General features: G+C 51.7%; 2 protein-coding genes across 5 annotated transcripts in view; both read left to right on the top strand.

Annotated features, from left to right (window-relative positions):
• Window positions 1–45,762: 45,762 nt before the first annotated feature.
• RET (ret proto-oncogene) lies at window positions 45,763–97,307 on the top strand. Of its 4 annotated transcripts, none has more exons than XM_069461004.1 (17): window positions 73,965–74,084; window positions 75,043–75,238; window positions 76,495–76,694; window positions 78,546–78,804; window positions 79,480–79,605; window positions 80,217–80,327; window positions 80,886–81,005; window positions 81,829–82,085; window positions 84,242–84,389; window positions 86,028–86,135; window positions 87,086–87,300; window positions 87,461–87,583; window positions 89,307–89,377; window positions 90,727–90,864; window positions 91,871–91,970; window positions 93,565–93,712; window positions 95,059–95,216. In XM_069461004.1, the coding sequence occupies exons 1-17, from the start codon at window positions 73,980–73,982 to the stop codon at window positions 95,214–95,216; spliced, it is 2,583 nt and encodes an 860-aa protein (XP_069317105.1). In that variant the 5' UTR covers window positions 73,965–73,979. The 4 variants fall into 4 exon arrangements, with proteins under 4 accessions (XP_069317108.1, XP_069317107.1, XP_069317105.1 ...); XM_069461005.1 differs by lacking the exon at window positions 95,059–95,216 and adding an exon at window positions 81,360–81,362 and having other exon boundaries at window positions 81,967–82,085; window positions 93,565–93,744; XM_069461007.1 differs by lacking the exons at window positions 73,965–74,084; window positions 75,043–75,238; window positions 76,495–76,694; window positions 78,546–78,804 and adding exons at window positions 45,763–46,021; window positions 96,478–97,307 and having other exon boundaries at window positions 93,565–93,652; window positions 95,059–95,232.
• A 22,977-nt stretch (window positions 97,308–120,284) lies between these two features.
• CSGALNACT2 (chondroitin sulfate N-acetylgalactosaminyltransferase 2) overlaps window positions 120,285–141,582 on the top strand; it is a 30,872-nt gene continuing 9,574 nt past the window's right edge. The window contains exons 1-5 of the mRNA XM_069460000.1: window positions 120,285–121,123; window positions 123,287–123,503; window positions 124,879–124,980; window positions 128,592–128,770; window positions 130,903–130,997. Of these exons, the coding sequence (XP_069316101.1) occupies window positions 120,463–121,123; window positions 123,287–123,503; window positions 124,879–124,980; window positions 128,592–128,770; window positions 130,903–130,997 (1,254 nt within the window). The 5' untranslated portion in view covers window positions 120,285–120,462. The remainder of the gene's footprint in view (window positions 121,124–123,286; window positions 123,504–124,878; window positions 124,981–128,591; window positions 128,771–130,902; window positions 130,998–141,582) is intronic.

Genomic DNA, 141,582 nt, shown 5'->3' on the forward strand with positions numbered 1-141,582 from the left:
GAAGCCCTCCATTTATTAATATTTGAAATTCTAGAATAGGCAAAATTACAGTGACAGGGAACAGAACAGTTGCTGCTGAGGTTTGGGGTAGGAGGCTTCTCTGCAAAGGGGAGCAAAGGAACTTAGGTTGGGACAAGGAGGAAGGGGAACAGATGCTTTGTCTGGGGCGGGTTCCACTGAAAACTAGATGGCACTAGGAGATGCTCTGTCTACAACGGGAGGAACACATTGACCAGAGGGGGCTTCCAAGAAAGAAGAGATGACATGTCAAGGGGGCTTCCAAGGATTGAACAGATGTTTGGTCTATGATAGGGAGTCCCCAAGGACTGACCAACCAGAAAGAGGTAGAAGGGCCACAAAGTGGAGATAGGACCAAGGCCACAAAAGAAGGTCCTTGGAGCATGTGCACAAATAAGGTGACAGTATCCTCAAGTGACCTACCCTCATTAGCATAGTAAAAATCACACCCACCTGCTCCATGACAGTTTACAAATATCATGGCAAGCCCTGGAAATTGCTTACCAGGTTAAAAATTGGGAGGGCTCCCAGTTCCAGGAATTCTCCACCCCTTTTCAAGAAAAATCATGAATATTCCACCCCCCACTTAACATAAAATCAGAGAATCAGCGTAGAAGGGAAAATCTTGCTAAACTCAGGGTCTCCTCCACTGGCAGGGGTTGACCCATTCCTTCTCCAGAATGGACTATGCTTTAACAAACTTGGGCACTTCGCTCCATCGACTTGGAACCAGTAACCATTCTTCGGTGCTAGGAACCAAGAACCAGGGAACATGGACATGACATCTGGTCCCCACACCTGACAGGCTTGTCTGCAAAGGGGAGCAAAGGAACTTTCTGGAGTGCTAGAAATACTCCAGATCTTGATGATAGCAATGGTTACGTGGGTATATATATTTGTCAAAATTCATCACACTGCCCAATTAAAATGGGTGCATTTTATTATGTAAATTATACATCAGTAAAATTGTGGTGGTGGTGGTGGTGGTGAAGAGGTTGGGTTTTATATCCAAGTTAGATGAGGCTGGGACTGAGACATGAATTGGGAACGGAGACAAGAAAGAAAGCAAGGGATTCACAGGAACCACGGGAGGGCTCTGGATTGGGATCTGGGTCCAGCTTGTCAGATCTCTGTCAGGTGAGGGGACACGTCAGCAAGGCTACATCAGAGTTAAATACAATGCTGGAGGCAGCGAGGTGCAGAATCAATACTTAAGACACAAAATGTGGGACGTGGAACATCGGTAAAGGAAAAGATTAAAGACATAAAAACCATGAGGGAGAAAAGGAGAGCTGTGCAAGACCAAGAAGGGGGGTTCTTTATGTGAACCACTGATGTCCCTGAAGTTGAGGCCAGACACGGGGATGGAGCAGAGTGGTCTGGAAGGAGGGCAGAGACATCGAGCAGCAGGAGGGGCTCTCATCTCGAGACAGTGCATGGGGTGGGTTGACATTCAAAAGCCAGGGCTGGGGGTCAGAGAGTGTCCAACCTGAGGGGAGGGGGCAAAGGGAGAGCAAGCTGAGCCTTGGGGACCAGGGACACCACCGCCAGTATTACCCCCTGGAAGGCTGAGGGACAGAGTCATCTAGGATGAGTGCTCCCCTAGAACATCCACCAGCATTTGCAGCTGGCTCGGGGAGGGGGAGCAGGGGTCAGCTGGAGAAAGGGCCTGGGACCTGGTTCAGGATGGGCGGAAGCCTACCAGAGAGGGCCGTGTCCTGTGGACACCCAGCCTGGGTAGCTGGAATGGGTCCAGAGCCCCCCACCCCAGGCCCCACACTCCTGCCCAATCTTGCCCATGCCCGTGGGAGCCTCGCTGAGGCTGAGGGCCAATGTGCTGAGGTGGCCGGATGCTCAGAGAGGACCAAGGGGCCCTTGATGAGGAGCAGGAGCCCCTCAAAGGCACTTGCTCCTGCCGGCCTGGCTTCTGGAGTCAGGCATGGGTGGAAGTAGGCAGCAGGGCTGACCTCTGCCTGGAGCCAGAGCCACGAGATCCCTAAGCAGCTTCCTGGCCCAGGGTGAGTTGGACACCCGAGGGGCTGCCCAGAAGCCAGAGGGAGACTGAGGCAAGAGCTTGTGGGCCCTGGGTGAGCAGGCTCTGGGCGCTGGCCAGGGCTATAGTCCAGGGTGCCCCACCGGAGCCATCCTCCAAGGGAGGGGGAAGCCTTGATGTAGCGCGTATCTCCTCTCCAGTCACAGGCTGGGTGAGTTTGTGAGCATGAACCCCAAGATCGGGCCTGGCCAGGGGCCCAGAGCAGGCTCAGGGCTTGCATGCTCTAGGTGCAGGATTAGCTTCACTGCACCCGGCTCTACTCGCCTTTTTTTAATGGTTTATTTTTCCCCAGTTAATTCCCTTGGTTTCCCTTTGTGTTTTTTTTTTTTATGCTTAAAGTTTTAAAACACTAGAAAAGCATAGAGAACAATGTAACAGACCCCAGTGTATCTGCTGTCAGAATTTACAAATGTTCTGTTTGTGAGACCACAAATCTGGGCATGTTTAAAACTTCAGAAGTTTTAGATTCATATAAAAGCAATGAAATATTGCAAATAATGTTCCCTCCTGACTCAAAACTCAAGTTGCTTTCCCTCCTCCCTGGAAACAAAGGCCAGCACAGCCCGAGGGGCCTCTTCACCGTCAGTGTTTTCACGTCTCATGACATGCAAACGCACCACCCCCCCCACCCCCGCAGACCGGCACATACGTGGGTGTTGATGGTGCCTTGTTTCAAACTCTATTTTCATGCTTATCCACCTTGACCACACAGTTCTAATTCATTCAACTTCTTCATAAGGATTCTATCATATAAATTTCTCACAATTTGCTCATCTACAATGATTTAAATTATTTCCAACTTTGTGCTGTAACAAACTATACCACAGTGCGCATCTTTATTGGGCTTGCTGGTTGTACCCAAGGCTGTGTACCTAGAGTGGAATCTTGGCATATTTCAGAATGTACTTTTTCAAATTCACACAGGCCTGCACTCTGCTCCTCCGCGTGGCTGGGTGGAGTCACAGCCCAGCCCATGGCGTGAGACCTGCTAGTGCTCTTCATTTCACCCACTCTTGGGATTACCAGACACTTTTTTTCCAAACCGATGGGTACAGAAATGGTGTTTCATTGTTTTAATTTGCACTTTCTTGATGGTTGGTAATGTTGAACGTCTGAGTTCATATTTATATTGGCCATTCATGTTTCCTCTTCAGTGAATTGTTCTGTTTTTATCCCTTGCGCACTTTTCCTATAGTCTATTTACATTTTGTCTTATTGATTCTTAAATTGCTAATGCTCAGCTCCCTAAGTGTAGAGCCTATCTCCTCTCCCCATCAGATTCTTAAACTTTCTTGGAAGTGTGACACCACATGGAGACTGCACAGGCCCTAAGGGGTAGCTCCAGGAATTCCCAAAGGGCAAATGCCCGAGTCACCTGCCCAGGTCAGGGAACAGGGCACTGCGGTCCACTGTCCACCCCAGTAGTCAATGACCTGTTCGTATCAGCCATTTGCTAATGCTCTAAGGTTTTGACGTCTGTTTTCATAGGAGAGAATGGGCTGGAGTTCTCCCTTTTTTGCTGTTTATCATGTTATTTAAAAATATTCATGATGAGCTAGCTCTGTAATGACTGTTTTTCAAATACCAGTTTATTGTTAATCCTGGGAGCTGGGTCAGGAGTAACAGAAAGAGCAAAGCAGCTCCAAGAAGGGTTTATAGGTGCTCCTGGAGCACGGGGCTGGGCATCAGCAGGGGCCTCACCTGGTCCCCTGGGGCAAGTGTGGGCTCTCCTCAGGTGGGCGTGGACTCACCCCTAACACTCCCCGAGCAGGGATATCTGTGGTGCCCCCGAGCAGAAGGCTCAGGGGTCCCCACCGCTGGAGAAGCACTGGGTTCTACAAAGCTGCCTGGGCTTTTGCTCCTGTGAATAATTTTCGTCACAGGATTTCTCTGAACTTCTCACATGAACCTCTGAGAATGGAACGAGGCAGTGACCTCCAGACGTGACACTCAGGCCTCTTTGTTTCCCACCACCACACTGGAGGGCGGCCTGGAGCAGGCAGGACCCCTCCACACCCACGGCTCTCCTGCCTGCAAGCTCATGGCCCACACTGGGGGCCCCTCCCTGCCCGCCCCTCCCTGTGTCTCGCAGGGCATGGACCCAGCGCTGTAACTCTGGGCACAGAGTGAGCACTCGCCCCACCAACAGAGGCCTGTGGTCAGCCCAGCTCCAGAGCAGGCTGGAGGGTCGGCCTGTTGGAGAGTGGAGACTGGAGGGGCCGGGGCCTCCTGCCCAGGGCCCTGTGCTGTGTGTCTCCTGTGCAGAAGCATCCACGCGCTCCCCCAGGCCTGGGGCGTCCCCTGGCTCAGCGACCGAGTCTGCGATTCTGCGGCTCCAGCATGAGGGAGAACGGAGACCTGGCCACCACACGCTCAGTCACACACTGTCACACACCCCACGGCCCCGCCCTGGAGGAGTACAGCTGGGAGAGAGAGAGGTAGTTTTCGGGTGGACTCCAGGCACCCGAGAAGGGCAGAGGACCCCCAGGAGGCTTTGCAGAGGATGGACACCTGGGGACACAGAAGGAACAAGCAGTCTGAGCAGACAGCACCGTGCAGACAAGGTGTCAAGCCTGGACGCAGGCCACGGAGAGAATGTGGGGGGCCAGGGCTGCTGGCTGGCCGCAGGGTAGGGGCTTTCTGTGGCACGTCGGGGCACCTAGGAAGCTGGGTGGCCCTTCCAATGCCCACACTCTGCCTGTATGGGAACAGCCCTTCTGTGCAGGAGCTCCAGGCTTCAGAGCTGGCGCCGGGGAAGCCGGGGAGGCTGAGGAGGACCATGTACCTGCCCAGCGCCCAGAGAGTTCAGGAAGGCACGCTGCCCCTAGAGAGCTGGAACAATCCATGCCCCACCTTGGGGAGAGCTGACCTGGAAAGGCCCTGGGTAAGGCAGGAAAAACTCCGGACACTGGGAATGGAAGAGAGCTCTGAGGCGAGCCCAGGCCAGCACCTCATTTTACAGAAGGGGAAACTGAGGCAGAGCAGGCAGGCTTGCCCATAGCCCGCAGCCGGGGTGGAGGAGGGCCTGCCCGGCAGGACTGCTGAGCCATGGGCTCGGATGGTGTCTGGTGTCTGGGCCGCTGCACACCAGGGAACAAAGTGTTCCGCCACCGCATTAAAGAGAGGCGTTCAGCTCAGCCGGAGCCGCGGAGTTAGCAGAACAAGGACATGGAGGGAAAAATAATAACCCCAGCTCGCTGGGTTTCATTGTTTTTATCACTTTATTGCTTCGGTCCTTTCACACAACACTGCCACTGGGGCCTCAGGTGGCCCCGGGGGCAGGCAGGGCTGGCGATGCTCTCCTGAGACAGCTGAGGCTGGGGAGAGCAGGGGCCCCCACCCCAGGGCCCGCACCCTGGTATGAGGAGGGGGCCACCCCCACCCAAGGGCCTGGGCTTCTGGTGGTGGGAGAGCCCTTCTGGCCACCGCTGTTTCCCAAATGCCCAAGCCTCTGGCCCCGAGCCCCCTCGGCTGGTGCACCCCTGCAGCCCCCCAGAGGAGAATGAGGCAGCAGGTGAACTGTGGTCTGCCTGATGGGGACCAGGAGGACAGTGTGTGACACCAGCTACTCGCCTGGCCAGTCCCCAAAGCCCCTAACATCCTTCTGCCCTGGATGCAGGGGCTGCAGGGGAGAGTCCCTGTGGGGTTGGTACACACTCTGCCTGTGGCCGTGGGCCGGGCTCTGAAGCTCCTGTTTCCCCCCAGCTTCCAGAGAGCCCCTCAGGATCCCTGGCGGCTTGTGCCCTTCATCACTGGGCAGGTGGGAAGAGCTCAGGGTGAAGAGGCAGGTCCTTCAGACAGGCCCACACCCAGCAGCTTAGGCTGGGCAGAGCACAAACTCAGCCATGAGAGCAACTGTTCCTCTAACTCCTGCGACCAGGAGGGTTTCTCAGGCACAGGTCACGTCACAGGACCTGAGGGAGCCAGGCAAGAGAAGGTCACCCCAAGGAGGTCACCAGCTTGTGCAGGACCCCTCTGCTGAGTGGACAGTCCTGCAGTGAGCCAGAAAGCACTGCTGGATTCAGCTGCAGGGAGCATTGCGTTGAGACGAAAGCGTCGCTCGTCCTGCTCTGGCTTGCTTTTCCGTGAGCTCCTGCACTCTACATGCACAACTGTGTCCAGTGGCTGGACCCCAGGTCCCCTCTGGACCACCCGGTGCCCTGCAGTGCAAGCTCCCTGCTGCTCCTCGGAGACGCTGCCCCATCTGGGTGGGCCTGCCCTGAGCACCGCTGTGTGTGCTGATTTCACAGTGAGCCTGAGGACGAGTGCTGAGGCAGCCCCTGATGCTGTCTCTTTAAAAATGCAGAGCAAACCCTGCCTGTCTCTCTGCACAGGCCCCTGGGTCCCAGAGGAGCAGCCGCACACACGCACAGGCACACACATGTACACGCACACATGCACACCTGCAGACCGGCCATTCCCCAGGTTCCAGGGGGCTAATTACATCACAGGAAACTGTGGTGTGAGTCTCATATCATCGTGGATGTCCCCAGTGGAGGGTTCAAGACAGAACACATGTGGTGAAGCTGCAGGCCAAGCCCAGCTGCGGCAGATGTCAGCCACAGCTGGAGGGCAGCCAGGCGTCATGTGGGGCTGGACGGGCCAGGGAAGGGCCTCTGTGTGAGGCCGAGGGTTGGCAGAGTGGTTCTGAGCAGGCCTTGGGGCCGGACCTGGCTCCTGCTGCTTCTCCACTCGGGAGCTCCTGGCCTGGGGGCCCTGTAGGCTACCATGGGGACAACATCAGCACGGTCACTCTCAGGGTGGTGAAATGAGACCCTGAGTGGAAAGTTATCACATGGTGCTTGGAGCAAAGGCACAAGGAACAGTGTCCATGACAACAGGAAACATAGTCTCTGCCCTCAAATGGGGGACATCTGCTGAAGAAGGCTCACTGAGTGCGTGAGACACACAGGTCCGTCTCTAGAGATGCTTGTCTCTCAGGAGAGAGACAGTGACCGAATAAATCAACAAGATGCTAGCTGACCGTGACGAGCAAGCGCGGTGACGGAGGTGGGCCGGGCAAAGGGACCAGGGCTTCCAGCTGGGACTCCACAATTCCCGCAGGAGGGCCGGAGTGCTCAGGGAAGGCCTCTTTGGAGAGACATTTCAGCTGAGGCTGAGGGGAGAGAACACATAGGATAGGAGAGAAAGGGGACAGGCAGCAAAGGCAAGCAGCAAGGGCCGAGGCCACCACATCTGGCAGGCAGGCAGGCAGCACACTGGAGGAAACCGGGCTGGAGAAGGGGCACTAGGCCCTGGGGCCACCTGGGAGAGGGTGAGATTTATTCTACTTGCAGCAGGAAGCTACTGGAAGGTTTGCATGGAAGAGTAACAGGATGAGACTGTCATTTTGGAAAGTTCACACTGGCTAATATGCGGGGTCGGGGGTGGATTGTGGGGTCCAGAGAGGAGCAAAAGGCCCTGAGAGGCTGCTGCTCCCAGGCAGCCACAGGACAGTGCTGGCTCCAGTGCAGATGATGACAGTAGAGGTGGAATGTGAGGGACCTGCTGTGCTGGGGGGACCTGCTGTGCTGGGGGACCTGCTGTGCTGGGGGACCTGCTGTTCTGGGGGGACCTGCTGTGCTGGGGGACCTGCTGTGCTGGGGGGACCAGCTGTGCTGGGGGGACCTGCTGTGCTGGGGGACCTGCTGTGCTGGAGGGACCTGCTGGGCTGGGGGGACCAGCTGGGCTGGGGGGACCTGCTGTGCTGGGGGGACCAGCTGTGCTGGGGGACCTGCTGTGCTGGGGGGACCAGCTGTGCTGGGGGGACCTGCTGTGCTGGGGGACCTGCTGTGCTGGGAGACCTGCTGTGCTGGGGGACCTGCTGTGCTGGGGGGACCAGCTGTGCTGGGGGGACCTGCTGTGCTGGGGGGACCTGCTGTGCTGGGGGGGCCTGCTGTGCTGGGGGGACCTGCTGTGCTGGGGGGACCTGCTGTGCTGGGGGGCCGGGGAACCTGCTGTGTTGGGGGGCCGGGGAACCTGCTGTGTTGGGGGGACCTCCTGTGCTGGGGGGCTGGGGAACCTGCTGTGCTGGGGGGACCTGCTGTGCTGGGGGGACCTGCTGTGCTGGGGGGCCGGGGAACCTGCTGTGTTGGGGGGCTGGGGAACCTGCTGTGCTGGGGGGACCTGCTGTGCTGGGGGGCCGGGGAACCTGCTGTGCTGGGGGGACCAGCTGTGCTGGGGGGACCTGCTGTTCTGGGGGGACCTGCTGTGCTGGGGGGACCAGCTGTGCTGGGGGGACCTGCTGTTCTGGGGGTACCTGCTGTGCCGGGGGACCTGCTGTGCTGGGGGGACCTGCTGTGCTGGAGGGACCAGCTGTGCTGGGGGGACCTGCTGTGCTGGGGGGACCTGCTGTGCTGGGGGACCTGCTGTGCTGGGGGGACCTGCTGTGCTGGGGGGACCAGCTGTGCTGGGGGGACCTGCTGTGCTGGGGGGACCTGCTGTGCTGGGGGACCTGCTGTGCTGGGGGGACCTGCTGTGCTGGGGGGACCTGCTGTGCTGGGGGGACCTGCTGTGCTGGGGGACCTGCTGTGCTGGGGGGACCTGCTGTGCTGGGGCGACCTGCTGTGCTGGGGGGACCTGCTGTGCTGGGGGGCTAGGGAACCTGCTGTGCTGGGGGGACCTGCTGTGCTGGGGGGACCTGCTGTGCTGGGGCGACCTGCTGTGCTGGGGGGCTGGGGAACCTGCTGTGTTGGGGGGCCGTGGAACCTGCTGTGCTGGGGGGACCTGCTGTGCTGGGAACCTGCTGTGCTGGGGGGACCTGCTGTGCTGGGGGGACCTGCTGTGCTGGGGGACCTGCTGTGCTGGGGAGACCTGCTGTGCTGGGGGGACCTGCTGTGCTGGGGGACCTGCTGTGCTGGGGGACCTGCTGTGCTGGGGGGACCTGCTGTGCTGGGGAGACCTGCTGTGCTGGGGGGACCTGCTGTGCTGGGGGACCTGCTGTGCTGGGGAGACCTGCTGTGCTGGGGGGACCTGCTGTGCTGGGGGACCTGCTGTGCTGGGGAGACCTGCTGTGCTGGGGGGACCTGCTGTGCTGGGGGACCTGCTGTGCTGGGGGACCTGCTGTGCTGGGGGGACCTGCTGTGCTGGGGAGACCTGCTGTGCTGGGGGGACCTGCTGTGCTGGGGGACCTGCTGTGCTGGGGGGACCTGCTGTGCTGGGGAGACCTGCTGTGCTGGGGGGACCTGCTGTGCTGGGGGACCTGCTGTGCTGGGGAGACCTGCTGTGCTGGGGAGACCTGCTGTGCTGGGGGACCTGTTGTGCTGGGGGGACCTGCTGTGCTGGGGGTACCTGCTGTTCTTGGGGGGACCTGCTGTGCTGGGGGACCTGCTGTGCTGGGGGTACCTGCTGTGCTGGGGGTACCTGCTGTTCTTGGGGGGACCTGCTGTGCTGGGGGACCTGCTGTGCTGGGGGGACCTGCTGTGCTGGGGGACCTGCTGTGCTGGGGGACCTGCTGTGCTGGGGAGACCTGCTGTGCTGGGGGGACCTGCTGTGCTGGGGAGACCTGCTGTGCTGGGGGGACCTGCTGTGCTGGGGGTACCTGCTGTTCTTGGGGGGACCTGCTGTGCTGGGGGGACCAGCTGTGCTGGGGGACCTGCTGTGCTGGGGGACCTGCTGTGCTGGGGGGACCTGCTGTGCTGGGGGACCTGCTGTGCTGGGGGACCTGCTGTGCTGGGGAGACCTGCTGTGCTGGGGGGACCTGCTGTGCTGGGGAGACCTGCTGTGCTGGGGGGACCTGCTGTGCTGGGGGGACCTGCTGTGCTGGGGGGACCTGCTGTGCTGGGGGGACCTGCTGTGCTGGGGAGACCTGCTGTGCTGGGGGGACCTGCTGTGCTGGGAGACCTGCTGTGCTGGGGAGACCTGCTGTGCTGGGGGGACCTGCTGTGCTGGGGAGACCTGCTGTGCTGGGGGGACCTGCTGTGCTGGGGGGACCTGCTGTGCTGGGGGACCTGTTGTGCTGGGGGTACCTGCTGTGCTGGGAGACCTGCTGTGCTGGGGGACCTGCTGTGCTGGGGGGACCTGCTGTGCTGGGAGACCAGCTGTGCTGGGGGGACCTGCTGTGCTGGGGGGACCTGCTGTGCTGGGGGGACCTGCTGTTCTTGGGGGGACCTGCTGTGCTGGGGGGACCTGCTGTGCTGGGGGGACCTGCTGTTCTTGGGGGGACCTGCTGTGCTGGGGGGACCTGCTGTGCTGGGGGGACCTGTTGTGCTGGGGGGACCTGCTGTGCTGGGAGACCTGCTGTGCTGGGGGGACCTGCTGTGCTGGGGGGACCTGCTGTGCTGGGGGGACCTGCTGTGCTGGGAGACCTGCTGTGCTGGGGGGACCTGCTGTGCTGGGGGGACCTGCTGTGCTGGGGGGACCTGCTGTGCTGGGGGACCTGCTGTGCTGGGGGAAGGCAGAGGGAGCAGAGTGGAGCAGAGCAGTCGGGGAAGCAGTCCAGGCAAGAGCTGAGGCGGTGGCTTAGGGCAGGGAGTTACAAATAGAAGGAAAGAAGTAGCAGTTCTGGGGAGGGTCAGAATCAAAGAATCTCGGGAAGTTTCGTGGAAAAGGATTTCTGGCTCTCAATCTCTTAAAGTGGAATGAGAGGCCCAAATCAGCCTCCACCCCACATACACTTGAACCTGCCCCTCTGTAAGCCCTAAAGCACCTGCCGGGAAACCACTGGGCTCCATGGAACACACTTTGAGAACCCTGGAGTAGGCTAGGGGGTGGCCCAGAACCAGGCACTCAGAGCAAGGGCTGTTCAAGGACATCAGGTGAGCCCAGAGCTGGCTTACCGGTCCGAGCGCGTCCTGCCGTGGGGCTGCCCTCGCTGAGCACTGCCTGTGTCTGTCTCTGTCTCTGTGACCGGCTGCTTCTCCTCCGTCCCCTTGGGCACACTCCCAGTGTCAGCACCCCCAGCGCAGCAGGTTCCCCTCGGCCCCTTGATTTTCCCAGGCAGAAGGCAGCCTAGAAGAGCATGCTGGGGAGGGCCACACCCACCCCTCAGTCCCTGGTCGCCCCCACCCCCAGTGCTGGAAGCCCTGTCAGGCGCAAGCTCCCCAAGCTCAAGGCAGGCAGGGCAGCACCAGGCCTTTCATGGCCAGAGGGGTCCCAGGGGTGAGCGCTGGCTTCCACCAGCAGCTGGCTGCTGTGTCTGTGCAGCCTGGGGACTGGAGGGGACCTTCTGGCCGCTCCCACCAGGAATCCCTGTGCAGCATTCTTGAGCCGGTGCCCAGGCAGTCTGGAGATCTCACCACCCAGCAATTCTCAAAGGTTAGAGAGAGCCCTGCCTTCTACTCCCTGATCCTGCACTTCCCTGGGGCACCTGGGGGCCCCACCCCAGCTGCCAGCCTCGGGGCCACTGGCAGGATGAGGACCCACCAGGAACGAGCTCCTCCCCTTCTGGGGGACTCCTCTCCTGGCAGCCCCTTCCCTGCAACAGAGAGATGGCCCAAGACCTGCTAGGCTCTGCCAGGGGGTCTTCATAGCCTTCCGGCTCTGCCTGACTGTCTGAGACCATCACAGTCCTGGGGGCTGCCCCAGAGGGGACTAGGAAGTGCAAGGTCCTCGGTGACCAGGCCATGGCACCGTCACCAAGGGCAGAGCCCGAGTGAATGTAGGTGGGCAGGGAAATTAGGGGTCACTTTTAGAAATGGGACCAACCAACAGGTATGGTTCTCTCTGTCCTGGGAAGAGAGCACAGTTACATTTTTCCTCAGTCTAAACAATATTTAAAGGCCAAGAGACCATTTGAAGTGGTTGTAGGTGGCTTCCCACGTCCACCCCGAGCTGTCCGTGCAGCCCACACCCACTCATTCATGTTCCTGCTCCCCACCCGGGAGGGCGTCTGACCGGCTGTGTCACAGTGGGGTGGGGACCCTCGTCCCTGTCTCCTAGTGTGGTCCCTGACTGTGCACAGAGGGGCTGGACCCAGCAACTCCCTGCTCTGGCAGAGTGACTCCTGCTGGCGCCTGGGACCAGGACACTCTCAGGACTGAGACCCTGCCGTGGGGTCAAGAGCTGGCCAGCCCTCAGGGACCTGATCCTGCCTTCCCCCTTCTTCCTCCCCATCCAGCCTGCCCCACACCTCAGGGCGCTCCACCTGGCTGGCCCGAGGCCTTCAGGGGCCTCAGGATGTGCCAGGAGACACCGCAGCCCTGCCCCTGACCACCTGTGACAACAAACCACCCTAAAGAGGAAATTGGGGCCCAGAAACAAAGCTCTGTCCAATCAGCTCATCTCCAGACTTCAAAGATCCCTGCCAGGACCAGCTCTATTCCCCAGGCAGGGGCTGCACTGGGGCCTGGTCACACGCCCATGGGGCAGGGCAGGGGTGCCCAGCCCTGGCTGTGCAAAGCCCTCCCCGGTCATATGTGTCTTGTTCTCTCTGCTTGGAGTCCTGGTTCTGCCCTGGGTGTGCCCAGAACAATCCGTCTCTCTCCTCGCAGATACAGGCCCTGTGACCTTGGGGTGGACGCCTCTGCCCGGTAGGTGTCTGTGTCTGTGGGTTGGCCTCTCTCCTGGCCTCCAGTCCTCCTGCCGTAGGGAGTCCCGAGACCTGACCCAGGGGACAGAGAGCAGTGGGGAAATGGCCATGGCCTCCCCGTGCATGCAGTGAGGTGCTGTAGGGGGTGAGGGGCTCCAGCACCCGGACGGGCCTCCCGGGTCCAGAGACTTCCGTGGTTCCCAAGCTTCCTTGGGGAAGGAGCACAGGCGGGGGAGAGGCAGGGTAGGATCTGGGCTGCAGCATCCTCGCCCCACCTGCCAAAGGCCTGACCTCAGCGCCCGGGTGCCCAGCCTGGCTCGCCCTCGGGAAGGAGGCCGATGAGACCCATGCCACGGCCTCTCCTAAGCCATGCCATGCAGCCCTTTCCCAGCTGAGGATGATGATGACTGACTTGTGTGTCAGCGGTGGACTTAACAGGAGCCTTGTGCCAATTAAAATGGAAATGCCTCTCTGCCAGGGTCCCCCCACCCCGTGATGCGCCAGTGGGAGTCGGAGTCGAGGATGTGGGGATGTTTACACAGACATGCAGAGATAATGCGCAGCGATTCCTCTCAGGGGCCTGCGGGTGATTTCATTAAGGCCAAATCAGCCACAGCCTTTGGCTCTCCCTGGGCCTCCCTGGGTGGCGGGGCTGAGCTGGCCCTTCTCCCCTTCCCAGAACCACCAAGGTCAGACCAGCCTCGGGCGGCACTGATGCTGCCTCTGCTTGCCAGGCTCCTGACCCTCCCTGCACTCCAGGGCCCCCTGCAGGACCCTGTCCCTGCCCCCACTCCAGGCCCCACTGAGACCTTGTCCCTCCCCCTACGCCACTGCCCGGCCCATGGGGAGGGGGAGACACCTGCAGGGCCACCCTGGGGAGGCTCAAACCTGCAGTGTGTGCTCCAAGAGCAGGCCTAGGGAGGTGAGCAGGGTCACCTCCTCCTCAGCAGCGCCGTGTGAGGGGCGAGGGAGGCGAGCGCTCTCCAGGCCTCAGGTGAGCCTGGCCGGGATGCTTCGGGAGGGATGTGGCTGTTGAGTGGATCCCAATGAAAAATTATGATTGTTAGTTCAAAATGACAACCTCAGCCACCCCACCCACTGCTACCAGGTCCCCTGGCAGACGCTGACACAAAGACGCACGGGAGGAACAGCCTCTGGATGCACAGCCGGCAGAGCTGGGGGCCTCCCGGGTCCAGCAGGAGGAAGGGGTGGTCTCCCCTCACCCTCTACCTGTCCAGCCCCTCAGTCCAGCCCAGCCCAGCCCTGCCAGGGGCTGCCTGCTGTCTCTGCCGGTGGGACGGTGCTGCACCCAGCCCTCTGGGCGGGAGGGGACTGGCCCTGCCTCCTCTGCCCGCCAGCACCCCCGCCGCCTCCCCCTGGCTTCAGGGAGCCTCACTCCTCACAGCCCTGGGGCACTGGGGCCAGAGGCAGAGGGCATAAGCTCTGTGCAAACATCCCGCCTTCTCCCCAAGATATTTTCTTTAATAAAAGACACGGAAATGTCAGCCAGTCTAAACAAATAACCAAGTTTTACAGAGGAGAGCAGCCTGCTACAAGCACCTCCAGGGCCCACTTTTGGAGGTGGCTTTGGGAAATTTTATGCCAGAAAAGAAGCACAGACTCCTTTTTAGTGGGGTGAGCATCTAGGGTCATGATGACTGAGCCTAGAGAGGCAGGGGTTGCAGGTCCCTTGGGAGGAAGGGGCATGTGGACCCGAGGCCTGATGCAGGGTGGCTGTCCCAGGTCCCTGTGGAACCAGGGTTCCATCAGAAGAGGGCTCTCTCCTCCCTCCCTCCCTCCCCAGTCATGGGGCCACTTCCTGGAGCCCCATCTTCATCCTCATCCATAATCTCTGTTAGGGGAGGCCCCTGCTTGGGGTGTGACCTGAGGGGCCTGCCAGGGGGAGGTGGGAAGTTCAGTGTCGGGGAGGAACTTGCAGCCCCGTGCCTGACAAACTGGAGCCTGGGCCTGGCCAGTGGCAGGATGGGGGCAGAGGAGAGACTCGCAGCGCAGCCCCCAGCAGCATACAGGGACGTGAATCCCTTCAGGGTTCAGCGGGCGTCCCCATACCTTCCTGCATGAACAGCAGGCGTGGGCACCCACAGTCCTCCTGGGCAGGGCTGGTCCAGTCCCAGCCACGTGCAGGAAGGGGGTGGGCAGGGCCTGGCTGCCTCCACAGCTGGAGAGGTTTTCAGGGTGCTGGGCCCTGTGTGGGTTCAGCTTCCATGGATGGGGTGTCCAGACAGGAGCCACATGAGCGAGAAGAGCTGTCAGGGCCATCAGGAGAATGAGGCTGAGCGTCCAGGCGCCAGCCTTGGCCCACAATGGGCAGGCCGGCAGGCTGAGCAGGCCGGCAAGGAGCCACGCAGAAGCCTGTGGTCAGCTCCGCACCACGGCAGGGCCTCCAGGGCCGAGGCACTTGGAGAAGGGCACAGGCTCTGGAGTCCTGTGGGCCAGCTGGACGCCCAGCTCTGAGCCTGATATAACAGCCAAGGAAGTCACAGGACCTTCCCGAGGCCCCGTTTCCTCATCTGCGAAATGAGGAAGTGATCTCCACCTCCTGTGGTGTTAGGAGGAGGGAAGAGGATGATGAGCCGGGTGCAGGCTGGGGCTGGGCGCTCAGTGCGTGGAGGTCTGTCTCCCTCCTCACAGGGCCCCCGAAGCAGTGCCAACCCTGAGGACACTACCCTTGGGCGTCTGGGTGGCAGACGGCATTTTCCCAAAATGGTCACAAAAGTTTTTCTGGTCCCCCACACTCTCTCAGAGCCTTGCCACTCCCCCACCAAGAGGGAGTCTGTTTCCCCTCCGCTGGATCCCAGCGCAGGGTCGGGGGTGGCGGGCAGGGCCCGTGTGGCCGCCTGGATAGAAGAAGTCTGCAGAAGTGATGCCGAGCGAAATCACAGGTGAGGTCAATAAGGTGACCTGTTTCTGCCTGGTTCTCGCTCTCAGGGGGCTCCCCCTTGGAGCCCTGCCTCCCTGTCCTGAGGGCGCCTGGGGCTCCTGGAGAGACCACGTGGAGGGGTCCTGCCCGACGGGCCCAGCGACGGTCTCAGCGACAGCCTCTACTGGCACCTGTGGGCAAGGACTCTGCAGGTGACTCCCACCAGCCCAGCTGACACAGGTGAAGCAGACAAACTGTCCCCACCACACCCCGCCCAATTTGCCATTTCAGGAGCAAAATCAATATTGTCAGTTAAGCTGCTGAGCTTTGGGGTGGTTTTCTTCTGGACCATTCTGTCCCTCCCAGCCCAAAGCCCCCGCCACAGGGCTAGACTTGGAATCCAGAACTCCTGGACGCTCAGGAATACAGCCCCTGCCACGAGCAGATGCTGTGCCTCTCCCTGTTGAAACGTCTCGTTTAACCCACAGAGAACCCCATGAGGTCAGGACTGTTATTTTCCATAGGAGAAAACTGAGGCCCCAGGATGGGCTGAGTCTCTGTCTAACATGTCCTCACTTGACCTTGGAGGAGGCACACAGAAATGATTTAAAAGGCCCCTCTCTAGGTCCCTTCCCTGTGCCCCGTGCCAGCCATTGCCACCCTGCTGGGGGAGCAGCAGCTCTCAGCCATGGCTGCCCCATCAATCAATATTTTTAATTACTTACATGATCGACTAATAAAATTCTCCACCAACTAATTGATTTTTCAATCAGGGAGAGCCTCTGTTTTTATTAAAAGGCTTAAAAGGCTTGGATGAATTTTTTCCACCTAAATGGGAAGTTGTATTTCTTTGGTTATTTTGTAAGAAGAAAAATGGGATGCAGCAGAGACAAGGGGAGGCTGCAGCCAAACTGAGAGACCGTGACAAATCAGTCAGAGTCCATCACCGTGTCCCCGGCAAACACCCAGTGGCCCCGGCAGAGAGCCAGGCACTGGCTAGGGGAGCCGGAGGGCTTGGTGAGCAGCCTGGGGACATGCTCTACCCAACCGCCAGCTGCTTCCATCATTTTAAAAAGTGAACTGTAAACTCTCCTTTGCATTTTAGCAAAAGTATTGGGCTTTAAATTATAAAAGTAACTCATTCCTTGTGTATAGTTTGGAAAAGACAGGCAAATCTAACAAAACAATAAAAAAGGACTTCCCAGCTCGTGACCCGTGGGGCAGGTGATGGTGACACTCTGGGAAGAAGCTGCAGGGCTGAATTCTGATTTCCCAAGGGTCCAAGGCCCCAAAGAACCGTGGCTGTAAAAACAATCCGGATATGCACCCTTCACCCAGAGCAAACTGCTCAGTCAGTGGGCTTTCTGTTTTTGTTTTTCTTTTACCAGATTGGTATCCTACTATAGGTCTGGTGTGAGGATGTACCTCGACTTACAGTGACCTTTAAAGACGTGTTTGTAAATGGCTCCAGAGTAGCCTGTCTTGGGACCTCTGCCTGTGGCACACCCTGAGGTCATCTCATGCCAGCCGTGTGCACAGAGGCCACCACTGAGCCCTGGAAAACAGCAGGGCCGTGAGATTCCCAGGCTACACAGCCTGCCTAAAACAGACCATCTGGCTCTCCCCAGGGGACACTTCTTGGGATCACCTGGAGGTTCAAAACTGAGCCTTTATCAAAAAGTCCCAAAACTATACATGTTGGTGTGGATGTGGAGAGACAGGTACACTCATACACTGCTGGTGGGACTGTAAACTAGTGCAGTCCCTGTGGAAAGCAATGCGGAGATACCTTAAACAGATTCAAGTAGACCTACCATTTGATCCAGCAATCCCATTATTGGGCATCTACCCAGAAGAACAAAAGTCATTCTATAAAAAAGACACCTGCACCCGAATGTTTATAGCAGCACAATTCACAATCGCAAAGATGTGGAAACAACCCAAATGCCCATCAATTCATGAATGGATTAGCAAAATGTGGTATATGTATACCATGGAATATTACTCAGCTATTAGAAATAATGGCGATATGGCATCTCTTTGGTTCTCCTGGAGAGAGCTGGAACCCATTCTATTAAGTGAAGTATCCCAAGAATGGAAAAATAAGCACCACATGTACTCACCAGCAAACTGGTTTCCCTGAGTGCACATTTGGGAATAACACCAATTGGGTATCGGACAGAGGTCGGGGCTGGGTGGAAGGGATGGGTGTATACCTACCTGATGAGTGTGATGCGCACTGCCTGGGGAATGGACACTCTTGAAGTTCTGACTGGGGGAGATGGGGTGGGGGAGGGGATGGGTGCACACCTACATGATGAGTGCGATGTGCACTGTCTAGGGAATGGACACAATTGAAGCTCAGACTCGGGGGGATGGGGAGGCATGGGCAATATATATAGCCTGAACTTTTGTACCCCCATAATGAGCTGAAAAACAAAACAAACAAACAAACAAACTGCGGATTCCTCTGCTGTGACCTGCCCTCAGCCTTCCCTTAGGCTCCCAGACCCACAGGGTCAGGGGGCTGCCCCAAACCCACCGCCCACACTGTGAGATCCAGAATGTCTAGGTAACCTAATTCTATTTTTAACTAAAATAAAATTCACCAGAGTTACTTTCTTACACAAAAATAACATTTGCTCACAGCCAAAAACTGAGAAATAGAAAACCATAAGGGGAAGAAAAAAGTCACTTCTCCCATTTCCCTTAGAGCTAATGACATTGGAAGGAAACGTGGGGACCCTCAGTGTACCGGGGCGCCTGGCTGCCGCGGTCCCTCCCCGCCCCCGGGGCGCCCCTTCCCTGCGCTGACCTGCAGCAGCGAGTCCCAGGACGGCCCCAGAGCGTCTCCTCGATGCCCGGCTCCGCCCTCTCATCCCTCCCTCCTCCACCGTCGGGGGGGGGGGGCTGACACCGACACACCGACCACGCTGTGACCCTCTGAAAGACACCTCAAGGTCCCTTGCTCCGTCCCTAACGCACACCTGGCCCCTCAGACGGCCCTTGCCACCGCGGCAGGTGGCAGACTCATCTTCCAGGCGCTTAGTTCCAAACTCTGGTCGTCAACGCCCCGCCCCACCCGGGGTCCCAGTCCCTGCAAGTGCCCCTAGCCGGGCTCTCTCCCCGCTCCTCCGCCCATGATTTTGAAGGCTGTCATGGGAGAGCAGACCCGGTCACGGTCACGGTCACGAAGGCCTCCCCTCGCCACTGTCACCCCTACCCCCGCCCGCTCCTCCCAGCCCCCAGGGAAGCCCCCGCCGTCCCCACCACAGAGCCAGCCGGGCTGTCTCCCCAGACCCTCCTGCTCCCGTGCTGAGGCCCCCAGGCCTCCGCTGCTCCTCCAGCCCACCAGGCACGCGGTCCCCGAAAGCAGAACCTGAGACAAGGGCTTGGGAGCGCCTAGCCATGGGGAGGCTACCCCGAGGCGGGAGTGAGAGAGGGGCGGGAAGCCAGTGCAGGGGCGTCAATGGGAGTTGCAGGCGCTGGGACCCCACAGCAGCTTTCAGAATCCTTCACTGGGAGGAGGTGAGCTTGAGAGTCGCGGCTTTATCTCCCTGCACCTCCAGTCTGCACTGGAGCCTGGCACCCCTGGCCTCGGGACGCCTGAGAGCAGAAAGAGCCAGGACACCGTGGGTGGGAGGCGAGTCTTAGGGCACAGAACTGACCGCTGCCGAGAGTGAAGACAGGCCTCCAGCTGCGGGCGCCGAGGTCTTTGCTGTCTGCTTCTTGTCTCAGGGCCTGGCTTGGCCTGTTCTTCCCCAGAACACACTCCTAGATCACTTCTTCAAATCCTGGGCCAAAGTTACAGTCCAGAGACGTCCCTGGGCCCCTGTGCTGTGGCCCCATCTCCCCACCCTTAGCCCCCACTCCTGCAGAGGTAAGGAGGTGACAGCAGCTCTCATCACCTCCTGAGGTGGTGCACGTTTATGTTTGGTTTGGTTACCGTCTCACCCACCAGGACACAAGCTGTGCACACAGCAAGACGTGCTGGTCTGTTTGCTGCCCCTGTGACCAGCACAGCTCGGCACACAAGACACAGTCATACCTCTCTTTTGATCGGACAAGGGAATCAGTTCCAGCAAAATGAAAAGTGGATCCAAAGGAAAGATGTAGAATAAGGGAAACAATGGTGGTCACTGGTAAGTACTTTTTAAACACTTATGATGGAAAAAATTCAAACAGCTAGAAAGCAAACAGAATAGTGCAATGAACCTCCACGTGCCCTCACCCACCGTCAACAATCACCAACCTCTGGGCCTCCATCGACTCCTCACCTGTACTCGATTACTGCGGTTCTCCTTACTGGTAAAATTTACAGACATTATGTAAAAACAAAGACCAATCAAATGAGAAAATTAAAGCCTTTTTACTCAGAGCTCGCTATGGCGAGCGAGTTGGCCACCATCCTTTGCATTTGGCAGAGGCTCAAAGGCAGGCAGAGACGCGGGAGAGCTTCCTAGGGGAGCAAGGGGACGGCTTCAGGAATGGCCTGATCAGAGGCTGTTGGCCTGGAGAAGCTGGAGTCGGCCAGCTAGAAGCAGGCATCCTACAGGATCAACTGGAGGGAAATACTTGGCTTTTTCTGGTTGGCCCTAAATTGGAAGTGGGGACAAAAATTAGTGAAGCTATCAGTTATTAATCAAGGCCGAGTCCAATTTTATTTTATTTATTTATTTATTTGAGACAGGGTCTCACTCTATTGCCCAGGCTGGAGTGCCATGGCATCATCATGGCTCACTGCAGCCTCCAACTCCTGGGCTCAGCCTCCCAAGGAGCAGGGACTATACGCACCACCATGCCCAGCTAAGTTTTATATTTTTTGTAGAGATAAGGTCTCCCTGTGTTATTCAGGTAGGTCCTGAATTCCTGGGCTCAAGCGATCCTCCCACCTCAGCCTCCCAAAGTGGATTACAGGTATGAGCCACCGCTCCTGGCCCCGGCCAGTTGTTACAGAAGTTACTGTTTAGCTCCCTGGATGGTCTGAATTCCAGGAGGTTGGCCATCTCGGGTGTTTATTGTAGATTTCTTGGGCAGGTTGCTGCAGATTATGGGTCAAAGTCTTATTTTTATATATGGTCTGGCCATTGTTCATTGGTATATTCAGTCTCTCAATAGAGATGTACACATATTAGCTGTACAGTTTTGATAAATGGGTACACCCAGGCAACATGTATGCCTGACATGGTATCAAACAAGGTTTAAATTGTTTTTAATTGCTAAGAAAAACCTGGAAACTTAGATGTTCGATAAATATTGGCTGAATGAAAGGAGGATGAATGAATGAATATAAGAGAATGAAATGAAAATCTCAGATCATTGCCAACATGGGAGGTGTGGGGGGTAGGGGAAGAAGCACATGAAGACCCTTGTTTCTTGATAGAGGAAAATATAGCTGCTGATTAAATTGACTGATGGATAAATATAACTATGCACATAAAAAATTTAAGAGTGACTACCAGAAAAATAAAAATAGACTGGGTAGCTTTCAGTAACATAAAACATTAAAGCAAAGAAAATTTGATTCGGTCATCTATTTGAATGTTTTTGGAGAGATTACTAATGTCCCAGGCATCAGCAATGCTCTAGGTGTTGGAGGTACAGCAGTGGACTGGCAGAAATTCCCGCCTTCGTGGAATTTACATCCTTGTGAGGAAAACAGAAAATAATCAAAACAAGCAAGTAAATATATAGCATATTAGCTGGTAACAAATGCTGTGGAAACACACAGGGAAAGGAGTGAGCACGTGCCCGAGGCAGTTTGCAACCAGAGGGAAGAGAAGCCCAGGTAGAGGGAACCACAAGTGCAAAAACGCTGTGGCTGGGGCTTGGCTGGGGCTTGGCTGGTGCAGCCAGGGTGCCAGAGTGGCTGACGTGGAGTGACCGAGGGGTAGCACAGGATGAGAGGCCAAAGAGGAAACAGAGGGCCAGGGTTTGCTGACAGGCTGGATCGGGGCTGTGTGGTAGGCAACCCTGAGATGGTCCCCAGGGACCCTTGTGTCCTGCATTCACGCCCTTGTGTGATCCCTCCCCTCGAGCATAGGCTGGACTCTGACTCACTTCCAGATGATAGAATGTGGCAGAAGTGATGAAACATCACTCCCAAGATGAGGTTATTAAAAGACTGTGACTTCTGTCTTGGATGTTCTCACTTTGACTCTCTTGAATCATTCATCCGGGAGGAACCAGCTATCATGTCCTGAGGCCACTAAGGCAGTTTATGGAGAGGCCCAAGTGACAATCGAAGTCTCTGGTCGGCAGCCTGCAAGGAACAGAGACCTACCGAGTGCGTGAGCTTGGAAGCAATCCACATTCAGTCAAGTCTCCTTATGAGACTGCAGCCCCAGCCAACCACTCAACTGCATCCTCATGAGAGACCTTGAGCCAGAAGCTCCAGCTAAGCCACCCCTGGTCCACAGAAATGGTGAGATAATAAATGCTTGCTATCATAAGCTACTTTTTGCAGGGTAATTTATTACACAGCAATAGATAACTGATACATGCTGTGAAAGAAAAGATAGAGTCAATGTTTGACTTGAGCAACTGGACAAATAGAATTGCTATTTACAGAAATGGGGAAGAATGTGGGAATTAGGGAGAAAGAATTCAACTTTGAACATGTTAAATTTGTGAGACTTTTAGATACTGCAAGTCAATTAAGCAGTGGGCATATGAGACTGGAGTTTAGGAGGAAAGTCTGGGCTGGAAATTCATCTTTGGGAATCATTAGCGTGTAGTCTGTATTTAAAGCCCTGGGAGTGGATGAAATCACCAAGGCAGGAAGTGCAGGTAGAAAGGAGAAGGGCCCACCATGGAGCCCTGGGGCACGGCCACTTTAGAGGTGGGGAGGTGAGGGGACAGCCAGTGAGGGAGGAAGAAAACCAAGTGAGAGTTTCAAGGAGGAGGAAGTGTCAGATGCAGAGAGGTCACATAGATAAGGACCAGGAGACCTTGACCATTGGTGACCTTTGATGGGACAGTGGGGGGTGGAAGCAAATGTGGTGATTTTAAGGAATCCTACTCTAAAAGGAAGAAGAGAATTTGGATAGTACCTAGAAATCTAAGGGAAGTCAAGAAAGGGTTTTGGTTTTTAAGATGGAAGAAATAACTGTATGTTTGGGGGGAAAATGCCCAGTGAGAAGGGAAAAATTGAGGAGTAAGTAGAGCAATGTCCCTGAGTAGGGATGAGATGCTGGGATTGAGTGCACAAGGGTCTCACCGGGAGCAAAGACAGTTTATCCAAGCAAATGTGGAGGGTATTTGGAGCCAACACTGGCAAGTGGGTAGCTGTGAGTGGCCCTTGTGGACCACTCTCCTTGTGGCTTCTGTTTTCTCTGTGAAATATAAATATGTATAAAGCAAGGTCCACCGTGTCTGTTGAGAGTATGGTGTTCCAAGTGAGGGAGAAGGTATAGGCGAGTGGTCTGGAGGTCTGGAGGGACCAAGCCAGAGACTAGAGCGTGACTAGGGGCAATTTTGTGAGCCCCTGGAGGGGAGGGGCCATGGATTTGAAGTGAAACCAGCTATGTGGTTGTGGGCTTTTCTCCAACCTGTTAGGCTGTGAAGGTGCAGACACAGGTAAGCAGAGGTAGATTTAACCAGGCCGGGGACTTTGCCATGAGCAAGGGCATAGGAAAGAAATGAGGACATGAGCAGGGGAGGGACAGTGAAAAATGGATAATCCCACTGGATTTTAGGTCCTGGCAAAGTTGGACAAAAACTGTGAAACAGAAGGATGGAGGAAAGGAGATAAGAAAGCACAATAAATAGAAAACAAAAATAAGATGGCAGGAATAAGTCAAATCATATTGAATTTCACAATAAATGCAAATGGATTAAATTCCACTATTAAGAAGTGCACTCAGACTGAGTTAAAACAAATTCCATCTATATGTTGTTTACAAGAGACACATACAAAAAAAAATATTACACAAAAGATTAAAAATACAGGAATGGGGGCAAGTACATAGACAAATACTTTCAAAAAGGTAGGTGTTCCCATGTGAATTTAAGACAAAACAGCAATTTAGGCAAAAAGCATTAGAAGGAACCAGAAGTGATGACATTCATAGCCATAAAAATTATAATCCATCAGGAAAATATAGTAGTTACAAATGTTTATGTACATAGTAATATGAGGGAACTTGTGAAATTCACAATCACAGTGGGAAATTTTAGGACATATTTTCCAGAAATTCACAGCTAAAAAACAACAAAGAGAAAAAACATAGAAAACTTGAATTATAATAAACTTAATTGTGTATATGATAAAAATTTTACCAAAAAGCAGATCATTCATATTTGTTTCATGCACAAGTATTGTATAACAAAAAAAGTTTCCAGTGAGTTCCAAAAAGATCAGAATTCCTAAGACTAGTATTTATAGCAATGAAATAAGACAAGCTGCAGAGTGGAAGAAAGTATTTGTAAACCACACATCCAACAACAAATTGATATCTAGAATTTAGGAAGAAAACTCAACAATAAGAAAACAAATCAATTAGCAAGTTGGTAAAAGTTAGGAACAGACATTTCACCGAAATTGGTATACAGGTAGCAAACAAGCATTTGAAAAAATATTCAACATCTTAAGCTAAGTAAGCTATTAGGGAAATGCAAATTAAAATCATAATGAGATATCACTATCAGAATAGATAAAATTAAAATTAAAACTAGTGACAATATCAAATGCTGATGAGAATGTGGAGAAACTGGATTACTCATGTATTGCTGGTGGGGCTGTAACATGGGTAACTCTGGTTTGACAGTTTCAAAAAAAAAAAAACTAACCATGCGACTACCATGTCACCCAACCCAGCAATTGTTATCTCAGAAAAATGAAACTTATATTCATACAAAAACATGTTCACAAAAATTTATAGCAGTTTTATTTGTAGTAGCCAAAAACTGGAAAGAACCAGATGTCCTTTTTAGGTGGATGGTCGAACAAACTGTGGTGCGTCCACACCATGAAATACTACTCAGCAGTAAATAGAAACAAGCTTTTGATACAGGTGACAACCTGGGTGACTCTCCAGAGAATTCCACTGAGTGATGAAAGCCAGTCCCAACACTTACATATTGTGTGATTCTTCTTGAAATGACCACAGACCGGGAGACCTGAGTAGCAGCTGCCAGGGGTCGATGAAGGGCTGGGGCAGGAGGGAAGTGGGCGTGGCTAGGAAAGGGCAACGCCCCGGCGTTGCGCCATCTCCACCCTGTTGGTGTTAAGTGCTGGTTGTGACACTGCATTGTGGCTTTGTAAAATGTTACCACTGGGGGAAACTAGGCAAGGGGTACAGGGATCTCTCTGTATTATTTATTACAACTGCATGTGAATCTATAATTGTCTCAAAATAAAATTTTTAATTTTAAAAATATGATGATGAAACAGACTTGAGTCCTAGCTATGCTGTTTATTTACTAGAGATTTTACCGTGTAAAAATATCAATTACTAGAGATTTTACTATATAAAAAATATTCTTGCAGGGGGAAGTTATTCCTAAGGAAAATAAGACACCAAGATGCCTAGAAGAAAGGTGATAGTTTTGACTAGATAAAAATGCAAAACATCTACGTGGCTAAAGCCCCTATAGACATAAAAAGACAAATGACAGAATGGAAATAGTCACTACACGATGTACGCGACCAGGAGGATGGTTTCAGGAGCCAGACCTCCTGATTCACATCCCTGCTCCCTGCTTACCCACCTGGGCAAGTCCTCTCAACCTCTCTATGCCTCAGTTTCAACATCTGTGAAATGGGGTTGGGAAGATCAAATAAGCAAATATGCCAAGCAAATATGCTTAGGACAGTAGCTGGCATGTAGGCACTCAAACGTCGTTGTTTGTATTATTGTCATTCTCGGCAGTCACAGTGGGCACGCCCTGGTCTTCTTTCAGAATGTGATGGGAATGAAGCTGGGGCTTCACTCTCATGTGTGATGTCAGCTGGTGTTTTGCCATAGTGCTGTGCATCTGCTAGGAATGCTTTCAGCTGCAAGAATTCCAAACACAGCAGCTTAAACAAATATGGTTTTGTTTTGCCTCCACTTACAAGAGGCCTGCAAGTAGACAGCTGCTGGCCCGGGCTCAGCAGTTCACCATGTCAGGGCTTTGTCTCTTTTCATGCATTCTGCCTCAAGGTTGTGAAATGGCTGCCCTAGTGCCTGGTGTCACATCCACCTTCAAGGTAGGAAGAAGAGAAATGCATAGAAAACTGGAAGTACCAGCCACATTTATCTCTTTTAACAAAAAAGCAAGTCTTCCCAAAACCTCCCAGCTGACTGTGGCTTATTTACCAGAACTGTGTCATTTGGCCATACTCAGCTCAAAATGGCTAGGAATATGTTTAGCTTTTTAGCCTCAATAGTGCAGATGGAAAGGGAAAGGAGGTTGGGAATGGCCTCCAGGGGCTACCATTATTGTCTTTATCCAATTAAAAAAATTCGTGCAGCCCGTTTCTGAGTGAATCAGGACTGCCTGGTGGAGTTCACCAAGCGTTTTCTCAGCAGTGGGACCACCCGGTGTCCCCACCCTTCTCCTGCACCCAGGGTCTGGCCCACCTGCTGTGAAGCAGCGGGGGAGAGTCCTGCTATGGGGGCCAGCTGGGAGCTCACCTCCCTCTAGGGCATAGCCAACCTGCAAGCCCTGCAGACCAGGACCCAGGACTGCTGCCCCGCAAGCCACCTCCTCACCAGGACAGCCCACCACTGCCTGCTCCAGGCTGGTGTGGGGAGCTAGAGGCTGGCAGTTTGCTGGATCCAGCCCTGGGCCACAAGGGCACCTCTGGTCATTTCCTCCCGGTCTATTCAGCCTGTTTTCCATCTTCCAGGCCCTCGGGAGCACTGAGCAGCGTGGCTGGGGCTCAGGCAGCTCCCACCTGTGACAGGCACAGCCCCCCTTCACATCCGCCAGCAGGCCGGGCTGATGGTATCTAGTTCCTGAGACCCTGCAGTGAACTCAGACCCCAGATACTCTCTCTTGATAACAACGTCACCTTCCTCATCTCTTTTTAACAAATACCGACTCCTGGCTGGAACCCAGACTCCTAAGCCGGATACCAACTCCTGGCTGAAAACGCCTCGCTGCTTCCGAGAAACAGCCTGGTCTGAAGTGGATGAGGGGAAAGCGGGCCTGGTGCCCACGACTCCTTAATGCTCTCTCTGGATCCGGGTCCTCGTCAGTGAGTCGAGAGGCGGATCGGATGCTTCCTGGAGTTGCTCTCCTCCAAATATGCTCGGTCCGGGCAGGCCGGCCCTCTGCAGGGGAACCTGTGGGCTGCCAGGCTCCCGGCTCACTGGTGTGTCACTGGGCTCTGCACTGCTCTGGCCAGCACGGGCCACCTTTGGCAGGAGGTGCATGGCCACAGTCTCACACATGGCACTTGTGACTTGGGCGGGCAGAGCAATACAGTCCCAGAACAAAAGTGGTTCATTTTTTTCTGAGTTTGTGGGAAATGCACTTTGAACACATTTGCATCAGTGGAGGAAATAATCTGTCTCCCAGGAGGCCAGAAAAGAAGGAAAATTCAATTTGCCAAGACATCCAGTGCCGGGGTCTTTTCCTCCTGCAGTAGCGAGTCTGTGCTGTCGGAGTGGTCATGGCCCCCACACGGAGAAATGCTTAGACTATTTAGGCCCTTCCTGTGTTGTCAGTGCCAGCGTGATCACTTCCCTGGTGGCACATCTCGTTCCTCATCCAGACACTGTCACTGCCAACTACAGGCCTCACGCAGGCTTTGAGGCTGTGTTCTCACACTGCGTTTTCCAAATGGGGAAACCGAGGCTCAGAAAAGCCATCCCTTGCTTGAAACCACAGCTGGAGCTTGGGCCCGAGCCTGGTCTCACAGCCCAGGGCTCTGGCCATCCAGCTGTACCCCCGGCAGCAGGGGAGAGCATTTGTCCTGGCCCGGGGCCTCCGAGGGCCAGTCAAGGGTGTCCTGGGCTGGCCTCTCCTCCCCCACTGCAAATCTTCTCAGCCCTCACTTTTTCAGCTGCTCACAAACCACATGAAACAATGCTGTAGATGCAACATAAGATTAAAAGCTGAACCTTGTCCAGGTCGGGAAATTCCAAGTGCAGCCTCCAGCTCGGCTCTGGCTCCCGTGGGTCACCCCCAGGGTCACAGTGGCGTGTGCAGGGGACCAGTGCACACTCAGGGGCACCTGTGACCTCCAGAACTTCCTGAGGACCAGACGCTCTGAATTCCCAACCGGCACCAGCCTGGTCACTTCCCTCTGTCTCGTGGGGTCCCTGTCCCAGCCACCATCCCTCGCTCTTGTACTCTTGTGTCCTGGGGTTGCCCCTCAAGCCACATCCTGCCCGTCTGCGTCCGAACACACCGTTACTTCCCCATCTCTAAGCCAGCCCTCTGTTTGACTCTGTGCCCATTTCTTTACTCCCCTTGACAGTAAAACTGCTTCAAAGGTGTAGCCCCATCTGGGTTCACCCCTCCCCATCTGGGTTCACCCCCTATGGTCTCTTGAGCGCTCCGCAAAGGCTCTGTGACACGTGGCCCCTGACCTCACCTTGCTAAACTGAGTCAGCGCACAGCCAGAGATGCCTCAGTGGTGCATTCCTCCTCCTGGAGACACCGTCCTCCCACCCCGGAGCCAGACCCCTCCCCGCAGGCATCCCCACTCTTCTCCACCCTGTCTTCCCGTGGGGTGCCCAGTGAAGACTGTGCATGCTGCCACACGCCACCACCTCCCCAGCCTCCACCTTACGTTTGGACGGGCCTCCTGAGCTTCACCTGTGAACCCCAACCTCCAGGTCTCCCCCAAACCTGCCAGCCACCACCTTCTCTTTGATGCAAAACAGCTCTCTTCCCTCACACCCCTATAGCTAATCCTATGGTCTACCCTGAAGATGACCCCCACACCTCTGGCTGTCTCCACCATTACTCCACCCCCACCCGCACCACTCTTGACGCCCACTGGATCTGTTACAGGGTCAGCTGCTCAAAGTCTTAAAGACGCTTTTTCCTGAACTCAGAGTTGAGGCCCAAATGCTGGCATGAGCCCTCCTCTCCCTGCCTTCCCTCCTGCTGCCTCTCGGCCCCTTTGCTCTGCTCCAGCTGCCCTGGTCTCCTGAGCACTCTCGAACCCAGGTCTCCAAATCCAGCCCTGCCTCCCCACCCCCGGGCCCATGGCTCCCTCTCTCCACTCTTCTTTTCTCAAGTAACTCCTTCCTTGCCACCCTTTTTCAAACTGCACCCCTACCCTTGTATTGGTTAGCTATTGTTGAGTAACAAGTAAGCCCCACACTTAGTGACTTAAAAACAACATTTGCCATCTCAGTTCCTGTGGGCCAGGAGTCCTGGTGTGGCTTAGTTGCTCCTCTGGCCCCGGGGTCTCTTGGAGGCTGCACTCAGGTGTCGGCCGGGCCAAGGCCGTCTCAGGCCAGATCCACTGCAGGCTCCCTTGCGAGGCTGTGGGCAGGAATCGGCTCCTCCTGAGCTGTCGCCGAGGCTGCCCCAAGCCCCCAGCACACGGGCCCCCGTTGCGCTGCTCAGGACATGGAAGAGAGCGAGGAGGGCGGAGGGAGGGAGTGAGCACCGCAGACACACAGGCATCTGTAAGATCAGGATCTTGGAGGTGACAGCCATCCCTTCTGCCTTTTCTAGTCACTGGAATCTGGTCTCAGCCCACCCTCAGAGGGTCGGGACAGCACAGGGGTGCGACCCCTGGCGGTGCGGGCACAAAGCCTTCCCTCCCTGCTGTGTCTTGCCGGAGTGTCTCTTCCCATCCGACGTCCTGTGCGACGTCCTGTGTGGGCTGCTTGTGCACCTGCCTCGTCGCCCGTCTCCGGAGGAGAACACGGGCACTTAGGGCGGGGCCTCCCCTGGGGTCGCAGGCTGTGCCCTCACAGCTGCCACAGCGTGGGCACAGCGCGGGCACAGCGCGGGCACAGCGCGGCACACTACAGGTGCTGAGCAGACACTCTCGAACTTCACAGGGTCCTCGGATACAGGACGAAAGCAGTCACCCTGCCCAGAGACTTCCCTCTTCCCCCGTGCTTCCTGGGCACTGGAGGCTGACTTCCGCAGGCGTGAAGAAGCCTGGGGCTGGGGACCCCAGAGCTGGAGCTGTCCCGGTCACCAGGGCCTGGAGGCCAGCAAATCACTGCCCTCCCCAGACTCAGCCTCATGCCTGAGGAGGCGGATGGGTCCCAGGGCCTGACCTCAGGCCTGGGGATTCTGTAAGGGAGTGTGTGGTGCTGGGTTCAGTCTTTTAAGTATATGTGTTGTTTAAATATTGTTTAAAATCACAAACTGTTAAAAATACTCTTTGAGGTAGCAGTTTGGCACTACCTACCGAAGTGTTAAACGCGCTCACTCCTTGGCCCGGCTAGTCAAGCCTGGAACTGTTGATGTCTTACCCTCTTCACACATGAATGAGAAGACAGCTGTGCAGAGAGGTGCGGGGCAACTTCGATCATAGAAGCAAACTATAGAAAAGCTAAATGTCCCCAAGTAGGAGTGGGTAGACAACCATGGCACGTCCTCACAGAGGACCACTACACCGATCGGGAGACTAAGGCGGAGCCGTGGTGCCTGCATCGCCTTCCCACCTACTCACCAATCAGCAGACAGTTGTTGACAGCTAGTTCCTCAAACACGTTGTTCTAGGCACAGGGAGGCCGGAGCTGCAGCCCTGCCCGCCGGAGCCTCGCTGCAGGCAGAGCCCCGGGACCGGCTCCTACACGGGGAAGCTGGGCAGACTTCTCTGAGAGGGGCCTAGGGATTGACAAGGGGACCAAGCTGCAGATAAACATGGGGGCTGGGCAGAGTGGGCGATACTCTGAGGGGTCCAGGAGCACTCTGAGATGGTCCACACACAGCTTCAGAAGTGGTTTCCAGAGTGAATGAACCACCTGGTCTTTCCCGCCCTTTCATAGACCTTGGAGACGCTGAAGTCCCTTCCAAGTCTCCAATCCAGTGGTTCTGACCCAGAACACGCACATTCGGACAGAACTGCCCCAGACGCAGGAAAGCAGCCCCCACCCTCACTGGGGTCCTCGCAGTGGCCCTGCCAAGCCCTTGGCCACAGTCCCCTCCGCCCCAGGGCAGAGACCCAGAGGTGCTGGGTGCTCCCCAAGTCCCCACCGGCCACAGGTCAGCCCCGGTTCTGAGAAGAGTCAGAGCCAGAGGGAGGCCGCAGGTCCTGTGTGTGAGCCCAGGCACTGCCCACAGGCTCGTCTGGGCCTACGGGAGAGAGGGGCCCTGACGCCCTCACACCCAGGCTCTGGGCCCTCAATGCACGATGCTGCAGAGCACAGCGAGTGTGACGGGTGACGGAAGAGGCCCCAGGTGGCCCACAGGAGGCAGTGGAGGACAGGGTCTACGATTCTGCATCACACCTCATGTGCCAAACAGCTGTCCCTGCCCCCACGGGCTCCTCCTCAGTAAGCCCAGGGGACCCTGGCTCAGGGAGTTCTGTCACTTGCACAAGGTGTCATAGATGCAGAAATCCAAACTCGAAAGGCACCCAGACCCCTCACCGCCAACTGAATGTCCTGGCAGGTAAGGGCTGACCACCCAGAGTTCCCTCTGGGGCAAGTGAGCTCTGGGGGCCACTACAGGGGAGGTGGCTGTACCCAGGCCATACGTCCCTCTCCAACAAAGCATCTGCCTGTCAGCATGGCCTCATGCAGCCTGCAGTTACTCACACAATCTCGGCTTGCCTGGTGGCTCCACAGGATTTATACAATGCCTCAGGCATGACAAAGCCTCCCTTTGAATGGGTCACTTCTTGAAGGAGATTCCAGTAGGGTTCGTTTTATAGATAAGAATGTCCTGGTGTTGCAGGAGGTCAGAGCTGAGAAGCCTTGAGCTATGAGTATGTCTGGTGTCCCTCTGTGCCAATGGGCTCCTGGGGCCAGGGAGGACACAGATGTCCCCAGGGGTTACCGACTCATACTTGTTTTCCATGCAGTGCAGAGGCATTTTGGACTTTGTCCCCAACTCCTGGTGGTGAATCATCTTTGGGACCTGCCCCCTTGACCCTGACTCCCTGGAGTGACTGAACTCTAGCCTATGGCATAGCAGATGGCATTTTCCAGAAACAACCACAGCAATATTTCTGCCCTATGTGTTCCTCCGGGATCTTGCCATCCACCCCCCAACCCCCACATCAAGAGGCAGAGACTTTCTCTGAAAGTCTGAAACTGGGCCGGCCTTCATGACTGCTGAGACAAATAGAAAGGAATGCGGATGACTTCTGAGGCCAGGTCACAGAAGGTGATGTGACTTTGGCCACCATGTTGGAAGGAAGCCCAGGTGTCCAAGCCAACAGCTGCAGCAAAGGTCTCAGCCAACACCAACCACCAACCAGCGGCTGCATGAGGGGTCTTCAGGTAATCCCAGCCCAGCCCCAGCCCTCAAACCACCTGCCCCAAGCAAGGCAGAGCTGAGCAGAGACAAGCCACCCCCACAGAGCACTGCCCAAATTGCAGACTCGTGAGCAAAGGAAATGACGGCATTGTTTTAAGACACACAGTTTGGAGGTGGTTTATTACTCAGCAACAGACAAGGAGAACAGCGCTCAAGGTGATTCCTCAGCCGTCCCTGGCAGTTCTGTGTCTGCTGATAACTGCATGCAGCTCCCAGATGGGCAGAGGGCCAGAGCCTGTCAGTGATGCTGATTCTGCATTCTGGGCAAGCTCCGATGGGTCAGGACTGGCTCCTGGCGGCCCGGGGGACAGGACTCTAGGAGCCATGGTCCTGGAAGTGGGAGTCGGGGGTCTGTGGGAGGGGGAAGTGCCCCAGGCTGGGAACACTGTCTAGGTTTTCTGTTTAATAGGAAGTGTTTTCATCGTAGCAAAAAATTAGATATTAATCTTCAGAATTAGATATTTGTCCATTTTCTCAAAGGTTGTGAGGTCTCTGAATCCCTCCTGTGGATCTGCAGCACGCTGCACTCTGTGGTGTAGAGACAAGGCATTTTGTAGAGACAACATAGAGACATCGAGTTTGTTTAAGCCTGTACCCAACAGCAAGAGTCACCAGACGTTCTGCAAGCACAGCCTGACCCTGGGCGGGTCGAGTCACCACAGCGTTAAGCAACACCGGAATTCTCCAGGATAAGTTCGACCAGGTGAGTGGTCTTTGATTTTATTTCAAACACATATTGTATGATTATCTCTAAGCAAGCCAAGCTCACAAGTCCTTTCTATTAAAACAACACTGACTGTTATAATATGGAAGGAACAACCCACGCACGGCTGGATGGTGATGCCCCTGTTGGGCCTATTATGGGGCCTCCTGACCCTCGTCACTGCCACTGATGGGCACAGAAATCATCACCAAGACAGTGACAGGCCAAGGGCAGCAGTGTGGTTACCGTCATCCCAGGGTCCTTGTGGGACCGCCCTCCTACACTGTGGCCCACACCCTCCACCCCAACAACCTTGGCACCAGCCGCCACTACGGCCACTGCCTGTGGGCAGCACCAGGCAGACTTCCCTGTCAGCAGCTCCCTTCAAACCTCTGACTGTCGGTAAATAAACTCCGATTTCTGAAGCCATGAAAACAAAACAAAGTAAACAAAAAAATACCTAAGACACCGACTCCCCTGAAAAATACAAAACGAAACTATTAGTGGTCCAAGTTCATTCTAATGAATGCCTTTGCAAGTGCATGAGTCTGCGGGGCGGTGGGAAGGGACTACCCACGGGCTGCGTGGGCAAGAACAGGAGCTCATCGGCTCACAGGTCTGGGCACTGGGGTCCCAGATCAAGGCATCCACAGGGCCGTCTGCCCTCTGCAGCTGCCACGGAAGGACGCCCTTCAGCCTCTCCCCTTGAGCTTAGACACTGTCTGCTCCCTGTGTCCCTCCACATGGTTGTCCCTCTGTGCATGTCTTTCTCTGTGTCCAAAATCCCCTTGTATAAAAACACCAGTCTCACTGGATCAAGGCCCACACTAATAACCTCATCTTAACTTGATCACCTCTTTAATAACCTTATCTCCAAATACAGCCACATTCTGAGGCCCTGGGTGTTAGGACTTCAGCATATGCAGTGGGGACCGTCCTGGGTCAGCCCGGGGTGGGCAGTGGGAGTGGAGGTCACTCGGGCCGCTCTCCTGGCTGCTCAGGGCAAGGCACACAGAGGAGGCTTCCCAGGAGACTCACCGGGAAGGCCCAGTTCTGTCACTGGACAAAGCACTGGACCTCCCCATGCTGGCCAGTCCTGCAGGAATTTTGCTTGGCCCGTGTGGCCAGAGTCCAGCAGAAGCACAGGGCACACCTGATGGGGCAGTGACTAGGGCCTAATGTGGGGGCCCACAGGGCGTGGAGAGGGGCTGGCACAGCAGGGGCTCAGGGTCCAGGCGGCTGCCAGACCTCAGGACCTGGTAGAGTCGTGGCTGAGGGAGAAGGACTTGGGGGGAACTGGGCCTTGGGAGGGAGGGGCTGGGGGTAAACGCTTGGTCCTCCCCTCACTGGTCTCCCAGGGCCTCCAGGTGGAGGGATGAATGACACTGGCTCATTCTCCCACCTGTCCCCCACCTGCCCTGGTGTGGTGTGTGCCCAGGAGGGTTCCGAATTGACCAAGCAGGTGCCCACCCAGGAGTAAGGGACACTCAGTGCTCAACCCAGCAGGCCCGCAGCTGTGGTGAGGACAGCTCTCTCCCACGCTCAGGCCCAGCTTAGAGGTCTCAGCAGGGGAAAGAAGGCAGAGAGGCAGTCCAGGGACGGCCAAAGAGGGCTTGGATTTACAACTTCTTGAAGGACACAGCAGAACCTGGACTGGGGACAGCAGAACGAACAGTTGCTTAGGCAAGCTTCACGGAGGCGAAGAGTGTGGCCCCGTAATTCGCACAGAGACAAGATGGGGTGCGTGCTTCATCAACTTTAGGAGTTGATGAGACCCCTGGGAGGGGTCTCACTGCACCTGCCGCAGCAGCACTTGCCTGGCCCACCCTGCCCGCGCCCCCGCCACCTCCCACAGCCCCTAGAGAGGGTTAGTGAGAGGTACCCTGGGCCAGGCCTCTAGAACCCCAGCTGGGCCTGGAGCTCGCCAGGCAGGCAGGGGAAAGGGGGACACCTGGATGGTCCCCTGCTCCGACAGCTTTCCCGACAGGCAACCTGTGCACGCCTCCCCACCCCTCCCCACCCCTGCCCCACCCGGACACGGCCCCATTTCTCATCCCTATCGATCACGGTGGCAAAGACCTGCAGCACGGAACATAAATCAGTGTCCCCAGGGTATTTAACCCAGGGAGGGTTAGTTGGAGGTGGCATCCCTTATAAGTCCTGCATCTGATGTTTTTATATTAATTCCTATAGTGGCCAGATTAATTTTTATTCCACTGACTGTTATCTCTTCTTCATTGACTAGGAGACATTTCTGAGAAGTGCATATCTCGTTGAGTATCAGTCATTTAGTAGGGTGCTACCCTGGCTGCAGGGTTTCATTAAAGAATGAAAATTCCTTTGCTGCAAAGACTCAGTCCTTGGAAATAACAATGCATAAGCCGACTGGAATCACTCCCCCCGCCGCTGTCACTGTGAGTGGGATCTGGAGCTGCCTGGGAGCCCCCAGCTGGGGGCACAGGGTGGCCCTGGTCCCCCAGCTCCCCTCAGCGTCCCCAGGCCCGGCGTTGGCCACACACAGTTTCCGAGTCAGCTTTTACCAAGCGACCACCCTGGGCAGAGGCCCCCCCAGGTCATCAGCCTTGCTCTGGGCCCTCACCTGGCACAGCTCACTCAAGCGACACCCTCTCCTCAGAGATGAGGCGGGACCGTCGCTGTAGCCATTTTGCAGACGAGGGAATGACGCTCAGTACCTTTTGGGCTCATGGAACTTGGGTGGGATCTGGGCCCAGATCACGGAAGTGACCACCCTTTCTGCTGGCACGGTGGGGGCACAAGCACTGGTGGTTTCTGAAAGGCCTGGGCCACACGAAGGGGCTTAGCTGAAGAAGCAGGAGCCAGGAGGCCAAGCACTGTCTGCAAATGCAGATGCCGGCAGAGTGTGAGGCAGGCATGTTCCGGAGTGGGAGGGCCGCCAAGCAAGGCCAGGCAGTGGGCGTGAGTCAGGGGCATTGAGGCAGGGAACCAGGAGGAGCGTGGGGCAAGCGGGTGGGCTCTGCACCATTGGGGACGTCTGGCCAAGCTGGACGTGCTGAGAAGCTGGGCTGGGTGGCTGGAGGTGGGGGGAACGGGCAGGTGCCTCCATCCTGAGACCTTCACCTGTTCCTCTGCCATCCCACCTGGCTCTAGAGCAGTGGATCCCAAATGTGGGCCCAGAACCAGCAACATCCCAGCCCCCAGAAGCTCGTGGCAAGTGCACATTCTGGCCCCAGCCTGCACCCAGAGTCCCAACCTGGGGGGTGTTGCCCTCCTCGAGCAGTGCGGAGTGAGGGCTGCAGAGAAGGAGCACTGGGCTTGCCCCTCAGTTATCTCACCCATAAGATGGGGACGCTGCTGCCCCCAGGAGGTGCTGCGAACCTGAGTGAGTTCCAGGCTCCCGTCCTGGGCTGTCCACGCGCCCACATCCAGGCAGGTCTCCACCACCGTTCTCACCCACAGCCACCCGGGGCCTGCCTCTTTTCCTAGAAGAGATGATTCAGGCCCCGAAGATTTACCTCTCAGAGTGACCTCATTTGGACTTTCTTCCAGGGGTCAGCCATGCATAATTCAACCCCAAACCTTTAGGATTTGGAGAATGCAACACCCGCCCCCAAGCCGGGTATCAGCACTGGGAAATAAAACAGAGGTCACTTCCTCCCCCAGCACACGTGTGAGAGCCCCAAAGATGACATGTTGTTTACGGAGCTGTTTTTATTTTGTTGGAAGCTGCTTCCAGGACACAACTGTGAAAAGACAAAAAAGGTTGCTGTGAGTGGTGGCTAAGACATCAACTGCATCCAACTGTTCAGATTCTGCAAGGAAATAAAGTATGAGGCAGGAACAAAGCTTTAGAAGATCACGGGTGCTTCCTCACACACATCCATCAGGTGGTCTCCGCATGAGGTTCTTGGCAAGTCCCAAGGGCTAAGGAGGTGAATTTGGGTTCCCTAGAAGGGAGGGGGAAAGGGTCAACCCTCTTGGGGGGACAGCTCCCTGCCCAATCTGGGCCTCTCAGCACCCACCCCCTCATTTACTATCTGGGACAGCCTAGGGCAAAATGACCAGGACTGCTGACCATATGAGATCCTGGTTACGCCCCACCTCCTGTCCGGGAAGGTGCCAAGATCCCCACTTACCAGTGGGGGCCTGGGGCAAGCTGAGGTTCTGAGGCAGCTGCTGAAGGCCGGGGCTTGGAAGGCAGAATGTCTAGGGAAATGGAAACTCTGAGGCCAACTTCCTCTCAGCTGCAAAACGCAGTCCCAGGTGGGTACAGAAGTCACCTGGGCGGAATGTGAGCTTTCTGGAGTCTTGGAATGTTCCTGCCACCCTCAGGAGGGGTCTTGGAGAATAGAATATACATCCCGTCCCTTCTCTCCTGTCCCCCCGGCCCTCGCGCCCAGCTAGGAGGTATCCTGCCTGGGTCCTGGGAGCCCAGCACCACGAAACCCCCCCTGGGCTTCCTCTTGTCTCTCATTTCCATCTGCCTGTTTTCTGTGAACCAGGTGCTGGGCCCATGGGTGCCCCTCCAGCCAGAGCTCTGTGCCCCCACCCCACCCACACTCACAGTGTGCAAAGACTAGCCTGCCATCGGCCCAGCCTGGCAGGAACTGCCCATCCCGCAAAGCGGGCCAGAGCTATGGCACAGAGGACGCGGTGTGTAGTGCTTTGGTGCTAGCTCACTGCAGAATGAGCTACCACCTGGGCTGCCATTCGAGGACGGTGCCCACCCACTCCCCATGCGGCCATGTCCAGGGCAAGAGAGCCTGAGAGCAGAGCAGCCAGGAGGGGTGGGGCCAGCCCCACAAGTGGCCACTTGGCATCCAGGCCTGAGCTGGACAGAGGCAGCTGCAGGACCCAGGCCGAGCCCAGGACGGGGCAGGTGGGAGCCTGTCTCTAAGCCGGAAGGGAGATGCTTCCAGACATGATTGCATCTGACCTTCTTGCATCTCTTCTCCCTGGCGCAGGGCCCATGGTGAGCTCAGCTCCGTGCTCCTGGGCTTCGTCGTGGGGAACTCTGTAAAGTTCCCAACCCACAGAAAATCACTGCCCTCTGGAAGGTTGGGAGGACCCACGAGGAGCCCTTCATCCCGGAGGACCACAGGCCCAGGCTCCTCTCGGGGAGCTAGGCTATGGAGGGGAGGAGAGGGGAGCTGCTCTGGGCAAGCAGGATGCTTTCAAGCTTCTAAACCAGGTTCTGGGGAGACCCCCCTCACCCCTTGCTGGCCTGGAGCACTGAGGTCTTCAGAACCTTCCAGAACATTCCTCAGTTGAGCAATGCCAGCCCTGGGCAAATCCCAGGGGAACCTGAGGAGGAGGCTCCTCCCCTTGCTGGGATCATCATATCCTTATGTTTAAAGGGCCAAGGGGAAAAGCACGTTTCTGAGCTTTCCAGAGAAAGTCTCTCCACAAAACACTTCCTGATGCTTGTCTGACACTAAAAACCTATTAAAGTCATAAACTTTCCTGCGGAATGCTTTTCAAAAATGTATTTATCTAAAGGGCATCTGTGTTTGGTCTCCAACGCAAATTCTCCAAATGTCGGGCCCCAGGTGATTTATTTGGGCGGCTCGCTCCCTCCCCGCTGGTTGTTTTCAGCTGGAGCCCCTGGTCAGGTCCTCCTTCCACTGACACGTTTACAGATGCTTCGATCCTGGGGGGCGGGGGGGTGGGGCGTGCAGAGGAAGAGGCGTGAGCGGGCAGTGGGGGGCTGCAGGGTGTGGGGGCAGTGTGGACAGATGCTCCCAGCAGACCTGCACCCTCACCTGTCCTGAGCACGCCTGGCCCGTGCCCCGCCAGCCCCGCTGCTGGAGGGCCGTTCTCCGGGCAGACATTGGACTAGCAGCTGTGAATTCCCACCAGGCCCCAGCAGCATTAGATGCTGGGAGGTCAGCAGTCAGCGCCACTGTCCCCACCACAGGCAGATGAAACAGACTGGGGAATGGACAATGGTGAGGGTGACATGCAGTGACATTGAGGGCCTGGGGCCACAGGCATGGCAAGGCTGTCCACCGGGCTGCAGATAAACTCAGCACAGCCAGAGCAGGAGGCACACCAGGTCCCTGCCTCACGTCTACACCCGACATCTGAGCAGGGGGTGGGAAGAGGGGACTTCTGAGTGATGAGTAGGAGCTGGACAACGGAGGGGCCAGTAGAGGAGGAGGAAATTCCCAGGTAGGTGAGGGCCCAAGCAGGGAGCACCTGGGCAGTCTGGGGGCTCTGGGAGCAGAAGGAAGAGGGCTGGGCACTGAGATTCCTGTTATGGCGCAGGCCCTGGGGCCTCAGGCTGCAGGAGCAGAGTCCCCAGACAGCCCTTCATCACACATCTTAATATGCACGAGCTCATCAACCCCTGCACAAAGAGGCCCCTGGGGGCAGGGCCCTGCCAGGCCAAGCTGTGCTCCTGTGCTCACTGGCTCTGCCCACAGTGGGAAGGGAGGCCTGGGCTGGGTCCGGAGGGGCAGAAGATCCCCAGGAGGTGGGTGCCCAGGATGTGCCCCCACAGTGTCACCCTTGTCCTCAGGCTGTGGCATCTTCAAGCCACCAGGAAGTCAGAGCACAGAAGGAAAGCTGTGGGAGCAGGGTCCCCTGGGGCCATGGCAGCACCCCCAGGCTGGCTGTGTCTCTGTTCTCGGTCCAGCGGAGAAGCGTTGCCAGGAGCCCCCCAGGCACGCCAGGGAGAGATGGGGAGATGGTTTTTAGAGCTGTGCTGCCCAATAAGTACACTAGCCACATGTGGCTGTTTAATTTTACATTATTTTAAATGTAATAAAATTAAATATTCAATTCCTCAGTCACACTGGCCACATTTCAAGTGCTCAGATAGCATAGAGTGGAACAGGTCCATTATTGCAGAACCTTCCAGTGGACAGAGTAGGCAGGGAGGGGGCCCATCTGGCCTTGGGAGGGGTCTGGGGCGTGGCAGGGCCCTGGGCAGGCTTTGGCTCAGGCAGCAACTCTGGGTGGCCCTGGTGCTGGGGAGGAAACAATGAGGGCTCTGCCTGCAACCAGCCCCAGGGCTTCCGTTTCCAAGACAGATGATGAGGCCTGCAGGGGAGCTGCTGCCCCGGGCAAGCAGGTGCCAGGCCCCCGGGCCTGTCTGTGAGCACAGGGAACTGGGAACCACCCAGTGTGCCCCCATACTCTGCACCTGAGGGCAGGTAGATGGGAAGGCAGGAGGCCACCCGCAGGCAGCTTGCGCCCCAACCCTCCAGCCCAGTGCAGCTCCTGCGCAGGGCAGGTGGGGCCTCTGCACTCACAGGCCCCAGCCAACACTGCAAGACACATCCACCGCACCCAAGCTGCCACCCCCTGGATCCTGAGCAAGGGCAGCCTGCAGAAGCTTTGGGGACATTAAGTTAAAGGACTTCCTACGTGCCAGCATTCCACAAACAGCAGGGTTTATGATCCGGAAGCCCTCCTAGGCCAGTGTAGGCGCCCTGCAGGTGTGGCACCTCTCTGAGAATGAGATGGAACACTGCAAGCTTTGGGGACGGGCGCTCTCCTGGGAGAGCTCCTGTCCATGCCAGGTGGGGGGTGGGTGGGGGCAGTTCCAGGGCCACCAGCCCTCCTGACTGCCTCTGGCATCTCCAGGGCAGCACCGTCCCCAGCACCATCCTCTTTGCCCCATGTCAGCTCCTGAGGGTGCCCAGGCCCGACAGCCACCGCCTGTGCCCTCCCATCTCAGACCCTGCATTTGTGTCCTGTGTTTCGGTGATTGCACAAGGAGCACCAGGAGGGGAGCGGCTCTGTTTTATTCACTGGAGTGTCTCTGTTTCTGAAAATGGTGCCTGGGTTATAGTAAGTGCCCAGTAAATGTCTGTTAAATAAATAAATGAACTTTTCAAGAAGGGCAAATGGCGTAGTGCAGATTGGGTGAAATACAGATTCACATATGAGTGTTTGAGCAAAGATAAGTCTCAGCCTTACTCTCAGCTGCTCATCTCAGGTTTGGTGACTGAGGGGGTTACTTAGGACCTGGGGCACCCAGCAGGGGAGGCCACCCTCCCCTGGGATCCCTCTGTGTGGCCTCTCCTGCCTCAGCATCCTGCCAACGGAGCCCACTCCTCTGTGGCCCTCCAGCCCAGCCCCTCGGCACACTGCTACCTTCTCACCATGTTCCCACTGTGCACCATGGACCGATCCAGGTGCGTCATCCGCCTTAGCTGAAGGTCTTGCTGCTTTAGTCTGGACACCAGAGGAGAAGTCGTAAATAGGTTTTGCCATGGTAAACGTAAGCTTAATTTTTCATTCCCTTCCAGATCATAACTAATGGGAGGCCCTCCTTCACTTACAGAAACAAAAAGGAAAAGAAAGGGCTTCCTGGTGACAAGATAATTTGTCAGAAAGTTATGAGCGAGCACCAGCAGGGCTGTATAGGAAGTGCGTATTGAACAATACGACACACTGGCTTCTAATTGCTGCTGCCTTTCTGATCAATAATACATGTTTTCAAAAAGCCTTCTGTTTGCATTTACACAATGGACTGTAACTACTGCAAAAATCCATTAAGACCTATTTTAAAAAGTGCGTTCGTAAAAAGTTGTCTAAATCTGCATTACAAGGCAGATTATGAAACTGTCTTGGGAGATGTTTGGTCTAAAAAGCATTCAGGCCATCTCTGCTGGACATGCCAACTCAGGCTCCTCCCCTCTCCACGGTCTGCTCTTGGGCCGTGAGCCGGGAAGGGCTTCTCTGTGGCTCCAGCTGATGCAGGCACAGTCAGGCCTGGGGCCCCATCCCTCACCAGCCAGCCTCTAGCCAGCAATGCCCTGGGTCTGGGGACACCCAGTGTGAGCAGAGCCCCCAGGAGTGCAGGCATCACTCAACCCACCACTCCCCAGCGTGCAATTACAGATAAGTGTGGCAGAGAGGGCTCTGAGGCTCTGGGGCTTCCAGCGCTGAGAAGGCTTCGGGTCGTGTGGGGAGAGCTTGCAGTCCGTGGCTGAGCTGGGACGGTGGAAGACGGGTTTGGGCTTGAGCAGACCAGTCTCGTGTTTGGCCACCACACAGCATCCAGGGCCGAGTTGTTACCCGTGCACGTGGGAAACCCAGAGCAGAGGGAAGCAGACCATTTGGGTATAGGGGCCACCTGGCTTTCTGTGCCACCTTAGCAACATCCACTGCTTTGGCTTCATGGCCCGGGCTTCTATAGCTGATGGGGATAAAGGACAACAACAGTGACGGGCCACGCTGCCTGTGCAGGCTCTGGGCTGAAGGTTCCCCATGGACCGACAGGCTTGATGCCCAGGCAACCCGGGGAGAAGGAACTCTGCTTCCCCTCTGAGGCCCAGAGTCTCTGGGTAACACGCCAAGACTGCTCGGGCAAGAGACACAGCCAGGACACATCCAGAAACCCCCTGCAGCCTTCCCACGGTGCCACTGCCCCGGGCCCACACCTAGACAGTTTCCGGAGGAGAGAGCACCCAGAAGAGCAGCAGGAAAATGCCCTTTGCCAAGCATACTGAGCACCACTGGGCTTTATCTTCAGAACCACACTGCAAGGCAGGTCCCATGTTTTTATTCCCAAGTTACAGATGAAGAAATTGAGGCCCTAAAAAGACTACAGAAGCTGCTGAGTGACGTTCTACCCTTGTTCTTGTGCTGGGTGAAAGGAATGGGAACAGCTTCCTCCAAAAGAAGGGGGAGGGGGGAGGGGAAAAGGGGGAGGAGGGGAAAAGAAGGAGGAGGAAAGAGGGAGGGGGAGGAGGAAAGGAGGAGGGGAGGGGAGGGGATTCAGAAGATAACCAAGTCTGGGGCCAGGAGACAAGGACAGGCCAGCTGGGTGGAGGTGGGCTTTCTCTGAGCCCCGAGGGCTGTGTAAGGACATGTAAGCCTCAGGCCTCAGGCCTCAAGCCCCCAGCTCCTGGTCAGGTCCCAGGGAGGGTGAATGGGAGGGTCTTCCACAGGGCAGGCAGAGGCCCTGTCTGCAAATGCCGCTGTGGGCATCCAAGGCCGACAGGCAGGTGGGACCTGCACACAGTTAGGTAAAGCCTATCCCTGGGCCACACCCTGGAAGCTCACCAAGCTGGTGTTCTGTGAGTATGTTAATGGGGACAGCATATTTGAAGCGGGGGTGAGCTGACTGAGGAGCCCCCACTGGGTAGGCACTGGCTTTCTCCTTGCAGGAGGAGCAACAGTAGGGCCAGGGAGGCAAACATGGGAGCAGTAGACATGGCCCCTCCTCAACGCCCCACTGGAGTACAGAGTGCATGGTGGGCAGATGGGGAAACTGAGGCACTGAGCAGCTCACTAACCGTGCACACAGCTGGCCTCAGAGTCTGTGCTTCCAGCCCCCGTGTCATGCTGCCTGCAGAAGGGACTTGGATGCCTGCCCACACCCACGCTGAGGGGCCTCTGCCAGCTGCCCCATGCTGCCCAGCCTTCCAGTGTCCCCAGGACTGGGCTGTGCTCTGGATTTGCTACCCTCTCCCTGCAAGGCCCCCCCACGGCCAGGGTTCCCTGCCCTCAGCCTCACTCCACACTGCTGGCCTTCTCGGTGCTGCTGGACACACCCCCGCTACCCTGGGTCCACGGGCCCAATGCACACTGCCCACCTCCTGCCCCAGCCATAGCTCCTCCCACCTGCAAGCCTGCGCAGGGGCGGTTCCATCTCCATCCGTGCTGGCTTGGCCTCCATCCTCCTTTCTGTGCTGCGTTTGGTGCTTTGGGGCCGGAACCGAGCAGCTTCAGGTAGCCCTCCCCTGCTCAACAGCAGTGAATCACCTTCAAGTCCCAACTAGGGACAGTGTGCGCCACCTGCCCACTGAGCACCTGACCCTGTGCCAGGGAAGGGCCTCAAAAACACCACCTTAGTCACTCCTCACAGCCACCACAGCAGGGAATGCTATTTCAGCCCCCATTTGACAGATGACAAAACTGAGGCTCAGAAGTAAACTGACTTGTGTGATGTCCACAAGAATATAAGTGGCAAAATTCAAGTTCAAGTCTGGTCACTCCAAAGCATCAGAAACTCTTGAGGAACATTGTTTTAATGTGGGTTGTTACGGAGGTGGGCCCAGGAATCTGCGTATTTGCAAAAGCTTCCCTGGTGATTCTCCAAGGGGACCTGTGGGCAGGGTGGGGCGCACCAGCCACACTGGGACGCACATTGCTCCAGCTCCCAGAGAGCCCACACCTCTCAGCAGGGTGGCGGGGCAAGAGTGTCTGAGCCCAGGCCCAGGGAGGCCTGTGCAAGACAATGGCTGTGACCTAGCGAGCATTTCCTGTGTGCCTGGTGCTAGGCTCCACCTCACATGTAGGGCCTTTTTCATCCTCACCCTTTCGAGAGGGAGATGTTTACCGCTGGGGAAACTGAGGCTCATGTGTATGCATGTGTGCACGTATGTATGTGTACAGGGGTACACACATGTGAGGTCTCCCAAACCTGTTTCCAAGGAGAAGGCAGTACCCCCACCACGGTATCAGGTGTCTGCTCAGGACCCCCAAGGGTGGGGGTGGGGAGAGAGGGTGGAAGGGCCTGAGGGAGGCCAGGCAGGAGCGCAGCCCCAGATGGGCCCTTGAGACAGTCACACAGAGCCCAGCCAGACGTCCATCCTGTCCAGTGTCAGCTAAGGCCTAGCCAGGGTGGTCCCTGGGAGGTGTAGGGTGGGGCTGGCTGGAAGAGTGGGCTATTTAGGCCCACCCCTTTCCCTCTTCATTCTCCTAGGAGGAAGTCCACAGGAGCTTGTTTGCAGCCAAAAAGATCCCCCCAGCCCCTCCCTTCCTACTAGGTCCCTTCCCTGGGCATAGGCCTGAGTGTGCAGTGTGGGTAGCCAGTAGCACCAGAAATGGGGCCTGTCTGCACCCAAGGGAGCCCCCACAGCCAACTCCAGCTCCATAAACCCTGGGAGGGTGTGGCAGTCAGCAAGGGTCCAGTGGCCCTGGGTTGCTCTCCTGGGCTGGCAGGCCTGCACCCCAGCCGCCCACCCTTCAGCAGCTCTGCTCTGGACATCTCCGTTGGCCAAATCCAAGCCAGCCTGTCTTGGCAGCTCCTTCTGCTGCCTGACAGGGTGACTTCACTTTGACTTCATATCTGCAGAGTGAGGTGCAGATGGCTTACTCAGCCCTGCGCTCAGCCAGGCAAGGGGGCGGGGCTCCGCAAACAGCAGAAAGAGGAGCGGCTGTCCCGGGGGACCCCAAGCCCAGGTTCCTGGACCCTCCACACCAAGGCCCCATAGGTTTCCATTCCCCCCCCCATCCCTCTGAACCTAGGTGGAGGCCAGACCTCAAAAGGCAGATCGAGGGTGGGGAGAGAACAGAGGCCTAGAACTGTCATCCAACCTCACCCCAGGACTCCCTATTACAGCTCCAGAGGCCACCCCTTTTTAGGGGTGAATGTGTTAATAGGCATCATTCTATGGGGGAAAATTAGATTCTTTAGGGCTCCAGTTCCTCCCTGCTACTCGCTCTCCTACCTTCTCAGCCCCACATCCTGAGAGTTCTCCTGTTTGGAGGGAGAAAAGGCACCCACTCTCCAGCACCACGTCTCTTTCAAAGGCGGGCCCAGGAGCAAGTTTTCTGTTCCCATTGGTTGGACCAGTACTAGAGAGGGGAATTCGCAAACTGGCCCTACGGGACGCCCACGCTCTCCACCAGCGCCACCGAGGATACTGTAAGCTACAAGCTGGGCTCGCCCCAGAAGGACGCGGAAGGCTCTCTTGCCCGCTTCCCAGTCAGGCTCTTCCCCTCCTCCAGCCTCTGGTCCCCGAAAAGGCCGCGCTCCCACCGCGCCTCCCCCTCTGAGAAATGGCGGAGGGTGCGCTCGGTGCGGAGAGCATGGAGGCGGGGCGCCCTTCTCCGAGTCCGCTGGGTCGCACCCCTAGCCAGTCAGCCAGATCCTACATCCTGGCGTGGCTTCTCTGCTCTCTCTATGCAGCGGAAAGGGCGAAATGCAGGGACTGCAAGCGGGCGCATCCGGGGAGAAAGAGTGGCTGAGCGTGCAGAGGTGCGCGGACCGCGGCTACAGCTGGCCTATCCGCACCACGCCCCCATCCCGGCCCGCACCCCGCTCCTACCCGCGCTCCGCCCGGCCGCACCCAGCTTTCCCACCCCCCTCCTACCCGCGCCCCTCCTGGCCAGCAGCGCACGTCCCGCACCCGTCTCCTATCCGCACCTCGCGCAGCCCGGGCGGGTGTCCAGAGCCCCGCCTCTACCCCGCACCCCGCCCGCACCCAGGTCCCTCCCGGCCCGCCCTCCGGCCCGCCCCCCGCCCCGCCCCGCCCCGCCCCTGCCCGCTCCTCCGTCGCAGACGGCGCTCGCCTAGCCTCAGTCCCGCCACCCAAGCAGGGCGCGCAGCAGCGCAACGTGCGCGGGAGTCAGCGCCCCGACGCGCGGATCCCGCAGCTACCGCCGCGCTCCGGGCGGGCATGGGGCAACCCGACTGAGCGCCGAACCCCACCGCCGAGACCCACCGTCCCGCGCCGCCCTCCCTCTAGCCGCGGCCCCGGCGCGCACGGGCGATGGCGAAGGCGACGTCCGGTGCCGCGGGGCTGCGGCTGCTGCTGCTGCTGCCGCTGCTCGGCGAAGGTGAGTCCTGCCGTCTGCCGCTTCCCGCAGCGGCCAGGGCGAAGTTGGCGCCGCGCGCCGAGCGGCGGAGCGGACGCGTTCGGAAACGCCTTTCCGTTTGTGGTGGGCAGCGGGCTGCGCCCTTGCCGGCTCCTCTGCTTCAGCTGCGAGCGAAGTGGCCGCGTTGGGCGGCGGGCAGGGCGCCTCGGGCCTCAGGCTGGGCGGGTCTCCGGCAGGAGTGGGACACGGGCCGGCGGCGGCGGTCGGTGCCCAGAGCCCGAGCCGCAGCCGCGCGTCCCAACCTGGCTGCGCCTCGCGCGAAAGCCGCGTCCTGGCGCAAACAGGACAGCCGTTTCGGTACAGGCGTGGGCGGACGGGTCAGGCAGCCCCAGAAAACCCGCGACTTGCGCGGGGAGTTCTATTTCTGCAGAAGTCTGCTCGGTCCTGGTTTCCTTCTCCTGCACCACGTCCATGCGTTCCTCCTCCAGCCGAGGGGTGCGGAGGCTCTTTTATAAACGGCTGTTTTTCCCTTGTGCTTTTTGGCCGCCCTGGTCTTTAAAAACCTAAAAGCCTGTGGTTTCTGAAGTGGCTTTCCTTGAGGGCCCGCCGCGGTCCGGGGCCCGCGCGGCAGCCTTGGACTGGTGTGCTGAAGCCCGGCGGGGGCCCCTGAAGATGCGACCTTTGGGCCGTAAGACGGCTCAGGGCCAACATTTACTGAGTGCTTTTGACCAGGTTGGGCTACGGTAAGGAGGGTGGGTGTGCCGCCCGCCTGGGTGCTGTGCCTTGTGAAGTCGCCGGCGCTATGGGATCCCAGCATTAGGTGTGGCCTAGCAACGACTGGTCACCGCCCCCACCCAAACCCTGGCGGAAGGAGCCTCAAGGCTGGAGAATCTTTGACCCTTTTGGCTGCGCACTGAAACCGGCCCTGACTTGATCTCCTCCCAGTACTTCTGTATGAACCAAGTTTCCCTTTGAGAGGGAAGGCGCTCTGGCCACCCTCCCCCACTCCCTACAAAGGGCTTTCTCTCCCTAGAGCCTTTGGTAACAGAAGAGGCTGTGGTCACCCTGCCTCTTGCCCCAGGTCCTGCACAGACTGAGTTCACAGGCCTGCCTGTGCGACTGGCTCCCCAGTTCAGCGTATGCTGAGGCCAGAATGGTTCCCCAGTCCATCACAGGGGCATGGGGAGAAGCCTTTGCCTTCCCACCTGGAAGAATGGGGATGGGGAGTCTGTTCCCATTGTTGGGACTCTGGGGCCACAGTGCTGCAGGGGAGGACACAGGGCAGAGGTAAGCAAGGTGTTGTGAAGCTCTCTTGGGACTCTGGGTTGCAACTTTGTAGTTGTGGGCATGTGGTCAGGTTGAGCCAGAAGCCCGTGTGCTGGGCAGCAGGGCTTTCCCACACCCTCCCATAGCTTTGTGCTTAGCCTGGGTGCCCAGGCTCCTGGGGCCAGCCTGTGGCACTTGGCGGGAATGCAGGTAGCTTTCCGTGCCGAGACCCCTGGCCCACAGTATTGGGTGGCTGCAGACAGCCTCCCCAATCTAGAGAACATGAAGCCCCTGCCCCCCTGGGATGGCCAAGAAACCACAGTTGGTGGCACTGGGAGTGGAGTAGCAGCCCACACCCAGGAGGGACCGATGGGGTCTTTGGAGAGGCCTAGGCGGCTCTTCACCAGCAGCAGCAACCTGGAGCTGACCAGCTTCCATGAGCTGTCACGAGTGAGCTCTGGGCGCTCTCCCCTGACCCACCCGGTGGGGACAGCCGGCCTCAGGCGCCCTCTTGCGGAGGCAGCGCTCTAGTGGCTGGGCCTGAGGCGGGTGGGGTTGGAGGTGGGATGGGCTGGGTCTCTAGGGATGAGGGTCCTTCCCCAGCACACACTCTCACACTCACGCTCTGTCATCGCCAAGACACACTCCTGCCCTTTCTCCCAGAGACATGCTCACGAGGCCTCTGGACACACATCCTCCTACAGTGTGACCTGGCTTCTTCACACTGCAGCCTCACCCAGGTGTACACAGAAGCCCGGCCCTTCTCTTACCACTCACGCACACATGGGGACCCCGCATGTACATACAGGGACACATGTCCCAGGTATCTTGGAACCAGAGCTAGAAAACCTCCATCTAAAAGTTGTTCTTAGAAGTTTCTGACATCTCACAGCTCAGCACAGCTACAGCTACCCCCATTGCAGGGATGAGGAAACTGAGTCCCAGCATCTGGGGCTCCCCCTGCAGGTGCCAGGCTGGCCCGCAGCTCTTCCGCAAGCCTCTTATCTCTCATCCCCCAGGCTTGGCTTCTTGGGTCCCGCTTTCCTCAGCACCTCCAGCTGCAAGGAAGGCCCAGTCCACAGAGGCCCGGGGACCCCAGGACCTTCTGCTCCCAGCACCAAAGGGCCAGGCACCGTGACATGACAGGGTCAGGCTGCCCCTCTGTGGAGCGCCTGGGTGGTACCTGTCTCTGTGCACCACCAGGTGCCAGAGCAGGCACCTAGGGCCAGAGGGGATGTGGCTCCACCTACTTCTTTTCTCTTTTGCCCCCTCCCCTCTTTGGCCGGGGGCCAGTGGAAGGCTTGTTCTGCCTCCAGACTCACTGGGCCTCCCACTTTCTCTACTCCAGCCTGCTGAGCCCCTCTGGCCTTTAGGGGCAGCCCTCACCCCTCACTGGGGGGCTGGGCCAGCTGGGAGGCACCTGAGTGTGTGGGGCCCATGAGAGAACAAATGGGGAAGTTTATGGAGCCGCCTTTATTCTACAGAACTGCTTTAGGGATAGGCTAAGTAAATCACTGTTTCCTCGCTGGTGTGAAGAAAATGGGATGCGCTCACCTAATGGGGAGCTAATGGCCTTTTAGCCAGGGGAGGAGAAAATGAATTAAAAATTATGATATCTGTTAAAATGCAGCCTGGGGTGCCAAGGGGAAGGGAGGGCCAGAAGCTGCAATCTCCCCTAAGGCCTTCCTCCTCTGCAGCCTGATAGAGGACCCTCTAAGTCCCCCTGTCTTGACTGGATAAAGCTGATTTACCAGCAATAGCCACCCCACAGGGACCTCACAGCATGCTGGTCCTGTGCTTCGAGCTGCATCTTTGCTAGCTCACTTTATCGTCCCAACAAGCCTGCAAGGGTTGTGGCCTTGTTTGCCCATTTCACAGGTGAGGAAACTGAGGCTCCCATAGGAGCTGGTGGAGAGGATTTAGGAGCTCCCCACCCTTGGTCCTCTGACTTTCTGCAAGCCCCTTTTCTGGGCCAGTGGTGGTGGATACCAGGGCTGGGGGTGAGGAGGGGTCCCAGGAGAGGGAAGTGGCTCTGAGCCTGCCCACCCACTGGTGAGTCACTCACCTTGGCCTCCAGGTGCTCTGAGGACAGCCTGGCCCAGATACGGGAGTGACGTGTGGCACTGTGCTCAGACGCCTGAACCAGGAGCCCCTCTGAGTCTCAGCTGGTTCCTCAGGCAGGACCTTTGCTTCAGCTGATGTTTGGAAGTCCAGTGGGTCTGGGGCCAGCACAGGCACGGCCTTGTCAGAGGTGGCCTAGGGGAAGGACCCTGTGTGCTGCAGGTATGGCAGGAAGACATCTCTGTGCTGGTGGTGGTGCAGCGTGTGGCCAGGATGCCCAGGAAGTGGCCCTTGCACCCAGTGTCTGCCTGGGGACCTGCATCTGACAGAAGCTACTGTGCTGAGCAGAAGGGGTACAGGGGTGGGAAGGCTGGGTGTCAGGGACGTGGGTGCCCCTGTGTTTCCTTGTCCAGGTCAGGGTCCTCCCTGGTGCCCCAGGATGGGCTGCCAGAAGAAAGCCCTCAGTCAGGTGTCCAGGGAAATAGGGCCGAGTCAGAGGGGCAGCCCAGCCCTCCTGCCAGCACAGCCTCCGTCCGCGGAGGTGGCCGCGTCTCCACTGCGGAGCCCACTTCCTTGTTGGTGCTGTGCTGCCCTCCGCCCAGCTGCGTCCACCCCACCCCCGCATAGTGTTTTCCACATGAGCGACTTAATACTGACAATAATAGTAACAGTGAGCGGCCCCCAGACACTCCTGAGGGAGGCTCAGCTCCGCCCTGGGCTTTTCTGGGGCTGGTGGTGCACTTGGGGCGGTTACTCCTCTCACACACGCGTGTGTCGGTGGTGGGGGGTGATGTCAGATGGGGCAGGGTGGGAGGGGCTAGTGGTCCGCCAGGCGGGGAGCGCACCCTGACCCTGGCTGCAGGGGAGGGGACAGCAGTTGGCCCATCTCTCCCTGCCCATCCACGCCTGGGTCTGGGGTCTTTGGCCCCTGGGAGGCTGTGGGGTCAGTGTGACTCAGGTCAAGCTCATGGGGTCCCTGCAGGACGGGAACTGGATGCTGCTCCTGTGGGCACTGCATCCCTGGGCGGGCGTGGAGGGTGAGAAGGCCCCCGGCCGCCTAGAGTCTGCCTGGCTGCCCGCACTGTGCAGCAGCCAAGGCCCGTGCGGGGGTAGGGCGGCAATGCTGTGCCCCCGAGGCAGGACTTCCCCTCCCCTCAGAGGACCTGGGCGTGGGCCTTCTCCTGATCAAGGCGCCAGGACCCTTGGCAGGCCTTGTGGCCTGGGCCTCCTCCTGCCTTCCTCCTCGCCTTGTCCCCATTGTCCACCTTCCCTGAGCTCTACGGCCAGGCCAGGTCATGTGGGTGGGCTCTAGACCTCCATTAAGCTCTGGCTTCACAGCTGTGTGATTGTGGGGTGCCTCAGGGACGTCCCTCCCCTCTGCCCTGAGGCTGGAGGCTGTGAAGCCAGTGGCCCCCTGAGTGGTCCACTCTGAGACCCTGGGCAAGGCAGAGGTGGGGCGAGAGGAGCAGCTGGGCACTGTTGTTCCTTTAGCTCCTCTGGCTGGGGCTTGTGCGCCCTGGAGAGCCCGGTTGTGGGGCAGGTGATGCTGCCGGGACCTTGAGGACGGCAGTTCAGGCAGCACCTGGGCCTTGGAGAGAGCAGGTGGCCAGCCCTGAGCAAACACCTCTGTTTGCTTTTGCCTCGTGGGTGGCTCCACAGAGTACAGCAGCCCAGGCACCACCACAGAAAGGTCACCTGTGTATCTGGACAGGTGTGTGCCCACCTACCTGGTGGGCTGGCTGATGCAGGCTTTCCTCCTTGATACCAGCAATACGTGGAGGGGCTGGGGCCTTGCAGGATGCCTGTGGTCCTGGGGGACCCAAGCACCCTGCCAGATTCAGATGCTGCCCCCTGCTCCTCTGTGACTGGGGCTGGCGTGTGGGTTCTGCAGAAGTCCAAGGCTCCAGACAGGTGCCTGAGGGGCAGTGTGGCCCTGGAGCCGCAGGCAGGGGAGGCAGGCAGTGGTCATCAAGACTGTTGCCCATTCCCGCATGTGCCTCTGTGACTCCAGAAAATTCTCACCGTTGTGTTCCAGAAAGGGAAAAAGGAAAAATGCAGTTTCCTAAAATTTCAGTAATGTTCTGGGAAGTGCTGGGGCAGATGTGTGCTCCAGCTGCCAGTCCCTGAGGGCGGGGCGAGCTGGGGTGCAGCCTGCGGGTGGGCGTCTACTGGGCTCTTCCTCAAACTTTTCTTGCCAGTGAAACAGGCAAAGACATGGAGGCTGGGGCTGGTCCTGGGAGGGCCAGGGGCTTCCTCCTTATTTGCTCCCCATCCTCCCTCCCATCCCTGCCTGAGGGGTGTCTGCTGTGGCCCTGAGCCGAGGAGTGACACGGCCCTTCTCACCCGTGGAACCAGGGCTAACATGCGTTTAGCGATGTAGGAATGTGCTCTGTCATCATGAGGGGGACAGCCTGGTTCTGTGACCCAGCACACGTGTGCAGCCTGCATGTCCACAGATGAGACTCCCCGGAGCCTCGAAAAGTGACCAAGGGATGCCATGAATCTTCTTTGCTTCCCCAGCCATACCCCCACAATCTTGGAAGGGCAGGCAAGACTGTACTTGGTGACAGACGCCCCCAGTCTCAATGGCTTAACAGAGCCCACTTGTGTCCTGCTTGTGGCACAGCCTGGCCTGGCTCTGCCCCCGGGAATGGCCCCCTCTCTTCAGCCACGCCCCCTCTGAGCCTGCGCCCCGCTGTGTGTGTGGAGGGCACAGAGCTTTGAGACCAGGAGGTGGTGGGGGGCTGTGTAATTTTGCCTGTGTTCCGCTGTGGCAGTCTGGGGGGGACGCACGCTGGGGTGCCCTGCACACGCCCACGTGCTCATCGGCTCTTCCAGGTCAGCCCTTGTGTCCGTCGTCCTGGCCGGCACGAGGGGGCCTGTGGTGGGCCCAGCAGCGGGAGAGGGGAGGAACAACGGGTGGCAAATAATTACAGTTTACTCTTTTTATCCAGATGAAATTCACATAAATAACAGTCATCATTTTTATGCAAACAATTCCGTGGCATTTAGCGCATTCATAGTGTTGCTCAGCATAGACATCCCCTCTATGTGGGTAAAAGCATTTCCATCACGCCAAAAGGAAGCCCCGCACTCACCAAACAGTTGCTCCCTGTTCCCCTCCCCGCAGTCTGTGTTCTGTCTCTGTGGATTTACCTACTCCGGGTATTTCATGGAAATGGACCTTTGTGACCCACGTCTTTCACTTAGCACGATATTTTCAAGGTCCGTCCACATTGTAGCATGTGTCAGGACCTCGTTCCTTTGTAAGGGTGGATAACATTCCCTTCTATAGATATGCCACATTTGTTTATCCATTCATCTGGTGCTCTCTTGGAAGCACTTGGGTGTTTTCTACCTTTTGGCTACGATGAATAATGTTGCTATGAATATTCCTGTTACAAATATCTGTTTGAGTCCCTGTTTTCAGTTCTGTTAGGTATATACCTACAAGGGAAATTGCTAGATAATTCCATGTTTCATTTTTTTAGGCACTGCCAAATTGTTTTCCACAGTGGCTGAATCATTTTACATTCCCATCAGCAGTGCACAAGGGTTACAGTTTACCCACATCGTCACCAACACTTGTTATTTTCTGGTATGTGCGTGTGTTAAGTGTTTTAATTCTACCCATCCTAGTGGGTACAAAGTGGCATCTCACTGGTTTTGGTTTGCATTTCCCTCATGACTAGTGATGTTTAGCATCTTTTCATGTGCTTACTGGCCAGTTGTATATCTGTCTCCTTTGGAGAAGTCCCTCTTCAAGTCCTTTGCCTGTTGTTTACTCGGGTGGCTGTCTTGTCTTACGGTTTACTTTGCTGTCATATCTCCACCTAGTATTGCTGAGAAGTGGCTTTGTCCAGTGGTGTCTCTGTTGGTGCCTAAGCCCCAGGTCCCCTGTGAGGTAGACATGGGTTCATCTGATGTCCCCATGTGGGCACTGAGTCACCACCACCCTCATCAACCTGAGGACGTTCTTGGAAGACCTGGACTCTGAGGCCACCTTGAGGGCAAACATCCCAGAAGCAATGGTGTCACTGCTCGTGTGTGAGAAGGGGACACCTAGGAAGGATGGGAACAGGAGAAGGACTCGGTAACATGGAACCCAGGGCTGCCCTCTGTTGCTCATCCTGAGTCCAGACTCTAAAAATACCCGGGCAGATGCGGGTAAGTTGATTACTGTAATTACAGTGGTGTGATGTCATGCTTTTGGGCCCTGGAGCCATTTTCCTGGGACAGACATGTGCTCAGGCAGCTCTGGGGGCCAGCACGGGGCGGAAGGCCTTGACCCAGGGGTGGCGGGAAGCCTTTGTGGGCCCAGCACATCTGATTGGTTGCCAGGGGTGGTGGTGGAGAACTGGCATCTGTGGGCAGGTGCTGTGCCCCCAGGGAGAAGTTCCTGTCCCCATTCACAGCTGGAGACTGAGCCGGCTACAGATGAAAGCAGTGTAGGGTCGTGCGCTGGGCCCTCTGCCCTGTCCTCTGCCCCTTCTGTGGAGCCAAAACCTCTCCTTTGGACTAGGCTCGCGTCTTCTTGCCTTATCTGTGGCCTAGGAGGACACTTGGGATCCTAATCTTGTTTCTGCCTAATGTCCCTCATACCCCAAAGGCCACCTGGGCGAGAGCCCACCCCGATTTCCATCATGCCCACCATCCTGCCTGTTGGCCTCTGGTCAGGGGTTTGTTCCCTGAATTCTCGTGCATCACATGGACTCAAAGGGAATCAGCATTTAAACTGAGAGGAGCCTTGGCATCAGGTGCAAGCCTCTGCTCTTACAGATGGGAAAACTGAGGGAGGCGTGAGTTGTCATACGTGGGGGTGGCATCCGTTGAAGACTTGGCACCACAAGCCTGGTCGTCCCCTTCTCCACACAGCCACCCCAGCCTTGGGTTTGGATTCCTTTCTACTCCTGAGGTTGAAGTCTTTGAGGTCTTTGCACCCCAGGCTGGACAGCAGTGTTGAGACGCAGGCAACATGGTCTGCCCAGCTGTGCCACGAGGCCTCAGGACTAGATGGCCTGTCAGGCCCCAGGTCTGTGCAGGGCCAGAATCTGCTCTCTCAGAGGCTCCCGGCTCTCTTCCCTCCACCCTCCACCAGAGCAGACCCACAGGCCTTTTGTGAGCCCAGCTTCTGCTGCAGAGTTCAAGGCGGCCCCGCCTGGGGACCCTGGCCGCCGCCCTGGCCCCCACTGTCGCTCTCAGCCTGCCACAAGAAGGACACATGGGGACTACATCTGGCCTTCCAGTCCCCCCGCCCCCATCCCTACAGCTGCAGCAATTCCCAGAGAGGCCCAGCTCTGCCCAATAGGCTGCCTCGGGCACGTGGAGATACATCTGACCCCGTCAGCTGGAGGGGTGCCACACATGGGAACTGCCCCCCCCAGAGCTGCCCAGACCCCCCGCCCTGCCCAGGTACAAGTCCCACGTCAGTTCCATAACTGACTTGCCACGTCCACCCCTTCTTAAGTGTGTGGTGGTAGCAGGACTGGCGGGGCAGAGGGAAGGAGCCCTGGAGCATCGGTGCTCCCGTGTCCAGCCGGGATGGGCGAGTGAGGTCCCTGGCACCGGGCGGGCACCTGCAGGAGCTCCCTCTGGGCAGACAACCCTTACTGTGCCTTCTCCTGGTGGGTGGGCACTGCCTGAGCAAACTCCGTCCCCATTTCCCGGCTCCTTTCCCCGTTCACATTTCACTGAGATGTTAAAGAGCCTGTGTGAGGAAACTTCTAGGGGCACCTGCCTCTTAGAGAAGGCTGAGGGAAGCTGTGGATGGTTATCTTTGGTGGCATTTTTTAGCCTGGGGCTGCGAGCAGGTGGGCAGGTGGCCCAGGGGTCCCAGGTCACAGTGCTCCAGTTTCTCCGCGTGGCTGTCACTGAGCAGAGAAGCCTGGGACAGACACCGGCTTAAGTACTTGCTCATTCTCTGTTTGGCCTTGGACAAGATATTTAGCCTCTCTCTGCCTCAGTTTCCTCTCTGTGGGACAGGAATCCTGGTAGTCCCTGCCTCTGACAGGTGTTTGAAGTGACATGATGCACGTGGAATGCTTAGGTCAGGCCCACTCACAAAGAACACTCTGTAGAAATCTGTTTGGTTCATGTTGAACACAGATGAGAAGGGCACTGGGGGCGGGGCAGAAACAGGCAAGACCATTTCAGTTTGAGATACATGGGCTGACAGATCCGTTTAAATTAGCATGTGGACGTGCTCTGAGTCACTGTGCCTTGCTGAGTGCAGGGCAGGCAGGTGCCTCGCCAAAGGCACCAGGGTCAAAGCCAGTGATGCCTTGGCCCCGTTGCCCTGGCTGGGGCCACTGCACAATGCAGCTGGCTCGGCCATGAACTCTAGAGCCCTGGAGCAGAGGGGACCTGGTGACCCTTACACGGTCATCAACAGGCCACTTGGGTGGCCTGTGCTTGTCCAGCCAGGCCTTGCCCTAGGAAAGAAATTAATTATAACGTAATTGGCAGTTTCCTTTGCATAGAAGGCGGAAGGAACTGCCAGCAAGGCCGGTGATTAACTCGGCAGCAGCTGGGAAATCACATTTGGGCAGGAGTGTCCATCATCTTGACCAGGCCGCTGCAGCTGGTCTGGGTGGGTGTGGAAGTATGGGTGGTGCTGTGGTGCAGTGTGGCGCCTGGGCTTCCTAGTGCCAGTTACTGACCTTTCCCCAAACCTCAGCTGTGCCTGGATCCCTTCCCCACCCATAGCAGTAGGCTGCATGATACCTTAGGGTGTCAGGAGACTTGGGCCCCGGTTGCAGTCTACCATGAGTGTGAGCTGGGAATTCTGGGCCTCCATTTCCCAGCACAGAATGGGGAGAGTGGTGTCTCTGCTCTACAGCAGGAGCTCAGCCAGGCGTGCGAGGAAGAGCCTCAAGGATGAGAGGGCTGTGCCTGTGCATGTAGGGACAGTGGTGCCTCTGAGATCAGGGCCAACCCCCTCTCTCCTTCTCCATCGAGCTGCTCTTCCAGGCCACCAGGCACCCTGCCCAGCTGGGGGCCCAAGAGGACAGGTGTCTGTGAGGCATTGCACCCCACGCTGGGTACCCTGCCCAGCATTTTAGGAAGAAGGAATTTCAGTCTGGAACTGAGAGTGCACTGCCATGATAGTGACAGTATGCTCATTGGACACCAGGAAAGCAGCAACCCTTGGCATTTATTGGGTGCCCAGTGTATGTACCTGTCCATCCATCTGCAGAGGCCAGGGTTTTCTTGATGGTTTTACAGAGATATGCTTAAACTCAGGGCACTAGGAATGGGACAAGCTGTCAGATGTTCTACGAAGGAGACATTGGCTTATCAGTGAGTATGGCTGGGCCAGGGAGCCATGTGCTGAAGCACTGAGGCAGCTGGCTCCCAAAGTGAGGCTCTTGTGGGCCATCAGATTACTAGAGCCTGCTCTGGACTTTCCTTCACACCTGCTCTGTGCCTGGCATCAGGAAGGGTTCAGGATACAACAGTGGGCAAGACAGGGCCAGTGCTGGCCCTGTGGATCTTCACAGCCCAGCTTTCCTCTCACAGGGTGGGTCAGACCTGACAAAGCTGCTTTCATCTGGAAGCCTCAGGATGCCAGTAGAGTGATGGCGGTGGTGGAGATGGTAGTGATGGAAGTGGTGGTGGAGGTGGCCGTGGTGGTGGAGGTGGTGGATGTGGTGGTAGAGGTGGTGGTGGAGGTGGTGGAGGTGGTGGAGGTGGTGGCGGAGGTGGTGGAGGTGATAGAGGTGATGGAGGTGGCGGAGGTGGTTGTAGAGGTGGAGGTGGTGGAGGTGGTGGTGGAGGTGGTGATGGAGGTGGTAGAGGTGGTGGTGGAGGTGATGGAGGTGGTGGAGGTGATGGAGGTGGCGGAGGTGGTTGTAGAGGTGGAGGTGGTGGAGGTGATGGAGGTGGCGGAGGTGGAGGTGGTGGAGGTGATGGAGATGGTGGAGGTGGTGGTGGAGGTGGTGATGGAGGTGGTAGAGGTGGTGGCGGAGGTGATGGAGGTGGTGGAGGTGATGGAGGTGGCGGAGGTGGTTGTAGAGGTGGAGGTGGTGGAGGTGATGGAGATGGTGGAGGTGGTGGTGGAGGTGGTGATGGAGGTGGTGGAGGTGATGGAGGTGGTGGTGGAGGTGGTGGTGGAGGTGGTGGTGGAGGTGGTGGAGGTGGTGGAGATGGTGGTGGAGGTGGTGGTGATAGTGATGCAGCCACTTCTAGTGGGCATTTACTGGGTGCCAGTCATTGTTCTGAGAACTTCACGTGCATTAACTTATTTTAGTTCCCAATGCCCCTACGAGGTGGGAACCCTGAGTCTCTGTGATACAGAGGAGATAACTGAGACACTGAACGTATGTCCCTTGCCCAGGCTGGTGCCCCTCACCCCACCACCGCAAATGCAGAGTGCTCTCTGTCACCCCAGGCCAAGTCCACAGTCCTGCCTGGCATCCACAAGCTGGCTCAACTCACCTCTTCTGCCAGGTTTCCTAAGTCCATGACCTCGTCGCCTGTGGAGCTGGAGTTCCTGTCTCCAGCCAGCATCTGCGCTTCCAGCTCTGTGCTGACACTGCTCCTCTGCCTGAACGCCCCCGCCTCCTCCTGCTTTCCCTGCCCTCCACCTCCAAGCCACGCCACCCCTGGCCACCTCCTCCCCGCGTCCTGCCTGGGCACTGTCTCCCCCTTGCCTCCAGCCTCTGCCCATCCGCAGCACCTGGCCCTCCTCCCTGTCTCCCCGGCAGGTATTTTTTTCAGAACGGGCAGTTTAGTTCTGCCAGAGCCCCTGAGGAATAGGATTATTTTTAAACTGTGCCAGAGCAACTAATAACACAGGCAGCAGAGCCGACAGAACCAACCAGGCGGGGAGCACCCGTCACACCACACGCCATGTGCACATGCGCCATGAACCCCCCACGTGTCCCGGCCACCACAAACACATGCTTCCCACACACAGGTCCCCCAGGGCTCTGAAAGCCAAGCGTCCCTTCCTCAGGCCACCAGCGGCCCCAACTTGGCCAGCTCAGCGCAGCCTGTGTGAGAAGATGCAGCAGGGAGGCGTCCGGCACCCTTGCGGGCAGTGTCCTCCATGCGGGGCCGTCAGGAGGCTGCTACTCTCTCCCCAGGTGTGTCCCGAGGGCACTCAGGGGCAGGGCCCTCCCTCACCATCCTCACTCTCCTCCACCCAGGGACGGGCCCTTCACACAGGGCAGGCAGTGCCAGCTCAGCGGGAAGGCACGTGACGATGCAGGCCTGCTGACCTGGTGCTGACTTCAGCGAGGGTGACACCAAGGGAGGGCACACAGACCCCCATCAGCACTCCTGTCGCTGCCAGGGGCAGTGAGTGTCCCAGCATCTCCAGCCATAAGATCTAAAACATCCGTCTCTGCAGAACCAACGACTGCATGTCAGGGAAGGGCGGACTAGCTGCCCGTTTTCTTGGCCAGCAAGCGCCCTGCCTGTGTGCCCAGGGCTGTGTGTGGCTAGGGGCAGTCAGCACGTCTGTCTGTCCTGCCTGGCTTGGGGGCTGCTAGGAAGGCCCTTCCCTTTGCTGCTCAAGGAATCATTCAGGGCCGGGCGCAGTGGCTCACGCCTGTAATCCTAGCACTCTGGGAGGCCGAGGCGGGTGGATCGCTCAAGGTCAGGAGTTCGAGACCAGCCTGAGCAAGAGCGAGACTGCGTCTCTACTAAAAATAGAAAGAAATTATATGGACAACTAAAATATATATAGAAAAAATTAGCCGGGCATGGTGGCGCATGCCTGTAGTCCCAGCTACTCGGGAGGCTGAGGCAGTAGGATCGCTTAAGCCCAGGAGTTTGAGGTTGCTGTGAGCTAGGCTGATGCCACGGCACTCACTCTAGCCCGGGCAACAAAGCAAGACTCTGTCTCAAAAAAAAAAAAAAGAAATTATTCAGGACCTATTCACTGTCACTTCTCCCAAGGCAGGCAGTGTGGGGAGTGGGTGCCGGTTCTTTCTGTAGGGCAGTGCTCAGGACCCTAAGCGACATGGTCAAGAGGTAGAGCCAGGATCCCCTCATGGTACTCTTGCCATGTGCCAGGGCCGAGAGCATCTCGTTGGGGAGTCCACCCAGCCACTTGGACATCCCACACATGCTGGGAGGCACTGAGCACGTGGTCAGTCCCACCTGCCACCATAGCTGGCCGACTGTGTCCTCTGGCTCATGGGCAGCGTGTCCAGAGGATGTAGCCCCTGCCACAGTGGCTTACACCAGGACAGAGGCTGGTCCCGCCACTCCCAGGCTGCGTGACACAGGCAGGTCCCTGAGCTCTCTGGCCTCAGCTTCCTCACCGCTGGGCTAGGGAGAGTGCCTGGGAGGTTTAGATGGTGAGTTTGGATGTCTGAGCCGAGAGCAGGTTGGGCACATGGGGATTCTGTCTGCCCCATACTCCGTTATCATCAGACAAATGCTCTGAGAGTTAAGGGAGCAAAGGCCAGCAAAATCAGGGTCTAGGGCAAAGGTCAGGCTGGGTCAGGGGCTTGCTGGGGGCAGCAGGCCAGACTCAGCAGATGGAGAGGATGGGGAGTGCCATGCACCGGAAGCTCTGGGCAGGGCTGGGCAGAGCAAGTGCCAAGGCCCGGAGCTGAGGGGCCGCTGGGGGGTGGGTGGCATGCAGGCCACAGCTGCAGATGCCACGCTCTGTGTGGGAGGTGGGTGAGCAGGGGCTGCTGAACACCTGTGAGCAGGCCCGGGCAGTGCAGAGGGCTCAGAAAGACACCTGGGAACAGCTGTGTTTGGTGGCTGCTCTGGGCAGCTGTGAGGGGCAGGAGAGGCCCCTGAACTTTTGTGACACAGGGAATTGGGGAAGAGGGTAGTATTCTTGGCAGGGTGCAGTTAGTCATTGCGTGGGAAACCGGTGCCTAATGGCTGCCTGAGAGGCTACAGGGTTGGCACCTTGGCACATGTGAGGATGTATCATGCCAAAGGGAAGGGCTCCTTGTCAGCAGGTGTCCGAGGCTGGCCTGAGCCTGGGCTCTGCATTCTCTGCTGGGACCTCAGAGGGTCCCTGCCTTCCCCAAGGCCACCTGCTCCATGCCAAGCTTCGCCCTCCTGGGGTCTCAGGCACCCGCCCAAGTGGCTCTCCAGCCAGGGCCACATCATGAGCTATGGGTCCCTTCCCCCAACAAAAAGTAAAGTTGTATTTTATTATTGTATGGGTATAAGACAAATATAATCCAGGCCATGTTATTAGTATATATTCCTTATTGTTATATTTAGTTCTTCTTTTTGATTTCAAAATAAAACTAAAACATTTTTGTTGGGCCTCATGCACTGTGCCATGCCCCCTGCTGGGGGCAGTGAGGATTGCCCCAGCACCAGTGTCTGTTGGGAGCAGAGGCCTCCTCCTCCTCTGCAGGCGCTGGGCACCAAGGGTTGGCACAAGTGGGCTGGCCTGTGTATGCCCTGCCCTCACTGGGGACGGTACGCTCCCAAGCCATTCACGTCTCTCCTGTGCCTGTGCTCTTGTGAGCACCCAGCGGCTGAGGTGGGAACTGTAGCAGAAATCAGCCATGCCCAGGTGTGTACCTGCCCTGGGCAGGTGGCCAGGGCAGCGGAGGGATGGGGTGCCAAGTGGGGCCACGAGCTTCCTGCTTCTGTTTGGCCTTGGTTTTGGCTGAAGATGTAGCTGTGGGCACATCTTTAAAACCGGGATCCCCTATAAGGCACCAAAAGCGCAGGCAACAAAATATAGATGAATTGGACCACATCAAAATTTAAAACTTCTGTGAATCGAGAACATAATCAAAAGAGTGAAAACACATCCTATGGAATGGGAGAGAAATTTGCAGTTCCTATATCTGATGAGGGTTAATATCCAGAATCTACAAAGAACTTCTAAAACTGAACAACAAAAAATACCCATTCAAGACTGGGCAAAGGACTTGAATGGACATTTCTCCAAAAAAAAAAAAAAAAAAAAAAAATACACAAATGGCCAAAAACCACATGAAAAGATTCTCAGCACACTCATCGTTAGGGAAATGCAAATCAGAACCACAGCGTGATACTATCTGACACCTGTTAGGATGTCCACTGTCAAAAACCCCAGAAAATAATAAGTGTTGGTGAGGATGTGGAGAAATCAGAATTTTTATGCACTTTTGGTGGAAATGTAAGATGGTGCAGCCACTATGGAAAACAGTTTGGTGGTTCCTCTTTTTTTAACATAGAATTATCATATGATCCAGCAATCCTACTTCTGGGCATGTACACAAAGGAATTGGAAGCAGGGGCTGTAGATGTATTTGTACTTCCTCATTCAGAGCAGCATTTTCACAACCACCGCAAGGTGGAAGTTCCCCAGGCGTCCAGCACCGATGAGCGGATGAGCAAGACGCGGCACTCCCTCCCATGCAGGGGGAGATGGTGAAGGAGATTCTGACACGGCCGACAGCATGAACGAACCGGGAAGACGCTGTGCTGAGTGCATGAGCCAGTCACAGTGGGGCCAATACTGAGTGGTTCCACTGACATGAGGTGCCTGGCGTCATCAAATTCACAGAGACAGAAAGTAGAATGGAAGATTCCAGGGGCTGGGGAAGGAGGGGAGAGGGAACGATTATTTTGTGGGTCCAGAGCTTCAGTTTTATGAGGTGAAGGGAGTGCTGTGGATGGAGGGTGGTGACGGTTATACAACAGTGTGAATGGACTTAATGCCGCTGAACTGTGCACTTTAAGATGGTTAAGACAATAAATTTCATGTTATGTGTATTTTACAGCAATTTAAAATAACTTTTAAAAACTAGGATCTCCCTTTATACCCTCCTCCAAATTTTTTTTACCAGAGAGCCTCCCAGATCCATGCTTTTTCCCTAAAAGCAAAGTTAGGTTACAGACCAGTGCAAAAGCAGCCTCCGGCTGGGACGGAGCCCGCAGGCGCAGTCTGTATGCTGTGCCGCCGGCTGCCAGCGGGCAGAGCTGCCCCTCACCAGGACGCGCCCCCAGAGCTGGAGGCCAGTGGTGTGTTTGCCCTGGCTGCTGGCGTCGTCACCGCTGGTGCATGAGAAGGCGCTGCGTGTGAACACGGAGGGGTGGCCTGCAGCTCTGTCTTGCCACCAACAGCCTCCTGTGGCTCTCAGCGCCCATGAGACGACACCAGATCATCTCACCCAAGTCTGTCACACCCACCTCCCTGGCCCTGTCCCCCGCTGCTCCCTCCATCCAAAATTCTGACCACTTCCCAAACGTGCCCAGCCCTGTCCATAAACCATTCGTTTGTTAGCTTGCTCATTTGTTGATCCGTCCACTGGTTCACACGTCGCCCGTTCTCTCAGCCCACAGGTGGGGAGTGGGCAGATGTAGTGAAGGTGGGCACCCGGTGGGGGTGGGGAGGAGGCGAGTCGGCAGGTGAGGGCCCTGGGAGGAGCTGTGGTGTATTCTGCAAGAAACAGTTAAGACAGGGCCCTGCACAGAAGCTGCCACCATGCGTGGGCCCTGGCTGCACTGTGGCAGGTGGCCTACGGGGTTGAGCGTGGGCTCTGGGAGTCAGGTTGAGCAGCGTGTGGTCCGCGTGAGGGGCTGGTGTGAGGGGAGGAGGCAGGGCTCTGAGACCCAGGTGTGTGGTGGGAGCGGGCAGGTGGGGCAGTACTGTGACAGAATGGGGGTCAGGTGTGTGGGGAGGCTGGCGCATCCTGCGGGCCAGGCTGGGACGCGGGTGTGCACAGAGCAGGCTGTGGAGACGTGGAGCTGCCCAGACGGGATCGGGGCTGGCGATCAGCACGTCTCGGCCACCAGCACAGTGACGGGATCTAAAGCTGTGGGGAGGATACAGATAGCGGGTGCCGCCACCCTCTAGAGGACAGGCCATGGGGGAGGAAATCAGCCCAGGGGTGGGCAGCTCTGCTGGTAGAATCATATCGCTGGAGAGCGCCAGGGACAGAGGCGGGCCTGACAGCAGCCGGGGAGGAGCTGGGGTGCCCAGGGAAGGCTGCCGACAAGCACGGAGCAGGACGGAGCCTCCCGAGGCCTGGGAGGAAATACCTGCCCATACGGAGTCTCCACCCAGCAAAAGGTGCCTTCCAGGAACACATAAAACTGTTTAAAAGAACCAGGTGAGGACATAGCAAGGCACAGTTGCCGTGCACGGGAGGCAGAGGAGCAAGTGGGGACGGGCAGCCACGTTGCGAGGTGTCCAGTTCAGCTGGGCCACGGGCTCATGGGCGTTCGTCCAACACAAACGCTCTGTAAAGTGTATTCTTTGTGTGTGTCAGATATTCAACTATAATAACAGAAAACATGAGTGGGAAGTGGGAGGGGAGCCATGAGTCTAATGGGTCACATCCTGAGAGGTGCTGGCTGGTGGGACCTGCAGAGACAGCTGGCCTGCGGTGGGAAGACCGCCTCCCTACCCCAGCCCCCAGGAGGAGCCCCTGGGTCTGGTTCCCAGTCCCAGGAAAATGACTGCATCAGGAAATCGTCTGTTAAGGAGATTCTGCTGGCTCCTGATAAAACTGTCATCTGCATCATCTGCCACCCATCAAGGATAGGTGAGGGGCTGATGCCCGTGAGGGAGTCTGCCCTACACAGAGATGCTGCCGCTACTAATTCCTGCAGTTCTTGGATCATACTGTCATTATAACTTTTTTCTTTTTCTTTTCTTTTTTTTTTTTTTTTAGAGACAGAGTCTTGCTCTGTCACCCAGGCTAGAGTGCAGTGTCATTAACCTAGCTCACAGCAACCTCAAACTCCTGGGCTCAAGGGATCCTCCTGCCTCAGCCTCCCTAGTAGCTGGGACTTCAGGCATGTGCCACCAAGCCCGGCTAATTTTTCTATTTTTAGTAGAGACGAGGTCTCACTCTTGCTCAGGCTGGGCTGAAACTCATGAGCTCAAGTGATCCTCCCGCCTCGGCCCCCCAGAGTGCTGGGATTCCAGGTGTGAGCCACCGCGCCTGGCCTATAACTTTTTTTTCATTCGTGGAATTCCCGAATTTCAGCTTTCATATTGCTGGTCCTGGGGAGACATTTTAGTTGTCCGGAGCTCCATTTGTGTTTCTGTGTCAGGGTCACTGTGCCCATCAGAGCAGGCAGGTGGCTGGCAGAGAGGGAGTGAGAAAGCAAAGATGACGGCCAGGAAGGGCCTGCCCCGGGCTTGTGTGGTGTAGAGAGCAGCCGCGGGGGCAGTAGAGCCAGGCCACACTAGTGCCTGCACCACTTAGTGCATCCGCACTGAGAAGGTGTGCTTGTGTTCACACGTATGCAACAGTGAGAGCTGCATGCTTGTGTGATGCCAATGTGCACCAGTGTGAGAATGCCTGTTTGTTGGAGCAAGACTGGCAGTGTGGGAAATGTGTGAGCATACGTGTGCTTGGGGGTGAGAACGCGTGTGTAACCATGTGTGTGACAGTGGTGTGTAATGGTATGCATGGGAGAGAATGAGTGTGTGGGAGAAAGCACGTGTGTGCGTCTGGGTCTGATTAGGAGCCAGCCCCGCAGTCATTGCGAACAGGAGCAGTTAACACGAGAGGTACTGAACTTGGATGAAAGAGTAACTGGAGCAACCGGAAGTGGGAGGAGTTCTGTGGGGCTGCTGCAGCCAGGGCAGGCACCAGGGAGGTATTCCCCTCCCCAGCTGGGGTCAGAGCTTGTGGGAGGAGGTGGGTGCCAGGGCCAGGGCTGGTCTACAGCCCGGGGCTGTCAGGAGTAACCCTGGGGTCACAGGAGCCGAGGCTGGGGCTGGGCATGCAGAGGAGTCTGTCTGGGGGCTGCAGGAAGCTGTCCTCACCCTGGGTGTGGGCTGTGCAGGTGCTGCGGGAATGCACGCCTTGGGCACGCAGCTGGGGCAGGGCACGCTGGGTGTCCCCACACCCCTGCCCCACTGGCTGCTGGGCAGCAGGAGACAGGAAAGGCAAGATGTAATGACCAGAAGCAGGAGCAGCCTAGTCTCTCCACAGCATCACCCCTGCATCCTCCGACAAGGCAGCACCTTGCTGCCTGCAAAGGAGGATGCTCGGGGCCAGCATGGCCTGAGAATGTGCACATGTGGACAGAGTGCATATGATGCGGTGTGCAAGAGTGCAAGTGCACTTGTGTGCACACCTGTGGGAGGAGAGGGCTCGGGACTGGTTTCATCAGGATCCAGATACAATATATTAAACATCCCAGCCAAGTGTGGCACTTTGCAGTGGTCTTACCGGGCCAAAAACAAGTTAGAAGCAAAACTGTGGCTGGGTGACTGCATGCACCAGCTGAAGCCAGCAGCATGTGCTGCCGGCATGGTGCAGGGTTTACCTGTGGAGGGTGATTTCAGATGAGGCCCTGCCCTGGCACAGACAGCGCCTCGCCCTGTGGAAAGGTAGGGCAGTTTTTTCTCTGCTCAGGGTGGGCCGGGGGGGAGCAGTTGGGGTCTCGGGGGAGTGTACCTCCATCTCCCTTTTTGTCTGTCTCCTGAACACCTGTATGTGTGTGTGTGCACACATTACACACATGCATGACACACACACATACACAGGCCGTGAAGGTTCCCAGGGCCTCTTCCAATGTGAACAATGACTTGGGTCTTTGGCAGGTGTGCTGTGAGCAGGTGGGACCCACCTGTTCTGCTTGGTGGGTTGGGCTCAGGCTGGCCACTGGGGGATGATGTGGGAATCCTTTTGGTTTCCCAGACAAGCAACACCATCATTTTGCACCGTCAATGGGTGTGGTGTGTGCTGGGCTATGGAAGTGAGTGCAGGGTGGGTCGAGCCCTGGCAGCCAAACCTGTTGAGGCAGTAACCTGTGCCCTAGGATGGGGGGAGGATTCTTTCACCACATGGCATTTGAGAGTTGAATGTATAGAATGGAAAAGGCTTTGCAAGTCCTGCTAGTGACCTGCCCACAGTGCCAAGGGCAGCTTGCACCAGAGGCAGTTCTTAGCGAACAGGCCGGGTGGCCCATCTGGGCAGAAAGGTGACAGCAATGAGGAACATCTGGCCAGCAAGGCCCTGGGCTCCCCATGGGCTCCACACCTGCCTGTGCTTAGCCCCACCTTCTCTTTCTTAGCCATCACACCCGACTCCTAGATGCAGAGCCTCGAGGTGTGCCCAGCTGTGTGCCCTTGGTCAGGCTTCTCACCTCTCAGCCTCAGTGTTCTTACCTGTGAGGGGTCAGTGAAGGGATCTCTGGCTACGAGTCTGCAGGGAGAAGTTCATAACAATACACACCTGTGCAGAGGTGAGCACCTGTGTGCACCTGCACTGGCCGCTCCTTCTCTCCCCAGCATGCCTTCTCCTCTTCACAGTTGGAAAAACTGAGGCCCAGCGGAGGCCAGTGCTCTGCAGAGCCCAGTGGCGCTGGCTGCCAGCAGCTCTCCCCAGCAGCACACGGAGATGGACTGTATCATTTGTGGCCCTTGTTCTAAAACTTATGAGGAATTTCACAACTGTGATATCAGAGCATTAAACCGCGAGTGAGCCCTCTTAGTGGGGACCCACTGGGACTGCCCAGGTTGTACCCACCCTGAGGCCGGCTCTGCACCCACCTCTTCAGTTCCCCACCTCAAACCATGTGTTTTTCCATCTAGAAGTGTCTGTGACACGGAGAAGCATTAAGACAGCCGTGCCCTGCTGCAGAGACCACCTGGGAGGCATTTTAAGTGCATTTAAATCTGCTTCTGGTCATAATCGTTGCCCGACCCATAAATTCCTTTGGCAGCAGCGAGACTGAGTGAGATGGGACCCCTCGCGATCTTGTAGGGCTGGGCTCCGCCAGATGAGGGCAGGAAAGGCCCATTCTCCCTGCATGTGTGGTCTCCGCTATGGGGGGCTTTGGGGAACTCAGCCCTGCCCCACCTCCCAGGCCCTGGACCACTGAGGTGCACGTGCACCATGAAGACCCCCAGAGGAGGCACCCCACAGGATTCCCAGGCTGGCTCTGCCACTACGGCCGGGGTGGGCAGTGCCCTGTCCACGCTTCTGCAGTCCTGGGCATCACCAGAGCCCCCCCACAAGGCCTTCCCAAGGGCACCTAGTTCTTACTGGGAAGACCAGGGCCAGAGATATGTGTCCCTGGAGAGAACAAGAGCTGTTGGAGCTGTGTTGCCTCTTGAGACCTGAGCTCAGTCATCCCGGAGCATCCCTCACCAGTGCTCTCGGGCAACAGTGTAGACCCACAGCATGGAGGCACGTCCTGTAGGCACATCCTGGGGAGACCCCGGCACGGGGCACCACACCGGGTGGGGAAGGGCTCACCAGGGCCTGGCGCCTGGGCTGCCCCAGGGCCACCACCCTGCGAGGCCATGTGGGTTACAGTCTCTCATCCTCTTTGTGGCCAGAAACAAAAGCTGCCCAAAGGACAGCAGCACTTCAAGAGAAGCCTCTCCTTTTCCAATTGTTTTACCACGTTGGGACTCCAAACGGTCTTACCTATTCTCTTCTACTGACTCCAGTTGGCACTTGATAGTTTTCCAACCCAAGTATGTCCTGGAGGACCCAGACGGCTCCAGGGGCATCCTCTGCTGATGCCTCCGCCCTGCCCTCGGGGACGAGCCGTGGCTGGAGGGAGGCGGGATCCAGATGGAACAAACTGATCAGACAGAAATCAGTTGTACACGAGCACAGTGTTTGCTGATGTCTGCTTTGGATGTCAGTGTATTGTGTGTGATAGAGTAATTTGCAGGTTTTTAATGGGCTTTAAGCATTTTTTGCCTATTCGTCTTTTTTAAAATTCTTACTATTTTTTATTGTGGAAAAATACACATAAAATAAAATTTACAGTTTAACTATTTTTAAGTGTACGGTCTAATGGCATTATGTGCATTCACACTGTTGTGCAACCATCACACCGCCCGTCTCCAAAACTTTGTCATTGCCCCAAACTGAAACTCTGTCCCTATTAAACACTAACTGCCCTCCCCCTCCCCAGCCACCATTCTACTTTCCGTCTCTGTGAATTGCACTGCTCTGGATACCTCAGATCAGTGGAATCGTGCAGCATTTGTCCTTTTGTGGCTGGCTTATTTCACTTAGCACAGTGTCCTCAAGGTTCATCCATGTTGTAGAATGTGTCCCAATTTCCTTCCTTTTTAAGGCCAAATAACATCCCACTGTGTGTATAATCAGGTTTTGATTATCCATTCGATGGATATCAAATGGATATTTTGATTATCCATCAATGGGCACTGGGGCTGCTCTACCTCTTGTCTGTTGTGAGTAGCTCTGTGAACCTGGTGTGCAGATGTCCCTCTGAGACCTGGGTTTCTATTCTTTGGTTATACACCTAGAAGTGGGATTGCTGGGTCATATGGTAATTCAATTTTAACTTTTTGAGGAACTGCCTTCCTGTTTTCCACAGCGGTTGCATCCTTTTACATTCCCACCAACAGTGCACAAAGTGTTCCAGAAACTTCTTACAATTTAAAAAACTTTTTATTATGAAGAATGTTGGCCATTCACAAAGTCTGCAAGGTGGTGTGCCGTGCTCCTACGTGGGCTCACCGGGCCATGGAAGGCCAGCATTTTGCTCTCCTCGAGGAAGCTACATCCCTGCCCACTGCTCCTTCGGTGATTAGTTTTGCAGTTTTTTGGGTAAAATTTACAAAGGTTGAAAAGCATGGATCTTAGCTGTGCAATGTTGACAAGTGGATACGCCCACGTGACCCGCACCCTATCAGGATACGGGACCTTCTTTCCCCAGAACCTGCCCTCCTGCTCTTCCCAGTCTGTCTCCCACCCCACCCACAGGCAGCCAGCCTGAGTTATCACCTAAAATCAGTCCAGAACGATGCTGTGTGTTCGTTTCTGCCTGCCTTCTTCAACTTGGCGTGATGTCTGTGCGACCAATGTGGGTTGGTGTGTGTGTCAGTAGATCACCCCTTTTTATTGCTGGTAAGATTCTGTGGTGTAGCTGGACCACAGTTTGCCAGTCTGTCCCCCTGCAGAAGGGCATCTAGGCTGTTTCCAACTCTCGGCTGTTGTGGTTTAGATTAAGTCACTTGATGGACGTGGGTTTTCATTTCTCTTGGATGAATGGAGGGAATATCAGGGTCAGGTGACGGCAGTATGTTTAGATAAAGATTTATGACCTTTCTCACAAAGTGCTTTCTCCATTTTGAGGACTGCTGCCCGCCCTGCTTTTCCGGCGCAACAGTCTCATGCCCTTGAACACCCTGGCTCTGGGTGAGTTGTTTGGAGCCCGCGTGAACTGGCGGCTCGGGTGTGGCTCAGGTGTCACCAGACTTGGGTAATGGAGAAGGGGTTTGCAGCTGCTCTGTTCCGCCTCCCCCTCCTCCCTCCTTTTTCTTCTTCTGTTTTAAAGCAGTGCATGTTCAGCCAGGGTGTAGCTATACAAATACTTATGTATTCACGTTCTCAGGACTAGAGATGAGAAATTTCTGCTGAGATTGGAATTTTGAATTAATGATACTTTTTTGTATCCATGAGGAAGCCTTTATCTCCACTCTCCCTCACACAATTGCCTGCTTCCTGCAGCCCCTCTGGGCCTTTACTTCTCGAGGGATGCTTACTGGGAGAAGCTGTACGTGGACCAGCCGGCCGGCACGCCCCTGCTGTATGTCCATGCCCTGCGGGACGCCCCCGAGGAGGTGCCCAGCTTCCGCCTAGGCCTGTACCTCTACGGCGCCTACCGCACGCGGCTGCACGAGAACTACTGGATCCGCCTCCAGGAGGACACTGGCCTTCTCTACCTTAACCAGAGCCTGGACCACAGCTCCTGGGAGAAGCTCAGCGTCCACAGTAAGGGAGTAGCCCCAACACCCCCACCTCATCCTCAGTCACCCTCGTCACAGCTGCCGTCACAGGCTCACACAGCCTCATCACATCCTCATCACAGGCTCAGAGCATGGCTTCCCCCCGACACCTGGTGCAGAAGAGATAGGGGTCGAGGTGAGAGCAGCCTGCCTCTGTGTCCAGCCTGGTGAGGGAGCCAGGACGAGTTTGGGGGCCATAAATGACACTTGGGTTTCCTGAGGCTGTTGGGATTTTGGAGACCCTTGTGAATGATTTGGGTACTCTCTCCATGCTGGACCCAGATGCCTTTGCCAGTGGGATTAGCAAGGATTTGGAGGTTTCAAGAGAAGGATTAAGAGGAGCAGGAAAAAAATCCCAAAGTTTTGATTTAGCAAATGACCTGGAATTTGCTGGAGAAGAAGCAGCTCCCAGGAGAGCCGACTGCCTATTGGCAGCAAGGTGCCCTTGTACCTGGTAGGGACTCGGCCTGGTAGGGAGGTGGAGCCCGTGGCCAGCTGCACAGATTTGGGGTCAGGGTCCCGTGTGACGCTGGTACTGGGTGGGGTGGGGGAGGAACAGAGCACCCCTCCAGCGGCACAGCCTCACTTGCCCTCAAAACGGCCCTGAGCCCCATCTGCAGGCAAGAGGCAGGCCACGGGCAGTCCTGCCCAGCACAGGCACACTGACCCGACTGCCAAGGAAAGCCAGGGCCACAAGGCAGGGAAGGGGCTTGGGTGGGTAGCTCCCTCCCAGGGCAGCCCAGACGGTTCTGGAGAAGGTGGCATTGAGCAGGGTCTTGGTTCCACACGCTTCATCCTGAGCCCCAGTGGGGAGCCTGAGGAACTGGAGTCCGTGGGGGTCGGGGGGCGGGGTGCTAGCGTGGAATCTGCCTCGGGCCTGCGCTTCCTGGGAGGCCTGAGCCATCGCAACTGGAGGGAGGCCTCTTGCACTGGCCGGGTCCAGGCGGGAGGAACCACACAGTGATTTGAACAGGGAAAGTTTGTGCAAAGAATTCTTAACCATAACGGTATTGGAGCAGTGAAGGCCAGGCTAGTGAGGAGCAAACGGAACACTAACAGTACAGGAAAGCAGGTGTGAGGAACAGCCCTCCCCCGGGGCTGAGATGGAGGCCCAGGAAAAGCCCCCACCCCAGCTGGGATCCAGACTCGCTGACATTGCTGTGGCGCCTTAGTGATGGAACTTGCTGGAAATGTTCCCCTAGGTGCTGGGGAACTCTGTCTTCCTGGTGTTTCTCTGCAGGGACAGTCTGTGACAATATCACCTGGGGGAGGGTGTGGTGGGCAGAAGGCAGCCCAGGAGCGGGGGATTGTTCGATCTGTGCTCTGGGCCCCTCCCTGAGGAGGGAGCTTTTGAGCTGAGGCCTGTGGGGGCGGGGAGGAGGTGGTGGGCAGGACTAGAGGGCCCAGTGGAGGGAGCCTGCAGACGAGGGTGAGGACAGGGTTTTACACCAATCCTGGAGCTCGGTCTGGTGGGCGTGGCAATGCCCCCATGGGCCTGACTTCTCTCTCTGCAGACGGCGGCTTCCCCCTGCTCACGGTCTACCTCCAGGTCTTCCTGTTGCCCATGTCCCTGCGTGAGGGCGAGTGCCAGTGGCCAGGCTGTGCCCGCGTGTACTTCTCCTTCATCAATGCCTCCTTCCCGGCTTGCAGCTCCCTGAAACCCCGGGAGCTCTGCTTCCCAGAGACAGGCCTCTCCTTTCGCATTCGAGAGAACCGGCCCCCAGGCACCTTCCACCAGTTCCGCCTCCTGCCCGTGCAGTTCCTCTGCCCCAACATCAGCGTGACCTACAGGCTCCTGGAAGGTGAGTGCCAACCTCATGGGGCCATCCCTCAATGCCTGCTCTAAGCCCAGCATGGCTCTGTGAGCCCTGGCATGAGCCCCCTGGTTTACTCCTCACTACCATGCCATCTGCTCATTTAATATTACAGAAATATCTCTCTTGTACCTGCCATGGGCCAGGCACTGTTGCAGTAGCTAAGGATGTAACAGTGAATAAAACCAGCCTGGAATCTTGCCTGCCTGGAGCTTCCATTCCTGTGGAGGAAGGAGAGCAGCATGTGCAAAGGAAATCGGGTGCCTTCTGGGAGGAGATAGCTGGGAAGGAGAAGGAGTAGAGACCACAGGCAGGGCAGGGGCCACCAGAGCAAAGGCAGGAGGGTGCCAGGCATGCAGGTCTAGGGAGGGCCCCGTGTGGCTGGAATGCAGTGAGCCCCTGGGGAGAGCTGAGGCCAAAGGGAGCAGAATAGTTCCTGGGGAGGGGGCAGGTCTGGGAGTGACTTTCAGGGATTTGCCGAGGGAGGTGGGGAGCCATGGAAGGCTTGGTGGGGGCTGTTGTCAGGACCTGACTTACCTTTAAGGATTAGTCGCAGTGCTGTGTTAGGCATGATTTGGGTTGGGGAAGTTTGGGGAAGCAGGAAGACAGTTAGAAACCTACAAGAGAACCCCCTCCAGAGAGAACAGGGGTGAGGATGAGGGCGGAAGCACAGCGGCCGGCGTAGCAGCAGGCAGCCCTGGGCACACCTGGGCGGCAGATGAGCAGGATTTCCTCGTGGGCTGATGTGGGGTGTTGAGGAAAAGCGGGCACCAAGCGTGGTTCCCAGGGGCCAATGGGGCAGCATTAGGGACTGCCCACCTAGCCAGGAGGCGGCCGTGGGGCGGAGATGAGAGACGGCAGCGCCACAGCCCCAGGGAGGTGCACTCAGCCATTTCAAAGGGCTGCAGAGGCTACACTGCTAGAAAGTGCAGCCTGCGTTCACCAGGCTTCTCGCACACAAACGGGGTAATGATGTTAAAGAAACTCTCAAGAGGAAGAAAAGCCATCACTCGCTGTCCCTCAGCATGGTCCTTCCATTTTCCATACAGGGATAGATACCTTTGAACCAGATGGTTGGCAAAGCACATGGATTTTTTCATGCTGCCCTTTTCCACTAAAAAGTATATAATTCAATTTTGTTTAGTGTGTTTTCTTGTAATCACAAACAATAAAGGGAAAGATCATAGAGTAAGCATTTCCCATGTGTGTAATTCACATGTAACTCACGGTTCTGATTGGGAAGTGGGTGGAGTGGCCCTAACCTCCCTGTGGTTGGCTGTGGGGGTCTTCAGAGTGACCTTCAGCATGTCCCGTTTTCTGGGGTGTTCCTGGAGGGCCAATGCTAGGCCGGGCTCAGGGTGAAGAGTGTGTGGCTCCTGGGCCTGCCTCGGCAGGTGTTGTGGGCACCTGCCCAGTGCCAGGCGCAGAGCAAGCTCTTCAGTGTCATCACCCCACCTTGGGGGAGGAAACCGAGGCACCTGCCTCGTGTGGAGCAGGGATGCACACCAGGCAGTCTGAAATATTTGTGTTAATGTCAAATCATCCACCAGATGTCCACCGTGTTTGTTTTCAAATGGTAGAATTGTGGCTTTATTTCTCATATTCTCTAAAATGAGCACATACTGCTTTCAAAATTAAACAAAAAATCCTAACATTTTTTAAAAACCAGCGAAGCCGGAAGCTGGCTCTCTGGCCCTGCAGCCTGGGCTCAGCTGAAGCCACTCTTCCCCACACAAGCCCACTCCAGAAGGAGGCCAGGTGGGCCGAGGGGCGCCCAGGCCCTCCCTGGGCGGCCAGTGTCCTGTCCCGTCTCCTCCCCACCAGCATGAGTGAGGGCCGCAGCCATAGAAAAGCACAACTGGTGCTTGGAGTCCTGGGCCCCTGTGGAGCTGAGGAGGGGGCGCGGGGCCCCGGCCTGCAGGCGGTATGCGCCCAGCCCTGACGGCACAGCCCCTGGCATGCTGCCGCTCCTGCCGGGCCCCTGAGGAAGGCGGCACGTGCCTGCGGCGCTCACGGGGTTCCTGGTCCGCTTGACGCAGGCGAGAGACTGCCCTTCCGCTGCGCCCCGGACAGCCTGGAGGTGAGCACGCGCTGGGCGCTGGACCGCGAGCAGCGGGAGAAGTACGAGCTGGTGGCCCAGTGCACCGTGCGCGCCGGCGCGCGCGAGGAGGCAGTGATGGTGCCCTTCCCGGTGACCGTGTACGATGAGGACGACTCGCCGCCCACCTGCCCCGGGGGCGTGGACACCGCCAGCGCCGAGGTGGAGTTCAAGCGGAAGGAGGTGCTTGTCCGCGGCCCTCGTCAGTGTCTGTGGTTCGCTATCTGTCTCGGTCCGCAGCTTAGTCCTTGGTCTGTTTCGCTGTCCGTCTAGCCGGAGCGGAGGGGAGGAGGCCAGTCCTGCCCGCACCTGTGGGCCTTCCTCGGGGCCCCGACCCGGGTCTGACCGGGAGCGCGTCTGAGCGCACACCGGCGAAGACAGCCGCGGAGGGCGCCAGGCTGAAGGGGAGGAGCCCGGGGTTGGAGAGCCAGGGGCGGGGCGGGCGGGCCGTGTCCCTGGCGTCGCCTGCTGGGCCTCCGGCCTCCCTGCAGGGGACGGACCGGCCGAGGGCGCAGCGGGCAGAGGCGGGTGGCAGGAGCCCAGAGCCCTCGAGTGATGCGTTGCCATTTCCTGCTTTTCTGGGCACCCCAAGTGCCGGCTTGGTAAGGGTTGTGGTGAGGCTGAGAGAAAAGCACGTCTGTGGGGAAAGGCCGGTGAGCCTGGCTGAGCCCTCCCGTGGTGGCAGCAGGGGCCTGGCGAGCAGAGCCATCGGAGGTGCCTCGTGGCTTTGCTCACACCCCCCATCCACTTGGTGTAAGAAGGTGCTTGGAGAGCGTGCTGATGTACACCTGGGTTGGATCTCTGTTCTGCCACCTGTCACTGTGGCTTCCTTAGGGGAGAGTGGGGGTGGTTGTTCTGCTCTGTGGGGATCCGGATTCCTGTCAGCAGAGTGTCTGCGCATCTGCCCCAATTCTCCTATGGGAATTCTGGAGATGCTTTTCACACCTGTTGCACAGGTGAGGCACAGTGGCTCAGGGAGGGTGACTGGCAAGTGGCTCAGTCTGGCGAGTGACTCCACAGGGGCTTGAACCCAGAGCTGGCTTTGACACCTGGCCCATCTGTGGGCTGTGCCAGGCATGCCTTTGGGGTCTCCAAGGGGTCCCTCCTACCTGCTCTGACCAGTGCTCTCTGCACCCTGCAGGGCACCGTGGTGGCTACGCTGCGTGTCTTTGACGCAGATGTAGTGCCGGCATCTGGGGAGCTGGTGAGGCGGTACACAAGCACGCTGCTCCCCGGGGACACCTGGGCCCAGCAGACCTTCCGCGTGGAGCACTGGCCCAACGAGACCCTGGCCCAGGCCAATGGCAGTTTTGTGCGGGCAACCGTGCACGACTACAGTAAGAGGGGCCCCCGGGAACCCAAGCGCTGGCTCTTCTTGGGTGGGCAGCACCCTCCCACACACACACCTCTGGCGTGGCCTTCTGCAGCCCAGGCCACCTTCCCTTCACCCTCTGCCCAGACCTTCCTGTGTCCTCTGGGCTTACCCTGGGCCCCCCGGCTGGGCTTTCACAGCCTGCCCTCTCTACTGGAACTGCCCGTGGGTGACTCTAGCAGGGCCGTACCACACCCCACCCTTGCTAGGTCTCGCCACTGACTGGGAATACCTGACACCTGAGGCCTTCCTCCAGCCCCTGGCACCTGCTTTGCTGCCCCTGGGGTGACCCAAGCGTGCAGGGATTGTTGCCTCGCCCCAGCAGCTCTCTACGAATGGGTTGGTGTACAGCAGCCTGGACAGGTGGGGGGTTCAGAAACCCTTGTCCTGCCAGCTCCTGGGATGTGCCACAGTACTCACCTGCTTGTGGGAGACCTTTGTGCAGCTGCCTTGTTTCCCTGCCTCCCTCCCCACCTCCCACCCATGTGTCCTGCACTTGGGGTCTACATCAGGGACCCAGGGTCACAGGTGCCTTTATCCCTTTCTGCTTGGCCAGGTCCTGTTCGTTCCTCAGCCCTCCTCACCCTACAAGCCTTTTGCAGGTCCCCACCTGTCCTTGCCATGGCACTGTGAACACCTGTGTGCCAGCACACCCTTCCCACCGTTCTGTGTCTGCTAAACTAGAACTGCAGCTACACACATCGTGGGTACACAGAAGGTACAAGTTCCAGGGTCCAGGCTTCAGGGGTCCTTGGGTCCGCTGGAGGCTGCTGCTATGGAGGAGAGTTCTGCCATTCTCTGGGGGAACTGTCTGGAGGGCTCTAGCACATTCCTCCCAGGGCCTCAGAGAAGGTGCAGCTCTTTACTTCCTGTGTGCCCACACGTCACACACGTCCCATACACACAGAAATACCCAATACACAAACACCACACACACACACCCCCTATACACAATCACCCACAAACAGACCACCCACCCCATACATGACACACACACACACACACACACACACACAGGCTACCCCCAGCTGAGAAGGATTCTCTGTATCTCCAGCTTAGCACCATGGCCAACATTTAAATGTCAGTTCTAACGCAGGGCCAGGACCCAGGCCTGTTACAGGGCACCGTAAGTGTGAAAGTACGTGTTTGCACACTTGTGCATGCAGGGCTGTGTGTCTGGGAGGAGCAGCTCAGTTGTCCTCGCCATGCCCCAACCCGCAGGGCTAGTTCTCAACCGAAGCCTCCCCATCTCTGAGAGCCGGGTCCTGCAGCTGGCTGTGCTGGTCAACGACTCGGACTTTCAGGGCCCTGGGCCGGGCGTCCTCCTCCTCCACTTCAATGTGTCCGTGCTGCCCGTCAGCCTGCGCCTGCCCAGCGCCTATGCCTTCTCCGTGAGCAGGAGGGCCCGCCGTTTTGCCCAGGTGAGCCCAGGCCTGCTGCCTGCCTGAGGAGGGACGTAGGTGCCAGGGGACCTCCAGGGTAGGGCACACTTTTAGCAGATTGAGTCAACGCTGGGGGTGACGCCACCCCCTCCCTGGCCCAAGCAGCACAGAGTTGCCCAGTGGAGCCACCAGCATAGGCGAGGGAGGCCTGGGAGTGCTCACAGCAGGCAGGGCTGGGGGCTCCTTGGGCCCCTCTTTTTTTCTCCTCGCTTCTTGGTGTCCTTAAAACATTTTCTGTGCTAATATAAGAGCAATGCTGGGTACATCTACATATGCTGACTTGGAAAGATGTTCCTGGGGGACTATGTGAAAGAGTGGTTGGCAGAATTGTTGGTCTTACGTGACTCCATTTGTGCAAAAGCAAATCTTCACTGATAGGAATTTGCAAGTGTGCAAACCTAGATGCTTAGCAGTGGCGCCCTCTGGGGGAAGGTAGGGGGCGCTTCTACTTTCTACTTTCTGTTTATAGAACTTATGTTATATTTTTGGAAAGTAACAATTAGACACGGAAAAAAATAAAAGCAGTAAATACTCATTAGAGAGAATAAGGAATGTGGAGGAGTGATCCCTTTTTCCACATGCACCCCACGTGTTGGCATCTTGGTGTCTTTCTCGCATGTTTTTTTAAGGAAACTGCAGTGTGTACGATATCACACACTGTACTCCCCTAGTGGAGCTGCAGGTGGGCACCTCCTCTTCAGAATGTCATGTTAAGTGCAGTCCCGTTTGTCCCAGTGGTTTTGCTGGTTCCTGTGGTTGGTTCTGTGCCCCCATCCACTTCTGGCAGCCACCTGGTCCAGCACACAAGGGACAAATCCTTGGACATATCCGAGCTCCCTGACTTGCTGCCCCTGCTGGCCTTTTATGGGGGAGGGGTCCGAGATGGAGGGGTGGCAAGGCAGAGAGGCATGGGGGGTCTCACAGGGGGCTGGGCGGGAGCAGGCATTGCTGGAGGCAGGTGGGTCCCCTGCACTCTGTCAGACGCAGGCAGAGATCACAGAGGCCTGGGGCCCAGTCCCACCTTGGACGCGCTGTGCTCTCCCACTCCTTCCCCAGGTTTTGAAGTTATAAACTGGGGACAGGGATCTGGGACAGTTGAGGATCACATGAGGCTGTGGAAGTGAGCAGGCTTGTAGGGGAGATGAGGAGGCCAGGAGGCCAGTTTTGCTGTGGCGTCAGGTGTGGGCCTGAGAAGGGTGTGCTCTGCCTGCAGGCTGGGCCCACCTGCATCAGCCTGGACTCCCAGCATCCCCAGGAGAAGAGGCCGCTCTTTACCAGGGGTTCCAGCCACAGTCCCAGGGAGGCCCCTTGGTCCCGCCTGGCCTGAGTGACCTCACTGCCTGAATCATGTGGCTGGGGTACAGTACTCTGACCAAGCAGGTGACTGGGGTAGGCAGTGGTCCACCGAGCCCCGTGCCCTGAGAACAAGAACAAGTGGTCCCCAGAGCAATGCTGGAGCCACCAGAAGCAGCCAGGGTGGTACATGGGGGACAGTGAGTCAGCCTTTGTGCCCAGTGAGTGACAAGTAAGGCAGTGAGTCAGCACTCCCCCACCCCCGGCCTGCCTGGGGTGTTTTCCTGCCACTAGACCAAACCTTCTGAGCTCCCAAGAACAGGGGTGGCCAGGGATGTGGTGGCCTGAGCAGAACTGGTCAGGCCAAGGCCAGGGCTGGTGGGCAGGTCTGTAGGTTCCCAGGGGACAGAGGAGGGTGTTTGGAGGGCTGCCATCCCCAGGCCAAGCTGGGGGCCCCTACAAGACTCAGCTGCCTCCAGCAGCTGTCGCAGCAGGTCCAGCTGCCTGGCTGAAGTGTTCCCTGTGCCCCTTGCCTAGATCGGGAGAGTCTGTGTAGAAAACTGCCAGGAGCTCAGCGGTGTTCACATCCAGTACAGGCTGCAGCCCTCCAGCGCCAACTGCAGCGCCCTGGGGGTGGTCACCTCAGCCGAGGACACCTCGGGGACCCTGTTCGTGAACGACACGGAGACCCTGCGGCGCCCGGCATGTGCCGAGCTCCAGTACACGGTGGTGGCCGCCGACCGACAGACCCGAAAGCAGGCCCAGGCCCCGCTACTCGTCACGATGGAGGGGTCGTGTGAGTGCCGGCTCCAGGGAGGGATGGGCGGGGGCCTGGGGGCTTCCCTGAGCCTGCACAGCCCAGCGAGGGAGGCAAGGGTGTGGGCCAGCTCAACCAGAGCAGCCCAGCAGTAAGCAGTCACCACTGCCAGCACCTGGCAACACACCTTGCACATGTACAGATAAGGTACAGGACCCTGGCTAAGCTCTAACTTCAGGCAAACAACAGGCAGTTTTTTGGTATAAGTATGTCCCACACAACCTTTGCAAAGTCTCACCATCTGGGGGATGGACAGGCTTGAAGCTCTGACTCAGGTGGGGCAAAGGCAGTGTACGTAACCTAAACATTTATACCCCCATAATATGCTGAAATTAAAAAAAAAATTTGCACACTTGGGAGACAAACCTCCAAGTGCATCCAGGCACCATTAGGAACAGACTTGCACAGAACAGCTCTTCATCATCAGAAACTCAGGTCTAACTGGGCGTTCCGGTTGTCATTTGCCGAGTCTGGCTGCACTCACAGCCTTCCCTCGCACTCACCCCAGCCCAGGGGCTGCCCCCGCTTTGGGACCATGGCGCCCTATCCCTGTGCTCCTGGCCAGGCTCTGCTGCCCTGGGGCTGAGTCACCCCTGCCCCTCCAGGCCCAGCCCCAGGCCTGCCTCCTGTGACCTGCTTGTCTGCTACCCCCAGATGTGGCCGAAGAGGTGGGCTGCCCCCTGTCCTGTGCGGTCAGCAAGAGGCGACCCGAGTGCGAGGAGTGTGGCGGCCTGGGATCGCCGACAGGCAGGTGTGAGTGGAGGCAGGGAGATGGCAAAGGTAGGTCCCCCGTGGAGCCCAAGGGATGCCCAGGGGTGAGGGTGCCGGGGAAAAACAGGGTCTTGTCCCCGGATGGCCCTGCCCACTCCACATAAGCTTCCCAGCACCTTGCCCTTCGTGTAGCGCCCAGTGCTGGGAGAGTGGGCAGGAGAGTGGGATGCAGGGCACCAGGCCAGGAGCCCAGTGAATGGTCTGCCGGGCTGGACTCACTCTGGGCCCCAGAGGGTCTAGGTCAAAGTTGGGATGTGCAGGGGACAGAGTGGCTCTTCCTGGGAGTCAAGGTCAGGGGATGTGGCCCTGGGCAGGAGGGCCCATTGTCTGCTTCAGCTACCATGAGGGCCCCCACTCACTTTGCAGGCTTGAGAGGCTCTGGCCTCCTCCGGCCTCCTCCATGCAGGGACTGCCAGCCCCCTCACCTGCTACCTGGCGTGTGCACTCAGGCCCCCCAGCTCCCTGGAGTGGGCGGCTCCGCCTGGCAGGGCTTCGTGTGCAGTGTTTGCCTGCTCTGGCTTAGTATGCCCCTTCCCCGAGGGGCAGGGCTGGCCTACGTGGCCATGGGGAGTCTGGCGGGGCTGCCCCGTGGGTGACAGCCTGCCGTGCGTCCTGTGCAGGGATCACCAGGAACTTCTCCACCTGCTCCCCCAGCACCAAGACCTGCCCCGATGGCCACTGCGACGCCGTGGAGAGCCGTGACGCCCACATCTGCCCCCAGGATTGCCTCCGTAAGCAGCCAATCGACCTGCCATGGCGGCATTTAATCAGGGTGCAGGAACCTGTGGGGGTAGAGAGGGAGAGGCCAGACGCCCCTTGTACTTCAGCCAGAGCTGCGGTGTGTGCGTCAGTTTTGTGCATCAAGCGGAGCCTCCCGCATGTTCCCACGTCCCCCTGGCCATGGGCTGGGGAGACCCAGACTGGCCAGAGCCCTTGCTGAGGCCCCAGAAAGTGCCCCACACGGTCACTCTTCAGGGGCAGCTGAAAAGGAAGGTGTGGCTCTGAACAGGCCAGCAGAAGGGGGGTGTGCCCCAGGGCTGGCCAGGAGGCTGGAATGTGTGGGTCAGGCCCCAGGCTCCACGGTTTTCAAGGATGGGGGCGCTGCAGAGCCCTTTGTTCAGATGAAACGTCAGGAGAGGGCTGGGCTTACTGCATGGCTTGGGGGGTTTCAGAGCTCACTTCCTTTGGGTGAAGCGGGGGCTCTCACCTCCCTGGCACACTGCCCTGCAGTCTGGGGGCCTTGGGTTGTTAGGCATTCCAGCAGGCTGAGTGGGCGTGTCTGTCTTCAGGGGGCAGCATTGTTGGGGGGCATGAGCCAGGGGAGCGCCGGGGCATTAAAGCTGGCTATGGCATCTGCAACTGCTTCCCTGAGGAGAAGAAATGCTTCTGCGAGCCCGAAGACAGCCAGGGTGAGTGGGCGGGCCAGGACCACCACCCAGGGCTCCCCACACCTCCCTGAACCCCAGTGAGGTTTCAACCACACTTCTGAGGTCCCAGCAGGGAGGAAATTGAAAGGAAGCAAGTATGCCCCATGAGACACTCCCCCTTCCCTCTGGGCCTCAGTCTCCCCATCAGTGCAGCCCAGGAGAGGGGCCAAGGGCGCCTATGAAGTGTTCTCTGGCCCCAAGTTCTGTGATGAAGGATGAGCCAAAAAAAGCAATTCTTCCACCAGAAAAGTTGTTGGGCTGATCAGCCTGTCCCCGTATGGGGCCCAGGCAACATCCACCTGCGACCCACCCTACCAGGCACACCTTCGGGGGCAGCAGGTGCAGTGGGTGGCTCAAGGGAGCCACACTGACCACGCTGGGGGGGAACTGTCCTGCTTGAGCCCAGGGATGTTTTTCTGGTATTTGAGCCATTAGATGGTCCTAGCTCCCAAGCCACTTTCGTTTTTCACAAAGAAAATACCAAAGGCATTTGGAACAGCAGAAAATCTTGAGCTCCCCTGCCTGCCCTCTGGGGCCTGCTGATGCAGCAGGCACATGGCCTCTGCTGTGTGACCTCAGCAGGCTGCTCACCTTCTCTGATCCTCTGTCTCCATCTGTAAAAGGGCAATGGCAGTGTAGAAGGGGAAAACACACATGGCAACGACTGTGCCTCTTTGGCGTGTTCTCAGGGCTTCTCTCGCCTTCACGGCTACTGCCCAGTTGGCACGGACACAGTGGGCTGGAGGACGGGCAGGGGAGCATGCCCAGCCCTGCCTGGTGGTGCCTCACACGCCCCTGCCTGCAGACCCCCTGTGCGATGAGCTGTGCCGCACAGTGATCGCGGCAGCCGTCCTCTTCTCCTTCATCGTCTCGGTGCTGCTGTCCACCTTCTGCATCCACCGCTACCACAAGAACGCACACAAGCCGCCCATCCCCTCGGCAGAGATGACCTTCCGCCGGCCTGCCCAGGCCTTCCCCGTCAGCTACTCCTCATCCAGCGCCCGCCGGCCCTCGCTTGACTCCATGGAGAACCAAGTCTCTGTGGACGCCTTCAAGATCCCGGTGAGGGTCCTTGTGGCCAGAAGACCCCTGCCCTGCGCAGCCCAGCTGGCTCCAGGAGCAGGCAGGGTGTGGAGACAGAAGCTGTCATGTGGGTGGCAGCTGATGGTGCCGATCTACACGCACTGGGATTTGGGCCCTGAGGCCCATGGGGAGGGTGGGCCAGGCAGCTGCCAGAGGACCCTGTGCAAGGGCCCCAGGGACTGGGGGAGGCATAGGATTTTATTCTCAGAGCTCTAGGGGTAGGGGCTGCGCAAAGGAGGCCAATGTTCTGCCTTCATTTCTGCAGGCGCTCTTTTGGGGGGAGTCTGTGGGCTGTCCCCCTCCAGGTGAGAGGCAATGGGGGGCAGGGGACGGCCAGGCTGGCAGCAGGGGGAAGGGCACTGACATAGAGGAGGGTGCCAGCCAGAGCCAGCAGGCCTCCCCAGCCCGCAGGTTGGCATTTGCTGCTCAGAGCCCCAGGCTATGGCAGGGCGCCAGGGCTCTCCGTCCCGGCCAGGCCTCCCCTGGCTGATGTGCTGGCCAGCAGGCCTGCCCCTTCGGCATTCCCGAGAGCGCTATCTGAGGAGCTGGAAGCCAAGCCAGGTTCTAGGAGGAACCAAGGAAAGTGCTCAGAGTCGAGGGTGTGTGTGAACAGAGAACCACCAGGCTTAGGTGGCAATACCAGGCAGGAAGCTCAGCACTCGGTGGCTACACAGCGCCTGCAGTTCCCAACTCAGGCTGGGAGGTGGGCTGGGATTCTCTTAGGAGGTGCCACATCTCACAGGGCAGCTCGGCCTTGGGGCCTTGGCCCCGGGGCCTGGTTTGGGTGACACCCAGCCCAAAACCTTGGTGAGGGTGTAGGCCAAGGCGGCCCTTCCCAAGTGTGGCCACTGCCACCTCCCTCTGGCTTTCCTGGTCTGTGACCCCATCCTGGCAGAAATCAGCCTCACAGCAGGGTTCTGAAATGAGCCACCAGAGTCCTTCACAAACCCATTCAGTTTGCAGGGAGGCCACACAGGAAGGCCGGGGTGGCGGGTGCCCCTGCCAGCGGAGACAGACCACTCTCACCCCTAGGCAGCTCTTGAGCTGGCTCCATGCCCACATACACCAGCTCCAAGTCTCGGACACGTGACTCAACCGCTCAGCTTGTTTTCTCTTATATGAAGTGGGGAGAATGATTTTCTCAGGTCTCTGAGAGAATCGAATTGATGCTGTGTGCACATGCTTAGCGCAGTCTCCGGAACACAGGAGAGGGGCTTGCAGCACCAGCAGTGGCGGTGATGGTGGGGGCAGCCATGGCAATGTTGGCACTGACCCTGACTGAGGGCCCAAGAGCTCGCTGGAAGGCCTGGCTATGCCACTGCGAGGAAGCCGTTCCCAAGTGCACACACATGTCAGAGGGTGGCCCCTGGCCTGGGGCAGCAGGTCCCCATCAGTACCATCTCTGTGGTCGGGGGAGCCTGGCAGGGCCGTTGTGAGCAGGACCCCGAGGCTACACCCACACCCGGCTGCAGGAGACCTGGGGTGATGAACGCCCGGTGCCAGCACAGGAGGGCAGGGCTCCTGGCAGCCTTTGGCTTCCCCAGTCGGAGTTCAAGTTCAGAGGGCTGGGGGGACTGGGAAGGCGTCCACATAGGCTCTGAGTAAGCCTGATGTGGAGGTGGGACTTCGGTGAGAGGGCAGGCGGGTGGTGCACCAGCCAGAGCCCGAGCGGGGGGAACAGCAAGCTGGTGTGTGCAGGACGGGCAACAACCCCTGAGAGGAGTAGACAGGAGCATAGTGGCACCTGTCTGTCTTTTTGGGGGTGGCCGTGCAGGGAAATTGCCTTGGATATGCCCATCGTAGTGGGGGGTCCTGGGCTGGAAGGCAGGCTGGTGCCCACTCAGTCCTCTGGGGGGTCAGGGCAGACCATACGCCAGGGGCTGGCAAGGGTCAGGGCACCGAGTTCAGGCCATTCTGTGGCACTGCCTGGCTTCCCCCAGGGAGGGGACTGTAAGGGCTCCCTGGGCTGTGGGTCCTGCCCTTGGTGGAGGCAGGCGTCGCTGCCTGTGGTTTAGGTGGTGGCCAGTTCTCTGCACACTGGGTCTGGTCCAGGGGTGGGGCGTGCTCCCTCCTGGGTTTGCCTTCTTCTTCTCACACTTTTCTCCCATCTCTCCCTTCCCTCAACCCTGACACAGGAGGATCCAAAGTGGGAATTCCCTCGGAAGAACTTGGTTCTTGGAAAAACTCTGGGAGAAGGCGAATTCGGAAAAGTGGTCAAGGCAACAGCCTTCCGTCTGAAAGGCAGAGCAGGGTACACCACAGTGGCTGTGAAGATGCTGAAAGGTACCTGTCCAGGCACATGCACAGAGCGCCCGTGGGAGCCCCCAGGGTGGGCAAGACCTCTCCCACCCAGCTCGGGACCTCCTAAAGAGCCCCATGGCTGTTCTTGAGTGGCTGCAATCTGGGGACCCCCATTGCGGGCGCACGGGCTGGTCCTGGAGAGGCAGAATGAGGACTTGGCCCTCTTTGGAAGCCTCTAGCGGTGCTGCTGCTGCAGCAGTGTTGAAGACCCAGGGATTTTAAATTTTAAAAAGCCCTTTGGTTTTGAGCTGACAGTTGCTGCCTCCCCCAATCTGCCCCATTCATTCCTCTCAGCCAGGTGTCCCCTGGGGTCCTGGTAAAGAGACCACCTGTAAGGACTGGCCCTCAGTCTCAGGCAGACCCCTGTCGGCCTGCCCCACCCCATAACCAGTCATGCCCTGAGTTTGGCTCCACGGGCAGCAGTACCTGCCTGCACACGCATGCGTGCCCTGAGCAGAGGCTGGGGCCTGCACTGGGTGGGTGGGTTCCTGGGGCCTGGGGGCAGCCCGGCTGTGTGGCAGTGAGCAAGAGTCATTGGTGTGCATGAGAGGTCTCTACAGCAGTCAGGCGCCACATGGCACAGGGTGCTTCCAGATGCTTGCCCAGATCCTCAGACTGGGTTTGCCCCCAAGCCAGTAAGACCCTAAGCTGTAAGGGGGCAAGTGAGCCCCTTGGATTCCTGGTGCAGCCAAGCACAGCTCTGGTTCACTCACGCCTGGTCTGAGGGGTCTTGATGCCCCAACTCCTAGCTGTTCTCTCCCTTCCAGACAAGTCTGTAGGACAGAGGAGGTGGCATGGCACAGCTGGGCAGTGGGCCAACCCAGGAGGGACAGCTTAGCCGCATCTCCTGACTCTTAAAACACCTTTACACCCAGGCGCCTGGTGGGAGCCTGAGCCCGGCTCTGGCTGCCCTCAGGACACGTGTGCTCAGCAGGCCACTTGTGTGAAGTCTTGCCTTTATGATGCACCAAACACAGGACTCTCATAGGGCATTGTGGCAGTCATCCAGGAGTCCCAAGCCAAAATGTCAGGTGTGCAGTGAAACAATACTGCTTTATCTGAGGTGCGCGAACATGGGTTTTCCGTGACAACTAACGGAGCATGAGCTGCTGGCACACGTGTTACAGCACATTAGAAGGGCACCAGGCCACTGTCTCAGGCGGGAGCGGACAGCAAGGGAGCCTGATCTCCGTGTGTGGCGTCCTCCCTGGTGGGCCTCTCCCCTTAAGCAGGTGTGTGAGGACATTGAGGAGTCCCTTCACCTTCCCAGGAGGATTAATGAGGGGGTTCTCTATAGACTGCTATCTTCTAAAGATGGCTACTGCAGGGACATAATGCCACTCACACGTGCAGCACAGCCCTGGGACACTTTCCAGGGAAAGATCCTGCTGTTGTGGACGCTGGGTCCTCGGGCGCTTATTCCCCAGGGCAGCTGAGGCCCCTGTCCACTGACCCCAAGGGCCAGGAGAAGCCTTGAGCATTGGAGTCCTTTCGGGCTTCTGTCTGGACCTGGGCAGAACGTCTGTGAAGGAGATGACGGGTCCATTCCTGACCCAGCATGGCCACAGAGGGACTTCCAGGAGGGACTCTTTGCAACCTGCTGTTTGTGGTCCATTTCAGAGAATGCCTCCCCGAGTGAGCTGCGGGACCTGCTGTCAGAGTTCAACCTCCTGAAGCAGGTCAACCACCCTCACGTCATCAAGCTGTATGGGGCCTGCAGCCAGGATGGTAAGGCTGGCCGTGGGGTGGGGCGGGCACAGGGTGGAGGCTCTGGGCAGCCCTGTTTTCCCTCTTCCCTGCTTTCCCGTCCTCTCTTTCTCTGTCCCTTGTTCTCCTTCCTCCTGGAAGCCTGGGCTTCTGGCTCCAGTCTCAGCCTGGAGCTTGTGTCTAGCTCTCCACTGACCAAGCAGGCACTTCCTGTCAGAGGGGGCACCTGCTGGTGGCACTCTTTGGGCCTGCTGGGGTTGCTCAGAGGGCTCCAGTGTGACATCCCAGTTGTCAGCACCCCGTTCTGGGCCGAGCCCCCAGGGCAGGGAGCTCTAGGAATGGAAGGTGCATCCTGGGTACCCACAGACACAAGGTGTGCCATGACCTCCGGGTGACCCCAACTTCAGCTCTACATGGCAGGAGCATTGTCACCATTTCTCAGATAAGGACACAGAAGACGGGCCTGGTCTAGTGGTTTTCCAAACCCGCTGTGCTGCTCAGGGGCAGGGGCGTGGGCGTGGGTGTGTGTGTGTCTGTCTGTCTTGGGGGTGTGAGGGGCTCACGGAACAACAGGGAGAGGCAGCAGGCACCCTGGTCAGCACCAGCAGGGCTTGGGGCTGGGCCCCGGGCAGGACTGCAGCCCGGGGAGCTGGTGAGGACAGGCTGTGTGCAGAGCCGCGGCATCTGCTGCCAGCCTCTGCCTGCGTCATTCCTCCTCAGCCCGCGCTGCCGCAGAGATGCGGGGATGCGGGATGCGGGAGGTCCCGGAAGCGCAGGGTGCCTCCCAGGTCAAGGCTGAGCGCTGGGGTCGCCTCCCTCGGGCACCCCCAGAGGGCGGCATCTACACGGCAGCTGGAGGCACAGGACTCGAGAGCCCGCTGGGACCTACGGGGCCCCGCGCGCACGGAGCCTCGCCCGGGTCCGCCTGCCCCTCGCTCCTTCCGCACGCCCAGGCCCCTCTCTGCCCCCAGGGCCGCTGCTCCTCATCGTGGAGTACGCCAAGTACGGCTCCCTGCGGGGTTTCCTGCGCGAGAGCCGCAAGGTGGGGCCCGGCTACGTGGGCAGCGGAGGCAGCCGCAACTCCAGCTCCCTGGACCACCCGGACGAGCGCGCCCTGACCATGGGCGACCTCATCTCGTTCGCCTGGCAGATCTCGCGGGGAATGCAGTACCTGGCGGAGATGAAGGTGTGTGCCGCGGGGCGGCGCCGCTCCTCCCGCCGCGCCCAGGCCCCGCCCACGCCGCCCGGCCCACGCCCCGCCCACGCCGCCCCGCCCACGCCGCCCGGCCCTGGCCACGCCCACGCCCGGGCCCCGCCTGAGGAGTCTTCTATTTTCTTTCTCGAAGCTCGTCCATCGGGACTTGGCCGCCAGAAACATCCTGGTAGCCGAGGGGAGGAAGATGAAGATTTCGGATTTTGGGCTGTCGCGAGATGTGTACGAAGAGGATTCCTACGTGAAGAGGAGCAAGGTGCCCAGGCCCAGGGTGTGATGCGGGGCTCCTGGCGCAGTGGTGGGGGCGTCGCCCTTAGGACATCTGTAAAAGATAAGGCACACTTTTTAGAGTGCTACACTTTTTGTGGTCATCATCCCAACCCCTCCCAATCCTGAGTCCCCAGAGACCGAGTTCGGGACCCCCCGCAGGCGGTCCCCTGCTTTCAACTCACTTCCCAAGGCCGCCTAGTGCTGCACAAGTACAGCCCCCTTCATCGTCGTTCCTCTCGGTTCTGCAGAATAAAAGGTCACCATTTTGTGTAAGTTTAGCTCTTTGGTCAGAGGAGAGTGAAATGAAATAAGCAGGAACGTGGCGGTCATTCTTTTCAGAAAGGGATGAACTGCTTTTGCTTTACAAGTGGGGGTTCTCCCAGCAGGGCCTGGGACTCCTGGGCTGGGTGAGTTTGGGGGCCACGCAGGAGCCTCCTGGAGATGAGATCCAGAGACGCAGCTCAGGGGCCTCCCATTGTCCAAGTCCATGAAACAGGTGGCCAGTGCCCTTCTGGGGACATCTGGTTTCATAACATGGTCCTATTCTTGTGCAACTTCCTTGATGTCTTAGTTTGGTCACCTGTCTCAGCCTGCCCCTGTCCTGCAGCCTGCAAGTGACAGCCCAGGCGGTGTGTGTTCAGGAGCTGTTCAAGGGTCACACTGACCAGACATTCAGAACAAACTTGCTCAAAAAAAGAAAAAAAAAAAACAATACAGCTTTACTCTGAGGGGTCTAGAGAAGCCAGTTGTGTTGCCATGGTTGGTAAGGACAAGGTTTCGTTTCTTCTGGGGTTTCCGTTGTGACAGCAGATCTCAGAACTGCTGAAGGGGAAGTGGAAGGGGCTGCTCCCCCTCCCAGTGGAGGGTGTGGGCAGAGCCTTCCTGTTGACACCCTGGTCGTCCAGGGAGGCCTGAGTCCTGGTGGAGAGGCGGAGCGGAGCGCAGGCTGCCAGACTGCAGACACATTGTCACTCACACAGTCCCAAGGCAGGTCACACTTCATTAAGGACATACGTCCTTAAGAATACTTTTAAGAAAAAGAAATTATAGTAAATGTTGTGTTACAATCCAAGACATGTATTTTTTAAATTGTTTTGTGCCTTAAGACTTACCTGTGGAACAGCTATTTCTCAAGTTGCGTTGGAAAGGATTTGTTAGGTCAGACCCCAGCAGGGCCTCTGGGAAATGCCTGTCTGTGCACTTATTCAGAGGTGCTAAAAGGCCCGTGGGATTCAATAGGAGGGAAAAACCAGCTTCAAGACACCTAAACAGGTTCCGTCCCTCAGTGCTCTTCAGAGGAGCCTTTAGTGTGTCAGCTAGTGTCAGACATTCCCCAGATGGAAACACTAGATGTTGGTTTCCCCAACACATTTGCCCTGAGAACATCCAGAGAGATCTTGCTCTAGGTTATCTTTGGCCCATGTGTGGAGAAGCACTGCTCTGTGCCACCCAGCAAGCATATGGCACGTGACAAGCTGGCCCTGTGTGGCTGTGGGTGGACGCTGATGCCTGCCAGCATCTCAGCAAAGCCTGGGAGGTGCCGGCTGGGGCCCCGGCCCCTTGAGGCTGTGCACAGCCAGCTGTGTGCCAGGAGCATCCACAACACTCCTTCTAGACCTGGAAGCTTAGGGACACAGCCTGACCTGCTTCACCCCTGCTCCCCTGGGCATCAGAGTAATTACAGTGCCTTTGTTTCTCCCCCTCTTCAGGGTCGGATTCCAGTCAAATGGATGGCAATTGAGTCCCTTTTTGATCATATCTACACCACCCAAAGTGATGTGTAAGTGTGGGTGTTGCCTGCCTGGGGTGAGGGTTCCTTACGTGCATGGAGGGCCTCCATGCTTGTCTGTGGAGGTCACCAGGGAACAGTGCTGTCCCTGAACACCTATCTGCAATGCTGCCACCTGCACTGACCCCCACGCTGAGCGGCCTTCACGACATATTTGTTCAGCAAGTGGCCAGGCCCAGGCAGTGGTTCTGAGACCTAGATGGAACGTGTGAGGACAGAGCAGGTGGCCGAGAACCCACCTGCCGCCCCCACACCCCTCCCCATCTCTGGGCCTCTAGTGACTCACAGGCCCAGCCAACAGTTGCCTTCCTGCGGGTCCTGAGCAGGAGGTCGGTTCAGGCCTCCTGAACAGTGTGACTGTTCCCCCACCCGCAGGTGGGGATTGGGGTCCCCAAGGGAGGTGTCCTCATGTCACTTTGTAGGCTGGTACGCCCCAAACTGCTGCAAGGCAGGAGCTAAAACTTGTTCTTCCAGGTCAAATTATAAGACCTGATAGTTTTTAAAAACACAGCACACTTGCTTCTGAAGTATTCAGCAATCAACAGACTTGCATATTTTGAATAATGTCAGCTGTGAGAAAGAAGTTCGAAGTAATTTTAGACAACAGTTTTCTGATTGCATAAGCTGCCTGTAGGATGATTGGAAAATGCAGAGAAAAGCATGAGGTAGAGGCTGGAAGTCCCTGACACACGCCCGGTGGCCCCTGCCAGCCTTCTCGTGTGTTCTGTGGTATACGTGTGTATATATTGCCCTAGTGGGCCTGTGTGATGATGCTATTTTGTGACATGACGTTGTTCCCACTTCACAGTAAATTTTCCTTCACAGTTATTTTTCTGGCTGGTCCGATAATAGTGTGTCATCAGAACTTATTGACATTAGTGTCACTAAAGTTGGTATACAGCCCCCCACTGCTAAATTTGACTAGCTTAAAGAAAGTTGTAAAATTTAAAAAAATAAAAAATGTATATTTTTTCTAAAGCTTTTTTTCCTCTAAGATTTTATGAAGATTTCCAAGCACACAGAAAAAGTGAAAGAATTGCCCAGGGCGCCCAAGTCCCTCGCATAGGTTCTCACCCCTTTAGGTGCCAGCTGCCTGTCCCCCTTGTGGGAGTGACTTCTCTGGGGCGGGAACTTCAGCATGACGGGGGTGGGGGCCAGGTAGGCAGGCATCCCTCAGTGCAGCCAGACCCAGCTGCAGTCTGGGAGCCACTCTCTACACTGGGGGCCAACAGGGTCAGCAGGTGCTGGGGGATGGGCGTCTGGGCTCCGCAGAGGGCGCCTCGGGGGCGCTCACCAGTGAACCAGGTAAAGCCCCTCAGTGGTCCACCCGATTGCTGCAGGTGGTCCTTTGGAGTCCTGCTGTGGGAGATCGTGACCCTGGGGGGCAACCCCTACCCTGGGATTCCTCCCGAGCGGCTCTTCAACCTTCTGAAGACTGGCCACCGGATGGAGAGGCCCGACAACTGCAGCGAGGAGATGTGAGTGGGGTTTGCTTTGGCCCAGCCTCGCTTGGGAGGGGAGGGGACATGTGCACCCATTCCCTCCCGCTCTCTAGCAGCCTGCTGCCCTGGGAGAGGTGGGCGGTGGGCAATGGCAGGATGGAGGTCAGAGGGCCACCCTTGGTGTGGTGGCAGACACTGGGCCCCTGACCCAGCTGCGGGGTATGGGGGTTCCTGGGGGGCCTTACTAGAATAAGTGGAAGCAGGGCCTGGAACAGTGCAAGCTCAAGACCTGGAGACCTTGAGGTGCACGCTGCCTGGGGAGGGGTACGTTGTCCAGAAAGGCCCAGGGGTGTGGGGTGGGGAGTGTCCAAGTGTAGGTGCCGGGGCAGCCTGGACCTCAGCCTTAGTGCACTGGAGCCTTCACACCTGACACTGGGCTGTTGGATGAGTTGGTCCTAGGAGGCCAGGTCAAGAACAGAGGAGAAGGGGCCATCCAGGGTGGAGATGCAGTGGTCCATTCATTCTACAGAGCTTGCGGCAAGGTGGGGTGTGCCAGGGCGAGGTGGGCCACCTGGGCACCCAAGGAAGCAGGAAAGGTGCAAGACAGAGGTGTGATTGCCAAAGGTTTTTGTTTGTCTCCACACCTTAAAGCCATCAGTCAGTTCATCCTTCCTAAGAGATTCAGGGACTGGAACTTCCTGCTCAGTTGCCACAGTGGTGTAGCACCTGACCAGCTGTTTACTAGTGTCTTTGCAAAGGAAGTAAAAATAAATCCCTCCCAGAGGAAAGGGAAGCCTACAGGATGCTGGATTGTGGTGCTAGGTGCCTGAGCCCACAGTGGCCCCGAAGGCGGGGGTCCTGCAGGGAGGCTGTACCCCAGCTCCCAGCAAGGCTCAGACAAGATGTCAGTGATGCAGAAACAGCTTTGAGGCTTGGGTACAGAGTGCCCTCAGCCCAGGCACAGTGCTGGGCATGGTGCTGTGATGGGCTATCGAGGCCTGGCTTTGCCAGGTAGTCATGGCCCGTCTGCTCTTCCCACCAGGTACCGCCTGATGCTGCAGTGCTGGAAGCAGGAAGCGGACAAGAGGCCAGTATTTGCCGACATCAGCAAAGAGCTGGAGAAGATGATGGTTAAGAGCAGAGTGAGTGCCCAGAGCTGGTTCCCACAGGCGGGACGTGGCATGGGGGTTCCAGCCTCACCCCACAGCCCTCAGAGTTCCCAATGTGGGGCCAGGCTGGGGCCATGCAGAAGGTCATGCTGTCCCCTGAGGGCAGGCAATGGACTGAACTCTGCTCGAGCCAGCCCCTCGGGCTTCCTTTCAAATCATGAAAAATCCAAGATTCTTAGCCTGACACTTAGGAACAGCTCTCCACAGACAGGCGAGGGAGGAAAATATTCCAAAGCCAAAGGAAAGCATGTTCAGTAATGGAACCTGAGGAAGTAGAGTTGAATCAGATGTCCTAAATGCAGACGCTTACAGGGTGCTGCTGGGGGTGGGCAGAGACTAGGGAGTGGTGGGGACTGTGGCACACAGGAGCACGCTGCCCTCACAAGGTTCCTCGCTGTGCCCAAGGGTGGCCTGCAGGAAGATGAGCCAGGAATGTGCCAGGTCTTCTGAATTCTCCAAGGCTTATGTGAAGTCTCCCAGTTTTTATTGTTAACAACTCATTTAAATATTCAAAAGCCCAACTTGGGCCAAACAGAACATATCTGGGGGTCCAGAGTCAGCCCGTGTACCTTCAGTTTGCAACTCTGTAAGTGCAGAACATGAGAAGGTCAGCAAATTCTCAACTGATACTTATCAAGCAACTGTGAGGAACCATATTCTGTCTCAGATTTTGGAAATGCAAGTAAGCAAGACCTCCCGGCCCTGCCCTCAGGGTGTTTATGTAGAGGCTTCACCTTAACACTGGCACATTTACTAAGAGTTGTGACTGCTTCTGACACAAAAAGCAGGATGCAGGATCTAGGCTGCCTGTAATAAAACTTGATGTCATGGTATCGATTGGGCGAAAACCTCTGAATCCTGTGAATGCAGGGTTGTCCTGAACAGAAGCGATGGCTGACGCCAAGGAGAGCTGGCCTTCCTGGAACAGTGCTGAGAAGCAGCCAGAAAAATGCCAGAGCTCTTCTGGGCACATTCAGCCAGGGCAGCGGAAGTGGCAGGCACATGGGAACCCTCGTGCTTGGCAGCTGCAGCCTGTAGCAGCAGCGTCCTGCACAGACCTGACAACAGTGTCATATTTCAGATGTCTGAGCCCTGGCGGGGTGTTCTAGACGGCAGGCGTCCCTGGAAGGAAGCTGAAAAGCGTCCTATAGGTTGGGGCTGCTTCTTGGTTCTTGTTGCTTCTGTGTGAGTAACGTGGCTGCAGCAAGCTCTCCCGGGGCCTGAGGGCTGTCAACAGGCGGTTCCGGTTCCCGTGCTCTTCTCGAGGTGGGCGTGGCACCTGCTGCATGCCAGGCCCTGGAGATAGGATGCTGAGGGAGCACATTTCTGTCCCTAGGGAGGCGACTTTCTAGGGGGAGAGACAGAGTAGATAACACCTGAGGGGAGTGATGAGGATCCCTGAGCAGGACCAGATGAGGCAGCAGCCACAGGAGCTCAGAGAAACCAAGAGACCAGTGCAGAGTGGGGGCACAGCCAGGACCTCTGCCCCTCTTCAAGCGACCAGGGGACCAAGGTGTGTCCAGTGGTGGCCCATGGTAGGGGCTGACGAGCCACCTGTCTCTTTCAGGACTACTTGGACCTTGCTGCGTCCACCCCGTCCGACTCCCTGCTTTACGACGACGGCCTGTCGGAAGAGGAGACGCCCCTGGTGGACTGTAATAGCGCTCCCCTCCCTCGAGCCCTCCCTTCCACATGGATTGAAAACAAACTCTATGGTAGAATTTCCCATGCATTTACTAGATTCTAGCACCGTTGTTCCCCTGCTCTATCCTTACTCTTGGTGATGCTTTTTAAGGTGTTTCTGATCTGAAAGAAACCAAAGTCTGCTCTGAACCTTTTTATTTGTAAATGTCTGACTTTGCATCCAGTTTACATTCAGGCATTTTTGCAACTGTTTTTCTAAAAGGATGTGAAAATAAGTGCAATTACCACACCGCCCAGCAATTTATGATGATAGAGGAGAAAACACATAGGGCAGAACTTTCAGGGGAGATGGAGAACTTGACGAATGAGTCATTTCCGGGACAGAAATCAAGTCTCAGTACTTCTAATTTAACTACTTGGATAAATTTACCCAATCTGGGGAGGTATTTAATTGAGAAAGAAGCAGCCAGCACCCACTGGCCCACACTGGGAGCACAGCCAGGCCCCCCATCCTGGGTGGGCGGGTGTCTCGGAGGCTGCCCAGGGCTGGAAGTGGAGGTTAGCCCAGCTTTGGCCCATGTCCCAGCTGTGTGTCCACCGGCAGGGGCAGGGAGGCGGCAGGAGCCGGGCAGGCCTGGGAGGACACACCCAGACTGCTGTTTTCACATCCTTTGCATTACTCACTGTCAGGACTGTTGTCACTTACAAAGTGCTGAAAGCTGGAGCGAGTGCTTTTTGAAAGAACGTAGTCTGTGGTGTTGTGGTCTTGCAATGGACAGTAAATACGGTTCTTGCCAAAACTCCTTCTTTTGTCTTCGATTAAATACTTGAAATTTTTTCTGTTTCCTAACTTCATCATTGATTGTTGTGAACTCTTGGAGTCTGAAGCATTTTTCAAGCTGAGATTGTTCCTTTTGCATGCCTCCCGACTCACTGACTCCTCGCTGGCTTTGGGTCTGGTGCTACACTCCATGTGTGCTGACACTGCTGTGGGGCTGGCCTGTGTGTGCCCTCAATTTGGAAGGTCCTCTTCCCCGCTGTAGGCTTGGATGACAGTCAAGTGCCTCTTTGACGGTAGAGAACGTTTTATAGAACGTTCTGCTGTGGTGAGCCGCTTTACACAGCCATAGAAAAAGAGTTAAACAGTTCAACAACTGGACATCAGATCTGAGAGTCTAAAGCTCGTGAAAGTCAAAATTGGTAGTGTCTGTTAAGTTACATTTACCAAGAGAGCACATGATGTTTCCCCTAAATGTAACAATGTTTTGGAAACCTGGAGCACAAAACCATTAATGTAATTGGCACAGAAACCATGAGTTTGGTTTGAACATCAAAGGGAGTTTTGCCAAGGCCTTACTGTCTGCACATGAAGTTTTGGTTCTTCAGTGCAGAACAAATTATCTGTTTTCATTTTTAGGCATGTCAGACCCGAACTGGCCTGGAGAGAGTCCGGTACCACTCACGAGAGCCGATGGCACTAACACTGGGTTTCCAAGATATGCAAATGATAGTGTATATGCTAACTGGATGGTTTCACCCTCAGCGGCAAAATTAATGGACACGTTTGATAGTTAACATTTCTTTGTGAAAGGTAATGGACTCACAAGGGGAAGAAACATGCCAAGAATGGAAAGTCCACTGGCCCTTTCTTTGTGCACATCACTCTGGCCAAGCCAAGTTCTGTTCCCAGGTGGCAGACTCGTTTTTGGTGGTTTGTTTCAACTGCTTTCCAAAGTGGTTTTATTTCCAGTAGCCAGTGATTTTCCCTCCTAGCAGACATGCCACACTGGGTAAGAGTTCTGAGTCTTAGTGGTTAAATATTCCTTTCTCTTCTGCACCCAGCAGCACCCAGTGTTGGTCTGTGTCCATCAGTGACCACCACAGTTCTGTGTTCACATGTGTGGGTCCACCACTCACTTCCTTGTATATGAAATTGTACCTGAACTTGATTTTTCTGATTGCCACCAAATAAGGCAACAAGATCTAAACATGAAGCACACGCACACAAAAGGCAGTAGGGAAAAAAGTGGCTAAAGTGACCTGTCCTTGTTCAGAATGAGAGCCCCATGGGGCCTGGTGGTGGTGTCAAAGCCCCACCAGGGCTAGAGGAGAAGAGGGGACCTCGGGATGGGCCTTGGCTCAGCGTTCAAGATCCTGAGAATGGTTTTCTAAAATCATGTAACCTTTTCTTAGGAAGACATTTGGTTTTTATCATGATTAAGATGATTCTTAGATTTAGCACAATGGAGAGATTCGATGTCATATTTACTATGTCGATGGTGGCGTGAGGGAAGAGGGCTCACAAGACACATTTGTCTCCACTGGGCCCACCATATCAGCCTCACGTGTTCAGCACTGAGTGACCACTACCCCTGACCAGAACAGCGTGAAGAAAGGGGGCTTCTGGAGTGGAGGGACCCCCATTCCCAGGACTGCTGATGGCAGAGGCTTTGCTGCTGCGAATCCCACCCGCCACCAACCTTCATCGCACCAACAGCCAGCAGAGCCCAGAGCAGCGGCTCATCTTACGCGGTAGGAGTAGGTGGGACCTGTGCTCACATTCATTCAAACCATATCAACTTGCTCACAAAGGGACAGTTCAGCTAGCTGTGTTAGAAGTAGCATCGACAATGACCAAGGACGGCTACACCTCCGATCACAATTCTGACGTGGAAAAGACGATGTTTTGGCTCTCATAGAGCTTCGGTGAAAAGGCACATATATCAACTCTTCCTGGGTTTGTGATTTAATGCTGCTATAGCAAGACATCTGTGTTTCTTAGATTCTGACCATGACTCATAAGCTTCTTGTCATTCTTCACTGCTTGTGGACACAGACACTCAACACCCCTCCTGTCTTGTGGGGGTGGCTTTTGGGAAGTCGTGGCAGCTCTTCTGGCTGTCTCAGCACTGTAACTTTGCAGAAAAGGGTCAGATTACCAAAACACTGCCTGGTCCTCAGACTCAAAGCACTGTGATGGGACTTAAAACAGTCTCATTAAAATACTGTATTTTATAGGCATTTCACAAAAGCAGTAAAATTGTGGTATTTTGTGTGGCCAAGAAGGCTTGGATGAGCATATGACGGAGCCTTATAGTGTGTGTGTGCACACATGAGCACACACATCCAGAGAGGGAGCTGGAAAAATGCTTCCTGGACATGTAACGTGGCTTTAGTTTGGGCCATTTTTCAGATACACTGTGATAAGTTCTACAGATATCAATAGACGTGGTAAACTTTTGCTTTTCAGATGTGTTTAATGATAATGTTATTAAATGCATACATAAGGATAAACTCTCTCAAATTGTTAAGAAAAAGCCTACACAGTAAGTATGAATTGCTACAGCAGGTTCGTTCTCAGCGGGGCAAGAACTCCGAGTCTAAGCAGCTGACCCAGTGATGGGGAATTAACCTTTAATAATCTAATTGCCTATTCCTGAGTTATAAAAGTACCCATACTTAGTAGTCCTATCAGAATTTTCATAGACATATATGCAGAAGTTACTAAATACTAAGTATTACTGAGTATCAAGTAGCAATCTGTCAGTTAGTAAAATTTGTAAAATCTATTTGTGAAAAGTTAAGTCATACCGTGTTAATTTTTTTGTAATCAAGGTGACTAAGAAAATAATTTCAGTTGTATAAATAAAATCATGTATCATAAAATGTGTAAACTTTTTTTTCTTTTTAACTTCCTAGTTGGAAACATCAGATTTCTGATTTTGAAGTTGCCATACAAGAATGAAAGTGCCACAGGGGAATCTCTCGTGATAACCACTGGGGATCAGTAGTGAGGACTGGAGCTCTGGCGAGGTTACTGGCTTGTCTTGCACGATTGGCATGTGAATAGGCACATGATGATAACTGTTAACAACTTAGCTACCTGTTCAGGAATTCCTCCCTTCAGGTGTCCTTACCTAGAACAAAGCACAGCCAACATGGAGTTTAGGTCTTCGCAGTTCTCTAGCAATTTGCTTGCTGTGGTTTCTGGAACCTGACATTGGAGTTGTGGGAGACAGAATGTGTAATAAAATGCAGAGTCCTGAATGAAGTTCCATTAGGAGTTGCAGGAGAAAACACAGAGTCCTGAACTGCTGTAAGCTTAAGGTGCTAACTGTCTGTGTCTTCCTCTCGGATTGTGTGGGAATCCTCTGAGCCCTCCTCAAGTGCCCGGCACAGAGCAGGTGAGTCATCTGGCAGACGGGAATTGTGCACTAGGTGCTGAGGGCTGGTGTCATCTCTGGGGCATACATACACGTGTGTACACACAGGCCTGTGCGCGCTTCACCCAGTGGCTGCCCCAGGCCTTTGAGGCCACACCTCCCGGCCTTGGGTGCCCGTGCTGCCCACAGCTGCCCCGCACCTTGCAGTGGCTGGGAGTCACCGTCATCTCCAGGACCAGTTGTTTGCTTTAGACTTTACCTCTGAATGTTTAGAAACCCATGGCAAGAAAAGCTAACACTGAAAGTCCCTTTTTCAAGAGCATAGACTCTCCTTTAGGAGTATTTGTGTGCATATGTTTGTTGGTTTTTTTTCCCCCTAAAAAACACATTTTCCACCAACCTCCATGAAGAATTCTTTCCCACCATGAGGCCAGCTTATCTGGGTGGAAATCTAGTTACATGTGTCTGGGAGCAGGGCTTGAATAAGTGCTTACTATATAAAAGAAAACTGGAAGGGAAAGCATAATTTCCACCAACATAAAGAAAGCCTTCCCCCCTCCCCAAGGCAGGCAGAGCAGTGAGCAGTTCTCCGCCTCCCCTGGAGCATGTTCATGCATAGTATACAGACACCCCTCGTTTTCTTGTGCTTCATTTTATTGCCTTTTTTTTTTTTTTTTAACAAATTGTAGGTTTGTGGCAACCTTGTGTCAAGCAAGTCGATCAGTGCCATTTTCCAACAGCATGTACTCACTGTGTGTCTCTGTGTCAGCTTTTTTTAGCAATAAAATAATTTTAAATTAAGGTATATGTGTTGTTTTTTAGACATAATGCTATTGTATACGTAATAGACTACAAAAAAATTCATGTGATTCACTCATTTGTGATATTCACTTTGTTGAGGTTGTCTCGAATGGAACTCACAATCTCTCTGAGCTATGACTGTCTTTAGCTGCCCTCGCAGCTGGAGGGTGGTTCTAGGAAATCCTAAGAAATCCTTACCAGCCGGGCGAGAGGCTCACGCCTGTAATCCTAGCACTCTGGGAGCCGAGGCAGGAGGATCACTTGAGCTCAAGAGTTCAAGACCAGCCTGAGCAAGGGCGAGACCCCTGTCTCTACTAAAAATAGAAAAATGAGCCGGGCAAGACGGTGCACACCTATTGTCCCAGCTACTCGGGAGGCTGAGGCAGGAGGATCGCTTGAGCCCAGGAGTTTGAGGTTGCCATGAGCTAGGCTGACGCCACGGCACTCTAGCCTGGACAACAGAGCGAGACTCTGTCTCCAAAAAAACAAAGAAATCCTTACCTCTCTGGCCCTGACAAAGGTATGGGAGTGCGTATGGCCATGCAGCAGCGGGCGGGTGCCCCTCCGGTCTTCAGCATGAGGGGTGTATTCTCTGCCCGTGCAGACACAGCAGAAGCACCCTCTCCACTGGGGCTGCCTGCCATGTGTCTGTGCAGCTGCCTTGACTAGAACTTTATAGCAGAGGGGGAGGGGATCTCGCTGTGGGGCTGTGGGGACGTCAACGTGGCAGGGAACTGGGCCAGCAAGCGTGGAGGGAGCCCGAGGCCTGAGACCACCCAACCACTGTGACTAGCACACTGGGAGAGCTCATAAACCTTCATCCTCTCTGATGACATTGAGCCATTCAAGGTAGAAATTGGTCTTGGCAAGTAAGGTAAGTGAATTCTAAAGCTGAAATAAATCATTTTTCATTTTTGAGAAGGAAACAATTTTGATATTTCATATGCAGACAATATTACTATGTGAACTTTCCATTTCTTGAGTAAAAATATGAAGTTCATGTTAAGTGTCCAGGTTTTTGTGGATCTTTGTCAGTGTCATAAGCAGGACATGTCTCACCTGCACTGCCATCCTTTTCTGTACTTCCCTTGGGGAAGGAGTCTCTGGGTGTCCGGAAGGGTCTAGTCCAAGTGAAGGAAGAACTTATGGCTGCCTTTGCTCCCTGAGGCAAGGCACTGTGGCGAAGGGACTACAGGGAGCTGGGCAGCGCCTGCATTATAGCCCATGTCCTGGGACCTCCTCTCTCACCAAGACACCACTTACTCCGTATTTTGTGCTTTTCTTCTGGGAATTTTAAAGAGCTTGAGAATTTTCCTGGAGACACTGTGGCCACAGGGCTGAAAAACTGAAGCTCTTGGATCGCTCAGACCTAGGGTAAAGGAGCACACCAAGGGTTTGGGGCACTTCATTAGTGTCTGGAAAGAAAAGTGAGGTAATAGCAAGTGATTTCTAGGAATAGGAATGACACCAAAGATAGGAGAATTCTGGTGTCTCCTAAGAGAGTCACTAGAAAAGTAGTGTGTTGTAGAAAATTGTATTTTTAAAGAGATGTCCAAAACTTACCTATAATCTTTAACTTTGTAGAAATAAACAAAGGCCACCCATATGAGAATATGCAGACGCTATTTATTCTGAACTTGCTAGACAAGGGAGTCAACCAGCATCACTTGCTTTGGCAGAGACTTAAAGGTAGGCAGAGAGCGGGAGAGCTTCATAGTAAAAGGGGGGCGGGCAGAGGGAAGGCTTCAGGGGTGCTGTGATTGGGGGTTCTTGGCCGGAGTAAGCTGGAGGCAGCCAACCAGCAGCAGGGCATCTTTGTGTGATTGGCTTGGGGAACATCCTTGGCTTTCTCTGGTTGGTTCTGAGTTGGAAACAGAGGGCAAAAAGTAGGGAAGCTGGCAGTTACTGACCAAGTCCTGACCATTCTGGGGTAATTGTTGCAGAGATCATGGTTTGGTTTCCTTGGCTGCTCACTACAGAGACTGTGGTCTGAGGCCTTTGGTCATACATGGACTGGCCATTGTCTGTTTGGATGTTCAGTCTCTCAGCCCCACTTTTGGTCAGTTTTTGCTTGTAAAAGATTGCCCAATTCAAGGAAGGCTAGAGATCCAGACCCTCACCACTCAGAGATTATTTAGTCATATCTCCCTGGTCAACTGTCTGGTGAGATCTTGATCTTTCTGTTTTTGTATCATGATGGTGTTCATTTGACAAGAATAGGATGCAGTGGAACAGCATCATGACCACTATGACAGAAACAAGAGCAGTTAATAGTCCCTGTAAGATGCTTTGAACCAAGAACTTCAACTGACCAATGCAAGCCAAGAACAAATCCCATATAGGCCATGGGGACCAACCTCAGAGAACCAAATAGCTTTTGTCTCAAGGGGACATGTGGCCTGCTTTACCTTTCCCTGTTTTACGGATCCAGGTGTGGTATTAGGAAGGGCAAAGACCATCACTAACCAAAAGAAATCTTGAGCAATGAGGTGAGACTGATAACGTGTTCCACCTGGGGAACATTGTTAACGACTTCTGGAGGGTTAGTGGTAAGTTTCTTACAATGATTCCCACAGACGAGGACACTGCTCTGATTGGTTGCGTAAACACTGAGTCAGTAATTCCCCCAGGTAGAGTGCTGATAATCAAGGGTAGTGGCATGTTTTGAATGCTTGTCCACCACCCCCACATCCTGTTGTTTTTGTTGTTGTTGTTTTGTTTTTTGTTGTTGGTTTGTTTTTTGAGACAGAGTCTCATTCTGCTGCCTGGGCTAGAGTGCCGTGGCGTCAGCCTAGCTCACAGCAACCTCAAACTCCTGGGCTCAAGCAATCTTCCTGCCTAAGCCTCCCGAGTAGCTGGGACTACAGGCATGCGCCACCATGCCCGGCTAATTTTTTCTCTCTATATTTTTAGTTGTCCAGCTAATTTCTTTCTATATTTTGCTGCTGGAACATGTCCTTGAGCATGAATCTTATGTCGTTCTGCAAGATGCTCTGCCTTTGTAACAGTCTCCTCTCAAGGAGCAGAAGTGCATTTAAAAGTTGCCCAACGCTGTCCATTCTAGTGGGGGTTCTAGCATCCCAAAGTCATGTTCTACTCCAAAAGCGTACTTCCTATGTTTAGATGTTTGCTTTCTGGTCTTTGGCTAGCTGACAAGCTGCAGTATATGCAAGCAGTCATCCGGACTGGTTTTAGCTGAGGTAGAGGACTGTATTCTAAAGGAGCATTTCAGTTAGTGATAGCAAATCCTGCCTGGTTGTAAGGGAAAATGCATTGGTATAGGTTTCTGAGGCCAAACTAAGATGACTGCCGCAGTGCTTTTTCCGGCCCGGCCCTCTGGCTAGCTGGCCTTCTGGGGAGGCGTGAGTCAGCACACTCGTGTAACCAAGGTGTTACCTCCTATGTGAACCCATGGACTCGCGCTTTCCCATGGCATGTTGCCACTATTGTTCAAAGCCATATATAAGCGTTTGACATTTTCTCGGCCATGCTTTTCACCGCTGCTCTATCCCCCCCCCCCTCCCCTGACAATAAAGAGCATGTCTCACCTGCCTGCTGCCACTCGCTTTTCTTCCAATTTTCAAAGCCTGCGCTGGAGCACGTGCTAGCCACAGAGCTCCCTCCTCACACTGGTAACTTCCAGCTTCTGTTTCAAGATACGATTCATCAACAAATAGTATTAGGTCAGGGTTCTCAGTAGGAGTCACTAATAAACCTGAGCAGGTGCAGAGAGTTCTCTGCGATAGGACAAGCATGCGGTTCCCGTGCTGTTGGGGTGGGAGAGTGGCAGGATTCAGAGTTGCAGTGGTGAACAGTAGTGTGAGACGAAGCGAGTACAGTGACAGGATCTTGTAAGAGATGAACGAGCTGGCTGAAAAGTGTGCTCCATCAGTGGTGATGTCTGTGTTGCACCAGGAAGCATGAGGTTGAGCAGGGAGCCTACAAGTGGTTCAGCAGAAGCATCAACAAATTCTGCAGCAGAGCTAGTAGCCTGTATTAGTCCGTTTTCTGTTGCTTATAATTGAATACCTGAAACTGGGTAATTTATAAAGAAAAGAAATTTATTTATTACAGTTATGGAGGCTAAGAAGGGGTGGGTCTTACAGTTATGTAAGGTCAAGGGGCCATGTCTGCTAAGAGCATTCTTGCGGGGGAGGACTCTGCAGAGTCCTGAGGTGGCACAGGGTATCACATAGCAAGGGGGCTGAGCCTGCCAGCTCAGGTCTCTCTCTTCTTATAAAGCTACCAGCCCCTCTCCCATAATAACCCATCAATCCATGAATGAATTAATCCATTCAAGAGAGCAGAGCCCTCTCGATCCAGTCACTTCTTAAAGGCCCCACCTCTCAATATTGCCACATTGGGGATTAAGTTTCAGCACAAGTTTAGGAGCGGACATTCAAACCATAGCATGCCCTAAGAGAAGGGGCATAACCTTTGCACTCAGGTCAAAGGTAAAGCTATAGTAAGTGATGGGTTTAGATGGTTCCCATGAAACTCCAAGAGTTTGCCCAGATCACTCACTCACAGAGAGACAAAAGGCTTTCTGCTGTGACAAATGTCTAGGGAAGGAAGCCATTGAGGAGCCTTCTGCGGGTTCCAGGAAGCCTGTTCACATCTCGGTTCTCTGAGGAGAGAATCTCTTACTGAGAACTCAGTCAATTCATAAACAGATGTCACAATTTCAGAACAATGTGGCATCCATTATCTACAGTATCCATTTAAACTCAGAAATCTTCTCAACTGTTGTTTTGTAAGGGGCCTAGGATAGATACAGATAGTTTCCACTCTATCAGGAAAGAGTTTTCCCTGCCTTAGTTAGATCATACCCTAAATAATGCACTGTCTTAGAAAAACTGTAATTTATCTTTTGAAACTTTATGTCCCTTTTCTGCTAAGGCTGAGAACAAGTAAATAGAATCCTTTTTCTCTGAACAAAGTAGATCATCTACATATTATGTCAGAACTGAATAGTGAAATTTAGACCTTTTAAGTCTTGATTAAAGACCTGGGAAAAATAGCAAGGCCTTCAGTGACCCCCTAGGGCATGAGTGTCCCAGTGTATTTTGTCCTCCCCAGATGAAGGCAAAACGGTATTGATTGTCTTTATTCAGCCTTAAAAAGGAAGGAAATTTTGACACATACCACAACATGGATGAACCTTGAAGACTTCATGCTAAGTGAAATAAGCCAGTCACAAAAGGACAGGTACTGTACGATTCCACTTATATGAGGTACCTGGAGTAGTCACATTCATAGAGACAGGAAGCAGAATGGAGGTTGCTTGGGGCAGTGGGGAGGGGAGAATGAAGAGTTGTTTAGAGAGTACAGAGGTTCAGCTTGGAATGACGAAAACGTCTGGAGATGGATGGTGGCGATGATTGCACAAAAAGGTGAATATACTTAATGACCCTGATCTGTACACTTTTAAATGGTTTAAGTGGTAAATTTTATTTTGTGTATATTTTACTCCAATAAAATATACTGACTGTTCTAGTCTAGAAGCACACTGAGAAAAGCAAAGCAAAGAGCCACTGCAATGAAGCAGGTGGCTTCTGGTGGACAAAAGGCAGGATGGCATTTGGGGCAGGTACTACCAGGAAGTGAGGGAGAACAATTCTGCTGATGTCTCTTGGGCCTTGAACAAATAGATATTCCTGTCCGCTTGGTTTCTGTACTGGCAGAATGGGGTGTTGCAAGGGTGTGAGGAGACCTTTGGATATAAGGCTTTCAGCTGCAGGTATAATCCTTTCCCTGGCCCTGGCTTCAAGGGATGGTGGGGGGATTTGGTTAATGATTTGGTAGGATCTATCTGATCTTTAATAGGTTCTGCTCCAATCACTTTTCCCATATCAGTAGAATTTTGAGCCCCATGGGAGTACCAGGTAGAGCATTATGCTCCTTATCCGGTGGGAGCACGTGTCAAAGGTAATGGAGAAGGCAACAGTCTGTCCAAAGCAGACTCAGCTTGCTTATGGGTGGAGGAGTCCTCAGGGACCTCCCAAATAGTCCCAGAGGCTCTGTTCTGCATTTACTATTACAGTTCCATTTGAAAAGTAAGTCTCTCCCCATTAAACTTGCAGGGGTGGTGTCACAGAGCAGGTAGGAATGTTTTGCAGTCAATGGCTCAAGGCTTGCAGTTAAGGGCTGGGGAATGGAGGAAATCTGTGGGTTATCTGCAAGGCTTACCACCTGTGTTGTGTGTTTACACCAAGGAAAAGGTTGAGTACAGGTGGCAGGGTTTAATGTAGAAACAGTAGTGCCTGTACCTACTGCCAGAAACTGATGAGGCTGCCATCTGCATAAGTAGAATTGTGTCCCCTGAAAACATATGTTCAAGTCCTCACCTGTGGAACCTGTGAATTTAAGCCTATTTGGAAATAGGGTCTTTGTAGATGTAATCAAGTTAAAATTAGGTCATGTGGGATTAGGGTGGGTCCTAATCCAATGACTGGTATCCTTAGAAAAAGAGAAATTTGGACACAGGGAAGACACAGGTAAGAACGCTGTGTGAAGACAGGCAGAGATTGGAGTGATACATTGACAAGCCAAGGAATATCAAGGACTGTTGTCAACCACCAGGAGCTAGGAAGAGGCCAGGAAGGATCCTCCCCTGGAGCCTTCAGACGAGCATGGCCCTCCTGACACCTTGATTTCAGATTTCTAGTACCCAGAATTGTGAGAGCATTTCTATAGTTTCAGTTCACACAGTTCGTAGCAATTTGTTACAGCATCCCTGGGAAACTAACACACTGTCTGTGCATATGTTAATGCCCCTTGAGTGCTTACAGGTATTGGCACTTTTCCCTTCCTCAGATCACCTCATTGATCTGAAATGAGGGTCTTTTCTTTTTCTCTTGGTTTTCCTTTCATAAGATGAGACAATCTCCTTTTCCAGTGCCCCATCTGTTTACAATATCCACAAGTGTCCTTGTCAGTAGCTGCCTGGTTGGGGAGTGGGCCGACACCTAGCTGTTTGATCTACAGGGCCGTAAGTTTAATTTGGGTCCTGTCTTCTTTTCGTTCTAAATCCCTTTCAAAATGTCTGCCACGTGTTGTAGTTCAGGTAAAGATGTTATTTCCCATTCTAATTTCTGTTTTCAAATTAAGTCTCCAATTTTAGGTTTAATTCCTTGACAAAATGAGATGAAAGGGGTGCTTCCTAGACTCCCAAATGTTGCGATGTATTTTCTAGCTTATCCCAAAAATCTCCTACAGATTCCTCTTTTCTCTGTTTGCATGACTGAGTCATGGTCCAATCTTTTAATCAGAAAATTTTAGATATGACTTTTAGGAGGCTTTGCCTTGTGTTTTGAGCCTTTTTGTGGACTCTCAGGTTCATTGTGGACAGTGGAATCTTAGAGGTCTCTTTCCCGGTGAGTCCAGTTTGCTTTTGCCATTCAAGATTTAGCATCTGAGGTTCTGATCAATATGTGTACAAGTTGATATAGGTCAGGTAACCCTGGCTTCTATGCCCCTCAAAATATTCTTGATTATTCCATGAATAGTTGCTGATCTTGTCTGGGTTTGGGGAAGTCCTTAATTACGGTTCTTAATTCAGCTTGGGTCTAAGGTTTAAATTCTACAGTTGCCTGCATAGGGCTCATGGGAGGGAAGGGTCTTTACAGAGGCAACTGGCATTTTCAGGTCTTAGGAGAGTTGTTGGATCTGGACAGGGGGAGAGAAGGGAGGAGTGGACAAATGTGTGGAAGGAGAGAGGTCAGAAGGATAAGGGAGAAGAGGGAGAACAGGATTTGGGGGGGCAAGTAGGGGAGGATTTACTAGGAACACGAGTTTCATTCATTGCTGCTTAAATTTGCCAAATTGCTCATTAGCTTTGACTAGAGAATTTTTAGGGAAGCATTTTTTTTTTTTTTTTTTTTTTTTTTTTGAGACAGAGCCTCACTCTGTTGCCCAGGCTAGAGTGCCGTGGCGTCAGCCTAGCTCACAGCAACCTCAAACTCCGGGGCTCAAGCAATCCTCCTGCCTCAGCCTCCCGAGTAGCTGGGACTACAGGCATGTGCCACCATGCCCGGCTAATTTTTTCTATTTTTAGCAGAGACGGGGTGGGGGGGGGGGGGGTCTTGCTCTTGCTCAGGCTGGTCTCAAACTCCGGAGCTAAAGCGATCCTCCCGCCTCGACCTCCCAGAGTGCTAGGATTACAGGTGTGAGCCACCGGCCCTGCTGGGAAATACTTATTTTATAAACCTCACTATATTACCCAAGAGCTGACACAGAATTTGAATCACACATTATCTTCTCTCCAAATTAAAACTGCACACATTCAGTATTTGATTTGACTATTTTTTAAAATGATAACAAGCTGACAATTTAAGCCCATTGATGGGGAAACCTCAGTTACTTTAAAACAAGTCTAATGGAGGAGTCAAATAGTTTAAAACATGTGACAACTACCCCGAACCCTGCTGCTTCGATTTCAGGGCAGGTCCGGCCCGGAAGAGCCCCCGCGGTCTCCTCTCCGGGTTTGGGTTTTCTCCGCTGTTCCCGGGACCGTGGAGCGCGGGCTCGGAGCGCGGGGCTGCGCGGGACGGCCCGTCGGAGCCGGGATAAAGGGAGGAAACACGCGGCGAGAGAGAAAGGAAACCCAGGGGGAGGAGGGCAAAGACGGGAGAAAATGCCTGGCGCGGAGGAGAGTGGCTCTACCGCGCATTGCCCACGGTGGGAGTGAGGCGGTTTTGAATTCGGGAGCAGGGACGGGGGCTTATCTCCGCGGAGGGCTTGCAGCCCTCGGCGAAGGGCCTTGGGGACGTTTCTGGAACCGTCGGTTGAGTAGAGGGGGTGGGAAAGGGCTTCTCTTTTGCCCCCACTCACTGAAATCGTGCAATGTCCGACCTCGAAGACAATTTCCAGCACGTCCCCTCAACTCCGTCATTTAACATGTGAGGAAACCCAGGTCCTAAGAAATGGAGAGACCAGCCCACAGGTCACTGCCGGCCCGGCGCGCCCGAGGATGCTCGGACACCTCTGGGGACCTGGCGGCCCTAACTCGGCGCGCACGCGGGCGCTCACGGCCCGTCGGGCTCCGGGGACAGGGCCCGGGCAGGCCAGCGCGGCCGCCTCGCCCGCTCCCGCGACAGGGGTGTCCACAAAGCCAGCCTGCGGCCGGCTCTTTCCCGCGGGCGCTGGCTCAGGCAGGAGCCTCGGCATGCTGCGGCCTCCACAGATCGTTTTTGGGGACACACACACACTTTTTAACAGATTAAGTGGTTAAAGGATACGAACGTGCCAGATTCTGGGGGACCTACGCCGAGCACCCGCTCCACGGGGGGTGGGCGGGGCCTGGTGGGAGTGGGCGGGGCGCGCGGCCGCCTCATTTCCTCGCGCGCGCCGGAAGTGGCCGTTCTCGGCGCGGCTGCGCGCCGGAGGCTGGGCGGCTGGGGCGGCGGCTGCCCCAGCGAAGGGCGCTACCCGGGTGTGCCTGCGGCCGGGAGCAGGCGGCAGCCGCGGTGCGCAGAGCGGGAAGCGCGGTGAGTACCCGGCCCACCCGGCCTCGCTCGTCCGCGGCTACCGCAGGCGCGGGCCAGGGCTGCGGGGGCCGTCGGGGTCGGGTAGCCTCGCGGACGAACCCCTCGGGAGCTCTGTCCCTGGGGGGTCGCCCCTCAGATAAGCGCTTCGGAGTCCCTGTCCCCATGGGGCCGCCTTACGGAGGAGCCCTCGAGTCCGCTCCGGTTTTAGGGAAAAGCAGCGTTTTTTTTCTGAGAAAGGTGCTGCCAGAGACTGTTGGTTTGCGTGTCAGTGGTTTTGTTTTTTTTTTTAGCCAACTCACCACCGTCTCTCCTCCCCTCAGTGGATAAACTTTTTAGTTAGTCTTTATTGCTTTAAAATAGTTTTCTCTGACAGCAGCCCCTCTTTATCTGACAGACACCAGAACGGATGCCTTTAAAAGATGCCCGTTTGTGGAGGAATCTGTGGGGCCGAGGAGATGGGACGGGGAGCCTCTGGCAGCTGTCAGAGAATTCATCTTGAAAATTACTTTATTCCTGAACAAGTGGCTGAGCAGTAATTTATAAAACACGATAGTGATACTTCTGTTTGTGATGATGGTATTGACAGAATGACAATTTGACTATAATCTGGAGCTTCCTAAGCCCCTGACTTGTTAAAGTTGGAGGCATTTTCTCGCTTGCTTTCGAGATATAGATGAGATGTGCAATTTCACCATCATTCAAGGTTCACAGGAGCTGGGCCTTAATTTCTGGTGGAATTAATATTTTTTAATGTTGTATTAAAATAGTAGCTTCGATCTTGGAAGTGAGAAACCAAATATTTTATGACTGAATGTTAACATTCATTTTGTATCGTGATTCTGCTACCATTTGTTTAAAACTGTCATGTGACTAAAAAAATGCAGAAAGGATGTTGGATTTCCAATATGTATGGCTCAGAGAATTTTGACCTAAATAGGCACAGTTATAGTTCCAGTTTGGATATTACATTTTTCTCTTTCTTAACTTTTTTATTGATGTATAAAATACATATGAAGTCAACAAGTACATAAATCTTAATTGTACAACTCAATGAATTTTTTACATATTACTTTGTGTGACCCCCAGATAGATCAAATTATAGCTGTGGAGCATTTCCATGATCCCAAGAGTTTCCCACCGCTTCTTCCAAGGCAGTTGTACCCCTGCTGTCCAATCTGTATTCTGGTTTCTCTCATCAGCTTTCAGTTTTGTCTATTTTGAGCTTCACATTAGTGGAATCATACAGTATGCTCAGCATATTGCTTGTGGGATTCACCTATACTTCGTGGTATGGTATCATTTATGCATATTATGGTATGGTATCAGTAGTTCTTTGTTTTTAATGATGTGTAATATTCCATTGTATGATCTCTGACTATTCTGTTGATGGACATTTGTGTTCCCAATTTTTGTATATGATGTATTTTGAATATTAAAAATGCTGTGAACGTTTTTGTAAATGTCTTGGTGAGCATCTATATGCATTTCTGTCAGCTGTAGAATGACTGAGTCATAACGTAGGCAGAAAATTACATTTTAACTAACGTGGAGTCTTTTTTCTAGTATAATAGATTTTGTTATTTTAACTAATATGACGATAAAGGTTGGTAAAAAGCGTCACTATTATGAGTTCAAGACTTAAGTGATTCATTCATTACCACATTATTTACCTTTGGATTGCACATCTAGGACAGCCTTCTGTGAGACTGTCGTTACTCGTTTAACTGTTAGACAAGTCTGTTAGAGCTGGTGATCATCTGACTCTGAAGTTTGGTGTAACACTTACATAAGAACTGTGTTGCTCAAGTTAGTGGTTGTTAGGGGAAACGAAATACCAAAAGGATATGACTAAATGAATTAAAGAATCATGAGACTACAAGTCAAAGAACTTACATTGTTATTGTCATGCTGCATAAGCACTGGGTATAAATGTAAAATTGAATTATAGGGTTAGTTACAAATGTGAATTTACTGCAGGAATATAGTGATTTCCACATGGACTGAAATACTAGTATATTTATACTGTGAACAGACAACAAAAATCACTAAACATTTATGAGAAATCAGTAGCATGTAAAAGGAGCCAATATTGAACAAACAAGAACTGGGCCCTGAAGCAATGGAGTTCATATAAGAAATAGAAGAAAGCTTTAAAATAAATATTAGCATCCTCATATTTGGTAGGGTATCATGCCTTTTGAACACATACAGGCTGCTTCGAAAAAAAGCAATCAGTTCTTGAATATTGAAACATGGGAAGTAGGATAGAATTACCATGATGTGGAAAGTAGATCTAGAAGAGCCCACGTACATCTAATAGGAGTTCCAGGAGGGAATAGAAATTGAAAGAGAAGAAATAACCACAGAGATAACAGAGATCCTGAGGGTAGGAATATCAAGGCAAAGTCTTGGGCAGCCTAAGCCAGACAAAAATAAGTATCAGGGGACAAAGTACTGGCACATATGGATCAACCCTTCCCTCTCTGGTCTTCGTTTCTTCATCCGTGCAATGGGGATGATCAGGAGCTATGCCTTTTCAGAGAGCTGTGGAAAGACATGTTAGATGTGCGACAGCTCCTGTTTGCCACTCTCCTCCCCTACCAACTCACAGATGCCAGATTTCCCATTTCCATCTCACAGTAGAATAGAAACAATTAAAATATTGCATCAAGAGAACAAGGATATTTCTTTGAGCAGAATTATGTGAGTTTATGAATGGAATAGATATACTGAGAGTCTTAAAAGAATGTTGATAAAGATACACCTAGATGAATTCTGGTGAAACTTATGAACTTCATGGATAAATACACAATTCATAAACTTCCAAAAATAAATATATGGTTACCTATAAAGGAATGGAAATCAGACTTGCAAATAGATTTCCAATTTGGATATGAAATGTTAGATGACAGAATAATGTTTAAAAAGTGTTTGTGGGACGTATTTTGAACTCAGAATCTTACGTCTAGTCAAAGTGTCATTCAGATTGGGGGCAAACTGAAGCCATCTTCACCCATACCCACTAGGAATACCCAGGATGTACTATATCAAAATGAAAAATTAATCCAAGAAAAATGGATGTAGAATTCAATTAGTAGTAAAGAAAACAATAAAATTTATTTCTTAACCCAAGTCATTGATAACCATAGCTAAGAAATTTAATGCAGCATTAAGAAAGGATTCATAAACCAGAGTAGGCATAATTTTAAAGTCTATAATAATCTGGAGCAAAAATTTACTGTGATTTTAAAGTTGATTGGGAAGTAGGTAAAGTCATATTGGGCACTTATCTAGAGAGAAGCTATAGATACTGACCAATTACATGTTATAGTGAATAAGGAAATTCAGACAACAGTTCCACTTCCAGGAACTTACCCTATAAATAAAATAACATGTTCAAAGTTATTTATACTAAGGCAGCTCAGAATACAGTGGCATTAGCTTTGGAAAGATACACAAAAACTCGAGAAGGAAACTGGGCCTCTGGGTTAAAGGGAGACTTTTTACTATATGCCTTTATATCTTTTTATCACATGTAGTAAAAGAAATTTAAGGGTTTAGAGCAGCGTTTAGTTGCCATTTCTGGCTGGCTACCTATTTTAGTATGACCTGTGACCTAACAGTGGCTTTTACATTTTTAAATGCTTGTGGGGGTGGGGGGGAGAAAATAACACTTTATGACACATGAAAACTATATGAAGTTCATATCTCAGTGTCCCTTGGAACACAGCTATGCTCTTTCACTTACATGTTGTTTGTGGCTGCTTTTATGCCACAAAGGCAGTGTTGATTGGTTGTGACATTTACTGTCTGACCTAAAATGTTTGCTGACCTCTGGTTTAGAGGCCAGAGATAGACCTATACATATATAGGAATTTTGCTTATGATAAAGGTAACATTTCAAATTAGTAGCAAGAACATGAATTGCATAATAAATGGTAAGAATTAGCTATCTATTTAAGGAAAAAAAATTCTTATATTAGGATTACTTCCGATAGGGAAGCTAAAATTGAGCAGTCATACAGGAAGAGAGTGATAGATTTGACTCTATTAACAGCAACACAAAAGTTTGCTTAATTGGAAATAATACCTAACACTTACTGAGCACTTAATGCTTAACAGGTTGTACTTGATTAATTGTTAAAATTACACCCCAAGGTAGGTTCTGTAATTATCCCCACTTAACAGGTGAGGAAACTGAAGTTTACATACATTGAAGAACTTGCCTGTGATGAAGAATTAGGAAATGATTGAGCAGATATTTGAATTTAGGCCATCTGGTTCCCAAGCCTATTATATAGACAAGAAAACAAAATATTTGCAACATATTGGCACCATTTTGTAGGTATTATCTACATTAGCACATAAGGATCTACCTCATTCCTTTTTAAATCTGTTGTATAAATGTCTGCAGTTTATTTACCCTTTCCCCTATTGATGGATTTTAAATTGCTTTTATTTTTATTTTGGTGTTACATATAACACTAATAAACATCCTATGCATGCAACTTTATATACTATACTAGTGTGGATATTTCTGAGGTATAGAATCTTAAAAGTAGAATTGTGAATTACTGTATTAACGGGCATGTGCATTTAAATCAAATTTGCCCTCCAGAAGTTTGTGTGTATGGTTAGTTTAACTTAAAGGAATCATAACATCTTGGAAGGAACATTGGCTATCCAGGCAAACTGCCTCATTTTATAGAGGAAGCCCGGAAAGGTTAAGTATTGTGCCCAAGATTACATAGCTGTTCAATAGCTGTTACTCTTGACTCTTCAGGTGGTTTTTACTGTGCCATAGGCTGGCACATTTTTCTGCTTTACCTATAATGATATCATGAATATTAATTTGTCTTGCTGAAACCCAGGTACCAGGAGTATATTTTTCCCCAGAAATACCTTATCAAAAGGATCCATCTGGTATTACTTGTCCTTGGTACCCAACACAGTGCCTGACACACAGTAGGTAGTCAAGTATTTGTTGAGTAAGTGCTGCTTTCTGGTGATCAGTACTTTTATTTCTAATTACTTGCCTCTTATTCAATAACATGTTGAAGAATCAGTGTGTCACTGTAATACTCATTAAGTAATCAAGATTCATAATATTTTAGTTTTAGTTTTCTGACAGTGGTTGTTTTCCAAATCATTTTGTGGCTTTGTTTTTGCTGTGTAAAAAAATGAACTTAAAATTATAAATTTATTAATAGCTTTTGAAAACTTCAATAAGATACTATTCTATGCAGAAAATTTGGAAAGATTATACAGAATATAACTTTAAATAGACTCAGGCAGGGTACCGTGGCTCACTCCGGTAATCCTAACACTCTGGGAGGCCAAGGCTGGAGGATCACTTGAGGTCAGGAGTTTGAGACCAGTCTGAGCAAGAGCGAGACCCTGTCTCTACAAAAAATAGAAAAATTAACAAGGTATGGTGGTGTGCACCTGTAGACCCACACTCAGGAGGCCGGGGCAGGAGGATTGCTTGAGCCAGGAGTTTGAGGTTGCAGTGAGCTGTGATCATGCCACTGCACTCTAGCTGGGCCAACAGAGCAAGACTGTCTCTAAACAAATAGATAGATAGATTGACTGATCCAAATGGATTGTGCTTTTCAGAGGGCAGAGGTTATTCTTATTGCAGGTTAGTTTGGCACACTGCAATGTAAGTTTCCTGGAAATGATGCATAGTGTATGTGCTAGTACCAAAACTTGTGGAATCAAAAGATCAAAAACTGCTTTAAAGTCATATTATTATGTAAAGGGTCAGTGCTGTGGAATTAACTATCTTTTAACATTTCTGTTCTCTCAAAGTCACAAGGCAAATAGAAAAGATGTTAACAGGAGACCTTTAGAGTAATATGCAGTACTCTACTTTGGGGCCTGGACTTTATTTTTTATTATTAATTCAATCTCTTTTCATATAAGTCTATTCATATTTAGTGTTTCTTCTTAAGTCAGTTTCGTTAGTTTGTATCTTTCTTGGAATTTGTCCATTTCATTCAGTTATCTTTAAAAGGGATTTAGATAATTTAAAAAATCTTGTGTTACTAATGTAGTTAACATTTCTGAAGTTCTTCATTGCTCTGTGCAGATCCATAGTTCTATCTAGTGTTATGTTCCCCTGCCCAAAGGACTTGTAGCACAGATCTGATGGTGGTGAATTCTTTTAGTTTTTTATGTCTGAAAAAGTATTTTGCCTTTTTCAAAGATAACTTTTCTAGATATAGGATTCTAGTTTGGCATATTTTTCCTTTTCAGTTCTTTAAAGATACTGCTCTACTGTCTTCTCACTTGCATTGTTTTCAAGGAGTAATCTTCTCCTTCTTGTGGGTGATGTACATTTTTCCTCTGGCCACTTTTAAGATTCTTCTATCATTGGGTTTGAGCAATTTAAATAGCGTGTGCCTTGCTATAATTTTCTTTGTGGCTCTTGTATTTGGGATTGGTTGAGCTTCTTAAATTTATGTGTTTATAGTTTTCATCAAATTTGGGAAATTTTCAGCCTTATTTCTTTAAGTATTTCTTTTAACCCTCTCCTTCTTCTTTGAGGACTCTAATCCCATGTTTATTAGGTTGTTTGAAGTTGTCACACAGCTCTGTTCATATTTTTCATTCTTCTTTCCGCATTTTTCATAATTTCTATTGCTATGTCTTCAGTAATATGTTTTTCTGAAATATCTAATCTGCTATCAATCTCATTAAGTATATTTTTCATCTCAGACATTGAAATTTTTATCTCCTGAAGTTTAATTTGGAATTTTTATTTCTTTTTAAAGACAAGAGTCTCGCTCTGTTGCCCTGGGTAGAGTGCAGTGGTGTCATCATAGCTCACTGCAACCTCAAACTCCTGGGCTCAAGTGATCCTTCTACCTCAGAATCCTGAGTAGGTGGTACTATAGGCGTGTGCCACGATAGTTGGCTAATTTTTCTATTTTTAGTGGAGACAGGGTCTCACTTTTATTCAGGCTGGTCTCAAACTCCTGAGCTCGAGCAATCCTCCCACCTCGGCCTCCTAGAGTGCTAGGATTACAGGTTTGAGCCACCTCACCTGGCCAATTTTGATCTTTTTGATGTTATTCATGCCTCTACTTAGTCTTTTGAATATGAATTTTTTAATATAGTTATAAATAACTGTATTAATGTCCTTTTCTGCAAATTCCCACATCTATGTCAGTTCTAGGTCAGTTTTAATTATTGATTTTTCTCATTATGGATCATGTTTTTCTTTATGCATGGTAATTTTTGTTTGAATGTCAGATATTGTGAATTTTATTTTGCTGAGTACTAGATATTTTTGTATTCCTGTAAATATTCTTGAGGCTTATTGTGCTATTACTTGGAAACAATTTGATCCTTTTAGGTCTTGCTTTTAAGATTTGTTGGCAGGACCAGAGCCATGTTTAGTCTAGAGCTAATTATTTCCCACTCTGAACCAAGACTTTTTTTGAGTACTCTACCCAGTGTCCTATGTTTGAGGTTTTTCAGTCTGTCTGGTGGAAACATGCGCTATTTCTGGCCCTGTATGAATGCTTGGTTCTGTACCCTCTAAATTTTTTTGTGTGGTCCTTTCCTTAACCTGTTAGTTTCCTCATAAGCCTTCGCTAATCAGTGCTCTGCTGAATACCTAGAGGGTGTCTTCTTCAGATCTCTGGAGATGTCTTTCTGTACAGCTCTCTCCTCTCTAGTACTATATCCTTTGAACCCTGGCTGCATTAATTTCCTCAGACTGTCACCTCCATCCCATCAACTCAGGGAATCTGCTGGGCTCTACTTAGCTTTCCCTCCCCGTATGGCTTAGAAACTAAGGCAATAAGCTGGGCAGCCACTTGTTTCTTGCTTCTCTGGGGATCAGTGTTCTTTGTTACCTGATGTTGAGTATCTTGAAAAAACTGTTGTTTCGTATTTTAGGGTTTTGGCGGGGAGGGTATTTGTTTTTGTTTTTTGTTCTTTCAAGCATGCGAGTAAATCGGACCTCTCTCTTAGTCCATCTTGGGTACAAGAGGAAGTCACTTTAGTCTGTTTTATAGAGTTAGAATTGATGGCTTCTAAGGTTTCTTTCAACTCTGAAATCTTTGATTTTGCATTATATAACTTTTAACAGTTCATTTTCACATTATCCCTTTCTGACCTCAGAACACTTAACTAAATCTGCATTTATGTTTAGAAGGTTGGTTGGGCTCTGGGCTAATTGACATTGTTATTTTCTATTCTATTTCATTGAAAAGTAAACCTTTAGTAGTGACCCATTTATGAATCATATTTCATAGTTTAAAATACTTTGTCAGCTGGTCACAGTGGCTCATGCCTGTAATCCCAGTACTGGGGAGGCTGAGAGGGGAGGATGGCTTGAAGCCAAGAGTTTGAGACCAGCCTGGGCAACATAGCAAGACTCCCATCTTTTTAATTAATTAATTAATTATGTTTCAGAATTTTATAGAGGTACACATGTTTTGGTTACATAATTTGCTTTTGTACAGTTTGAGTCAAAGTTATAACTGTATCCGTCACCCAATTAGTGTGCATTGTACCTGTTAGGTATGAATTTACCCATCTCCTCCTCTCCCCTCCCACCTACCTGATTTCCCTTGAGTTTTACTTCCAGTTGTGCATATATGTGTTGATTGATTAGTTCTGATTTAGTATTGAGTACATGTGGTTTTTTTTTTTTTTTCTATTCTTGTGATGCTTCACTAAGAAGAATGGCCCCCCAGTTGCATCCAGGTTATTACAAAAGATACTAGATCACCATTTTTTTTATGGCTGAGTAGTGCTCGATAGCATTTATATGTATACACCACATTTTATTAATACACTCATGTATTGATGGGCATCTGGGTTGATTCCACATCTTTGAGATTGTGACTTGTGCTACTATAAACATTGGAATGCAAGTATCTTTTTTATAAAATGTCTTTATTTCCTTTGGATAAATACCTAGTACTGGGATTGCTGGATCAAATGATAGGTCTACCTTAAGTTCTTTGAGGTTTCTCCATACTACTTTCCATAGAGGTTGTACCAGTTTGCAGTCCCACCAACAGTGTATAAGTGTACCTTTCTCTCAGCATCCTCACCAGCATCTGTTGTTTTGGGACTTTTTAATAAAAGCCATTCTCACTGGAGTTAGGTGATATCTCATTGTGGTTTTGATTTGCATTTCCTTGATGATTAAAGACATTGAGCATTTTTTCATGTGTTTGTTGGTCATTATTCTATCTTCTTTTGAAAAATTTCTGTTCATGTCTTTTGCCCCACTTTTTAATGGGGTCGTTTGATTTTTTCGTGGATTTGCTTGAGTTCTTTGTATACAGATTCTGGTTATCAGCCCTTTATTGGATGTATAGCATGCAAACATTTTCTCCCATTCTGTAGGTTGTCTATTTGCTGTATTGATTGTGTCCTTGGCTGTGCAGAAGCTTTTAATTTGATCAGGTCCCATTTATTTCTTCTTGTTGCTGTGATTGCTTTTGGGGTTTTCTTTATAAATTCTTTGCCTAGGCTGGTATCTAGAAGAGTTTTTCCACCATTTTCTTCTAGAGTTCACACAGTTTCATGCCTTCAGTTTAAGTCTGTTATCCATCATGAATTAATTTTTGTGAGATCTGCGGATCCTGTTTTAGCCTTTTGCCTGTGGCTATCCAATTTTCCCAGCACCATTTATTGAATAGGGCTTCTTTACCCTAGTGTATGTTTTTGTTTGCTTTGTCAAAGATCAGATGGCTATATGAGGATGGTTTTATATCTGTGTTCTCTGTTCTGATCCATGATCTATGTCTCTGTTCTTGTGCCAGTACCATGCTGTTTCGGTTACTATAGCCTTATAGTATAGGTTGAAGTCTGGTAAAGTGATGCCTCCTGATTTGTTCTTATTATGTAAGATTGCATTAGCTACTCAGGTCTTTTCTGGTTCCACACGAAGTGTATAACTATTTTTTTCAAGGTCTGCTACAAAATAATGATGGTATGTTAATGGGGATTGCATTGAATCTATAAATCACTTTGGATAGTATAGATATTTTAACAATGTTGATTCTGTATATCCATGAGCATGATATGTTTTTCCATCTGTTTATATCCTCTGCAATTTCTTTCCTCAGTGTTTTGCAGTTCTCCCTATAGAGGTCTTTCACCTCCTTAGTTAAATATATTCCTAAATATTTTATTTTCTTTGTTGCTATTGTGAAAGGTATTTCAGCAAGACCCCCATCTTTACAAAAATAAAAAAAAATTAGCTGGGTGTGGGGGCCTGTGGCTGTAGTCTTAGCTACTTTGAAGGCTAAGGGAGGAGGATTCCTTCAGCCCAGGAGGTCGGGGTTGCAGTGAGCTACATTAGCACCACTGTGCACCAGCCAGGCCAACAGAGTGAGACCCTGTCTCAAAAATAAATAAATAAATAAATAAAAATAAAAAATAATTGTTTACATAAAGAAAAACATACGAGTTACCATATTAATAAAAGGTAATGGTACTTAGACTACTTACTGTTAGTTCTATTATCACATTTCACTTCAAGACAGTTTTAGTATGGTTAAGTATACATTTATTAATAATTTATACAAGATTACGTCTACATTTTCAGTTCTAGCCTTTCTTTTCTGTAATAAGTGGGCTAGTAACAACTTATAAATAATTAAAAGAGATGCCTCTAAATTTATCTTTTAAATGATGAAATTCAAGTTGTTTCTTATGCTAATGATTATGGGTTTGAGGCGTCATTAAGTCCTGGAACTAATATTAGCTTTGCATTCTTATTTTTTAGATAGTATTTCTTAAAATTTTTTCCTGTTTTTTTCTACATCACTTAAACAAAATTTATAATTAGTAAGACAGATGCTGTCATAGTAAAAGACTCCCTTGTAGTAAATTAAATTTTTCAAGATACTTGGTTATCACGTGGTTTACTGAAGTAATAAATAGCTAAGGGGAGTTTAGTCCACTATTTGTGGTCTACTAGCCATAAGAAGTTTTAATCTGTCCTTCATTTTATACAGACACGTGCCACAAAAAAACACACACTGCAGCATTTTCCACGGAAGACATCCAGGCTTTTCTAATCACTAAGAAGTTGACTGGGATTGATATTCCCTAGGGATCTTTCATAGATTCTGCTGTGCCAAGAAAACCATTACTATTGAAAACCTGCTGTCATATCACATTGTCCTTCTCAAAAACCATAAAGAATGGAACTCCTCTTTGCAATGGAGGCCTCCCTGCCTTCCCTCTCCTAAGTTTAACCTTCTCTATTTCTAGAGTTAAGGATCCTCAGTTTAGAGACTCAGAAGAACTCACACAATTGGTTGTAGCATAAAAGATAGCATGTAATTTTGTAAATTTACAAATGTTTTTTGAATTTTTTTCTCTGCAGATAAACATGATTAATATGTTCATGTTTTTTTATATAGACCCCAAACCTTTCCAGACTTGTAGGAAATCTGTTGATGTATAATACAGTAGAAAGAATTATGTGACCTAATGTGCAAATAATGTACTGGAGGACTTTGGATATAAAAATGTTTTCTTAATGTGTTTTCCAGATGTCTGTGACCTTTTGAAATTGTTTTTCCCCCCACTTAATTTTAAGGCTTCTAGAATGGCTGAGTTGAGCAATAGAAATTAATGAGGTAGAATGCTTGAACTGAATAAACTAGAAGAAAATATCTCTCTCCAGTAGACCATTATTACTATAACAGAAGCAGTTTATAGAAACTCAGTTCCCAAATGGTCATATGCTATAGTTGGGAAATAGTGCATTAATTGAAATATTATGTTAATAAAGAGTTATAAGCAATATAATTTTCAAATAATTAGAGAACAGTAGAGTCTATGTAACACAAACTATGCTGAACATAATTTAATGTTTCTTTGATTCAGGTTATTGGTGTGTAGGCATACTAGTTACAAGTATTATACATAATATTTTAGTATTTTGTAATGTATTTTTAAAAATTCTCCAGTATTTACTGAATATTCTAAATTACATTAGCATCTCTTATGGTTCTCTACATGTAGTAGTCACATAGGTAAGTTTACTGAAGCTGCAAACAATTTGATACATACACTTAAGGAAACAAAATTCTGATTGATTCTGATCTGTTTCTTTCAGAAAAATCACCACTCATATAATGGATTTTATAGATCAGATTTCTTTATTCTGTATATCATGGTAACAATACAGAAAGTATACTTAATTTCTCATTTCTGCAAGTAGTCATGACGGCTGAAGAAAGAAATTTTTTAAGCTACAGCAGGATTCATTTGGTACCTTTTATGGAAATCCTGATTTTGTTTTTAATTTTTGATAACTTTTTGCTAATAGTATGAACAAGCAAAGAGCTTATCTAATGCTTAGGCAAGTACACATTAATAAGAATGCCTAGAAGAGGATTGATTCTTCAGACCCGGACCCACTGGCTGCTGTTGGGCCTTGCTTTGCTCTGCACTTTGGTATTATTTATGTACCTTTTGGAGTGTGCCCCCCAGACTGATGGAAATGCATCTCTTCCTGGTGTTGTTGGGGAAAGTTATGGTAAAGAGTATTATCAAGCCCTCCTACAAGAGCAAGAAGAACATTATCAAACCAGGGCAACCAGTCTGAAACGCCAAATTGCCCAACTAAAACAAGAATTACAAGAAATGAGTGAGAAGATGAGATCATTGCAAGAGAGAAAGAATGTAGGGGCTAATGGCATAGGCTATCAAGGCAACAAAGAGCAAGCACCTAGTGATCTTTTAGAGTTTCTTCATTCCCAAATTGACAAAGCTGAAGTTAGCATAGGAGCCAAACTACCCAGTGAATATGGGGTCATTCCCTTTGAAAGTTTTACCTTAATGAAAGTATTTCAGTTGGAAATGGGTCTCACTCGCCATCCTGAAGAAAAGCCAGTTAGAAAAGACAAACGAGATGAATTGGTAGAAGTTATTGAAGCTGGCTTGGAGGTCATTAATAATCCTGATGAAGATGATGAACAGGACGATGAGGAGGGTCCCCTTGGAGAGAAACTGATATTTACTGAAAATGACTTCGTAGAAGGTAATGTGAAAAGTATGTTGGCCAATAGTTATGTTAGTAAGACAAAATGCTAGTATTGTATCCTGGTAATATAAGTCAGTCATTAGCCATCGTATTAGCATATTTAAGTTTTTACCCACTTCATTCTGCCAAGAATTTTAAGTGACTTTCTGGAAAAAGTTATAATGAGATCATAATAAAAATAGAGAATAAGGACCAGGGAAATAGAATAAATCTCAGCTTATATAGAAGAATACTAACTACTACGGTTGAAGGGCTCTTGTGGGCTGTGTTTGTATTTGCATGTGTGTATGATTTGCATTCCTCTCTTGTCTAGATGTTCCTTTTTTATGTTTTTAAAAATGTATGAACTAAGGCTCAAAATTTGATAAAGGAAAGAAAAAAAACTAATTTAGTAGGCTAATAGTTATTTTCCATTTTAGAGGAAGGAGAAGTATATGTCCAAACATCAAGGAGGCATACATGATTTTAAAAAGCATTTTTGGCATTTGGAAAAGTAAGAAAATAACCTATTTTTCTAATACAGAGTGCAGAAAGGGTATGGGATTTTTATATATCAAGATGGGACATGACTCAGAGGTCAAGGAACACTGCTGTAAATTTAAGATAATATTTGTTGATTGATATATAAAAACAGGAATAATTATAGATTCCTACTAATCTCCATCTTAACACCCCCTGCTAGATATTTAATTGCAGACTTTAAACCATTTTGGATATAAATCTTTCTTAAAAGTTCTTTTTGCATGATTCTGTAAACAGTAAACCACATGTAGGTTTTCTGACTCCAAATCATCGTGGCTGTCACTTGCTGTGCCATAGTGAGGCCTTTGGAGGCCATGGGGGGTGGGGGCATTGTGCTTGTTGTGGCATTTCAGCTGCCTTTTCCCTGCGGCCTGTTCTTTTTTGTGCTATCACTTCTTGCCATTTTTGAAGGATTGTTTTTCTCAAAACTTCTATTTTTTCTGCCAGCTCAGCTTTTTGTCTTCTTACTCTATGTTTGTAGTTTGTGGCAGAATTGAAAACTACAGAGGAGATAAGATGACTAAGTAACATATAAAATGTCCTCACATCAGCTCTGCCTAAAAAGAAGGGGAGCTATGCCAGTTTTATATCTGCAGCTTCTGCTTATCTTATAACTCCCTTGGATTCTGTTACTGTCAGGATTTTTCTCTGCATGGAACATATTCAGTCCTTCACTTTTCCTGTGCTGGGCTACTGCTCTCCCTCTCCCAAAATGATTACTAACAACAACTGAGTAATTACTATTCCTCTAGACTTTAGCTCAGTATCATTTCTTCAGAGAAGTCATCTCCAACCTCAAGTCTGAGATAGCTGTTGTCACCTGGACACCCATAGCACTTGTCACAGTATGTGGTGTTGCCCACTTCCTGATTTGTAGTTCCTGTTAGACTATTAACCTCAGGTGGGTTGGAACCAAGTCAATCTTGTTCACCATTTTATACCCAGATATTAACTGAGTGACTTACACATCTATAGGTCTAACCATCTCTCTCCTGAGTGTGACACTTAAAAATCAAATTGCCTGGTAGACTTCCATTCTTTTCTCACGAAGGTATCGCAAATCACTGTGTTTAAATCTGTATCTATTCAGTAAAAACATATATACGTGTGTGTGTGTGTGTGTGTGTGTGTGTATAAAACTATACTGTTATTATTTTTCTGTCACCCTCACCAGACTAGCCCTTCCTCAAAACTGGGACCATGTGGTCCTCTTTATATCACCAGTGACTGATACGAAGGCACTAGATTTGTTTTTGTTGAGCTGAACTGAACAATAGAAGTTTTCACTCTTCGGTCCATAATTTAATGTTGCTAGAAGTAATTTCTTTGTCATATGGTTATTTTGTTGATATGCTCCAGTGTTTAAAAAAGTCATGTGTAAAAATGAATAATTGTCATTTAAAACATATTTTATGGATTGAATAATGTAGCAGAGCAGTGAACGTTTTTTTTCAACCTCTCCTTTTCTTTTAAAGGATAGTTGTTACTGACTGTGCAGTGGTGATAAATATTTTCACAAATAGGTAAAAACCCTACAGGTCTGGTTTAATACATTTGATCTTTGAGTAAAATCCTTCTTCTCATTGAATTTGTAAACATTAACATGGAGACATCTTTGTTCCTAACTCTTTTCTTTAGGTTATTATCGCACCGAGAGAGATAAGGGCACACAGTATGAACTCTTTTTTAAGAAAGCAGACCTTATGGAATATAGACATGTGACCCTCTTCCGCCCTTTTGGACCTCTCATGAAGGTGAAGAGCGAGATGATTGACATTACTAGATCGATTATTAATATAATTGTGCCACTTGCTGAAAGAACTGAAGCATTTGCACAGTTTATGCAGAACTTCAGGTAACTGTCAGGGCTTAATGATTTGGCTACATGCTCCTAAAAAGATGGCGATTTACTTAATTTATCTTCACTGAGTATAATTACTTAGGATTTTGGAATAATTTTTATAGCCTTTAGGGTAACTTTATTTTTTTATATTCTCTTTTTTCTTTAAGCATGTGTATGTAGTACATTGTGTTATTGATAATTTGAACTATGAAATAAATTGAGAGTGACAGCTATTAGAAACTAAATCTGATTGCCTTTATAATTGTGTGTGAATTCATTTTAGTACAGGTTAAATTTTTAAAAATCAACTTTATTGAGGAATAATTTACATACAACAATATCTACGTATTTTAAGAATATAGGTTTCATGACTTTTGACAAATGTATACACTCACAAACCACTACCCCAATTGAGATATAGAACATTGGTATCTTCCAAGGAAATCTCCTTGAGAATGATTTGAGTTTTTAAATTGAAATAAATTTAGAAATACAAACATTCCACTAAAGATGGGAAAAAGTTATTCTATCTTGGGAAGCAGAGAACGTATAAAGTTTTTCTTTTTTATGTTGTTAAATTTGGATGTTTTAAAATGTTGAAATGTTAAAGAGGTAATAACTACACATTAGAATAACTATTTGAGGAAAATATTACTTTCTTAATTTAACAATTAAATTTTTAATACATTAATATTTTTAATACCATGTTTTTAATACTGTAATATTTTTAATGTTCTTAATACTTTACTATACTAGTTTTAGTGCTTTATGATTCTAGTTTTTATTCTCATATTGAAATTAGTTCGAAGTCTCATACTTCCAAATGAGTTTTACTGTTATAATAGTTCACTTGAGATTATTTTCTAAAGCATTTTTTTAAATTGCCTTCCCTGGAATTGCTTTCAGAGGCACTTTGTTCTTTGCAGTAAGTAATCTCGGTCATGGCTAATATTTATTCCTTAATGGCAGGTATACTTTTTGGAATTAGCCAATCTGAGGACAAAATAACTATTGATCCAAAACTTGAATATTATTTATTTGGCGATGAACTGATTGAATTTATTTCCTTGAATATCTTGTATTAATAATTTGCATCCGAGAGCAATCCCAAAGCAAACGTTCCAAAACTGTTTTGAAATATGGCAAAAATGTTGAACTGTTTCCATGACCTTCCAAGATGTGTACTCATTCAGGCATAGACTTTGTGCCTTTGTGTGGCTTCAGTAATTCAGAAATATTGCCACTTTTATGTTTATTTCATGTGACTTCATTCTGTATCAGTAATGCCTCATTTTTTTGTTGTTGTTAAAGCTTCATTTGATTGCTTTTTGAATAAGTAGTGCCTCATATATTTTCTTGAACGAACTTTATTTCTCAATTCTGTTAGGGATGTTTGTATTCATCAGGACAAGAGGATTCATCTCACAGTGGTGTATTTTGGTAAAGAAGGACTGTCTAAAGTCAAGTCTATCCTAGAATCTGTCACAAGGTTGGTGAGCCCTGTCCACAGTGAAGTCCTTTAATTTTATTTATATATATAGACAGTACTAGTAGAGTGAGAATTTCAGATACTTAAAAAAGTTAATAATTTTGAATAACTAATATTTAAAAGTTGGCTGAACATGTGAGTAGTGGTGGTGATATTAAGTTCCTCATTTCGCATGCAATCCTACATGACTCAACTTCCCTTCACCGCTTAGCAGGCAGCCTGGCATGATCAGGATGCTCTCCCTCTATGGCTCACTCATCTTCTGTATATTTGCTTCTTTCCCTTTTTCTAAATTGAATCCTTTCACTTTGATACCATCATCTCCTGAGCTTATCTCTTACTTGTCACCTTTCTTTCCTTCCAATTCCTCAGGCTCCTTCTTCTTCCCCTATAAACAATGCTTAGGTCTCCCATATCCTTAAGAAACCCCCTGATTCTGCAGTACCCAATAGCTACTGTTGTGTTTCTGTTCTTTCACAGATAAACTTCCCGGAATAGTAGTTCTGTAACTAAGCAACCCATATAGTACCTGGCAGATCGTAGGTGCTCAGAGGTTTAAATGAATAAATTGGTAATTCCTTCATACTTAATTATTAATTCTTTAGCTTCTCAGCCTTTTCTTTTCAAAAAGATAGGCCCAAAGGTACAACCTAACTTCCAAATTCAGCCTTTTCTCTGTTATCTTCTTTAATTGCTTTTTTACATTGACAACCTAACCAGTACTTTCATCTTAAAATGTTATGTTTATAAAATGTGAATATTTTGTAAATGTAAATATGAAATAATGTAAATTATTAGGTTAATTGCCTTCTCTAACCACACCAACTCTGTGTCCTTTAGTTTTTTACCTTTCTGCTAGTTGTAACCATTCCCTAAGAGTCCAGATTTGGCCAGCCATTCTTCTCAAATCATTCAACTAACATTCATTGAGTCCTGCCTGCTGTGTTCCAGGTACACTGCTTGGGAGTCTGACTGGGGTAGTTGGAAGAAGACTGGGCATAGTTGAGCGGTCTCAGTTTCTGCCCTGCAGGGACCCTCACAGCCCTGAGGTGTATAAACATGACTCATCTCTTCCCCTTCCCTATACCAGCTCCTCCTGACAGCCCTCTTTTACTTCAGAGTAAGACCATTTTCACAATACCCTGGACTTGACATCTGAGAGCCAAAGTCTTTTACTCCTTCTTTACTTAGAATTACCTCTAATTTGTCAGTTCCTACTTACTTCACAGGACCTCTTCTCTGTCTCCTCCTTGCTGCTGCCACCACCCTAACTCTGGTTCCCCCTCCCTCCATTTCTTCGCTTCCTCTCTTCCTTCCTTTCAGTCACCTACTAAGTGCCAAGTGCTCACACTAGTTACTACTGAAGTTGTCCCTCTATTGTCAAGACTCCTCTGTGGCAAACGATGTAAACCTGCCTTGAGCATGCTTAAGGAAATAGGAGCAGTATTGAAGAATCTTGGGTGCCTACCAGAAATAAAGGGATTGTTACAACCAGATTTGGGGAAGAAAATCAAAGCAACCTTGGCGTCTCAGGGACTGGAATCAGAGACTTGAATACCATCAACATTCTCTTGTCTGTTTTTCTCTGCATGTTGACATCATTCTCCTGTTGCAGATTGGCTTCCTCCAATGGTGAGGGATATGACTGTTGGCGGCTCTGGGCTCACATCTTCTCAGCTTTGCCATCAGAGAGGAAAGAGCTTTCTCCCAGCTCCAGTTGAGAAAATCCCAGGGAAGGACATTTTGCCCATTCTTGAGCCAATCACTATGGCCAGGTTGGGTGGGGGCTATTGGGATTGGCCAGTTTAAGCCTGGTCCCCACCTCTAGGAAATTATTGTGGTTGGGGTGGGTAGAAAGTGAGGGGGATTCTGTGATCAATGCCTCCACTTGGTGCTGGGGATATGAGGTGGTAATGGTCAGTTCCTCCATAAAACGGAGACATTTATATCCCATAAGATGGGGAGGTGCATCCTCGACACTCAGAGCACTCGGAGTCTATCATGTAGTATTTGAGCCTTTGCTTCCATCTCTCCCTTACCTGTTCTGTACTATTGCAGGAGTAATCTTCCTAAAATGTTAACTTTTTTTATTCGGCTGTACCCTAGTGCACTGAGTCATTCTCCAACTGTATTGTCAGAGTCACCTAGAGGACTTACTAAAATTTAAATGTGCAGCTCCACCCCTAGCATCTGAGTCAGTGGATCTGAGGTGGAGCCTGAGAATTTCGTCTCTAACACGTTGCCAGGGGAAATTGATGCTGTGGGTTTGAGAACCACTGCCCTAGCAGAAAAGCCCTGCTGACACTCCTTGCCTTTAGGATGCTGACCCAGTTCTTTAACCTTGCATGGAAGAAGGTATTCCTCAGTCTGACCCTTCTCTCCTTGTTCCCATTTTAGGGTCCTTTTGTTCTAATCTGATTTTTCTGATCTCTGTTTTCTAAAATGCTTTCTGCTTTCTGCTTTCTCAACACTTTGCCTCTGAGAATAATGATCTAAAATGACCTTTGCCCTTGCCACTGAATTCAGCATTTTAACCATGGCGTAACTCAAGTTCCAGTTCCAACATCTTCTCTAACTACTCCAGATAGAAGCAGTCTCTTTTCTCAGAACTGCTATTCATTCATTCATTCAGCTAATATTCATTGAACTCCTATTGGAGGGACACTGTGTCCATACTAATGAACAAAACAAAATACCTGCTGTCATGGAGTAGGGGAGACACTCGAACAAACGTGTCTGTTGGTGCTAAGGAAAACAGCCAGGGGAAGAGGGTAGAGATTAAAGAGAGGGAAGTCGGAGCCATTCCACATGTGGTATCAGGGTGGATCCCTCTGATAAGGGCACATTTGTACAGAGATCCAAGTGATGCTTTTTGAGAGAAGAGCACTCTGTGTGTGTGTGTCATTCATTTAGGTGCATTATTTTCTTACCAGACATTATGGCTATTTTTCCATGTGTGTATTTCTTATCTCCCCAATAGGTTTTTAAGATCCCAAAGGGCAGTGGCCACTTCCTAACACTTTTTGAACTTCACCCCACCAGCATCCTGCCTCAGATGTGGGCATGCAGTGAATATCTGTCCCTGATGATCATACTTGTGAAGCTGATCATTTTCTTTCCCTGTGTGAATGTAGAACCAACATAATAAAATATTTGAAGTGCAAAAGATATTTTGTAAGTTGTGTTGAAGGAAAAGAGTTAACTTAAAATGGGACTTACGGGCCGGGCGCGGTGGCTCACGCCTGTAATCCTAGCACTCTGGGAGGCCGAGGCGGGTGGATCGCTCAAGGTCAGGAGTTCGAGACCAGCCTGAGCAAGAGCGAGACCCCGTCTCTACTAAAAATAGAAACAAATTATATGGACAACTAAAATATATATAGAAAAAATTAGCCGGGCATGGTGGCGCATGCCTGTAGTCCCAGCTACTCGGGAGGCTGAGGCAGTAGGATCGCTTAAGCCCAGGAGTTTGAGGTTGCTGTGAGCTAGGCTGATGCCACGGCACTCACTCTAGCCAGGGCAACAAAGCGACACTCTGTCTCAAAAAAAAATAAATAAATAAATAAATAAAATAAAATGGGACTTACCATTTTTTGTATGTGCTTTCCTCATAGTGAGTCTGATTTTCACAATTACACCTTGGTCTCATTGAATGAAGAATTTAATCGTGGACGAGGACTAAATGTGGGTGCCCGAGCTTGGGACAAGGGAGAGGTCTTGATGTTTTTCTGTGATGTTGATATATATTTCTCAGCCGAATTCCTTAACAGCTGCCGGTTAAATGCTGAGCCAGGTGCGTACAACATTGGTAGATGAGCTGAGTATAGAATTTAGAACAGTGTCAGCATGTTCTATGTTTTGAATCATTTAATTTGAAGGAAAAGAAGTCTTACTTAAACCCTAATATGTTTTCTCTTAAATTACATTAAGTTTAATTTAACTGGAATATTAAGTAGGAAATTGAAAATTTGACCCTCTGAAGTTCAGATCCTTTGTTCTCTTGGGGCCAAATTCCAATGACTACATTTGAAGCCAAATGAAGAAATGCAAAGGAATAGGAAGTCTCGAAATTGATGAGAAGGAAGCAGTGCAGGTCAGAAAAAGAGCCAAGCCCATGGTGTGAACATGTGAGAGCCAGAAGCACTCAGCCTCAGGCATATAGTGCCGGCCCCCACGCACGAATACACGTGTACACACATGCATGCACGCACATACTCATACTCACGCAGAGGGCTAGATGAAGGTACTGCTTGGTCTCCAGACTATGAATTTTGGGGTGATTTATTATTAGTATATTTTGCTTCATGTTGTGGATATTTTTTTAAAAATGAACAAATGACATTTTTATAAATCAAATTTTATTTTAAATAAAAAAAAGGAAGTTTTCTGTTTTAAAGAGTCTCAACAGGATGAAGAACAAAACAACTTTAGGAAATCTGTACAACATGGTAACTATAGTTAATAACAATGTATTGTATACTTGGAAATTGCTAAGAGAAGAGATTTTAAATGTTCTTACCACAAAATAAGTATGTGAGGTAACAGATATGTTAATTAGCTTGGTTTAATCATTTCACAGTGTATACATATATTAAAACATGTTATATACCATAAGTATATATAATTTTGTCAATTAAAATAAATTTTTAAAAAGAATCTCATAGTAAATGTTTTTTATGTAGAACTATTCGTATACAAATGATTGCCTTCTTATTAATCAGTTTGGTTAGGAGTAGTTGTCAGGAACTCTCTGAAAGCCTATTGAGTAAATGAGGGTTAGGCTTATTTTTGTTACTCTAGGCAGCATTAAATTCAAAATGTAGAAATTAAAGGAGACATATTTGCTCAGTGTAAAAGAAATATTTTACATCCAGAGATAGATTTGCCTGCAGGAAATTAAGCTCCCCCTCCCTAAATGGATTTGAAAGAAGATAGAATGAACATCTGCTAGGGATCTTGTAATGGAAAGGCTACCATGTTGCTCCCACACTCCCTGACAGTTACTACGTGATTGAACCCAGTCACAGCAAGGGTTTCTTTGTTGAGGGGAGGTGGGCTACTTGGCCTTTAAGGTCCCTTGAATGCAATCAGTTTGAATACTAATGGCAAGGTCTTCTGCAAGGACTATTACATCAGGTATTTTTAATTCTTGTTTTCCCAACTTTTCCAGATCTTGATTCAAATCTGCTTTTTGTGTGTGTATTTTTTTTTTTTTTTAGAGACAGGGTTTCACTGTGTCGCCCAGGCTAGAGTGCAGTGGTGTGAGCATAGCTCACTGCAGCCTCAGGTGAACACCAGCACACCACACCTGGCTCATTTTTAAAATTTTTTTGTAGAAACATCTCACTATGTTGCCCAGGTCGGTCTTGACCTCCTAGTCTCAAGCAATCCTCCCGCCTTGGCCACCCAAAGTGCTAGGATTACAGGTGTGAGCTACCATGCCTGGCCCTATTTTAATTATTCTTTACATATCTATTCACTGTACAGTATTCCTTGGATTTTGAAGGGTAGATTTAACAGAAGTTTCTACGTTTCTTTGGTGATTGTCAGAAGTAATCTACATTTATTACTGCTGATTAGATGAAATAATGAGTATTGAATGGCTCCCCTAATGAGTAGCTGAGAGAATACCTTTGTTTAGCTCCCCAAAGTCAAAGGGAATAAACACGTAAGCACCTTCTAGTCTTTTTTCTTCTCTGTTCTTTTACAAGGTTGTAGTTTCATAGCCTGACCTAAAATCATCATCATATTCATCAATTGACATGGTGTTCTGTAGGCTGAATATTGATAAAATACAATAGTGATACAATAAAATCATCCTGTGTGATAATAGAAAGACTTTAATAAAGCCTTAAGAGATATTACAATAAAGAGCAATCCTTCGTAACTTCTCTGTATGGCACAAATATATATTTTCATTTATAGGTAAGAAGGTGTTTTACCCTGTGGTGTTCAGTCTTTACAACCCTGCCATCGTTTATGCCAACCAGGACGTGCCACCACCTGTGGAGCAGCAACTGGTGAGACTTTTACATTGTCAGTTATGAAAGCCTCCAAAGATCTTCCTTAGATTACTTCATATTTGTTGTACAAGTAGAAAACAAACTGTCAGTAAAAAATTGTAGTTATTGTAAACACTTCTCCATAGTCTATTTTCACACCCCCAGTAAAATACTTTCACATTTATTGCTTCAGAATTAAGTTGGGGGGGAGCTGGAGTTTAGGTCATAAAGAAAAACCTCATGTTCCAGAATGTGGAAATTGTACAGTCATTCTACCAACTTATTTTTAGTAATACTGAAAATAAAATTTAATTTTAAAACTCTACTAACGGCTTGGTGTGGTGGCTCACGCCTGTAATCCTAACACTCTGGGAGGCCGAGGTGGGAAGATTGCTTGAACTCAGAAGTTCGAGACCAGCCTGAACAAGAGCAAGACCCTGTCTCTATCCGAAGTAGAAAAAATTAGCCGGGCATGGTGGTGCATACCTGTAGTCCCAGCTACTCGGGAGGCTGAGGCAGAAGGATCACTTGAGCCCAGGAGTTTGAGGTTGCTGTGAGCTAGGCTGATGTCACGGCACTCTTGCCAGGGCAACAAACAGAGTGAGACTCTGTCTCCCAAAAAAAAAACCTCTACTAACTAGAAATTAAAACTGCTCTGCAAAATAAGAGGAAATATTATACTATGGAAAACTACTTAGAAAGTCATGGAATGTAAATGCTGTATATCAAAACTTGTAGTTATTGTCAAAACTATACTTACATAAGCTTTTAAAAATATGTAAGTAACGTTACTATTTTGGAATAATTTAGATTTGCGGAAAAGTGGCAAAGATAGTACAGACAGTTCCCATACTTCACTCAGTTTCCCCTAATGCTAACATCTTATATAACTGTGATACATTTGTCAAAATTAAGAAATTAATATTGTTAAGTTACTCCTAGCTACACTTTAGATTTATTAGGTTTTCCCCAGTTTTTCTACTGATGTCCTTTTTCTGTTTCAAAATCCAGTCCAGGATACCAAATTGCATTTTGCATAATCTTGTATTGTTAACATTAAGAAAAAATGAAAATGAGCTAAGTCAATTTAAGATGTTAAAAAAAATGAAAAATAATTCCAAGGAAACAAGTCGGAAAGAGGTAAAGATAAAGGCAGAAATTAATGAAACAAAAATAGGTTGACAAATACAGGAGCTTATTATTTATGTGTAAAAAAATCTTTTCTTAATAAAGTGATCAGATTCAGGGTAATCTGTACAGTTTCCATAACATGGGAAATTAGAATATAAAAACATTGAGAGAAATCAATTTTATATGTAAGTTTAAAAAATTCTGAATAAAAGGAAAGAAATTTTATAAAATAACACAAGCTAAATTTATGTTAGTGTTTCATAAATAAAAGAGATGGAAGCTCTGCAAAAATTCAGAGCCTTTTAAAAAATTAGAATAGTTACTAAAAATTACCTTGTAGGTACAAAAATATAATGTTTTATTGAAGAGCTTTTCTTTTTTCTTTCTTTCTTTCTTTCGGTTTTTTTTTTTTTGAGACAGAGTCTCATTCTGTTGCCTGGGCTGAAAGTGCTGTGGCGTCAGCCTAGCTCACAGCAACCTCAAACTGCTGGACTGAAGCAGTCCCCTGCCTCAGCCTCCTGAGTAGCTGGGACTACAGGTGCGCACCATGACGCCTGACTAATTTTTCTATTTTTAGTAGAGACGGGGGTCTTGTTCTTGCTCAGGCTGGTCTCGAACTTCTGAGTTCAAGCAGTCCTCCCACTTCGGCCTCCCGGAGTGCTAGGATTACAGGCGTGAGCCATCGCACCTGGCCTGAAGAGCTTTTCTAACTTTCAAAGAATAGGTAATATTAATACCATATGATCTGCTTAATGTATTTTATGAGGATAGCATTAGCTTGGTACCAACATCTGGCATAGTACGTCCACACACACACCCATACACATCTCTCTATCTTATCGGTAGGCCAGTATTAGGAATATAGGTACAAATAGGATCAAAATGGTAAATTGAGCACCTACATCTGCCTTATCTGACACCCCATATGCTTGGTAAAAATGAATTATTAAAATGAAAAAGGTACATTAGTATTGGAAAATGAGGAAGCTGTTAGCAGACATAAGTTTGCCAATTTACAGAAGTTTCTGTAAGTTGGCAACAGTTGGCATAAGATTACAGGAGGAGAGAGCAGTCTAGAACATGTTCAGGAGAACAGTGAGTGAAGATGGGGCTGCCTGCTTTCTCTGAGCTCCTAGCGGACAGGGAGTGGAGGGAGCATGGAGCATATGTGCTTCTCGGGGATGTGCTGAGTAGCAGGCATCACAGGCAGTGCTTGTAGTCCCTGGAGCTAGAGAGGCAGGTCAGGGTAGATAGGGAGGTCCTGGCCTCCAGAGATGAGTTACTGTTGGCACATTCTCCCTGAAACCATGTTCTGCCCCTACTCTATGACTCAGGATAGGCCCCTGTAATTATAGCTAGTAGCCATGGATTTTTCAACAATGATTTATAACATAAAAATGAGCAGCAATTGGCTGGGCGAGGTGGCTCACACCTGTAATCCTAGCACTCTGGGAGGCTAAGGCAAGAGGATTGGTTGAGTTCAGGAGTTCGAGACCAGCCTAAACGAGAGTGAGACCCCCATCTCTACTAAAAATAGAAAAATTAGCCGGGCGTTGTAGTGCACGCCTGTAGTCCCAGCTACTTGGCAAGTTGAGACAGGAGGATTGCTTGAGCCCAGGAGTTTGAGGTTGCTGTGAGCTACGATGATGCCACTACACTCTACCCAGGGCGACAGAGCGAGACTCTGTCTCAAAAAAAAAAAAAAATGAGTAGCAATTAAGCAAAACTAAACATTTGTGGAAAACCAACACTATTGAAAGAAAGGCAACAAATTTATTAATAAGCAGAAAAATTAACATGAGAATATGAATCCAGATAGAAAATAACTTTAAAGTATATTGTTAGGGAGATCAGAAAAAACATTAAATTCATAAAACAAGATTTGTTGCTAAAGCAAGATTTATTTCAGAACTTGAAAATCGTGAAAATATAAGAAAAATAAAGACTACAAGAATAAGAAAATATAAGTAGCAGAGTAGTCACAGTTGAAACAAATTTGTAAACTAGAAGACAAGCCAACTGGACACATAAAGACCAAGAGATAATATGAAAGAAAAATTGAGACATGGATAATCAATCCAGAAGCTCCAAAATTATTTAATGGGAATTCCAGAAAAGAGAGAGAGCAAGCTGGAAATGGATGAAAACTTTGCATAGCTAAGGAAAGACAAGTCTTCTGGTGTTTGAGAATAGCACTGAAGGGCTAATCATAATAGCTTCCAAAGACACTAAAAATAGCAAAATCCAAGCTTGTCCACAAAGGAATAAGAATCAGATCGGCATTCACCTTCTTTTTCATAGTATTGGTATTAGACAATAAATCAGTACCATGAAAATTATAAAGAAAACTGTGATTCTAGAATCTATATTTCACTTACTATTTGAAGGCAAAATAGACATTTTTGAACATTCAAGAACTCAAGCTGGGTGTGGTCGTTCATGCCTGTAATCCCAGCTGACTCAGGAGTCCGAGGCAGGAGGATCACTTGAACCCAGGAGTTGGAGGCTGCAGTGAGCTCTGATTGCACCGCTGCACTCCAACTTGGCCAACAGAGCAAGACCCTGTCCCTTAAAGAAAGACTCAAAAGTTTATTCTCACAGACCTGTTTATCTAGTTTAGCAAAATGAGAAAGGAACATGTTGAGAGAGGAAGACCTAAGAATAAAATAATGGTAAACAAAATAAGCAGTAAAACTTTTATTTATTTATTATTACTATTTTTTTTTTTTTTTTTTTTTTTTTGAGACAGTCTCGCACTGTTGCCTGGGCTAGAGTGCTGTGGCATTAGCCTAGCTCACAGCAACCTCAAACTCCTGGGCTCAAGTGATCCTCCTGCCTCAGCCTCCCAAGTAGCTGGGACTACAGGCCTGTGCCACCACGCCTGGCTAATTTTTTCTATTTTTAGTTGTCTGGCCAGTTTCTTTCTATTTTTAGTAGAGACAGGGTCTCACTCTTGCTGAGGCTGGTCTTGAACTCCTGACCTCAAGCTATCCTCTTGCCTTGGCCTCCCAGAGTGCTAGGGTTACAGGCATGAGCCACCATGTCTGGCTTAAAACTTTTATTTAAGTCTAAACATTTGTTGATGTAATAGTATAAATCGTTATGTTGACATAATTAAAAAGAAATGAATAGCAATTTGGAATTATGGTGTCAAAGGGTATATATATGGTGTACATATCTGTATTACCTAGTTTACTAGTCTGAGAGGGCCTAGAACCAGTGACACCCCAGTAGTCCCCAAGCACACTCCACTCCCAAATCTTGGTTTCTAACACCATTTTCCAATCAAAGGAGCCAGGGCTCCCTAGAGAAATGGTTGATTCTAGGGCTACAGCAAGAAATATACAAAAGGAACCTGGGCCTGGGTGCAGTGACTCATGCCTGTAATCCCAGCACTTTAGGAGGCCAAGGTGGGAGGATCACTTCAGGTCAGGAGTTTGAGACCAGCCTGAGCAATCTAGTGAGACCCTGTCTCTACAAAAAAATAGAAAAATTAGCTGGGTGTCGTGGAGCATGCCTGTAGTCTCAGCTACTCGAGAGGCTGAGGCAGGAGGATCACTTGAGCCTGGGAGTTCAAGGCTGCAGTGAGCTATGATCATGCCACTGCACTCTAGCCTGGGCAACAGAGCAAGACCCTGTCTCAAAAGAAGAAAAAAATAAAAGAGGAACCTGGAGCATCTTAGAGCTCCAGAAAGTAAGAAAGTACTCAAACGACAAAAGGATGAGGGTGTGTCAAAGGGCACAGAAGCCAAAAGAAAGAGCTCCCAATGCCCAAGCTGGAACAACCTGAGCAACAAAATAAATAGCTTTAACCTGGATTGTAACCCGAAGCATAAAATAAATATCTATGAGTATAGTGGTATAAATGAGCGAGTGAATAAATAGATAAATAGTAAGTGAATGGATAGGCTAAATTAGAGTAAGATAGGGAAGAAGAAGCAAATGTTCCTTGTAAAATCCTAGATAATTTACGTAGATATTCCCTTTTCCACAAGGTAGAACTAGGTGATTCACTTCCAAAGAGTATGGAAAGAGAAAAACAAACTTTTTGGTGGAGAGACCCAGCAGACACTACCTTAACCAAAGTGGTGAAGGTTAACATCACCAATGATGTCGTGTACCCTTGAGGGTATGTAACAAGGGCACTTCAGCCCTGCAGTCTTCCTTCCAAAAACCATAACCTCAATCTAATCATGGGGAAAGCTCCAGCAAGCACACATGGAAGGGCATTCTGCAAAATACCTGTCCATGAGACTGTCACGATCATAAAAAACCCGGAAGACTGAGAAACCGTCAGAGCCAAGAAGAGGCTAAGGAGACATGGCAGCTGAATGCAATGTGGTGCCCTGGACTGGGTCCTGGAACGGAAAAAAGGGTATTAAAGGAAAAACTGGTGAAATACAAATAAAGTCTGGAGCTGAGTTAATAGTAATATACCAATGATGGTTCCTTAGTTTTGACAAATGTACCACAACAATGTAAGATGATAGCATTAGGGGAAGCTAAAACTGGGTGAGGAGTATATCAGAATGCTTTACTGTTTTGGAACTTCTCTGTATATCTAAAATTATTCCAAAAGTAAAAAGTTATGTGTTAAAATTAATTGAGAACAAACAAAAAAAGTGGCAAATAGAGTCAACATAGAAGGGTTAAAGGTTTGGAGGGTTATGGGGGAAGAATCATTTGAATGCTGATTCGTTCTAGATGTTGCATAGCGAAATAAGCACTTCAAGTTCTAGTTTCATCACTTGTAAACCTTTGCTAATTGCTTAACTTTCTAAGCTTCAGTCTTCTCACTTAAAAGACAAACGCTTGCCCTCTTTGATGTTTAAAGATATATTAGAAGTAGGCTGGGTGCGGTGGCTCACGCCTGTAATCCTAGCACTCTGGGAGGCCGAGGCGGGCGGATTGTTTGAGCTCAGGAGTTCGAGACCAGCCTGAGCAAGAGTGAGACCCCATCTCTACTAAAAATAGAAAGAAATTATATGGACAGCTAAAAATATATACAGAACAATTAGCCGGGCACGGTGGCACATGCCTGTGGTCCCAGCTACTCGGGAGGCTTAGGCAGAAGGATTGCTTGAGCCCAGGAGTTTGAGGTTGCTGTGAGCTAGGCTGACGCCATGGCACGCTAGCCTGGGCAACAGAGTGAGACTCTGTCTCAAAAAAAAAAAAAAAAAAATATATATATATATTAGAAGTAAACAGGAATGCACCCAATAGAAAAAACGGGCAAAAGACAACTGACAATAATTCACAATAAACATACTCAAATAGTCAACCTTACTAGGAATAAATTAAAACAGTAGTACAATACTTTTTTTCTGCTGTTAAAGGACTTCTTTAAAAAAGCACGGTCATGCGAGTGAGGCTGGGAGAATGGGAGCTCTTCCATCTCTGCTGGTGGGAATGCAGCTCTCTGGGTCAAGAGTTTTATTAATAAACAGGTTTATCCCCCAATCCAGTAATTTTCATTCCCAACAGTTTCTCCTGGAGAAATAATCAGAGCTATACAGTAGCAATATGCATAAATCAATAACATTAAAAGCAAGCAAAACTCTAATAGTAAAATGATGAATTGAATTATGGGTCATACTGTGGTGAATATGGTATATCAAGAGGAAAACATTTGTGAAATGTAAATAAAGCAAACAGCAGTGTAAATGTAGAGGAAAATGTAAAGCTAAAAATGGGAAATGTGTATATCTATTTTAGGTGAGATTTTAATGGTAAGAGCTAATATTTTTATGTACCATTTACTATGTGCAGGGTACTGTTCTGTTTTGCCTGCATGTTAACTTGTTTAATCCTCCTAACAACCTCTGAGATAGGTGCTATTATTACCCCCTTTTTACAGATGAGGACACAGCTGTGCTGTGGTTGAGTGCCTGCCGTGCACAGCTGGCTGGAGTCAGGCCAGGCACCCAGGCAGTGTGGCTCCAAAGCCTCCACTGCACAGACTGCCTCTGTTATATTAATTTACCAAATAGTGAGGGTCCATTCAATGCCAGTCACTATTCACCACTGGCACCTGACCCTGACAAGTATGTTTATTGCTCACAAGGATCTTTATTCTGGTAGGAGGAGACAGAAATTAAAATCAGATAACAAGTGCCACGCAAATCATGAAAACAGGCTGAGCTGTGGAGAGTGATTTGGTGGTTTCTGTGGCGTGTTTGGTCAGAAAGATCTCTGTGAGATGGAGCTGTTGGAGGGGCCATCTGAAGGACAGAAAGGAACCAGCTAGTGATTGGGGGCAGGCACTTCCAGGCAGTAGGAACAGCTGCTGGATTTCCGAAGGTGGCTGGAGCACGGAAGGCAAAGGCCAGGTTGTGCAGAGCTTGTTACGCCCCTGGAAGGAGTTTGGATTTTATGCCAATGTGTTAGGAAGCCTTTAGAGGGAGAGTGGGTTGTGTGTGGCGCCGGCTGGAAGCAGCCAGTTAGGCTTTTGCAGTAGACAAGGGGAGGTGATTGTGTCTAGGGCCAGGGTGGTAATTGTGGAGAAAAGTTTGGATGTGATTGGGAGACAAAGCTGACAAAGCTTCCTGGTAGATTAGATGTGGTGAATGAGGGAAAGAAAGGAATGGGAGAGGCGAGATCAGGACTTCAACTTGAGCCATGGTATGTGTGTGTTGTTTATTAGATATCCAAGGGAAGGTGCCAAGTTGCTAGTTGGCTTCATAAACCTGGCATTCTGTGAGGGGCCAGCGGCTGGGGATGTAGGTTACATGTGGATAACTGTGTCTCCCACATGCTTAGAAGGACAGATAAAACATTGGAATGAAATATTAACAGTCAAGACTACAGATGATTTTAATTTCCTTCTACTTTCCTCAGTGAAAATTTGTTGCTTTAAAAATCAAACAAAACCAACGATTCCTTTCCCTAAGTCTGATAATATTTGAATAATTTTTAGGAAACTAAGTTACAAAGTCACAGTATTTATAAAAGCAGAATTGGCATGGGGTAGAGATATCAAAGTGGATGGTTTGCTTTAATATTTTGTACCAGGATTATATTTGACTAAAGAGAATATTAGAGTCTAGCCTTGGTTCTGACACTAAAATGATGCCCCTATAAGTTCATTTATTTATTTATCTATTTAACAAACATTTATTGAATATTTACCTACTATGTGCCTGGTATTATTCTAGGAGCTAGGGATATAGCCATGATTAAAATCCACAAAAGTACTGCCCTCAAAGAGCTTTAAATTCTAGAAAAGGAAGAAGTACCGCAGGTACATGCAGTTGTCTGTGATGTGGCCCTGCATGTCCCTTGAGGCCAGTGGTCAGCAGCTGTGGCCTGTGGGCCAAATCTGGCCTTCTACCTCATTTTGTATGGCCCATGAGTTAAGAATGGGAAAATTTTAATGAATAAAAATATATTTTATCCAGGTGCGGTGGCACATGCCTGTAGTCCCAGCGACTTAGGAGGCAGAAACAGGAGAATCACTTGAGCAGAAGGTCAAGGCTGCAGTGAACTGTGATCATGCCTGTGAACAGCCACTGCACTCCAGCCTGGGTAACATAGCAAGACCCCATCTCAAAACATAGATATATATATATTTTTTTAAAGAATAATATTTCATGGCACATGAAAACTATATGAAATTTAAATTTCAGTGCCCATACGTAAAGTTTATTGGAACACAGCAAGTTCATTTAATTATTTATTATCAGTGACTACTTTCACACCACAGTGTCAGAGTTCAGTAGTTGTGGCAATGACTATATGTTCTGCAGAACCTAAGGTATTTACTACGTGGCCTTTCACAGGAAAAGTTTGCCAAGCCCCGGCCTACCTTGTGGACACCTCTTCTGACTCAAGTCTCACCATCCTTGGCCGTACTCTCTCCTCCATCTGCAGGTCTTCGCACAAACTGTTCTTTTGCCTGAACTTTCCCCAGCACATCTTCTATCACTTGGCTCAGTCCTCCTCATCTATCTATCCCAACTCCAGCTTTATTCCTCCAGGAAGCTGTCTCAGAATGCTGCAGTTTGGATGAGGCATCTCTCTCGCCTTCTCTCACCCTTCTCATGTCTACATCCTGACTTCCCTCCTGCCCAGCCAGACTCCATGGCTAGTCATTTTCCACACCTTCTTTGCTGTGCACTCACCTCACTTGCCCCTCACTCCTTCCGGTGTTCTCTATAGAACCCCAACCTGATCAAGGGCGACTCTCACCAGGCCCCAGGGCAGTGGAGCACCACAGCCTGACTACAGACTGGACGTTGCTTTAGAGATGCAACCACAGGCCGAGGCTCCTGGGCCGCCCTGGAGTCCTGCCCTTACCTGGCCCTCCTACTCTCCTTCCTACAGGCCACTCGGACCTCTCTTCACCCCTCCCAGCAACCCCTCACCACTTCTCACTCTCCACTTGCTTTGCTTTCCTATTTCATTTGGAAAAGAGTAGTCAGAAGTTCTCTTCCTTATTCTTCTCTCATGAGTTCTGTCAGCCCCGCTGCCTCAGTGTCTCTCCATTCCCAGTGGAAGAGCTGCCCACATCCCTTCGTGATGCCAGCCGGTCGGTCCCCTTTGTAATGAACTAGAGCTCAGCCCTTGCCTGAACAGGGATGCCCTCCGGCCATTCTTCACCCTCTTGTACTACACTTTGCCTCTTCTAACTCCTTCCCACAAGCATACAAAAATGCTATAATACCACTTACCTTAAAGAAATACTGTAAGCCTCGTCTTGACCCCAGGGCCTCATGTTTTCTGTTCTTACCACAATCATTTCCTTGCTGTTTGTCCTTAGAGCCATTTTGCAGCAGCCCCCCTTGCCTGGAGTGATCTCCTCCAGATATTTGCGTCGCTCACTCCCTCACTTCAGTCAGTTCCCTGCTCAACACTTGCCTCCTCAGAGAAGCCTTTGTGGCTGTTATGTCCAAGACAGGCTTTCCTCTGTCAGGCTCTCCCCTTATCGTGCTGCATTTTTCTTCCTAGCATGTATCACTACCTAAAATGTGTATTTATTTATTTATTTGCTATTTTCCCACCAAAACAAAAGCTCTATGATGGCAGGAACTTTGTCACCTCTGTTCACTGCTAAACCTCAGTTTCTAGAACCATATCTAACAGATTAAACGCTTGTTGAAAGTATGAATAAAATAAAGGAGGTTTGTCAGGCTTCATCTTCTAAGATTCTGGAGGCTCAGTGTTGTCAAAGCCCTGGTTTTAATATTTCTTTCTATACTTGGATTTCAATGGTGATAGCTTCATTTTAAAGCTGGTTTTCTTCATGGTAGGAAAGGACTTTGGCAATCCCAAGCTTCATAATTGCATCCTACATGAGAGGTTGGCAAACTTTTTCTGTAAAGAGCCAGAAAGGAAATATTTTAATCTTTGTGGACCATACATTCCTATTGCAGCTACTCAACTCTGCCACTGTACTGTGAAAGCACCCATAGACAATTTGTAAACAAATGAGCTTGACTATATTCCAATAAAATTATTTACAAAAGCAGGCAGC

This window comes from Eulemur rufifrons, chromosome 28, assembly GCF_041146395.1.
Source record: "Eulemur rufifrons isolate Redbay chromosome 28, OSU_ERuf_1, whole genome shotgun sequence".
Lineage (NCBI taxonomy): Eukaryota > Metazoa > Chordata > Mammalia > Primates > Lemuridae > Eulemur > Eulemur rufifrons.

Excerpts from the sequence above, each read along its gene's own strand:
- RET (XM_069461004.1), top strand. The coding sequence starts at position 73,980 with ATGGTGCCCTTCCCGGTGACCGTGTACGATGAGGACGACTCGCCGCCC. Across the intron at positions 78,805-79,479 it reads CGTCACGATGGAGGGGTCGT|ATGTGGCCGAAGAGGTGGGC; the intron begins GTGAGTGCCGGC and ends TGCTACCCCCAG. Across the intron at positions 86,136-87,085 it reads TGGGGCCTGCAGCCAGGATG|GGCCGCTGCTCCTCATCGTG; the intron begins GTAAGGCTGGCC and ends CTCTGCCCCCAG.